The 144179-nt window shown below is 48.5% G+C and overlaps 2 protein-coding genes across 2 annotated transcripts; one reads left to right on the forward strand and one right to left on the reverse strand.

Moving 5' to 3' along the window:
* Positions 1 to 7218: 7218 nt before the first annotated feature.
* Positions 7219 to 18460, forward strand: LOC122919896 (UDP-galactose translocator-like). Its single transcript, XM_044269078.1, has 4 exons — positions 7219 to 7374; positions 8923 to 9108; positions 12675 to 12826; positions 16072 to 18460. Exons 1-4 carry the CDS (start codon positions 7272 to 7274, stop codon positions 16756 to 16758), a joined length of 1128 nt encoding a protein of 375 aa, XP_044125013.1. The 5' UTR covers positions 7219 to 7271; the 3' UTR covers positions 16759 to 18460.
* Positions 18461 to 48273: 29813 nt separating this feature from the next.
* Positions 48274 to 120449, reverse strand: PLXNA3 (plexin A3). The gene is made up of 32 exons (XM_044269077.1): positions 120331 to 120449; positions 100305 to 101539; positions 94702 to 94884; positions 84013 to 84141; positions 83531 to 83631; positions 71165 to 71288; positions 70903 to 71056; positions 69801 to 69900; positions 68169 to 68283; positions 66046 to 66246; positions 63785 to 63881; positions 63520 to 63710; positions 62717 to 62862; positions 61195 to 61315; positions 60137 to 60273; positions 59732 to 59902; positions 59233 to 59326; positions 58081 to 58323; positions 57141 to 57284; positions 56380 to 56614; positions 54037 to 54179; positions 53408 to 53664; positions 52446 to 52512; positions 52134 to 52280; positions 51888 to 52047; positions 51702 to 51805; positions 51521 to 51617; positions 51240 to 51430; positions 50972 to 51141; positions 50609 to 50821; positions 50369 to 50519; positions 48274 to 50286 (listed from the first exon to the last, which is right to left on the reverse strand). Exons 2-32 carry the CDS (start codon positions 101448 to 101450, stop codon positions 50191 to 50193), a joined length of 5628 nt encoding a protein of 1875 aa, XP_044125012.1. The 5' UTR covers positions 101451 to 101539; positions 120331 to 120449; the 3' UTR covers positions 48274 to 50190.
* Positions 120450 to 144179: the final 23730 nt, after the last annotated feature.

The raw sequence follows: 144179 nt of genomic DNA on the forward strand, positions 1-144179 counted from the left end.
TCTGCGATGTGGTGCGGAGCAAGACAGATCGATGTAAGTCAAATGGGATGGATCCGTTTTCTCTGAAACAATAGAAAACGGATCCTTCCCCCGTTGACTTTCAATGGAGTTCATGACTGATCCGTCATGGCTATGGAAGACATAATACAACCGGATCCGTCATGGCTATGGAAGACATAATACAACTGGATCCGTTCATGACGGATGGAGACGGTTGTATTATTGTGACGGAAGTGTTTTTGCTGATCCATGACCGATCCAGCAAAAACGCTGGTGTGAAAGTAGCCTAAAGGTGATCACCACTAGGGGGTGCCAATACAGGGGTCATAATCCGGCCTCTCGTAGACTGAATGGCATATAAATCTGTGCTGGATTTTGGCACCTGTGGATATGCCATATATGGCTGAGGTAAGAGTACCCCTTTAAAGGGCGTGGCCCATCTCGGACATTTATGTCAGATCTCTAGGATAGACCATGAATGTCCGATGCGGGTCGGCACCTCTGGGACCGGCTCCAATCTCCAGACCGGCGCAGGTGCTCTCTATTCACTGCCATGGGAGTTCGGAAAATAGCCGCGTCAACTTTCAGCGTTCCCATAGCGGTAAATGGAGAGATGGGCGCACATGTTCTCCATTCACGTTTATGAGACTTCAGAAAACAGCCGAGTGCGTTCGCTCTATTTTCAGAACTCCCATAAAAGTGAATGGAGAGCACACCTGCGCAGTGTGCTCATCTTCACTTTGGGCGTCCTGTTCTGAAGATAGGTGCAGAGGTGGTACCCGCTCCTATCGGACATTGATGGCATACCTGAGATGGGCCCACCCCTTTAAGGCTCCATGCAGACACAGATTTGCTCTAAAAAAAAAAAAAAACGCTATGGAAATCACCTGTTTTTCCTACCACATTCATCTTAGTAGCGTTTTTTGTTTTTTTTTTTTAATGTGCGGATGGCGCTATTTGCCATTTTTTTTTCAGTCCTCCACCAATATTGAAGCACATAGAAAAAGGCCTTAGAAAAGCGCCATTGCTTCAGCATGCTGCCTTTAAAAAAAAAAAAAAAAAACGTCAGAGATAATAAAAGCGCGGGTGCGCCCCCTGCATCTTCTATTTCTCATAGAACATCTAGGGCTGCAATTTTTACCGCTAGGAAAAAAAAACCCTACAAATTACGGTATTAAAAAGGCAAAAGTGCAGAAAAATGGCGCCAAAGACCTGTGTGTGAATCCAGCCTTAGGCCACATGCACATGGTACATATGAACGGATTTTTGCGTGGAAAATCCACGGTGTAAAGTCTCATGCACACGGCCGTGTCCGTATTGCGGTCCGCAATATATGGGCACCGACAGTGTGCACACTGTATCACGGATGCGGACCCGTTCGCAGCCCTACGGTCGGTGCCTGTGCGTTGCGGACCGCAATTGGCAGTCCGCAACACGGGCCCGGCCGCGCATGATCCCTTATACATTACCAGCTAAGCAGATGAGACTTTCTAAATCTTGTGTACACGGTGAGGAAATTGACCTGCGGTGCGGATTTTCCTGCGAAAATCCTCTTGAACTACCCGATCGCGCACATATACCCTAAGGGTGGGTTCACACTATGGAGATTTATCAAAACTTAGTTGCCCATAGCAACCAATCAGATTCCACCTTTCATTTTCCAAATGAGCGCTGAAAAATGGAAGGTGGAATCTGATTGGTTGCTAGGGGGAACAGAGCCAGTTCTACTTTACACCAGTTTTGATAAATCTTCCCTATTTTCTCTTATTAATCGTTCTGTGTCAGTCCTTTACTGTAGTTCTGGAATTCTGTCCATGAACCAGGAAGCTCAGGATATACTGTATTTTATAGGAGCTCAAATGGGTCTGCGTCTCCAGCATGTGGGTAGATTTCGGCAACCGCCCTTTAAACGACCGAGACGTTGGCTGGCTTTATCGTGGCGGTCAGTGACCATGTGTGAACCCGCTCCATAGTTTAGAGAGGCAGAAGTGGTTAACCGCCAGGTGCGGGAGGTGCTGCAGGCAGGTGAGCCGCCACGGACGTCAGAGTCACAGGTGACAGATGAAGCAAGGAGCTCAGTGTTTGATTGCCCCAGGTCTGCTTCCGTGTATTTTCCGGGATGGGACGTGAATGGCTGACGCGTGCATCACAAAGTGCGTCGCCGTGTAGACAAACATGGGCAGGACACGTCTGACGGGGCTGGAGATGGAGGCGATTGTACTCGATGACCCCGGGAGCTTCCGCTCTATATATTAACCCCTTACAGACATTTACATCATGCATGAAATTCCGTCAATTTACGGCACGGTGATGACGCCATCCGCAGCGGGAGATGGCTGTGATGTACGGTCAAGCTGCTGCTACAGTGGCTGGGATTGGAGCTCTGATCCTGGCCATTTAACCCCTTAGGTGCTGTAATCAATATTGGTCAGATGGAGGATGGGTTGCAATGGCTGCCAGAATGTCCTCTTCCATGGCTGTTAGACCCTGACAGGTGGGCATAATATGCTCCACTCTGCTATCTCATAGAGCTGCATTGAGCCGCAGTGCACATGGTCATCCTGCTACTCCATTTTGGGGGTCCCAGAAGGATAAGGGTCCCCCGTTCTATCGATCCTCAGGGGTCCCAAGAGTAGGTCCACCAATGATCTAATAAATTGTGTCGCTCATGTTGAGGTGACTAAGGGTTAAGCAATTGTCTCCACAAATTACAGAACTGGTGCATTGTCGCCATCTAGCGGACAGTGACAGAGTTACACCGGCAGAGCAGATGCAGGATTAGTCCAGGGCTTCAGACCATAACAGTAGGAGAGTCCGAGGCTGTGCGGTCATTATAGTGCAGAGTAACTGCTTCTAGTATGTGAGATGTAGGCGTCATCATTCAGAGAGGGGTAATGGAGGTGCACTGTAGCGTCGGTATAAGGGCTTGTGCACGAGACATAACTACTGTGACGGGCACAAAGGTGGGCATAACTACTGTGAAGGCCCACAAGGACGACATAAATACTGTGACGAGCACAAAGGTGGGCATAACTAATGTGAAGGGACACATATCAGGGCATAACTACTGTGACAGGAACAAAGGTGGGCATATCTACTGTGACGGGCACAAAGATGGGCATAACTACTGTTAGGGGCCACAAGGAGGACATAACTACTGTGACGAGTACAAAGGTGGGCAGAACTAATATGAAGGGACACCAATGTGGGCATTTATGCTGTAAAGGAGGCACAATTTGGGCATTAGTACTGTGTGGTGGCATTAAGGGGAAATGCCCTCTATGAGGCTGTTATACATTGGGGCGGCTCGGTCTTAGAGCCCAGCACAGTGCCCCCTTCTGGGTATTTACCAGTCACTGTCCCTTCCTTATGTGATTATTCTTTTTTCTCTGTCACCACAGGGACCTCGTTACGGATCCAGCGGACATTGCGCCGACGCCAGCGACACCCTGGATGAGGCAGGACCAGTTGGGTCTTTGGTTTATTGCAAGGTGTATTGGTACCGCCGTGTACCCCATGATAGATTTTATTAGGTAAGTCGTGTGAATGAGCCTTTGACAACTGCAAATCCTGGCCCTGGCCTAATGATACAAGACGTGTACCTACCTTTTTTTAAATACACACATAAATGGTGTTTGTTTACAGCCTGGGGCAAGAAATTGGATTACCACGCACGGTTGGTAAGGAGACGAGGAGTTACCCGGGACCCCATTTACTTTATTATTTTCAATTAGAACGTGGTTATAAAGGAAAATAATAGCATTCATTAATACAGAATGCTTACGAAAATGTCGATTGAGGGGTTAAAAAATAAAAAAGTTAACTCATCTCATCCACTTGATCGCGCAGCCGGCGTCGTCTTCTTGCTTCTTCTTTCAGGACCTGCAAAAGGACCTTTGATGACGTCATCGCGCTCACCACGTGGTGACATCAGCGCAGGTCCTGCTGCATGAAGTCAGAAGACTTCTATCTACATTCAGCAGGCACTGCGTCGATGTCAACGCGCTCACCATATATTTACGTTGGGTGGTCAGGAAGAGGTTAAAGCATTGTACAGGGAGTCCCCTAGTAGCAGTAAACGCTTCTCCTCACGGATCCGCAGGGCGGTGTAATGTGCGCGTCTGTTAGGCCATTGTTGGTGTCGAGGGAAGTGAGCGTTGGAGGCTTCATCCGAAGTCGCTTCGTTCAAAACTTCGAAATAATACCGTACAGCGATTCGTCTCCGCACAGTGTTAGAATGTATGGGCTCCGAGGAGCCAAAGTAAGTTATTCACGAAGTCGCGCGAGACTCCATTGAATAACTTCGGTAGTTGATTTTTACCAATTTAAAACTTGAAACCGAACTCGGCTCCGGTCCCGTCTAGAACCTCTGAACGGAGCCGAGTTCGGTTTCAAGTTTAAAAGTGTTTTTCCACTTTAAAAATCAACTACCGGAGTTATTGAATGGCGTCTCGCGCGACTTCGTGAATAACTTACTTTGGCTCCTCGGAGCCCATACATTCTAACACGGTGCGGAGACGAATCGCTGTATAGTATTACGCTGAAGTTTTGAATGAAGCTTCTGAAGCTCATGTCGCTCAACACTAACCAGACGTCTGCGCCGTCTCTACGCACAGCTACGAGCGCCGAGAATATGGAAGAATGGCAATAAAAAATAGAGAAATGAACAAAAATATATAGAATACATTTTTTTTTTGGTTCAACAATAAGTTTTTATTAAAAACAGTAAAACCGGCAGCTTTCACTTCGACTTGTACAGTAGAAAATCTATAGGAATAAATATCGGGTGCGGAGAAGATGGAAACCTGTTCTATCCAGTAAAACATGTCAGATACCATGTGCCCCCCCCCCCCCCGCATACAATATTACACTGCACCCCACCCCCTACAAAGAATATTACACCTTCCCTCTCTGCATACAATATTACACGACCCCCCTCAGCACATATTACGCAGCCCCCCCCCCTTTGTTCTTAAACGGCAGCCCCCCCCTTCTGCATACAATATTACATGGCCCCCCTTCTGCATACAATATTACATGGCCCCCCCTTCTGCATACAATATTACATGCCCCCCCCTTCTGCATACAATATTCATGCCCCCCCCCTTCTGCATACAATATTACACCCCCCCTTCTGCATACAATATTACATGCCCCCCCTTCTGCATACGATATTACCGACCCCCCCCCTTCTGCATACGTATTACATGCCCCCCCTTCTGCATACGATATTACATGCCCCCCCTTCTGCATACGATATTACATGCCCCCCCTTCTGCATACGATATTACATGCCCCCCCTTCTGCATACGATATTACATGCCCCCCCTTCTGCATACGATATTACATGCCCCCCCTTCTGCATACGATATTACATGCCCCCCCCTTCTGCATACGATATTACATGCCCCCCTTCTGCATACGATATTACATGCCCCCCCTTCTGCATACGATATTACATGCCCCCCTTCTGCATACGATATTACATGCCCCCCCTTCTGCATACGATATTACATGCCCCCCCTTCTGCATACGATATTACATGCCCCCTCCCCTTCTGCATACAATATTATATGCCCCCTCCCCTTCTGCATACAATATTATATGGCCCCCCCTTCTGCATACAATATTATATGGCCCCCCCCCTTCTGCATACAATATTATATGCCCCCTCCCCTTCTGCATACAATATTATATGGCCCCCCTTCTGCATACAATATTATATGGCCCCCCCTTCTGCATACAATATTACATGCCCCCCCCCCCCCTTCTGCATACAATATTACATGGCCCCCCTTCTCCATACATATGATATGGCCCCCCTTCTGCATACAATATTATATGCCCCCCCCCCCTTCCTGCATACAATACTATATGGTCCCCCCCTTCTGCATACAATATTATATGCCCCCCCTTCTGCATACAATATTATATGGCCCCCCTTCTGCATACAATATTATATGGCCCCCCCTTCTGCATACAATATTATATGGCCCCCCCCTTCTGCATACAATATTATATGGCCCCCCCTTCTGCATACAATATTATATGCCCCCCCTTCTGCATACAATATTATATGGCCCCCTTCTGCATACAATAGTATATGCCCCCCCTTCTGCATACAATACTATATGGCCCCCCCTTCTGCATACAATATTATATGCCCCCCTTCTGCATACAATATTATATGCCCCCCCTTCTGCATACAATACTATATGCCCCCCCCCCTTCTGCATACAATATTATATGCCCCCCCCTTCTGCATACAACATTATATGCCCCCTGTCTGCATACAATATTATATGCCCCCCCTTCTGCCATACAATATTATATGCCCCCCCCTTCTGCATACAATATTATATGCCCCCCCCCTTCTGCATACAATATTATATGCCCCCCCCCCTTCTGCATACAATATTATATGGCCCCCCCCTTCTGCATACAATATTATATGGCCCCCCCTTCTGCATACAATACTATATGCCCCCCCTTCTGCATACAATATTATAGGCCCTCCCCTTCTGCATACAATATTATATGCCCCCACTTCTGCATACAATATTATATGCCCTCCCCTTCTGCATACAATATTATATGCCCCCCCCCTTCTGCATACAATATTATATGGCCCCCCCTTCTGCATACAATATTATATGGCCCCCCCCTTCTGCATACAATATTATATGGCCCCCCCTTCTGCATACAATATATATGGCCCCCCTTCTGCATACAATATTACATGGCCCCCCCTTCTGCATACAATATTACATGACCCCCCCTTCTGCATACAATATTAACATCCCCCCCTTCTGCAACAATATTACATGGCCCCCCCTTCTGCATACAATATTACATGCCCCCCTTCTGCATACAATATTACATGCCCCCCTCCCTTCTGCATACAATATTACATGTCCCCTCCCCCTGCATACAATATTACATGCCCCCCCCCCTATCTGCATACAATATTACATGCCCCCCGCTCTGCATACAATATTACATGCCCCTGTTTCCTGTATATGGAGGTTTGGCCGCTACCATAGTATGAGGGGGGTATAGCATTCTGATAAGGTACAGTATTCTGACAGAACACCGCCTCTCAGTGAACGTTGGCGTCTAAAGTGATGACGTAACGCGGAAACTATTGCACGGAGGAAGGTTCCTGTTACCAAGGTTCCCCCCCTAAGCCTGGCTGATGACGTTGGCTCGGAAGTGAGCTGGCGGTGCTGCCGTGGAGCGTCGGACCCGGAAGTGCGGCTGAGCCGGGAGATATGGCAGCGGCTGCAGGAGCGGTGGACGAGGAGCGGGACATGAAGCAGCTGCAGTCTGAGATGAGCGAGCCCGGGAGCCCGCCAGGAAGGAGCGCAGGAGACCGTGAGTGTCTGCGGAGGGGCAGGGGGCAGGCTGAGACTTGTAGTCCAACAAGGCAGTGTTTTTTTTTTCCCTTGAAGGGTTTTCCAACCCATGTCTGGACTACAACTCCCAGCATTGTCTATAATGCGCCAAGTTCCTTGGACTTGTAGTCCCTCATATGTCTTTGTCATGAGCAGTGCTGCCTTACAGGGGTCATTCATAGTCTCAAGTTGGGGGTAGTAGTTCACAGCTCGTCATGTTCCTGCTGTGGGTTGTAGTATATATCTATATTGGCTGATTAAAGGGGGATTCCGGGGGGACACACGATCTCCTGCTAGGTGACAAGATTCGCCTCTGAGGGTCCCACGGCTGGCGTCTTAATCTCGGTAGGAGGCGTGAAGAGCCCCGGACCCCCGCTCCAGTGGGTATAAGCCGTACGCAAGGGGGTTAGCGATCAGCAGAGCCCTGTCACGTCTCCACGGCGACATCAGGTCCTGCGTCCAAAAAACGGTGCGATTTATCTGCGTTGAAACCACAGTTGCCGTGTAGCCAGTGCCTTATGTCCGGGGGGGGGGGGGGGGCATTCATCGGATTGTGTGTGTGGGGGGGGATTAAAGTCTTGGTGGGCGCTGGACGATGTCTGTAGGGTAACGGAAGCCGCACGTCAGAGCTTATAATAGTGCCGCAGCCGATATCAGTCAGAGCTTATAATAGTGCCGCAGCCGATATCAGTCAGAGCTTATAATAGTGCCGCAGCCGATATCGGTCAGAGCTTATAATAGTGCCGCAGCCGATATCGGTCCGTGTCCCGGCAGGGGAGGGGTCTGTCTGCTCGATTCGCTTTGAAATGGCTGATAACGGAGAGCAGTAATGGTGGTGCGCACGCCTCTTAGTGACGTCCCCCTCCTTTTATTATAATTTTTTTTTTTTAAGTCTTTTTTTTTCACACTTTGCAGTAAATCTCCACTGTTGAGTGTTGCAGAGGGAAGTGCAGGGCTGGGTAGGTAATGAGGGGTGCTCTGGGGTACTGCGTGGGTGCGGGGTGGTCTCGTAGTGTTGTGTGCGGCTGGTATGAATGCTGCTTGTGTTAGTTATCCGAAGCCTCCCCCCCCCCCCGGACACTGAGCACCTTTGTATATTGCACGGCCGGTGTGACCAGTGCAGACGTCAATGAGATGTTAATCCAGACTGGAGGTACTGGAATACCTTGGCAGGGCGTGTGCGCTCGCCGCTTTCATTATCCCCGCTCCATTTATCCTGCACCTGAATTAGCACACTAAAGACGGTGGGAGGGGACAGCGGCAGATTCACAGTCCTTCACGCTCCCCAATATTAGTGGTATCTGTGGACGGCTGCAGGTTTTGTCTCCAGTCTGAATGACGTCCTGATAACTGGTAGGGACTGTCCTGTGAGTTGTCCACCATACAGTTACCCCCTCCCCTATATCTGGTTTGGGACAGACTGGTTGCACGTCCATAGCAACCGGTCTGTTGCTGGAGGGTAGAGGGTCCCGGCTCTTCCCATCACATAACTGGATCGCGTGTAAGCTCTGCCCTTTCTCTCCCGCAGGGGTCAATCGGCGCCTCAAGTATCTCAGTTTGGCCGTGCTGGTCGTCCAGAACGCATCCCTCATCCTCAGCATTCGATATGCCCGCACCTTACCCGGGGACCGCTTCTTCTCCACCACCGCCGTGGTCATGGCAGAGGTTCTCAAGGGCATTACCTGCCTGCTGCTCATGCTGGCCCAGAAGAGAGGTAGGTACCTGGTATTGGGCTGATGCCAAGCGCTCTCATGGGTGGAGTTTCGGTAAACCACTCCCCCTGTTCTTCCCTTTTACAGACACGAGCCTTAGGCCTCATGCACACGACCGTTGTTGTGTTCCGTTCCGCAAAATGGGGTTCCGTTGTTTCCGTGTGTCTTCCTTTATTTTTGGAGGATCACCAGACATGAAGGAAAGTAAAAAAAAAAGTCTAAGTCAAGTTTGCTATGCAAATGATAGGAAAAAAAACGGACGCGGATACGCGGATGACAATCTTGCGTGCCTCTGCGTTTTTTCACAGACCCATTGACTTGAATGGGTCCGCAAACTGTTTTCCGTTAAAAAATAGGACAGGTTATATTTTTTTGACGGACTGGAACCACGGATCACGGACGCGGATGGCAAACGGTGCATTAGCCGAGTTTTCAACGGTCCCATTGAAAGTCAATGGGTCCGCAGAAAATCACAAAAAAACTGAACAACGGACACGGAATGAAACAACGGTCGTGTGCATGAGGCCTTAAAGGAATATTCTATCTGGGGGAAAAGGTTTTTTCAATGGGCTGCAAATGCTTTAAAGGGCATGTGTCAGCAGGATCAACCCTATTGAATCGGGTATACTGCCTGATAGAGTTGATCCTGCTGAGAAACAGCGTACCTTTGTTACATAAGTCCGTTAGACCCTTCATGAGGAATTAAACTTCAAGAGGTGGGCCTGAGCCCCTCAATACACCTTAGCTTCCCCCTTCCCATGATTGGCAGGGCCTGGCATCTCATCTGCACCGTAAATTTACACTACACAGTACATCTGCTTCTCCATCAGCGCAGGTGACTACTGTGCATGCGTCGATGATGTCATCCTCTAGCCAGAAGAGGAGATGCTCAGTGGAGGTCATGATCCTCCATGTCTTCTCCTAGTGAAGCTGATCATCTCCTCTTCCGGCTAGACGATGACTCCATGGATGCATGCACAGTAGTCACCTGTGCTGCCGGAGAAGCAGCTGTACTGCGCAAGCGCTGTTAGTGTAAATCTACGGTGCAGACGCAGGATTACTGGCCCAGGTGAGATGCCAGGGCATAGCAATTGCTACACAGCAGAGGTACTAAGGGGCACCAAGAAGCACAGGCCGCCCCTTTGGTGCCTTGAACAGCTCATTTGCATAATTACAAGTCGAATTCCTCATAAATGATCTAACAAAGCTATGTTCAGCAGGATTAACCCCACCAGACATAGGTTTTCAATAGAGTTGATCCTGCCTCAAAAAACAAAAACAAAGCTCATGCCTACCTCAAGGATCCTCCACCGCTACTGTTCCCACGGTGCCAGGGTCTCGGCTCCGCTCCTGTTCCGACACGTCAGGGAGTGCTCCTCGGCCAAACACTGGCTGCAGCGGTGGCCCGCCTCAGCCAATGATTTGCCATGTCAGAACAGGAAGTGGAGCGCATCGGGTACCCAGGCTCCATGGGCTGAGGAGCTGACCACCCCAATGCTCCTGACCTGTATAGGAACGTTAAAGACTGAGGTCCTGGCGTGTCCATTTCTGGTCCCCTGTAGGACTGGAGATGGATTGGTCCCCTGACTCTTGCAGCCAATCACAGGCCTCAGGAACCATATGTGCTTGAATGGCACACGTCTGTCAGGTGCCGTTGGAGCCGAAGTGGAGGGAACGGGACAGTGGATTTATTAGGGTACTTTCACACTAGCGGTTTTCTTTTCCGGAGTTCTGTCACAGGGGTTCTATTCCGGAAAAGAACTGATCAGTTTTATCCCCCTGCATTCTGAATGGAGAGTAATCCGTTCAGGATGCATCAGGATGTCTTCAGTTCAGTCTTTTTGACTGATCAGGAAGGAGATAATACCGCAGCATGCTACGGTTTTATCTCAGGCCCCCCAAAAAATGAACACTTGCCAGAATGCCGGCATTTTTTTCCATAGGAATGTATTAGTGCCGGATCTGCAGACTGGAAAAAAATATAAAAATAAATAAATGCCAGATCCGTTTTTCCGGATGACATTGGAAAGACGGATCCGGCATTTCAATGCATTTTGTAAGACGGATCAGTCTTAAAATGCCATCAGTTGGCATACGTTTTGACGGATCCGGCAGGCAGTTCCGGCGCCGCAAGTGTGAAAGTAGCCTTAAAAATGGGGCACAGGTTAGGAGCACCGGGGTTGTCGTCTCCTAAGCGAGAAGGACATATCGATGATGTGTCCATGTTTGGGCTGAACCCGCTTTATTTACTAGATATAGGGGGGCAGTTATGGCTGTCCTGAATGCACCCGCTTATCTCCTGCACGTCTGCAGAGATCCCTGATACCATGAATGTCTCCGTAGCTTCTCCTGCGGTGGCGTCGGGTGCCGCACGCTCTGGGCACTTACAGGACTCTATGCCGGGCTGTCTTGGCGGGGTTTTATTCTTTTGTATTGTCAGCTGAGAGCGGTGGGTTTCGGTCTAATGTGTTTGGGGAGCTCCCATCCTCCCCCAACAGATTATGTCAAGGGAGGGAAGAATAGGGCAAACAGAATTTTCCTGCCTAATCCAGGGGTTGTCTGGCGGCGGTTTTCTGCTCACTTCGAGTCGAGAACACGTACACACCTCCAGCAAGCTATTGAAGGTGTCTTCAGTCCCCGTGTGAAGGTCGCCTTTCTTCAAATCAATCTAATATACTTTGTTTAATTTCTTCACAGTTTTCAAGATCTCTGCTTGCTGATAGTGAATGGCAAGATTCATAGTTTACATCCAAAGGCTTAAAGGGGTTCTGCACTTTGTTTAAACTGATGATCTAGATCTCCTCTGGATAGATCATCAGCATCTGATCGGCGGGGGTCCGACACTCGGGACCCCCGCCGATCAGCTGTTTGAGAAGGCAGAAGCGCCGCGGCCTTCTCACTGTTTACCGCAGGCCCAGTGACGTCACGACTAGTATCACTGGCCTGGGCGCGGATAAGCTCCGTTCCCTTGACCCCCGCCGATCAGATGCTGGTGATCTATCCAGAAGATAGATCATCAGTTTAAACAAAGTGCAGAATCCCTTTAAAGGGGTTCTCCAGGATTTACCAGTTGATGGCCTATCCCTAGAACAGGTCACCAGAAGCAGATCGGTGAGAGTCCGATGCCCCCCACAGTCAGCTGATCGGGGGCCCCTGTCTTGGACCCCTGCCGACCTGTTCTTGGGATGGGTCATTACTGCTAAAACCTGACCCAGCTCTGCCGATCGGGGCGCAGGATGCATGAGGCTCCCCTCTGGATGGGTTTTGGAACCCTGAATGTAAACGTGGATGCTGCAGTTCATTGACAGGAAGCAGAGGTCTACAAAATACAAAGGAAAGGAGAGCTCGCCCTGTAATGATTAATCAGGAGATAATATTTAACCTGTGGTGTGCTGTATAGTAGGCGGTATGGGTGGATGACGCCTGTGTACACACCTTCATGTGGATCCCTATGATAACACTGACAGCAGAGCAGGGGCCACTAAGACCCCCGTCCTATTCCCACCTATGATGGCACCAGTGCAGGCTGTGTACACGTGTATATGACATGTGCTCTCCGTGTTTGCAGGTAATGTGAAGGAGCTGGCTGTGTTCCTGTATGACGCGGTCATTATCCAGTACATGGACACCCTGAAGCTGGCAGTGCCCTCCCTCATCTACACCTTGCAGAATAACCTCCAGTACGTGGCCATATCTAATCTGCCAGCAGCCACCTTCCAGGTAAGACTGCAGCCGGCGCCTTCTCACACGCCCTCAATGTCGCCGTCAGAGCTGATTGGAGGCTGAGCCCCTTGTGAATACATTCCTGAGGCACCGTCTTAAAGGGGTACTCCCACCTACTGCATCAGTGACTGATAGGTGCAGATCCCACATCTGGGAACCTCTTCTGTTTAAAGAGCAGGGCCCTGCTGCACCCACTCGTCCTTCTTCATTCCCCCTAAGGTTCTTTAAAATAAAAAAGCCGAGCGCATATTTTCAGAAGTCCCACAGCAGTGGATCTCAGATCCATATCCTGTGTCTGTGCCAGAAATGTCCAGTAGGAATAACCCTTAAACCTCTAATACCCATTCAAGGGCAGCAGGTGTTAAAGGAAACCCGTCACTATGAAATTCATTGCAGACAGCCTGTTATAGAGCAGAAGGAGCTGAGCAGAGTTTTTTTGGGGGAAAAGATACAATAAAACTTGTAATTTATAAATGTATTTATATCTCTGCTATTTCTGACTTCACTGTACACGGGGGAAGTGTTCTCAGTGATTGATAGCATTCTCTGTATACACACAGGCCATCTGAAGTTCAGAAAGAGCAGAGATATAAATGTATAAATTACAAGTTTGGCTGACTCTTCTGTCTGCTCGTACTCCTTTTAAATGTCGGCAGCACCTTCGGACCCTGTCTGGGCCATATTTGGGTACATTGACTCCTTTGTTACTAGATGTTCCCCGGGTGGCAGGAAATTATAATATAAGATGGTGGCTGCTGGGGCACAACTACTCTCCACACCGCCACCCCTAAGCTCTCATTGATGTAGATGCCTGGGTGGAGTCGTCCTCCAGGAATGAAACACACGTGAAAAGGTTTTCTGTGCTCGGAAAGCTTTATTGATTTATTACCAAGACCCGTTAAGCAGTCCACGTATAATGGTTTCCAGTTCGCCTCCAGTCCCTTCTTCTGCTGGGAGATCCACCGGTGACTCTCTGGTGCCTCGGTGCGGGGTTCCACACAATTTTCTAGGTCCTGCTGAGCATATCATTATGGAAATGTAACCGTTCTGGGCTTCTGTCCTCACTCTCTAACCTACAAAGTTTAAAGTTTTAGGTAGCTCTATTGTTCCCGTCGTTTCTCCCTTAAAAGTGTTATCCAACTCCTATAATGACCGACCCCCCCCCAATGCCCGGGCCCCTCATATAGATTATATTTACCCCGCTCCCCATGACCCGCATCGCTGCATCTCCCAGTCACGCGGATCAAAACATCACCAATGATGCTAGGGAGATGGACATGCCCCAGTGACTCCACTAAGACAACGTTCCTGACGTCAGGTACGGTTTTAAGTTGTTGTTTTTTCCGACACAAATACACGGATTGTGAACTTCAAGAAAACCAGTGTGACCAGTGTGCACGTGATTAGCTCAACAGGGCCATTTGGGTGACAGGTTCCCTTTAAATAAAGTTTTCTGAGTTTGTATAAATTAAAGAGGACCCCTCGGCTCTCCTGACATCTATTCTTATGACTTGATGTTGTGCTGTTCCTCTGTTATTACTGCAAGAAGTTGTGGATGAATTGCCAGCCTTTTTCAATGACTGTCCAGATGGGTGTTACCAGTCGCCACTAGCAGCATTGATTGGATGTCAGACTGTGCAGGGACCCACCTTCAACTAGTAACACCCAGCTGGACCTTCATAGCAAACTGACAGCAATTCATCATTTCTAGAAGGCATAATAAAGGAATGGCACATCATAGAGTCATAAGAATAGATGCTGGTATTACATAGGGGAATGCAGATATGTCCGGAGAGGGGACAAGTTCTCTTTAGAGCCACTCCCCTCTTCGCCTTGTTTGACAAGGGACAGATATTCCGCCTATCCCTGTAGTCTGCACCATCAGCGCATGCGCAGTACATCTGCCACTGCTTCTTCAGCAGCGTAGATGATTGCTGCGGCATTGATGATATCATCCTCCACCCAAACAAAGCTGAATGCCCCCTCTTCTGGGTGGAGGATGATGTGATCTGCAGATGCACTGTGCTGACTATGGCGCAGGCGTGATGTCAATCAAGGTAACAGGAAGAGCATCTCTAAGTACGGAGTGGAGAACTTCTGGTGCACCGAGAGGTGAGCCTAATACCTAATTTAAAAACTTTCTAAAAATATAAAACATAAAATAAAATTTTAATTTCTCCATATTAAAAAAAAAAAATATATCATGGGCACCGCTACATCCCAAAATATTAAAATATAAATATATTTATCCTGTACAGTAAACGCTGTAATGGAAAGAAAAATCTAAATGGCCGCTTCAACTCCCAATAAAGTGATCAGAAAGTCATACACAAGTAACGAAAAAAAAATTTCAAGCACGGAGGGGGTGGCACGACTTCTTTCCCTCTTCATACCAGCTATAGGTCTATTTCTCCAGGCGGTGCTTCTGCCTCTAAGTCTTTCAAATGTACAACAAAGAAGAGACGACGACTAGGCGGCACTCGCCGAAAAGAGGATATGCTGTATTCCAAATGTCATGTACAGTCAGCGATGTAGGCATGGGGCGGACAAACACACAGCGCAGGCTGGTAGCTCGTGGCGACAGCAGTTTCGCACCTCAACGCTTCCTTAGGCGCGAAACGGCTTAGTGGCAAAGTGCAATTACAAGTATTCACTTGAATGGAGCAAGTACTTGTTATTACACTGCACGGAAACCTCTTTCGCATGGAGCTCCTCCTCAGACAGCTGCTCGGTGGTGGGCGTTGGACCCCCACCGTTCCGATATTGATAGGTCACCAGTATAAATCACTGCACAACCCCTTTAAGCCTAATCTCTGTATAAAAAAAGTTATACTGTTTGCTATTAGACATTGTTCAGTTCTCCAACAGCTTCAAGATCTTTGTTAGCTGTCAGTGAATGACAACTCGTCCGCAATCAGAGGCAGTAATCTGTACATATGTAGTCCTAGCTGAGATGTGGATATAATTGTGTTCAGTCCAGATAATGCTGTGCGACTCCAGACTGACACACTGTACCAAACCAGCAGAGGCGGATCTGTGCAGCTCGCAGAGCGTTGTCTACACCGGATACGGTTAGATGTAGTTCTCAGCAGAGAGCAGGACTGGCTATGTGCAGGTTTACTGCCTCCGAATGTTCTCATTCACTGACAGCAAACACACAAGGTGTATCAGGAGGTTGTAGGAATGTTCAGTGACGGAGCTTTCTTACCATGACTGCCCTGACGTCTCCTCTGCTGTTGCAGGTCACGTATCAGCTGAAGATCCTGACCACCGCGCTGTTCTCCGTTCTCCTCCTGAGGAAAAGCCTGTCCCGTCTGCAGTGGGGCTCCCTCGTCATCCTCTTCATCGGCGTGGCCATCGTCCAGTCTGAGCAGTCTGGTGGGAAGGAGAGCGTGGCAGCGAGCGGTCAGAACTACATCGTGGGCCTGATTGCGGTGGGCGTGTCCTGTCTTTCCTCCGGCTTTGCTGGCGTGTACTTTGAGCGCATCCTGAAGGGCAGCTCCGGCTCAGTTTGGCTACGCAACATTCAGCTTGGCATCTTTGGCACGGTCTTGGGGCTCCTGGCCATGTGGCAACAAGATGGAGCAGCGGTGGCCGAGCGGGGCTTCTTCTATGGCTACACTCCTCTGGTGTGGTGCGTCATCTTCAACCAGGCCTTCGGCGGCCTCCTGGTGGCCGTGGTGGTCAAATACGCAGACAACATCCTGAAAGGCTTCGCCACGTCGCTGTCCATCGTGGTGTCCACAGCCGCCTCTGTTCACCTCTTTGGATTCCACGTGGACCTTCCGTTTGCACTGGGTGCTGGACTGGTCATAGGTGCTGTGTACTTATACAGCCTCCCCCGGACACCTGACCCAGCCCTGTCCAACATCAGCCAGACGCCACCACACAAGGAGCCATTCCTGCCAAAGTCAGTGCTCACCAATTGAAGGACCTGTCTACTTCTCACCCTGTTTTCTTGACGTTAGGTGTAAGCGGCAGCACCCGAATGGAGACCGGTCTGGGGCTGATGTCACGTGCAGTCTCTCGGAGGGGAGGTCACAGTGTTTTACTTCCATCTTTTTTTTTTTTTTCCAGCAGTAACCACTTCTGCCCCCTGCTGGCATTAACCTACTGCTCCGAGAACTAACCCATGTGCTCACACACTACAACCAGGTCCGTCAGCCCTCTCTTCCCGGTGTGCACGTTGCCGTATACCTCTTTGTATTGGCGCGTTGCGTGTGTGTGAAGTATGAGTCTCATGTTTGTGAATGCGTCCGTACATGTTACTACAGGTGCCTCATGGTTTTTTTGGGGAGTCCGTTCTGTTAATTAATCTCTCACTTGTTCCCGTTACCTCAAAAATCTCTGTATTTTGTCCACTAAACAGTATATGTGCCACCCCGCCATCTGCATATGGGTGCTGTCACCTTCTGTACTGATGAGTGCACAGGGATGGCATCCATGCTGACAGGAGCTTCTGCACCCCAGGGTGGTAGCAGAAGCTCGTGTGCAATGGAGGAAGGCCATCTATCTTCTCCTGCAAAACAGCATATATAGTCTGTCTGACAGCTGCATTTCCCAGCTGAACTTGCTACATCAGAGACCTATGCTGCTGTGAGTCCCAGCCTAATTGTTGTTCTGCTGTACTGTACTCACAGCAGCACGGGTTGCCATGATGCAGCAAGCCATGGTCCAGAAGGGAAATGTGGCCGTCGCAGACCGTACGATTGTGTGAAACCTGTGCTGCGTACAGCGAGTGAGACCACAACCAGCCTGACAGTATATAGGATGTATGGATCCTGCAGACACTGCTGGTATTATACGGAGCAATTGCGGGCGTTACCCGTTGTGTGTGAATGTGATGTCATGGCGCGAGCCTGGTTCTGAGCAGGTTCCGACTCTCGCAATGTCACTTGTAAATATATTTTAATTTTTTTTTATTATTTTTTTATGCCGAAGGGAGATCATTTAAATGTAAGCGCACAGATCATGCGGCAGGTGCCCTCCAGAAGTCGGGGCATCTATAAACTACCTATAAAGGTTTGAAAAACAGCGCCCCCTCTTGTCTGTAGGCTGGGTGTGGAATTGCAGCTAAACCCAAATCAAGTCAATATCAGACACAGACCATGGACAGTGTATTTGGGGCCCTGGTGGGACTAGTTTAGGGACTGGCAGCTGCTCATCTCCCACCTTCCATAGAAATGACGAGCGGTAATGACTTATTTGCAGCTTTGGCGATAGTAAGTGGTGCTGGGGATACCTGGCACCACTTATCTCTGGAGGGACCAGGGATAAACCTGTTTAGTATCTACTGCACTGCCTGGGGGTCCGTCTCAGGTGGTCTCTGTAGCCGACTGGTCTTCACCTGCCCGATGACCTGTGCACATTTGATTCTGGGAGTATTTATTAGATTATTTTATATGGGGGCACTATGAGGGGTTGTTATAATGGTGGGTGGGGGTTCTGACTGGTGAGTTGGTTTTCCTATACTTTGCCTTCCCTAACCCTGCAGATAATGTGACGAGCACCCCGTACCCCCCTCGGTGACAGTCCCCGCTACCATGGCTTCTTCTGCATGTTATTGTTTCCTTCTTGCACTAAACATTACTTGTTCTTCTGTAAAATAAAATCATTTCTATTTATTCTTTATGGTTTGTGCTCATTAATCCTGACACCGCTGACTAACGTGACCCCCACCTCCGGGCGTCTGTCTGTTAGACTGCTGCATGTCCCATAGGCGGAGTGTCGCGCATGGTGTAGGTGGCCCACTCTATGCTGGTGCATCCCACTCCTGCCCTCTGTGGGGCCTATGGATGTGTTCAGCGTCTGCGCAGGAAGCTTCCTTAGAGCATATGGCAAATGTGTTCCCATAACCAGATGAGGGCAGAGCCTTACCTCCGAACTGCCTGTGGGTCTGTCTGGCAGGAGCCATTCCTGTTCATAAGACATAATAGACAGGTCACCCATATGGCGGGGAATGTAATACTAATCCTGCAGAAAAAACTACTGCCCATAGGCGGCAGGATTGTAAGAGTCAAAGGGGTTGTCTCGCCTCAGACATTGGGGGCATATCCTAGTGATATACCCCCTAATGTCTGAGAGGTGTGGCCCCAACTCTGGGACCTGCACTTTCTCTATAGAACAGAGCCCGTGATGTAAAGGAGGCCGCACCACGCATTTGCGGCAGCCCTCCATTGATTCCTATGTGAGTGGTGGAGATAGCCGAGTGCTGGCTCAGTTATGTCCGTCAGCCCTATAGAAGTGAATGGAGTTGTGGCTGCGCTTTCTGTTCATTTAAGTGGGACTGCCAAGCGCACCGGTCAGCTATTTTGGGCTCTTGAATATGAATCAAAAGATGGTGGCTGCACATGCACCCTCCTTCACTTTGCGGGCTCTGTTCTAAAGATAGATTTGGGACCCGCACCTATGAGACATTGGGGGCATATTCTAGAGTACAGGTGTGACTGGCCACTCTGTTGATTTCAGTGGGGGTACAGTCCTCCCGTGATCGGTGGGGGGTCCCAGCAGTAGGACCCCCACTGATCTAATAGTTATCCCATATCCTGTGGATAGAGGACTTCAAACAACCGGAATACCCCTTTAATGCTGGTGCAGTAATACTAGCAAATGAGCTTTGTAAAAGATATTTTTTACAAGGTCCGTTCCATATTGGTGGTAGTAGTTGTTCTTTTTTCCAGGCACAGAATACAGCAAATACTACAGGCACCATCATCATCCATATTCAGAGTCCTCTTGGGGCAATTATCAGGGATGAACGTACGAATGTTCCTTCCCGATAATTGACCCATGTAAATGCAGCAATCACTTCCAATCACGATCAGGCCATTATTAGGGATGCTTGGTTCACTCCCAATAATTGCCTTTGCATAGGCCAGCCTAAAAGGGCATCTGTCAGCAGTTTTGTACCTATGACACTGGCTGACCTGTTACATGTGCGCTCGGCCTCTGTTCATATGTGCCCGCACTGCTGAGAAAAATGATGTTGTAATATATGCAAATAAACCTCTAGGAGCAAAGGGGGCGTTACCATTACACCTAGAGGCTCTGCTCTCTCTGCAACGTCCTCGTCCTCTGTGGTGCGATTTTCCCGCACGAGTGCAAAACATTGTAATGCGTTTTGCACGCGCGTGAGAAAAATCGGCATGTTTGGTACCCGAACTTCTTCACAGAAGTTCGGGCTTGGGATCGGTGTTCTGTAGATTATAAGGGAAAATAATAGCATTCTGAATACAGAATGCATAGTACAATAGCACTGGAGGGGTTAAAAAAATATTTAACGCGCCTTAATCCACTTATTCATGCAGCCCTGCTTCTCTTCTGTCGTCTTCTTTGAGGAATAGGACCTTTGATGATGTCACTGCGCTCATCACATGGTCAGTCACATGATCTTTTTTTACCATGGTGATGGATCATGGAACGGACCATGTGATGAGTGAGCGTAGTGACGTCATCAAAGGTCCTATTCCTACTGCACAGCAAAGATGAAGACAGAAGAGAATCGGGCTGCGCAAACATGTGGATTAAGGTGTGTTATTCAGTTAAATTATATATATATATATATATATTTTTTTTTTAACCCCTCCAGCCCTATTGTACTAAGCATTCTGTATTAAGAATGATATTATTTTACCTTATAACCATGTTACAAGGGAAAATATTAATGATCGGGTCCATATCCCGATCGTCTCCTAGCAACCGTGCGTGAAAATCGCACCGCATCCGCACTTGCTTGCGATTTTCACGCAGCCCCATTCACTTCTATGGGGCCTGCGTTGCGTGGAAAACGCACAAAGAGGAGCATGCTGCGATTTTCACGCAACGCACAAGTGATGCGTGAAAATCACCGCTCGTCAGCCCTATAGAAATTAATGGGTCCGGATTCAGTGCGGGTGCAATGCGTTCAACTCACGCATTGCACCCGCGCGGAAATCTCGCCCGTCTGAAAGAGGCCTTAGTGACCTTTTAATTGTAACTGAACTCTACCATTTTGTGTATACAGCTCCTACACAGAGCTGTGTGTCTCCATGGTGACCTATGCTGCTGTGAGTACAGTACCGTAGAACTACAAGCAAACCCTGCGCAGTCACGCGTTACCTCTTGCCTCCTACTCTTCAGATAGTAGATGAGGAGGCAGGATGTCACTACACAGTGTTTGTCATCTGTAACCATGGAGACACATAGCTCTGCGTAGGAGCTGTATACTTCACCTTATTTCCAAAGTTGCATCTTTTCTTTCTAATTTTGGATGCATCGGAGTAATAAAATTAAAAAAACAACACCTTATTAGGAGCATCATCCCTCCTCTATCACTTTAGGGGGGGGGGGGGGTCTCAACGACAGACGCTGGGCCGTGGCTGCAAAAACTGAAGAAGAATCCAGTGTCGTGGACAGGCCCCTGCACAGGTGACCCGGGTACAGTATAGCGGTGCGCTCACATATCACACATTTGTGCAGCCTGGACAGGACAAAGTCGCGCCAAATTTATTAAAAGGCGTGCACCCCCTTAATAAACTCGCCACATCTTCCGCCATCGGACTTTTATAAAACACCAGTCTTAGTAAATCTGCCCCCCGTGTGTGAACACATCCCTGGTGAGTGCAGTGCGTGCGTGCGAGACATCAAGATGGCGGCTGACTGTACCTCCAGCGTGAAGTACTCCGATCCCCATTTATCACTACTGTCCAAGACTGGTCTCGTAACCCCTGGCAACCAATCGCAGCTCAGCTTTAAGTTCTGGCAAAATGAAAGCTGCGCTGCGATTGGTTGCTATGGGCAGGGTTTATTAAATGAGGTCTGCACCCTAGAAACACCGGATTTACACGGTCCGCTGATAGAAACCCCCTTTTATATAAACCTGGAAAAACCGGCAGTCAAGGTATGTTGAGAGTTGTAGGTTTGAAAGAGCTGGAGAGCCCCAGGTTGGAGGCCTCAACCCTAAATGAACACGTTTTATCAGTCTGTACGACAAGACGTGGGCTTTGTGGATCAGTGATGGATCGCGGCCTACAGGGGGCAGAGTAGCCTCAGTGGGACCTACATGTGCGCTCGGCGGCTGAAGACATCGGTGTTGGTCCCATGTTCATATGTGCCCGCATTGCTGAGAAAAATGATGTGTTATATATATGCAAATGAGCCTCTAGGAGCAACGGGGGCGTTACCGTTACACCTAGAGGCTCTGCTCTCTCTGCAACTTTCCACGCCCCCTCTACTTTGATTGACAGGGCCAGGTGTGATCACGTTTACCCTGCCTGGCCCTGTCAATCAAAGTGCAGAGGGCATAATAGTTACAGAGAGAGAGCAGAGCCTCTAGGTGTAATGGTAACGCCCCCATTGCTCCTAGAGGCTCATTTGCATATATTAAAACATCACTTTTTGCAGCAATGCGGGCACATATGAACATGGGACCAACACAGCTGCCAAGTGTACATGTAACAGGTCTGCCAGTGTCATAGGGACAAAACTGCTGACAGATGCCCTTTAAATGTATACAGTAAGCTCCCCCTAGTGGTGGCAGAATCTCAGCATTTAACACTATATCTATGGCTGGGTATTTGGAGCTCTGTATCAGAATGCCACCCATATGCAGATATATTACCCTGACATTACCCTGCACAGAACTTTGGACATTTAGGTGTCCGGTGCTGGACAGTCACACCAGACCTTGCAGAGGGGAACGTTTCGCAGCTATGACCCACCCTCATACAGCACAGCCATCTTGTATTCACTGCTACATGCAGTGGTCTGATCCATAAAGTGCCCCAAAAATTAAACCTTAGGTGACTGTGCTAATTACCCCTTTTGTTTTCCAGGATCGTTTCCAAACAAAAAGGCTCGTGAGAGCGAAGTGACCGGGACCGGGCTGCACCTTTACTGTATATTATTTTACATAAGGATCCGTTAGACTTACCGCGCTATTAACGGTACCTTCATGTGGACTTCTACTAAGCGTATACACTCCAGGGCATGGTGGACATCCAGGAGGTGACCACCAAACTGGGAACAAAAGGCTTCTACACAAAAAGAGATAATATTACTGACTAGCACCATAGCAGGGACTGCACACAGTATCAGCGGGACTACATACCCCTGCAGATCCTCCTCAGTGCTGGCTCAGATTTCTTAGCACCCGCTTGTTGTATTTTCCATGTGTGGTCCTCCTCACTTATTGAAGATGATGTTCTCGCGGCTGTACAGCAGACTGCCTCTACATGCTGCACCGACTTGTTTCAGGAAGCAGAAGTCACATAGACTCAGGATATGAAACAAACAAGACGGACTCTAGAACCTAACAGACGCCACCAGATTGTATCATTTTATCCATTTCTTTAATGGGGAATGGGGGCTCAGAGATGGCTGATGTGGAGACCATCACGACGTATGATTTTCCTGAACAGAGTTGCCCTTGCATGCAGATCTTGCCACAGTTCTTCATAGACTTTCTTCAGTTCCTCATCTTCAGGCTCAATCATTTGCCGGAAGGTGCCCTGCCTGTCCAGTGTGGTACGATGGTCTGGAGTGACAGCTCTGGAGCTTGGGACAAAACTAAACATTTCATCAGGAGAATCCAAAGCTGAGAAGATGGTTTTACCTGTTACAATTGAAGCAGTTGATCGTCCAATCTCATCACCATATGCTCCTGAAGAGCATAATCCATCAATGCAGAACTTCCATGTCTGAGCACCAGCAGAGTCATCCTCCTCATGTTGGTCAGAACTGGCCACTTCACTTAGTCCTCCAGTCTTCATTATATCACCAGTACTCTTATCATCTTCACTCAATCCTTCATCACTCATCTGCTCATCATCAGCTTCCTCTTCTCGTCCTATGTCTTCATGAAACTGTGCCGATAGATCGTTAGGCTTCCTTTCTGGACTTTCTTCATTGGAATCATTATTCGTCCTTTCGTCATCAGCATCTTCTCCCCGTCCATCATCGTAGACCTCATCGTCTTCATTTCCAATTCCTTCGCTGTGTCCATCCTCAAAGTCCTCATCACTAACTTCATGGTCCTCCTGTTCACTTTGCCCTTCATCATCAACCTTCTCGGCCTCCTCATCAGGACTTTCTGAGTTGGTTCCTTCAAACCACTTGAATGGATCATACTCATCCTCCTCTCCATCACTGGTTTCATCATGGCTGCCCATATGGATTTCTTCCAATGAATTCCTCCTCTTCGGATCCGCCACAGATAGTGGAGAAAATATGGTAGGATCTAAGATGGTTTCATGTGCCAGAAACATCCTTAGGACAGGACTTTCAACGTCTTTCGAGAACGTCACATTGTGAGGTGCGACTGGAAGAACCAAAACACCACCAGACATTGTGGGCAATCCAGCTGCCAACATAGCTTGTAGCAGAAGATCATCTGATCCACCAAGATCACATGGAAGGACAAGTGGTTGTGCCTCTTCAGAAGTGACGTGTGTTCTTCTAGGATCATATGAAGTGGGCAACTCTGCAAAGAAATAAACAGAATGGAAATGATGGAACAAGAACAAACGAGACAATTGCTCAGGTTTTCAGCGCTGACTATTTTTAAGAAATAATTGTACAAATGCCTAGGAAGGCAATAAGACCTATCTTGACCCAGGTGAAATGTAATACTTCACTTTTATTATTATATATATTAAAATCAGAATTACTAAGTGAGTGCTCATTTTATTTACCTTTATTAACTATTTTACAAACCAAAAAATATATATATTATATTAAAAATACAGTCAGCACTCCACTAGAGAATTGAGATGTTGAATGGCAATGACGGGGCGTGGAGGGGTGCACTACCTCCCACCCTATTGTTATGCAGGGAAATGCCGTATTACTTAGTGCAGGGCTGTTGCCAACTGAATATTGTTGTCAGTATGGCAGTGTAAAGCAGTGGGGAACAGGCGCTAATGACCCCCTTATACACGTAAGGCCAGCTAAATGCCAGACCACAGATAGCCCTACAAGCTATAGTACACACCATGAGCTTGTGTTTGAACTAAATAGCTTGATTGTTCTCTCTATTGAGATGTAGTCCGGCTGGACAGAGAGAACAATGAAGCTATTCAGTTCAAACACAAACTTATGGTGTGTACTATAGCTTGTAGGGCTATCTGTGGTCTGGCATTAAGCTGGCCTCACGTGTATAGGGGGGCCATTAGCATTCCTCTGACAGTGGGTTGATGTCACCTGTTCCCCACTGCTTTACACTGCCATACTGACAACAATATTGAGTTGGCAACAGCCCTGCACTAAGTAATACGGCATTGCCCTGCATTACAATAGGGTGGGAGGTAGTGCACCCCTCCACGCCCTGTCATTGCCATTCAACATCTCAATTCTCTAGTGGAGTGCTGACTGAATTTTTAATATAATTTTTATTTTTTTGGGTTTGTAAAATAGTTATTAAAGGTAAATAAAATGAGCACTCACTTAGTAATTCAGATTTTAATATATATAATAATAAAAGTGAAGTATTAAATTTCACCTGGGTCAAGATAGGTCTTATTGCCTTCCTAGGCATTTGTAAAATTATTTGTTAATAAACCTTACCCAGGTTAGGTCCTAACCATTATTAGACTACTTTTCGTCAGTGAATGATAATTAACATAACAAAAAAATAATATTTTGACAAAAATAATCTTTACATGTTTACGTTTCTTTGCGTTAAATTTCAGTCTACAATCTTCATTTATTTTCATAACCCCTGTCATTCATGTGTAATTTGTTTCTTGTGTAAGACTTTTCTTATGTGGCTGTGTCCCTTCCAGTAATAGATTGATCTGTGTGTCCAGGATGCTGCTGGCTTCACTAGCTCTCATGTATCAGCACAGCCTCATTCCTGGAGTGATTTCCCTTCTGCAGCATATGACAGATCTACGCTACCTTGTGCTGACAAACACTGATGCTAAGGAATGTGTGATTCCCCCTGCAGAGTCTGCTATGAGCACTGTCCTCCCTCTACACCTATTCACAGCTTGCAGAATCTGCTGTGAGTGACCTCATCTCTCTACACAGCTTGTGTGATCCCCCTTCCCTCTGCAGAGTCTGCTGTGAGTGACCTCATCCCTCTACACAGCTTGTGTGATCCCCCTTCCCTCTGCAGAGTCTGCTGTGAGTGACCTCATCTCTCTACACAGCTTGTGTGATCCCCCTTCCCTCTGCAGAGTCTGCTGTGAGTGACCTCATCTCTCTACACAGCTTGTGTGATCCCCCTTCCCTCTGCAGAGTCTGCTGTGAGTGACCTCATCTCTCTACACAGCTTGTGTGATCCCCCTTCCCTCTGCAGAGTCTGCTGTGAGTGACCTCATCTCTCTACACAGCTTGTGTGATCCCCCTTCCCTCTGCAGAGTCTGCTGTGAGTGACCTCATCTCTCTACACAGCTTGTGTGAGCCCCCTTCCCTCTGCAGAGTCTGCTGTGAGTGACCTCATCTCTCTACACAGCTTGTGTGAGCCCCCTTCCCTCTGCAGAGTCTGCTGTGAGTGACCTCATCTCTCTACACAGCTTGTGTGATCCCCCTTCCCTCTGCAGTCTGCTGTGAGTGACCTCATCTCTCTACACAGCTTGTGTGAGCCCCCTTCCCTCTGCAGAGTCTGCCGCGAGTGACCTCATCTCTCTACACAGCTTATGTGAGCCCCCTTCCCTCTGCAGAGTCTGCTGTGAGTGACCTCATCTCTCTACACAGCTTGTGTGAGCCCCCTTCCCTCTGCAGAGTCTGCTGTGAGTGACCTCATCTCTCTACACAGCTTGTGTGAGCCCCCTTCCCTCTGCAGTCTGCTGTGAGTGACCTCATCTCTCTACACAGCTTGTGTGAGCCCCCTTCCCTCTGCAGAGTCTGCCGCGAGTGACCTCATCTCTCTACACAGCTTATGTGAGCCCCCTTCCCTCTGCAGAGTCTGCTGTGAGTGACCTCATCTCTCTACACTCATACACAGCTCATGTGATTCCCCCTCCCTCCCTCTGCAGAATCCGCTGTGAGCGCCCTCTTTTTCTACACAGCTTGTGCGACTCCCCCCTCCCTCCACAGTCTGCTTAGAGTGCTCTCCTTCCTCGGCTTATTTCCCCCTCCCTCTCCTGCAGAGTCCGCTATGAGCACTCTCTTCTCTCTACACCGCTTGTGTGAGCCCCCTTCCCTCTGCAGAGTCTGCTGAGAGTGACCTCATCCCTCTACACAGCTTGTGTGATCCCCCTTCCCTCTGCAGAGTCTGCTGTGAGTGACCTCATCTCTCTACACAGCTTGTGTGAGCCCCCTTCCCTCTGCAGAGTCTGCTGTGAGTGACCTCATCTCTCTACACTCATACACAGCTTGTGCGATTCTACCTCCCTCCACAGAGTCTGTAGTGAGTGCCAACTTGTGCGATACCCCCTCCCTCCAATCTGCTGTGAACGCTGTATTCCCTCTGCACAGCTATGAGATTACCCCCGCAGTCTGGTATGAACACTCGCCTCTCTCTAGACTTATGCACAACTCGTAGGATTTTTCTTCCCCCCCCTAGCAGACAACCTTGTGTGGTTGTTTTCCTTCTCATCTCCAACCTTACCCTCCCTCCTTGAATCCTCTCCCCTTCTTAACACTCTAATTTACTATGTACAACACCCTCCCCCTCCCTGCTGCTATCTCGCACACAGAGAAGGGAGGGGGAGAGCAGAGAGAGCAGCACTCTGATGAATTTATATTGGATCCTGCAACATCAGCAGTCCACAAACCCCTGAACGCCTCACCTGTTGGTCTATGGAGGGTGGCTCTTTGGTCTCAAGTCCAGAAGTAAGAATGGGAATGAGTGAGACGCCCCAGGAGCTCCCAGTGTAGCATCTTCTGCCAACAAGCTCAGCAAAGATCTCTCATGTTTCTTGGGGTTTCTGGAGGGCTGCGGAGCAGGTACGCAGCTTACCGGACAACACGGATGGGGCAGAGGGATAAGTGAGGTAATGAGGGGTGCAGCCGCAGGGGCACATTGTGTTTGTGGCACTGCTGGTGCACCTGGCACAGGGGAGATGGAGCCACCTATGGGTATTAATAGTCCTCTAATCCAGCAGGTGTGGGATTATAACATGTTCTGGAGTATCAGACAGAGAAGTACAGGAGCATTGGGAGAGAGGGGCAGAATATGGCTGCAGACCCCGCAACATATGGTCGACATGATCTTACCTCTTGTGTCCTGCATCCGCAATGCGTGAAGCAGAGCGCCCCCTTCTGGCTCTTTTTTCCATCATCTTTTATATTATTACATACAAGCGATGACATCATAATCGGCTGACTGTGACCCTAGATACATATGATGGAAGGATAGCGCCTTCAAGAGGCCACACGTGAAATGAACTGTTCCTGATTCATCACATTATATATATATATATATATATATTCGCTCACCTCACCATGCTTCAGTGTGATCCTACAGAACTGCAATGGGAGTTTTATAGTAATGTTCATCCTGGTGTTCCTGGTTCTGAAAAAACACCAAAAAAAAAACTTACCGTGAGCTGCGACTGTCAGCTGTGTAATACTACAAGGGAACCTCCCGCAGAATTATGGGTGGAAAATCTGCGGGGTGTAAGATTGTGGATGAGATTTTACCAAATTTACATCCAGATGAAAGGAAATAGAAAATTAAAGAGTCTCAAAATCTATTCCCATCCCTGCCACCAGATGGCAGTGTGCTCCAGCACAAGGCACTGATAATGGGATTTCCAGGCCTCTGCACAATCAGCTATTTTACATGGGGGGGTTACTAATTTTTGGGGCGTTCTCCTGTATCAGCGCCAGTATACATGGCAATGAATTTAAACTGCGACTCCGGGATGTCACATTATTTTGTCTACCCCTGAAATATACACCGGGGTCGTTTTAGGAAGGAAAAATGAGGATAGGATGAGATATTCCAAAGATCCTACATGGACCACGAGGCCTATAGGAGAACGGTGTGATGTGATGGTCATTTTTATATCATCATATACAGAAGAGTCATTGTTTATCAATTTATAATCAGAGAAGTGGGAGAGATAACTCCCATCATCCGCTATATCACCCATAAACTGTACCTCCTTGCTCGGACAGGTTCTCATCTCCTATGTCACCCTAATCACCCACATTGTAAAGCCTGCCTCCCACCCGTCCCAGAGGCACAGTCCCATTTGCCCGCTTCATGGACTCTGTAGAACTGGGACCTCCAGTAAGATCTGCAGAAGAGGACATGGCAGCTGGTACGGTGACAAGGGACCGCGATCGGAAGCACTGGGGACTGTAGGTACTGCTATATGGGCACAAAATGTATGCACTAATAATTTGGGTATTTTCTACTATGATCTGGGCACAGTATGGGACTTTCTGGACTCTGGGCCACAACGAAGTATACGGTGCACAGTTGGCTCTGGGATATAGCACTGAGAGTTCAGTAAAGTGCTGCACTCTGTGCCCATGTAGTGCCATATAGTACTTAAAGGGCATCTGTCAGCAGTTTTGCACCTAGGACACTGGCTGATCTGTTACACGTGCACTTGGCAGCTGAAGGCATCAGTGTTGGTCCCATGTTCATATGTGTCTGTATTACTGAGAAAAGTGATGTTTTAATATATGCAAATGAGCCTCTAGGAGCAACGGGGGCGTTACCATTACACCTAGAGGCTCTGCTCTCTCTGCTACTGCTGCTTCCTCTGCAGTGAAAACATCATGCCTGGCCCTGTCAATGTGCAGAGAGAGCAGAGCCTCTAGGTGTAATGGTAACGCCCCCGTTGCTCCTAGAGACTCATTTGCATATATTAAAAAGTCACTTTTCTCAGCAATGCGGGCACATAGGAACATGGGACAAACACAGACGTCTTCAGCTGCCAAGCGCACATGTAACAGGTCAGCCAGTGTCATAGGTGCAAAACTGCTGACAGATGCCCTTTAAAGGGGTTGAGCCACAAACACCATTTATCACGTACCGCTAGGTGTATACTGTGTATACTGCAGGGGTCCGCCCGCTAGAAGAGAATGAACCCAAGGGACCCCTAGTCCTGTGCGAATGCAGCAGCATCACCGGATCACGGCTCTGTTCTCTTCTACGTGACTGACGGTGACGGTACATTAGAGTCCAGTCACACGCCCGCAAGTGTTTTGCGGTCCGCACATGGCCGGCACTTTAAACAGAAATGCCTTTTCTTGTCCGTGTCTGCGGACAAGAATAGGACATGTTCTATTTTTTTGCGGAACGGAAGTGCGGAAGCAGAAGCACACTGTGCGCTGTCCGCATCTTTTGCGGCCCCATTGAAAATGAATGGGTCCAGATCAGTTTCGCAACGTTGCGGAACGGATCCGGACCCATTTTGCAGACTTGTGACTGGACCCTTACTCTGTGGTCCTATAGACACACACGTACTCCCTGCTCTGGTCACACAGGGTCTCGGACCCTCCTGCGGGTGATGAACGTGGCTCGCCCTTTACAGTATGGCACTCTCTGAACAATATGGCCACTGTGGGCAAAGTACAGTATTATATGGGCACTGTGCGACGCTACGTGGGCACTGTATGGCACTAGGAAGCGTCCACAGCACACTACGAGGGACTACACAAGGCCGGAGATGGGGGGAAGAATCCAGAAGACATCTGTGGAGCCTCAGTCTGTAAAGCTTCCCCCTGACACGTGTAAGCGCCATGTCGTCCCAGGCCTGGTGTGAGCTCCGCTCAGGACCTCTTCCAGCAGACAGGGGCATAAATCAGGGCGTGCTGCTGGGAATACTGGGGTGATGGATACTGGAAGAGGAAACCTTACTGGAATGTGTATCTGGAGCGGGTGATAACATAATCCAGCGCTGCGCTCATACCAGTTTATACAATGGTCATCGTCAGCCAGGCCCCGAGGAGGGAGCAGACAGCTTATTGATATGGTGCCTAATGTCTTCACCATGGAGTAATGTGCGAGACGCTGGGCCGAGGACGCGCCATGACCGAATGGCCCCAAGTGACCCTCAGCCGGACGGACCATGACCCAACAGCATTCAGCCCAATGACAGTCCTCCAGGTCATAAAGAGTGCACACGACCGTTATTATCTGCTGATGATGTCATCACGTTAGCCCGGCCCATGCGGTGATGTCACTGTACATTGTTCATACAGTCTATGCAGCAGATTGGAGAGCCGGTGGTGGGGTCACCAAGTACTGACCGAGTCTGGTACTCATAGGAAGTAGGAAATGTGAGCACATAATAGAGTTTCAGCAGCTGGTTAGAGTGCAGCGAGTGATGTCACCAAGTCCATGTAAGTGATGATGTCACGGAGTGGGAGGAGCGATGAGATCACACAATCTGTGTAGTAGATTGGATAAGGCACAGATGTCACTGCTTGAGAGCAAAAAGGTCACAATGTCAGGGTAAAGTGCAGCGGGTGACGTCACCAAGCACAATAGAAGTCCATGTAGGTGATGATGTCACCTAGTAGGAATGTCACTAAGAATTGAGGTCACATAGTGGCAGGTTAGTAAGCAGCTGGTGACGTCACCGAGTGGGAGGTCTGATGAGATCACACAGTTTATGTTGCAGATTGGATAAGGGTAGGCAGTGAGGTCACATAGTGGCAGGTTAGAGTGCAGCTGGTGATGACACCGAGTGGGAAGAGCAATAACATCACAGTTGATCACTGTGTAGGCACTGATGTTGGAGCAGTGACGTCACAGTGGGACATTAGTAAGCAGCTGCTGATGGAACTGAGTGGGATGGAGTGATGAGATCACACGGATTAGGTAGCAGATGGAAGTAGGCAGTGATGTCATTGCTTTGGAGCAGTGATGTCACATAATGGCAGGTGAGTAAGCAGCTGGTGATGTCACCGAGTGGGAGGAGCGATAAGATCACAGTTTATGTAGCAGGTTCAAGTAGGCACTGATGTTGAAGCAGTGACATCACAGTGGTAGCTGCTGATGTCACTGTGTGGGAGAGGGAGGAGTGATGACATCACCCAGTTTATGATGCAGATTGGATAAGGCTACTTTCACACACGCGTTTTGGCTTTCCGTTTCTGAGATCCGTCAGACTCTCACAAGAGTCCAAAACGGATCAGTTTTGCCCTAATGCATTCTGAATGGAAAAGGAGCCGCTCAGAACGCATCAGTTTGCCTCCGATCCGTCTCCATTCCGCTCTGGAGGCCGCCTGCAGCGTTTGTGTCCGCCTGATGAAGCTGAACCAAATGGATCTCTCTGACAATAGAAAACTGATCCATCCCCCATGACGGATCCGTCTTTGCTATAGAAGACCTAATACAACCGGATCCATTCATGACGGATGCATGCAGTTGTATTATTGTAACGGAAGTGTTTTTGCAGATCCATGACGGATCCGCAAAAAACCTTAGCGTAGGCTATGATGTCACACTGTGTCACCACAAAGAGCACATGTAGTGAGAAGTGACACGGGCACATAATACTTTACCAGCGCCCCCTGTTGGAGACCCTCTATAACCTACAATTTAACCCTGGAAAGGCAGCTCTAGAGCAAACAAGCGTAACATATCGCAAGCAGAAAAGCTCATTATACGGATTCCTGGTGACGGCTCGGGGCAGATATCAGCAGAAATGAAGTCCGCCTGATATAAATCTATTGTCACCTGTTCTCAGCCATTTCAACGCTGTATTCCTTGGCTTTTTGGCTTTTAAAACACATGTAAAGTCTTCATAGACCGAGGCATCATCAATCATCATATTTTCTAGAGCAAACCAAAAAGTGCATTATGGGAAATGTGACAAATTTGTAATGGCAGCCATATTGGTTGTCACTCAGCTTTCCCAGGCACAGATAAATGAGGTCATGAAAATATTCCACACATCAGAATTTGTTTCAGTTTTCTATGGAATTTCGCTTTAAAACATACCTGTCTCTTCCATAATGTGTAGGCACAGCGGTGCCTCACGCCTCATCCATGTCACTAGCGCCTAGCAAAGGAATAACCTGTATTCTAATGGACATCGGAGCCGCGCGTTGTGTCCACCTACAGGCAGATGAGAGCGAAACGTTACAACAAGGTCAACTCTGATCACGGGTAAAACAGGGAATTGTGGGTAATGTGACCACGGTGCTCGGTGGACGGTCGGTAAATGTGACCACGGTGCTCGGCGGACGGTCGGTAAATGTGACCACGGTGCTCGGTCGGTAAATGTGACCACGGTGCTCGGCGGACAGTCGGTAAATGTGACCGCGGTGCTCGGCGGACAGTCGGTAAATGTGACCACGGTGCTCGGCGGACGGTCGGTAAATGTGACCACGGTGCTCGGTGGACGGTCGGTAAATGTGACCACGGTGCTCGGCGGACGGTCGGTAAATGTGACCGCGGTGCTCGGTGGGTAAATGTGACCGCGGTGCTCAGTGGACGGTCGGTAAATGTGACCGCGGTGCTCGGTGGACGGTCGGTAAATGTGACCGCGGTGCTCGGTCGGTATACTGTCAGGTCCATAAATATTGGGACACCGACACAATTCTACTATTTTTGGCTCTATACACCACCACAATGGATTTGAAATGAAACAAACAAGATGTGCTTTACCTGCAGACTGTCAGCTGTAATTTGAGGGTATTTACATCCAAATCAGGTGAACGGTGCAGGAATTACAACAGTTTGCATATGTGCCTCCCACTTGTTAAGGGACCAAAAGTAATGGGACAGAATAATAATCATAAATCAAACTTTCACTTTTTAATACTTGGTTGTAAATCCTTTGCAGTCAATTACAGCCTGAAGTCTGGAACGCATAGACATCCCCAGACGCTGGTCTCATCCCTGGTGACGCTCTGCCCGGTCTCTACTGCAACTGTCTTCAGTTCCTGCTTGTTCTTGGGGCATTTTCCCTTCAGTTTTGTCTTCAGCAAGTGAAATGCTCAATCGGATTCAGGTCCGGTGATTGACTCGGCCATTGCAGAACTTTCCACTTCTTTCCCTTAATAAACTCTTTGGTTGCTTTTGCAGTATGCTTTGGGTCATTGTCCGTCTGCCCTGTGAAGCACCGTCCAATGAGTTCTGAAGCATTTGGCTGAATATGAGCAGATAATATTGCCCGAAACCCTTCAGAATTCATCCTGCTGCTTTTGTCAGCAGTCACATCATCAATAAATACAAGAGAACCAGTTCCATTGGCAGCCATACATGCCCACGCCATGACACCACCACCACCATGCTTCACTGATGAGGTGGTATGCTTAGGACCATGAGTAGTTCCTTTCCTTCTCCACACTCTTCTCTTCCCATCACTCTGGTACAAGTTGATCTTGGTCTCATCTGTCCATAAGATGTTGTTCCAGAACTGTGAAGGCTTTTTTAGATGTCGTTTGGCAAACTCTAATCTGGCCTTCCTGTTTTTGAGGCTCACCAATGGTTTACATCTTGTGGTGAACCCTCTGTATTCACTCTGGTGAAGTCTTCTCCTGATGGTTGACTCTGACACACATACACCTACCTCCTGGAGAATGTTCCTGATCTGGCCAACTGTTGTGAAGGGTGTTTTCTTCACCAGGGAAATAATTCTTCAGTCATCCACCACAGTTGTTTTCCGTGGTCTTCCAGGTCTTTTGGTGTTGCTGAGCTCATCTGTGCGTTCCTTTTTAAGAATGTTCCAAACAGTTGTTTTGGCCAGGCCTAATGTTTTTGCCATCTCTCGGATGGGTTTGTTGTGTTTTTTCAGCCTAATGATGGCTTCACTGATGGTGACAGCTCTTTGGATCTCATCTTGAGAGTTGACAGCAACAGATTCCAAATGCAGATAGCAGACTGGAAATGACCTCTGGACCTTTTATCTGCTCATTGTAATTGGGATAATGAGGGAATAACACACACCTGGCTATGGAACAGCCGAGAAGCCAATTGTCCCATTACTTTTGGTCCCTTAACAAGTGGGAGGCACATATGCAAACTGCTGTAATTCCTGCACCGTTCACCTGATTTGGATGTAAATACCTCAAATTAACCACTTCAGCCCCGCTAGCTGAAACCCCCTTCATGACCAGAGCACTTTTTACACTTCGGCACTACACTACTTTCACCGTTTATCGCTCGGTCATGCAACTTACCACCCAAATGAATTTTACCTCCTTTTCTTCTCACTAATAGAGCTTTCATTTGGTGGTATTTCATTGCTGCTGACTTTTTTACTTTTTTGTTATTTTTTGCAAAAAAAAGGACATTTTTCACTTTCAGCTGTAAAATTTTGCAAAAAAAAAACTACATCCATATATAAATTTTTCGCAAAATTTATTGTTCTACATGTCTTTGATTAAAAAAAAAATCTGTTTGGGCAAAAAAAAAATGGTTTGGGTAAAAGTTAGTGTTTACAAACTATGGTACAAAAATGTGAATTTCCGCTTTTTGAAACAGCTCTGACTTTCTGAGCACCTGTCATGTTTCCTGAGGTTCTACAATGCCCAGACAGTAGAAAAACCCCACAAATGACCCCATTTCGGAAAGTAGACACCCTAAGGTATTCGCTGATGGGCATAGTGAGTTCATAGAACTTTTTATTTTTTGTCACAAGTTAGCGGAAAATGATGATTTTTTTTCTTAAAGTCTCATATTCCACTTACTTGCAACAAAAAATAAAAAATTCTAGGAACTCGCCATGCCCCTCACGGAATACCTTGGGGTGTCTTCTTTCCAAAATGGGGTCACTTGTGGGGTAGTTATACTGCCCTGGCATTCTAGGGGCCCATATGTGTGAGAAGTAGTTTGCAATCAAAATCTGTGAAAAACAACCGGTGAAATCCAAAAGGTGCACTTTGGAATATGTGCCCCTTTGCCCACCTTGGCTGCAAAAAAGTGTCACACATCTGGTATCGCCGTACTCAGGAGAAGTTGGGCAATGTGTTTTGGGGTGCCATTTTACATATACCCATGCTGGATGAGAGAAATATCTTGGCAAAAGACAACTTTTCCCATTTTTTTATACAAAGTTGGCATTTGACCAAGATATTTATCTCACCCAGCATGGGTATATGTAAAATGACACCCCAAAACACATTGCCCAACTTCTCCTGAGTACGGCGATACCAGATGTGTGACACTTTTTTGCAGCCTAGATGCGCAAAGCGGCCCAAACTTCTTCTCACGCTTTCGGGCCCCTAAAAAGCCAGGGCAGTATAAATACCCCACATGTGACCCCATTTTGGAAAGAAGACACCCCAAGGTATTCCGTGAGGGGCATGGCGAGTTCCTAGAATTATTTTTTTTTTGGCACAAGTTAGCGGAAATTGATTTTTTTTGTATTTTCTCACAAAGTCTCCCTTTCCGCTAACTTGGGACAAAAATTTCAATCTTTCATGGACTCAATATGCCCCTCACGGAATACCTTGGGGTGTCTTCTTTCCGAAATGGGGTCACATGTGGGGTATTTATACTGCCCTGGCATTTTAGGGGCCCTAAAGCGTGAGAAGAAGTCTGAAAAAAATGTCTGAATGGAGCCTTACAGGGGGGTGATCAATGGCAGGGGGGAGATCAGGGAGTCTATATGGGGTGATCACCCCCCTGTAAGGCTCCATTCAGACGTCTGTGTGATTTTTACGGATCCACGGATACATGGATCGGATCCGCAAAACGCATACGGACGTCTGAATGGAGCCTTACAGGGGGGTGATCAATGACAGGGGGGTGATCAATGACAGGGGGGTGATCAGGGAGTCTATATGGGTTATCACCCCCCTGTCATTGATCACCCCCCCTGTAAGGCTCCATTCAGACGTCCGTATGTGTTTTGCGGATCCGATCCATGTATCTGTGGATCTGTAAAAATCATACGGACGTCTGAATGGAGCATTACAGGGGGGTGATCAATGACAGGGGGGTGATCAGGGGTTCATAAGGGGGTTAATAAGTGACGGGGGGGGGGGGTGTAGTGTAGTGGTGGTTGGTGCTACTTTACACAGCTGTGTCCTCTGGTGGTCGATCCAAACAAAAGGGACCACCAGAGGACCAGGTATATTAGACGCTGTTATCAAAACAGCGTCTAATATACCTGTTAGGGGTTAAAAAAAAAATCACATCTCCAGCCTGCCAGCGAACGATCGCCGCTGGCAGGCTGGAGATCCACTCGCTTACCTTCCGATCCTGTGAACGCGCGCGCCTGTGTGCTCGCGTTCACAGGAAATCACGGCCCTCGCGAGATGACGCATATATGCGTGACTCTGCGCAGAGCTGCCGCCTCCGGACCGCACATCTGCGTTAGGCGGTCCGGAGGTGGTTAAAGCTGACAATCTGCAGGTAAAGCACATCTAGTTTGTTTCATTTCAAATCCATTGTGGTGGTGTATAGAGCCGAAAATGGTAGAATTGTGTCCATGTCCCAATATTTATGGACCTGACTGTATGTGACCACAGTGCTCGGTGGACTTATATATCACAAGTATAAAACTTCACCCCAGCAGAATTCTTTGGTGTGAGAACATTTTTCTTGCTCTTATAATTAAAGATACATTAACTTTATACATTTACATATACGGTATAAAATAATCCTGATGACACTGCAAGGGGGTCACTCACTTAAGGACGTGAACAAAAAAGTAACCACAAATACACATGTACCAGACACTAGAGCAACTCCAATCACATATCATTAGATATACAGTAAACAGTACTTCCATCATGGCAAGGATAAAGATCTCATTGTTCTTACCATGAGAGAAGCTTCCTCCATAGTTCAACGATAATCCCTGTGGACTAATACTGCTCCTATGTACACAATAGTATTTCTATAATACTATCTCCTATGTGCAATAATATACCTACTATAATACTGTCTCCTGTGTACAAGAATATAACTACTATAATACTACTCCTATATACAGGAATATAACTACTATAATACTGCTCCTATGTACACAATAGTATTTCTATAATACTATCTCCTATGTGCAATAATATACCTACTATAATACTGCCTCCTGTGTACAAGAATATAACTACTATAATACTGCTCCTATGTACAAGAATATAACTACTATAATACTGCTCCTATGTACACAATAGTATTTCTATAATACTATCTCCTATGTGCAATAATATACCTACTATAATACTGCTCCTATATACAAGACTATAACTACTATAATACTGCTCCTATGTATAAGAATATAACTACTATAATACTGCTCCTATATACAGGAATATAACTACTATAATACTGCTCCTAAGTACAAGAATATAACTACTATAATACTGCTCCTAAGTACAAGAATATAACTACTATAATACTGCTCCTATGTATAAGAATATAACTACTATAATACTGCTCCTATATACAGGAATATAACTACTATAATACTGCCTCCTATGTACAAGAATATAACTACTATAATACTGCCTCCTATGTACAAGAATATAACTACTATAATACTGCCTCCCATGTACAAGAATGTAACTACTATAATACTGCCCCTATGTACAAGAATATAACTACTATAATACTGCTCCTATGTACAAGAATATAACTACTATAATACTGCCTCCTATGTGCAATAATATACCTACTATAATACTGTCTCCTGTGTACAAGAATATAACTACTATAATACTACTCCTATATACAGGAATATAACTACTATAATACTGCTCCTATGTACACAATAGTATTTCTATAATACTATCTCCTATGTGCAATAATATACCTACTATAATACTGCCTCCTGTGTACAAGAATATAACTACTATAATACTGCTCCTATGTACAAGAATATAACTACTATAATACTGCTCCTATGTACACAATAGTATTTCTATAATACTATCTCCTATGTGCAATAATATACCTACTATAATACTGCTCCTATATACAAGACTATAACTACTATAATACTGCTCCTATGTATAAGAATATAACTACTATAATACTGCTCCTATATACAGGAATATAACTACTATAATACTGCTCCTAAGTACAAGAATATAACTACTATAATACTGCTCCTAAGTACAAGAATATAACTACTATAATACTGCTCCTATGTATAAGAATATAACTACTATAATACTGCTCCTATATACAGGAATATAACTACTATAATACTGCCTCCTATGTACAAGAATATAACTACTATAATACTGCCTCCTATGTACAAGAATATAACTACTATAATACTGCTCCTAAGTACAAGAATATAACTACTATAATACTGCTCCTATGTACAAGAATATAACTACTATAATACTGCCCCTATGTACAAGAATATAACTACTATAATACTGCTCCTATGTACAAGAATATAACTACTATAATACTGCTCCTATGTACAAGAATATAACTACTATAATACTGCTCCTATGTACAAGAATATAACTACTATAATACTGCTCCTATGTACAAGAATATAACTACTATAATAATACTGCTCTATGTACAAGAATATAACTACTATAATACTGCTCCTATGTACAAGAATATAACTACTATAATACTGCCTCCTATGTACAAGAATATAACTACTATAATACTGCCTCCTATGTACAAGAATATAACTACTATAATACTGCTCCTATGTACAAGAATATAACTACTATAATACTGCTCCTATGTACAAGAATATAGCTACTATAATACTGCCTCCTATGTACAAGAATATAACTACTATAATACTGCTCCTATGTACAGAATATAACTACTATAATACTGCTCCTATGTACAAGAATATAACTACTATAATACTGCTCCTATGTACAAGAATATAACTACTATAATACTGCTCCTATGTACAGAATATAACTACTATAATACTGCCTCCTATGTACAAGAATATAACTACTATAATACTGCTCCTATGTACAGGAATATAACTACTATAATACTGCTCCTATAGTACAGAATATAACTACTATAATACTGCTCCTAATGTACAAGAATATAACTACTATAATACTGCTCCTATGTACAAGAATATAACTACTATAATACTGCTCCTATGTACAGAATATAACTACTATAATACTGCTCCTATGTACAAGAATATAACTACTATAATACTGCTCCTATGTACAAGAATATAACTACTATAATACTGCTCCTATGTACAAGAATATAACTACTATAATACTGCTCCTATGTACAAGAATATAACTACTATAATACTGCTCCTATGTACAAGAATATAACTACTATAATACTGCTCCTATGTACAAGAATATAACTACTATAATACTGCTCCTATGTACAAGAATATAACTACTATAATACTGCTCCTATGTACAAGAATATAACTACTATAATACTGCTCCTATGTACAAGAATATAACTACTATAATACTGCTCCTATGTACAAGAATATAACTACTATAATACTGCCTCCTATGTACAAGAATATAACTACTATAATACTGCTCCTATGTACAAGAATATAACTACTATAATACTGCTCCTATGTACAAGAATATAACTACTATAATACTGCTCCTATGTACAAGAATATAACTACTATAATACTGCTCCTATGTACAAGAATATAACTACTATAATACTGCTCCTATGTACAAGAATATAACTACTATAATACTGCTCCTATGTACAAGAATATAACTACTATAATACTGCTCCTATGTACAAGAATATAACTACTATAATACTGCTCCTAGTAAGAATACAAGATACTCCTATAATACTACTATAATACTGCTCCTATGTACAAGAATATAACTACTATAATACTGCTCCTATGTACAAGAATATAACTACTATAATACTGCTCCTATGTACAAGAATATAACTACTATAATACTGCTCCTATGTACAAGAATATAACTACTATAATACTGCCTCCTATGTACAAGAATATAACTACTATAATACTGCTCCTATGTACAAGAATATAACTACTATAATACTGCTCCTATGTACAAGAATATAACTACTATAATACTGCTCCTATGTACAAGAATATAACTACTATAATACTGCTCCTATGTACAAGAATATAACTACTATAATACTGCTCCTATGTACAAGAATATAACTACTATAATACTGCTCCTATGTACAAGAATATAACTACTATAATACTGCCTCCTATGTACAAGAATATAACTACTATAATACTGCCTCCTATGTACAAGAATATAACTACTATAATACTGCTCCTATGTACAAGAATATAACTACTATAATACTGCTCCTATGTACAAGAATATAACTACTATAATACTGCTCCTATGTGCAATAATATAACTACTATAATACTGCTCCTATGTACAAGAATATAACTACTATAATACTGCTCCTATGCACAAGAATATAACTACTATAATACTGCTCCTATGTACAAGAATATAACTACTATAATACTGCCTCCCATGTACAAGAATGTAACTACTATAATACTGCTCCTATGTACAAGAATATAACTACTATAATACTGCCTCCCATGTACAAGAATGTAACTACTATAATACTGCTCCTATGTACAAGAATATACAGACGTGGACAAAATTGTTGGTACCCTTTGGTCAATGAAAGAAAAAGTCACAATGGTCACAGAAATAACTTTAATCTGACAAAAGTAATAATAAATTAAAATTCTATAAATGTTAACCAATGAAAGTCAGACATTGTTTTTCAACCATGCTTCAACAGAATTATGTAAAAAAATAAACTCATGAAACAGGCATGGACAAAAATGATGGTACCCCTAGAAAACACAGAACATAATGTGACCAAAGGGACATGTTAATTCAAGGTGTGTCCACTAATTAGCATCACAGGTGTCTACAACCTTGTAATCAGCCATTGGGCCTATATATATGGCTCCAGGTAATCACTGTGTTGTTTGGTGATATGGTGTGTACCACACTCGACATGGACCAGAGGAAGCAAAGGAAAGAGCTGTCTCAAGAGATCAGAAAGAAAATTATAGACAAGCATGTTAAAGGTAAAGGCTATAAGACCATCTCCAAGCAACTAGATGTTCCTGTGAGTACAGTTGCACATATTATTCATAAGTTTAAGATCCATGGGACTGTAGCCAACCTCCCTGGACGTGGCCGCAGGAGGAAAATTGATGACAAATCTAAGAGACGGATAATCCGAATGGTAACAAAAGAGCCTAGAAAGACTTCTAAAGAGATTCAAGGTGAACTTCATGCTCAAGGAACATCAGTGTCAGATCGCACCATCCGTCGTTGTTTGAGCCAAAGTGGACTACATGGGAGACGACCAAGGAGGACACCATTGTTGAAAACGAATCATAAAAAAGCAAGACTGGAATATGCCAAACTACATGTTGACAAGCCACAAAGCTTCTGGGAGAATGTCCTGTGGACAGATGAGACAAAAATCGAAGTTTTTGCCAAGGCACATCAGCTGTATGTTCACAGACGAAAAAATGAAGCATATCAAGAAAAGAACACTGTCCCTACTGTGAAACATGGAGGAGGCTCTGTTATGTTCTGGGGCTGCTTTGCTGCGTCTGGCACAGGGTGTCTTGAATCTGTGCAGGGTACAATGAAATCTCAAGACTATCAAGGAATTCTAGAGAGAAATGTACTAGCCAGTGTCAGAAAGCTTGGTCTCAGTCGCAGGTCATGGGTCTTGCAACAGGACAATGACCCAAAACACACCGCTAAAAACACCCAAGAATGGCTAAGAGGAAAAAATTGGACTATTCTAAAGTGGCCTTCTATGAGCCCTGACCTCAATCCTATTGAGCATCTTTGGAAGGAGCTGAAACATGCAGTCTGGAAAAGGCACCCTTCAAACCGGACACAACTGGAGCAGTTTGCTCATGAGGAGTGGGCCAAAATACCTGCTGAGAGGTGCAGATGTCTCATTGACAGTTACAGGAAGCGTTTGATTGCAGTGATTGCCTCAAAAGGTTGCGCAACAAAATATTAAGTTAGGGGTACCATCATTTTTGTCCATGCCTGTTTCATGAGTTTATTTTTTTACATAATTCTGTTGAAGCATGGTTGAAAAACAATGTCTGACTTTCATTGGTTAACATTTATAGAATTTTAATTTATTATTACTTTTGTCAGATTAAAGTTATTTCTGTGACCATTGTGACTTTTTCTTTCATTGACCAAAGGGTACCAACAATTTTGTCCACGTCTGTAACTACTATAATACTGCCTCCTATGTACAAGAATATAACTACTATAATACTGCTCCTATGTACAGAATATAACTACTATAATACTGCTCCTATGTACAAGAATATAACTACTATAATACTGCTCCTATGTACAAGAATATAACTACTATAATACTGCCTCCTATGTACAAGAATATAACTACTATAATACTGCTCCTATGTACAAGAATATAACTACTATAATACTGCTCCTATGTACAAGAATATAACTACTATAATACTGCCTCCTATGTACAAGAATATAACTACTATAATACTTCTCCTATGTACAAGAATATAACTACTATAATACTGCTCCTATGTACAAGAATATAACTACTATAATACTGCTCCTATGTACAAGAATATAACTACTATAATACTGCTCCTATGTACAAGAATATAACTACTATAATACTGCTTCCTATGTACAAGAATATAACTACTATAATACTGCCTCCTATGTACAAGAATATAACTACTATAATACTGCTCCTATGTACAAGAATATAACTACTATAATACTGCTCCTATGTACAAGAATATAACTACTATAATACTGCTCCTATGTACAAGAATATAACTACTATAATACTGCTCCTATGTACAAGAATATAACTACTATAATACTGCTCCTATGTACAAGAATATAACTACTATAATACTGCTCCTATGTACAAGAATATAACTACTATAATACTGCTCCTATGTACAAGAATATAACTACTATAATACTGCTCCTATGTACAAGAATATAACTACTATAATACTGCTCCTATGTACAAGAATATAACTACTATAATACTGCTCCTATGTACAAGAATATAACTACTATAATACTGCTCCTATGTACAAGAATATAACTACTATAATACTGCTCCTATGTACAAGAATATAACTACTATAATACTGCTCCTATGTACAAGAATATAACTACTATAATACTGCTCCTATGTACAAGAATATAACTACTATAATACTGCTCCTATGTACAAGAATATAACTACTATAATACTGCTCCTATGTACAAGAATATAACTACTATAATACTGCTCCTATGTACAAGAATATAACTACTATAATACTGCTCCTATGTACAAGAATATAACTACTATAATACTGCTCCTATGTACAAGAATATAACTACTATAATACTGCTCCTATGTACAAGAATATAACTACTATAATACTGCCTCCTATGTACAAGAATATAACTACTATAATACTGCTCCTATGTACAAGAATATAACTACTATAATACTGCTCCTATGTACAAGAATATAACTACTATAATACTGCCTCCTATGTACAAGAATATAACTACTATAATACTGCTCCTATGTACAAGAATATAACTACTATAATACTGCTCCTATGTACAAGAATATAACTACTATAATACTGCTCCTATGTACAAGAATATAACTACTATAATACTGCTCCTATGTACAAGAATATAACTACTATAATACTGCTCCTATGTACAAGAATATAACTACTATAATACTGCTCCTATGTACAAGAATATAACTACTATAATACTGCTCCTATGTACAAGAATATAACTACTATAATACTGCTCCTATGTACAAGAATATAACTACTATAATACTGCTCCTATGTACAAGAATATAACTACTATAATACTGCTCCTATGTACAAGAATATAACTACTATAATACTGCTCCTATGTACAAGAATATAACTACTATAATACTGCCTCCTATGTACAAGAATATAACTACTATAATACTGCTCCTATGTACAAGAATATAACTACTATAATACTGCTCCTATGTACAAGAATATAACTACTATAATACTGCTCCTATGTACAAGAATATAACTACTATAATACTGCTCCTATGTACAAGAATATAACTACTATAATACTGCTCCTATGTACAAGAATATAACTACTATAATACTGCTCCTATGTACAAGAATATAACTACTATAATACTGCTCCTATGTACAAGAATATAACTACTATAATACTGCTCCTATGTACAAGAATATAACTACTATAATACTGCTCCTATGTACAAGAATATAACTACTATAATACTGCTCCTATGTACAAGAATATAACTACTATAATACTGCTCCTATGTACAAGAATATAACTACTATAATACTGCTCCTATGTACAAGAATATAACTACTATAATACTGCCTCCTATGTACAAGAATATAACTACTATAATACTGCTCCTATGTACAAGAATATAACTACTATAATACTGCTCCTATGTACAAGAATATAACTACTATAATACTGCTCCTATGTACAAGAATATAACTACTATAATACTGCTCCTATGTACAAGAATATAACTACTATAATACTGCTCCTATGTACAAGAATATAACTACTATAATACTGCTCCTATGTACAAGAATATAACTACTATAATACTGCTCCTATGTACAAGAATATAACTACTATAATACTGCTCCTATGTACAAGAATATAACTACTATAATACTGCTCCTATGTACAAGAATATAACTACTATAATACTGCTCCTATGTACAAGAATATAACTACTATAATACTGCTCCTATGTACAAGAATATAACTACTATAATACTGCTCCTATGTACAAGAATATAACTACTATAATACTGCTCCTATGTACAAGAATATAACTACTATAATACTGCTCCTATGTACAAGAATATAACTACTATAATACTGCTCCTATGTACAAGAATATAACTACTATAATACTGCTCCTATGTACAAGAATATAACTACTATAATACTGCTCCTATGTACAAGAATATAACTACTATAATACTGCCTCCTATGTACAAGAATATAACTACTATAATACTGCTCCTATGTACAAGAATATAACTACTATAATACTGCCTCCTATGTACAAGAATATAACTACTATAATACTGCTCCTATGTACAAGAATATAACTACTATAATACTGCTCCTATGTACAAGAATATAACTACTATAATACTGCCTCCTATGTACAAGAATATAACTACTATAATACTGCTCCTATGTACAAGAATATAACTACTATAATACTGCTCCTATGTACAAGAATATAACTACTATAATACTGCTCCTATGTACAAGAATATAACTACTATAATACTGCTCCTATGTACAAGAATATAACTACTATAATACTGCTCCTATGTACAAGAATATAACTACTATAATACTGCTCCTATGTACAAGAATATAACTACTATAATACTGCTCCTATGTACAAGAATATAACTACTATAATACTGCTCCTATGTACAAGAATATAACTACTATAATACTGCTCCTATGTACAAGAATATAACTACTATAATACTGCTCCTATGTACAAGAATATAACTACTATAATACTGCTCCTATGTACAAGAATATAACTACTATAATACTGCTCCTATGTACAAGAATATAACTACTATAATACTGCTCCTATGTACAAGAATATAACTACTATAATACTGCTCCTATGTACAAGAATATAACTACTATAATACTGCTCCTATGTACAAGAATATAACTACTATAATACTGCTCCTATGTACAAGAATATAACTACTATAATACTGCTCCTATGTACAAGAATATAACTACTATAATACTGCTCCTATGTACAAGAATATAACTACTATAATACTGCTCCTATGTACAAGAATATAACTACTATAATACTGCTCCTATGTACAAGAATATAACTACTATAATACTGCTCCTATGTACAAGAATATAACTACTATAATACTGCTCCTATGTACAAGAATATAACTACTATAATACTGCTCCTATGTACAGGAATATAACTACTATAATACTGCTCCTATGTACAAGAATATAACTACTATAATACTGCTCCTATGTATAAGAATATAACTACTATTTTCCCCCTCAAAACACAGCTTGGCCACACAGCTAATCCAGGCCGCGAGGCTAATAATCCCCCAGAGGTGGCTTAGTACAGATCCGCCTACTTTTATGCAATGGGTAAATAAAGTAGACCACATCCAACGTCTCGAGGAGTTAGCTAGTTGGGAGGCTAGAACACATGATCAACATGCCAAATTGTGGGATCCTTGGTTGCGCTACCGTCTAACATCTACTGCGACAGCTCAATAAAGGTCTTTGACCCTGATACCGTGTGTCGCTATGTCTTACCCCCAAGACAGTGTTATCATATTTTTACAAGATGTGCCTAGAGATCCAGTTTATGATTGGTTTGTTTAGTAAGGCCAGTTGCCTTGCTGTTCACCTAAAAAATAAAATGTCCCCACAGACTAAGTGACATTCATATACATGTATGTTAATGCAAAGGGCGCGTGTCGGATGGGGCAAGCAAGAACAGATGTTTTAGTATAATGTTGGTATTGTATGGAACGTATGTGCCTATCTGTGGGATGTGCCTATCCCCCTTGTTGCTATACTTTGATGTGCATGTGAATTTTTGCCCTCAATGCGGGTCACTTTTATACATGCTGTCTGCTTCTTTTCAATAAAAAGATAATTGACAAAGAATATAACTACTATAATACTGCTCCTCTGTACAAGAATATAACTACTATAATACTGCTCCTATGTACAAGAATATAACTACTATAATACTGCCTCCTATGTACAAGAATATAACTACTATAATACTGCTCCTATGTACAAGAATATAACTACTATAATACTGCCTCCTATATACAAGGATATAACTACTATAATACTTCTCCTATGTACAAGAATATAACTACTATAATACTGCCTCCTATGTACAAGAATATAACTACTATAATACTGCTCCTATGTACAAGAATATAACTACTATAATACTGCTCCTATGTACAGGAATATAACTACTATAATACTGCTCCTATGTACAAGAATATAACTACTATAATACTGCTCCTATGTACAAGAATATAACTACTATAATACTGCCTTCTATGTACAAGAATATAACTACTATAATACTGCCTCCTATGTACAGGAATATAACTACTATAATACTGCTCCTATGTACAGGAATATAACTACTATAATACTGCTTCCTATGTACAGGAATATAACTACTATAATACTGCTCCTATGAAGAAAGATCTCATTGCTGTAACGCCTGATAGCAGTATGGCGCCTCTCATCGCTCTTGCAGGGACAGATAAGAACAGATCAGGAAACTCAGTTTGAATTCATTTATTTTGTAAATAAAATAAAAAAAACAACAAAAAAACAAAAGCAAAATCCATCATTAAATAAAACCGCCATGCTCACAGTATCGGATCCGCTGCCACCGTAGACGTAAAGTGCTGATAAAAACTGTGGACCCTGCACGTGTCATGGTGTCGCCTCTGTATCAGATCCCATGGGGTGGAGTATGTTACTAAGGCACCTAAATCCCTTCATTTAATGGTGATTTTTATTTTTTAACTCCTTGGATGCTGGACAAGAACACATCCCAGCAGGTCGCCATTCCTTCCGGCAGAAATGGTTACGGACAGTGAAGGGGGTTATGGAGGATGAGGGGGGGGGGGGGGGAGGGGATACAGGACAGTGGCACAGATTTACAAAATATATATATATATATATATATGTATATATATGCTTCTTCATATTTACATACGGAGGGAACCCTGCGCGAGCGAGGTATCGCCGGGTAGGTACGCACGCACACACACACGCACGCACCAACACGACTATGGAATGTTTCCAGTTTGGCAACAAAGAACATTGGCAGTCATGTACCCATCACCCAGGGAGGGAGGGGGTTCAGGTACCTACGGGTGCAACCTGGTGACGGGCATGAGGGTGGCAGACAGACGCGGTATGTCACACAGCCATAGAGGGTGGGGAAGCAGCAGGAAAGGCCTGGCACAGGGACAAAACCTTATCTTGATAAGCGTCAATGGGTATCAAAATGGGTGGTCAGGCGGCGACTGCCCAGGTGGGGGAGGGGGTGTTGCTAACAAGCAATGAGATGCCAGCGTGTGGGTTCCTGGTGGATCCTTATTGCTTTCTAGTAGATGCTTTGGTTTGTGCCCCCCTCCCCCCCGCTGGGGTGGCGCAAGCAATTGGCTGGCAGTCCTGACTGCCCCCCACCCCTGGGTTCTGGGAGTGGGGTGAGGGGGGGCTGATCACACGCACTCAAGCTCATGGCAGTGAACGCTCCCTGCCACGTAACACCTCACACCACGGGGGAGGGGGGGGGAGGCGTCACCTCACAATCGCACTCGCACATTCGCGCCTCGGACGGGTTCTCTTATAAAAACACTGGAGGAATAAATTAAATAAATAAAATTAAATATAAAAAGCAAGGTCTAAAAAAAAAATAAAACAAAACAAGAGCCCGGAACGAACTCGGAGGGACGGCAAAGTGAAGGGTTAAAAATCAGGAGGCACGGCAGAAGAACATAAGAGGCTACTGCCGGCTGCCAATCCCTCTCTGCCACCCGACGACGCGTTTCCTGACTCCGGTCTTTCCACAGGACATGATTTACAAAGGAGGGGATGTGGGAAAACCGCACGCCCGCTCGCATCCACCTGCAAACAAAACGGCACTGGTATCGCATGGCACAAAATCTCATTAACATAACGGGGGTCCCTCCTACCTAGGAAACCTAATTTCGGGATCCCCTCGTTTCACGTCACAGATATGTAGTAGCTCCACCTGCTCGGGAAGGGGATGCACTGAAAACACATATGAGGAGCAGCAATAAACCGGGGGGGTACAATAGTGCACTGAGATTATTAGTGGATCGTCACAAACACAGGGGTGGGGGAGGGGGCAGGTGTCCCTCTGAGTCATATGGCTTCACCAAATCCAGAATGTCCTCACTGGGTCTCTGCTCCTGATCGGCAGTCTAGGGACCAGTGGGGGTGGTGGGTGAGGACGCGGTCCCTTTAAGGAGTCAGGCAGAGCTTGCACCTTGTTGTGCGCACTGGCACCACCCAGTGGTCAGCAATTATTATTACAGCGGTGTGCAGTCACTTGCTCTGCTTCTCCCAAAGCACAAGGCACTGAAAGACGGGCACCTTGTCACGCGGACACAGGAGAATAGAGGAGGCGGGCATGCCATGGGACGTGCCGTGCCATGGCTGGTGAAGATCTGCTGTTGACCTGGGTATAGGATTCAGGCACTGGTCGCACAGGTCCCATCGGCGGCTCGTGTTGAGTCTCTGCGGCAGTGCCATAGCTTTTGCACGTTTGCCCGTCACCTTGTGGTAATGTCGGCCTCCGGTCGGGCCCCTACCTATCAGTTTCTGATTCATCTTGGGGTCCGGGGGTAGTGGAGGTTGAGGGAACAAGAAGGGACAGAGATGGGGGGTTTTCACATGATTCAGCTGTTACTGGAGACCATGTTAATAACTTGTTCCAGCTTCTGCCGCAGCTTGTGCTTCCGGCAATAAGAATCGCGATCCAGGGAGGTGAGGATCTGACGAGACAAACACGAGGGACGGTTAACACTGCACCCAGTAGGGGGCGCGCACACAGCATTTTACCCCCTCTCCTCTCACCTCTTCCCGGTACTTGTTCACATAGAAGAAGAGCTCGCTGAGAGCGCTGAGCGAGTTGAACTCGTTGGCGTGCAGCCGGGATTGCTCCACCAGGTAGGCGTCCATATCCTGGTCGCTGATGGCCGCCAACTTGTTGATGTCTCTGTAATACCTGCACAAGAAGATTAGAAGGGTCTTAAAGGAACGTCACTTGAGCTGCAGTACCAGCGTGACGCTCTGAACCAGTCCCCTCCAACTCACCGCTCCACCCAAGTCTTGTAGTTCGGGATGTCCTTGGCGTAGAGCAGCTTGTTACTCGGCGAGTCTTTGCCAAGCCGGTGTTCGGAGGTGGAACAAGAGTCCATGAAGGTCTGGGCCACCACGGACAGGCAGGCGTCGGTGATGCTGCTCTTGTGGATGTCGAAGACAAACTGCGGGTTCTTTATGACGTTCACCCAGAATCGGAGCGGCAAGCTGGAAGCGGCACAGGCAGGAGGTTAATTTCTAAACAGAAGCCTTGAGGTTTGTGGTGAAGTCAGTCACTAGTTTTTCACGTTTTTACCCCCCCCCCCGCCCTCAATGGAGGCCAAGCCTTGTGTAAGGTGTGAGCCTCGCGCTATTTACCAGTTGCTTTTCCACGTGTGCCGGACGTCTGGGTCTGTAATCTGCCTTCGATCGGCCTGCTCGTCCAAGAAGTCAAACATGTACTTGATGGCGAGCGGGAGGGCGCTGCCCCTGTGCGCTGTGCTGAACACCGTCTCAAACAGGTCGTCCACAAACTTCTGCAAGGTTCCCTGTAGGGGGCGGCAGAGGAGCGTTGGATCAGCCTCACAGATCGGGTGTGCCTACTGTGCAGTCGTCGCAGTCCCTATCTCAGATGTTTCGCTCTCACCTTAGTAGCCAATAAGCGGGTAAGGTAGATCTCCGAAACCATCTTGCTGCCCCGGTCGCCCTCCTTATGGTCCGTGTGGTCGTGATTTTTGACCAGGTGCCAGAGTTTGGTGCCGGTCTCCTGGTCAGGCGTGATCATCGGGGCTCGGGAGCGCAGGCTATCGGGGCTGCTCGAGGTCCGTAGTAGACTCTCTAAAAAAAAAAAAAAAAGAGGTCAAACACAGGAGGTGTAAGAGAGTGGTCCCGCTATGGTGCTCTACCCATACTGGTTGTGATACCTACCGTACCGGCTGAGGGAGCGCGTGAAGGTGAATGAGTTGGTGATGTTGTAGGCGGACACCTGCTTGGGAATCAGAGCCACGGTAGAACCGTCTGTGACCTGAGAGAAGTACAGGGCATGACTAAAATGGAGACGAAGGGGAACACCTGGTAGAATAGAGGGCTAAGAACAAGATTCCCGTACCTGGTAATGCGCCAGTGTGTTCAGCCTCTTCCAATCACACTCGATTTTGGTAGTGACGTCCTCATCCTGAAGAACAATGCGGGTGATGCGTCCCTGACGCCATTCTACAAACATCCAGGAAGGGGATTGTGAAGCCACTGGAGATATCACCAGATACACAACCTAAATCATCTCCTCCTGCCTCACCTAGGTCCATGTCTTCAGCCTTCGGCCTCTGGGTGTAGGGAATTCCCTTGTAAACAGCATCCAGCAGCTTGTCCTTCACCTGGGTCACCGTGTCGCAGTTGATGGCCTTCACTGGGATCTCTGTACCGTTCTCACCGTCTGGACAAATGCAGCTGAGGGTCTACAAAAGAGATCACTTAGATTAGGGCAGGAGCAGGCAAGACCAGGCATGGTGGCACCATGAAGATCAGGCTCCTACAAACTAACCAGGACTTTGTAGTCAATCTGCTGGCGGATGAGCTTGTCTTCACTAAGCGAGTATCGGGCTTCTCCAGTGATGGCGTCTATAGGTCCCTTCTCCATCTGCTGCTTGATGGCACAGAAAAGCATGAAGAGCGGCTCTCCGGCACATTCCTGGGAAGAAAGGAGTCCTGTACCATTACTAATGCTTGCTGAATATTGCCATGTTGTGCATAGCACCGCACGGCGCAACGCTGGGGGCCGGGCCACCGCACGGCGCAACGCTGGGGGCCGGACTACTGTTGGCAGCTGTAGTGTCATGGATCCTTCGGCGCTCACCTTCAGGAATTTATACAGCAGGAAAGTAAACCAATTAGTCAACATCTTCTCCGCTACTGACTCCGTCCTACAAGAATAGAAGTAAATATTAATTCTTGAATTTTACGAATATGTAGCACAATCTTTCTAAACTATCACAGACCTTAAAGAGCTTATATCAGCAGGTTCAACCCCATTAAACCCAGCCTGCTGGGGCTGATCCTGCTGATTAAAATATCTGTCTTGTGAAAATCGGTTGCAGCGTTCCCGAGAATTTTTTTTATTTTTTTTACTCTTAATGCAAGTGAGGGCTTCAGCCTATGCCTTCGGTGCACCTCAGCTCCTCCAGTGCACTGAAGCCCTCACTTGCATAAAGGCAGGAGTCTGGATTAATAGGGTTGATCCTGGTGACAGATACTCTTTAAAGGGATTTTCTCCACCTGATACTGCAGGATGAAATAGAGAATGGCCTAATGGAGGAGCCGCCAAAGCTTTTGACATGTCATAGTGACATAAGTTTTGATGGATGGGGGTCTGGGTGCAGAGACCCCCACTCAGGGGCGTAACTACCATAGCAGCAGACCAGGCGACTGGTATGGGGCCCAGGGCAAGAGGGGGCCCAGTCTTAGTTGGGATTATCTCCTCTTCTACTGGAGGTGAACACTTGGTCAGGACTCTACCTACCTACTCTAAAATGGCCCAAGGGTCATTGAAAGGGGTTTAGTCGGAAACCCTTCTGTCCTATGTGGGGGGGGTACTGGTTTGATCCTTGCTATGGGGCCCTTACTTCTCTATGTACACCACTGCCCCCACTGAAGGGGCAGCAGAGTACTGTGACCCACGGCTGAGCGGGATGTGTACGAGCCGAGCAAAGCAGATGGAAGGCAAAGGGGCACAGTGCTCAGCTCTGCGTTTTTGCTCCTTTGTTTCAGCGATCAGTGTCAAGGTGGTCCCAGAATTTTGGATTGTTGATGACGACGCACCTGCGCAGCAATAGCTTCGGGTGGTTCTTACTCTCCAGGTTCTTCTCTATCAGGTCACTGAGCAGCTGCTTGAGGAGGACAGTGGCGTACTCCATGCGACCCTGGAGGGACACCATGACCAGAGAGGCCACGTTCCCCCGATCCCGCATGGAGAAGCTGCGCTGGTTTTCGAGGGTGTGAATGAACGTCAGCAGGAAGGTCTTATTATTCAGGAGCTGGCCGAAGAGTCTCAGGGCCTTCTCCACATTAGGAGGGATCTGCACACAAAAAAAAAAAAAAATTTAATTAGTTCTTTGACCTCTGGCCCTGACCTAACGTAATCCAGCAGTCGCCCCCTGCAGCAGCGAGGATGAACTACATCCTAAGGGTCCATTCACACGTCCGTGGTGTATTGCGGATCCGCAGTACACCCGGCCGGCACCCCCCATAGAACTGCCTATTCTTGTCCGCAATTGCGGACAAGAATAGGACATTTTCTATATTTTTGCGGGGCCGAAGCCCGGAAATGCGGATGCGGACAGCACATAGTGCGCTCTCCGCATCCATTCCTGCCCCATTGAGAATGAATGGGTCCGCATATTGCGGAACGGATGCAGACGTGTGAATGGACCCTTATCAGAATAACTTACATCCTGTTCTTTGAGCACCGGGTGGTCTTCTATGCCAGGAAACAGGACCCGCATGGCGTACGTCTTATAATCCAGAAACGGGATCTTCACGCCGTCCATGTTATTGGTCAGCTCATTGATGTCTGTTTGGAGCTCGGCAAATGCTGTAAAAAAAAAAAAATGGTGCTCAATAACGGAGCTAACGTACCCAAACCTGCAGCAAATCTCTACCTATGTCCTTATGACAACACTTCCTGTTCTGGCTTAAAGGGACACTGTATTCACCATTCACACTGATGCTGCCACTGTTTAAAGGGCATCCGTCAGCAGATTTGTCCCTAGGAAACTGGCTGACTTGTTGGCAGCTGAAGACATCTGTGTTGGTCCCATGTTCATATGTGCCCGCATTGCTGAGAAAAATGATGTTTTAATATATGCAAATGAGCCTCTAGGAGCAACGGGGGCGTTACCGTTACACCTAGAGGCTCTGCTCTCTCTGCAACTGCCGCATCCTCTGCAGTTTGATTGACAGGACCAGGTGTGATGATTCTTACACTGCCTGGTCCTGTCAAAGTGCAGGGGGCGCGGCAGTTTCAGAGAGAGCAGAGCCTCTAGGTGTAATGGTAACGCCCCTATTGCTCCTAGCGGCTCATTTGCATATATTAACATAATCGTTTTTCAGCAATGCAGGCACATATGAACATGGGACCAACACAGATGCCTATAGATGCCAAGCGCACATGGAACAGGTCTGCCAGTGTCATAGGTACAAAACTGCTGACAGATGCCCTTTAAGTTATGGATGTAGACACTGATGTGGGTGGCGATTCGGAAACCATGCCAGGAGCCGATCCTATAAGGAATGTCCCCTGTAAGAGAATACGTGGCAAAGCTTGACGTGAGCACGATGCTGGGGGGGAGGGGGGTGCTGGTATATACTTCTGAGAGTCTTCTCCTTCCACCTGTAGGGTACGGTCTCTCAGCGCCACCCCCGGGTGCCTGGCATGCTCCTGGGATGCCGGCAGCTGTTAATGTCTGCGGGGAATGTCCTGTTATTGTATCCAATCTGACTTCTCGCCGCTAATGAAGTCCCAAGAGGGGGGAATGTCAGTGATGAGAACGTTCATGCCGGAGGGATGGAACCGAATCCTAAATGCGGAGCGTTGATGGGGTCTAAGGCAAGGAATGCACAGACCGGCAAGGATGCGGAGGTCCGAGGAAGGTGACGACACTGTGGACGGAAGGGGCCGCTCCTCAACCCCCTTCACCATCATGATGCCAGTGTGAGCAGAGACCTACTGGTTCCCGCGCCCCATGAGTGAATTTCAATGTGTTCGATTAACCCATAACTCACCGGCAAAGTGACTACGCAGCACTAGGGCCGACGTGTAGAATTAATCACGCTGCCATTAGCTTATCTCGTGCTTGCTCTTAATTGTACCCCCCCCCCCCTCCCCCCCACTATTGACGAAGCACCACTGCAGCCCAGTGTAAAGCTTTATTGATCCAGAGAAGAAAGTGCAGAGACACAAGGCGTTCGCTTGGATGAGGTCATGCCTGCGCTATTAACCCTTGGGATGACAGCATGTAATACCTTAACTCGAACATAATCCACATTCATTTTATAGCCATTTATGACCTATTAGTGCATGGGTTTATTCTGTTTCCAGGAAAGCTGGGTGGCAACCAAGATCGCTCTCATGGTAGCTCCAACTGGAGGGCTCACCCAGCTTTACTAGACTCCTGACAAGCAAATTCGGCATCTCACGAAAGGATACACTTCCCTGCCTCCATATCGCTGCAGGATACACACTTGCCGGGAACAGCCTGTCAGATCCGTCCATGCTGGGCGCTGCCGGCAATCCATCCGGCTCCATTGACTCTAATGGCGGCCGTAGAGCTCCAGCCGACGCCCAGCAAACATGCCGAGGAGAGGCATGTTTGCCAGGTGGTGGCTGGATCTCCCCCGGACCCAATGGGGCCAGACGGATTGCCGGCAGCGCCCAGCAAGGACGGATCTGACGGGCTATCGTGAAATGATAGTGGCAGCGGGCAGACTGGCCATTCAGGATAAAAGCAAGGTAACGACTGATATGGGATAAGGCCCTTGGATAGGACGGAAATTTCGGCATGGATCCTGCTCAGTACTTTGTGCCACTTCCCAATTCTATGAACGTGAATGGGGTTTCCGCATCACATTTCAAATTTTCTGTATGCAAATCTGACACCTCTGATCGTACCCTTATATAGTGACCACATCGGCTGTCATCCAGCTCTCCCAGGAAATAGTTGAAGACAATTTTGCAATGGCACCGACACCAAGGGGTTAAAACAGGCTGCAGGCAGACAGCGCACACTACCCACCTTCCTTGCACTCCAGCGCCACCCGAGACTCCAGGTTATCCATCTGCATCTGGAGCCTCTTGAGCGTGCGGTCGGCGTCCCTCGTTTTCCTCTTGTAGGCAATGAGGACGGCAATGATGGCCAGAAGCAGCAGGCCTCCTCCAGCTCCGATCCCCACGATGGCCGGGAGAGTTAGGGAACTGTCCGAGTAGATCCGAAGGCTTCCCGGGGAGAACTCCATCCCGCCGACCAGGATCTGTATCGTGAGAGCACAAAGATTTAAGAATCTACTGAGGAAGATTACTGAAGACGGGAGAGGCAGAAGGAATGGGGGTAAGTGGTTGTAAGGATGTAGGTGACCTATACAGTTTAGACAGCTGTCCGACAACTACTCCTCCTATCCTTCCATAGACTTGCATGCTGGGCTTAAATGAGCATGCATGTGTTCTCCACAGGGAAAGGAGTATGAACCTTTACCCGACTCCTCCCCTAAGAACAAAAGGATCGGGCATGTTGAAATCCCCATGCCCAACCCATTCCCCCAATCCCTGCAGTTCAGGCAGACTTGGGACACCCACATACACATTAGATGGTCAGCTGGTCCCACCAGAATTGGCAGCTTTTCAACTAATTAACGTTAATTTGGTTGCACAGAAATCCATCTGGTTCAGATTTCTGCCGGCTGTCGTGTCACCTGCTCGTCGCAACGTGACCGTTATTAGGTGCGACTTTGCACTGCATGATGCCGTTGTACGGGGACGGCCTTGACAAGTTTTACTCACAGTGACCCGATGCTCTCCGGTCTGACTGGGGGAGTCGCACAGCAGCTGGGTGTCAGACACAGTGAGAGCGCACGGCACATCGCCGATCAGCACAGTGTAATTCAGCTTGGCTCCTCCGGGGGCAGCAGGCTGCAAGTTTCTTCCCTGAACAAACAGAAAGAGAGAGAGAGAGTGTCATACACATGGTATAAATAGGGTCAGACAAGTGGCTGATGTAATCCGCAAGCAACAAATACAACATGCAAGTGCGGCATTATCTAGTCAATCACAGCCATCCGATGAGGTCACCGCGGTGAATTCGGAAGGTCTGACTTTCTTCTCCTCCCTTGTTCATGGGCTGTATCTAGTAGACCTTGGCTTTATGTAAAGAAATGGGAACGTGCTGCAGTTACAGACACAGCCCATAGACTAGAGAGGCGATGTTTCTGATCTGATGAAACCTCTAGAGTGTCATCAGTATCTGATCGGTGACCCTCGCCGATCAGCTGTTTAGCGGTACGGCCTTCTCGCAGCTTGTGATGTTCGGTTCATCGGTCATGTAGTCTAGGCACAGCTCAGCCCCATTGAAGTGAATGGGGCTGAGCTGGGATACCAATCACAGCCACGGGTGGCGTTGTACTAGGCGAAGGCCGCGGCACTACCGTGAGCACCGGTACCTTCTTAAACATCTGATCAGCAGGGGGTCCCTCATGTCGGATCAGATACTGCGGTCATCGGTATAAAAGTCTCACAAAACCCTTAAGTGAAACTCCTTCCCGCTCTATGTAATACCCGTCATGATCCCAAAAAAATCCGTAATCCTCTTTATTCCAGATTTTCCAATTATCTACTTAAAGGGGAAATCAAGATTACCAGCAATTCCTAAAACAAAACATCCAGGGGTGAAAGGTAAGGCTTTTCTCTAATGCATTTCTCCTCCAAAACTTCATTAAGTACCAACCTTTAGGATGACATGTGACCCTGGTTTGATCTCCAAAACCCCACCGGATCCAAACATCTCCACCACGGGGTTGGGGTAGTAGATGAATGAGGTAAAGTTCAAGGTAAGGAGACTCGTCACATTGTCTAAGATGAAGCCAAACTCATCTGGTGGGACCCCGTCATCGGGAACAACCCCGCCATTCGGGGGATAGATACCAGGGGCCTTACAGACCATCAGGGTGTCGTTAATTATCTGGCAGGTCTGAAAAAGCAAAAAAAAAACACATTGTCATTGCGTGTCAATCCCCTGACGGACGAGATTGTGACAGCATGGGATGTTTATGACGACTTGCATGAGATCCGTGATCTGCAAATGACAGACGGCCTTATTGAAAATATAAGTCCGACTATTAAAGGGGTTCTCCACACTGGATAACCCCTTTTCGTTTGAGGGGTACTCTGAGATTTGGCTGATCTCAGGCTGTTTTGCTGCTGCGATCAGTGGTGAAACTTGGAGCAAGTGTTTCATTTCCCTGCAGCGCCACCACAGGGGAGATGAAGAATTACACTAGAGCTTTTAAAATGAATGAGCTGCAGTGTTAAAAACGTGATTGCGATGGGTCCTCCAGAGCGAAAGAGACTTGCAACGTGAAAGAAGAGAGAATGCATGGTCGTGTGCAACGCTGCGGTTGTATAAGCTACAGTGGGTTCTAAATTAACGAATTAAGTCTGTATTGTTAATGGCCGGCAGTACTGTGACCATTAACAAGGCAGACTGACTATACAGTGTGGCCCCATTTAGTTTACCGTAATTAGAGCTTGCTGCAGCTCATCCGACCGCAGTGTTGCGACACGACCGCGCTTTGTGGATGTACTTGTATACTTTCTTCCAGATCCTTCTTCTCATCACATTTCAAGTCTCTTTCCCTCTGGAGGACCCATCACAATCACATTTTACACAGCAGCTCCTTCACTTTCACAGCTCTTGTGTAATTCTTCATCTGCCCTGTGGTGGCGCTGCAGGGAAATGGAACGCTTGCTCCAAGTTTCACCACTGATCGCTGCAGCAAAACACCCTAAGATCGTAGGACGACCGTGTTGTGTGGTAGTACCCTCAATAGCATTTTACTTTGTGACTTGCTTCGTCAACCATCACCCTGCATATACTCACGTTGATCGTCTCTATGCCGGAATACTTGGCGCGAACTTTGGGCTCTTGAATGGTCAGTAGATGAGTCCCGCTCACGGTGATTGCAGTGCTGCCGCTGTGGAGGGTGGAAATATACAAGAAATTGAGGAGAAAGGACCTTCAGTCCGAAGGAAGCGTGTGATGTAGATAAAATGGTGACCAGATAGGATGTGAGGAGAGATCGCAGCGGGTTCATGTCTGATAAGAGGCTCCACTGATCACTCTTCACTATTTACTGACATACAAGCCTTTTACTGACTTGGAGGAATCTAGATAAGGAAGGGGCTTTGAAGCTTGCAGGCTTTAGTTTAAGCTGTTAAATGTTTGACTCTACTAAAAGTCCTGAGCACCCATATGGCGCTTGCACGGATGCTATGGCGGCTGACGCGTGCCCAGCGCAGGACCCCCGCAGACTGCAGTCCTTCTGATCGGAAGAGACAACACACACGGCACCATAAGGCAAAGCTATGGGGAAGCTTACTTGAATATGCTCCATGCTGGTTCCAGGCGGGTGATGGTGGGGTCCTCAGTGTACATGTAGATCACATCTCGGTTCCATATGCTGGCCTTATCTATCCTCAGGGTGATGGTCGCCGGGCTGGGGCCCTGAGCGGATGCTGGCGAGATGCAGACAATTTCATGCAGATTCCTCCTGTTAAAGTAGATGGTAGAAAAGGCGAAACCCCTTTAATACGAGGAAAATGTATTTCTTGTGATAGTTCAACAATTCAGAACATCTAAATACTCTGAACAGCTGATCGGCGGGGGTGCCGGGTGTCGGACCCCCGCGGATCTGATATTGAGGACTTGTCCTGAGAACAGGTCATCCATGTTAAAAGCCTGGAGAACCCCTTTATATAGAAATTCAATAAAAATGGACACCTACTTGACAAATCGGCACTCGGAGTCTCTGATGAGGACAGACACTGAGCTTCCGGCGTCCAGGTTTTTACCACTGATGACGAGTCGAGTACCTCCAGAGGACGGGCCACGAGTGGGGTGCACATCATGAAAAATTGGAGTCTAAGAGAAAAACATCAGGCATAAAAATTTTATTTTTCATTTTTTTAAGATTCTCTACAGCTCATATAATGTCACCAGCACTCTGCTACTCCGTTATGGAACAGCATACCAGGCGATTGCTACAAATGCAATTCCCCGATGTACGGCAGACTTGGGGGGTAAAAAGAACACGAAAAAATAAAAATAAAATGAATGATAAAAATAGAAACGTGCATAGAATCCTGCAAACGGTCCTATAGAAATCCTGAGGATCGATGGGGGTCCGACCGCTGGGATCCCCACCAATCCCAAGAACGGGGGTCCAGTCCCCCCCAATCTGATGGGGCTGCCAGAGATGGAGTCCATCGCTCGCATACAGAATGAATGGAGCCACAGGGACCTGACGCGCCGTCAGATCGGGGGATTTGTGGGTTCCCTTCGGTCAGCTCCCCATCGATCAGTTCGTTATCAAGTGTGCAGGAGATAAACTTGCAAATGCGCCACAACCCCTTGATCAGAGGAGGGAGGCTCCTACTGCAGCCTGACGCAGGACAGTGAGGAGGGGGGACATGGCTGAGATCTTGGGACACAGGAACTGGATTTATTTACATATTCCTCAGCTTTAGGGCCCTCCGAGACTTACGGTCTGTGAGCGGCATTGATCGTGCGCACGGGAGCACACAGCATCATAGATTACAATGGTGCTGTGCACGTGGGGCTATTGTCCCGCACTTGTAAGATAATACGGGTGCGGGACAACAGCCCCGTGGGCGGCCCGACGTGCACAGCATCATTGCAATCTATAATGCTGTGTGCTCCCAATAAATGCCACTCTGGGACATATGGCCCGCATGTCTCGGAGGGCATACGGTCGTGTGCAAGGGCCCTTAATGGGGATTGGAAGGATACTGCACATGTATGTGATAACGGCTGAACTCTTACCACAAAGGTGTAAAGCTGGTCGGACTGGGTCCTGTAGTCAGAGCTGCAGTCTCCGATACACAGCTCAACCACACCAGGGGCGGGTTTAGGAACAAGCGACTCCTCCATCTCACACACTATCCTGATGAAGAAAAAATAAAAATAAAAATTATTTTAAAAATAATGATTCCCACGACAGCTTTGCCCAGGCCAAATCACATCTTATCTGATGCTTCTATTCCCCAGATTATCAAACAGTGAGCAGGACGCTGGATAGATCCGGATGCAGGGGAGGCACAGGAGAGGCTGCGCTTAGTGCAGCAGCGCGCAGCATCTCACAGGCAGGGTGCAGATTCTACCCAGGAGTAAAGACTAAATGGAAACAGGTTTCCACCATCTCGAGGAGACTAGAAGCGGCCTGGTGGAGGTTAGGTGATGACAGAGGCTCGGCAGATTGCAGCGGTCACCAGATGCAATTTCGGGTTGTTGCTAAGCAACAGCCCTGGGACATTCCGCACAATATTTTATTACTTCGGAACCTTGGTGAGAATTTCCATAGAGCAGGATGGCTTTTCACCAGGGGGCAATTGGGCAAGTAACCATAGTGCAAGCGCTTCCTGTGCAAACACAATATACAGATAATTCTGGTTGAATGGACATAGGGGAAATACTTTTGTAGGAAATGTGTACAATGTAATAAACCAAGGAAAGGGAAGCGGCTAATTAGACCGTCTCGTTTGGGAAGTGTTACTCAGTAAGTTTTCAATGGGAGCGGATGACGAGAGCGCGGGCACCACGTGGGGGAACTCTCAGGATAAGTAATGTGGGGGAGTCACACCAGGTGTACACCGGCGCGCTGGATGGCGATTTAATTAGGAGAGCGACGAGGAGATTGGCCATCCATCATCCTGTAACTATTCATCAGGTTGCAATTTGCGCCGGAGCTTCCTGGCGCGGCCGAGGGTGGAGAGAGAGAGACGGTTTGATTCATGGCGAGAGCATTACGTCTTAATTGCTTCTTACCGAGTTTGGGAGAGCGAGATCGTTTATGGCGTTCATTAAACATAAAGCTGTCCTCCTCCCGGGAAGAGGGAGAGCGCGCAAATGGATTAGAGGAGACCCTGGTGTCAAATCGGCAGGTGCTGGCGGCACGCAGGCGTTTGGAGAAAGGATGGAGACATGAAGGTCACGCCAGCGGAGGCACGGTAGTCAATGACTGTCCCCTTTCTATTATATACTGGAGAATGCAGCCAGACCTCCATTACAGCAGGGTCTGGAGGCGTGAACGGGGGAAATTCCTCATGCACCAGGTATACAATGCAGATTATCGGCTCAACCGAGGAAACATAATGAGGACTAAGGAGACATAGGGCAGAGAAAATCCATATTCGACCGACTGTAAAGGGGGAGGAGTTTCACAAAGGGGGTGTGGCTTAGCTTCCGATTTCCATTTCGTACAGTGCAGGACGCCGTCACCAACCCAGGGACGGACCCCACCTGGACGAGCAATGGATGCAACTCCAGGAAAACCACCATGACTTACCTTTCAGCGCTGATGTACTGTGAGGGCACGGATGCACACTGCACCCCGGCTACTTGCACCCACACCTCTCTGAAGTACAAGCCGAGGTTGGCCCCTGTAATGGTCACCCGTGTCCCTCCCTCTCTGGGGCCAGTGAGAGGATGGATCTGTGGAAGGAGGACAGAAGATTGGAATAGGACAGCGGAAAAGAAAACCGGTGATAAAGCTTTAGATTCCCCTTTAAATGGCAGCAGTTTTGTCCCTATGACACTGGCTGACCTGTTACATGTGCGCTTGGCAGCTGAAGGCGTCTGTGTCGGTCTCATGTTCATATGTGTCCACATTGCTGAGAAAAATGATGTTTTAATATATGCAAATGAGCATCTAGGTGCAACGGGGGCGTTACCATTACACCTAGAGGCTCTGTTCTCTCTGCAACTGCCGCATCCCCTGCACTTTGACAGGCTGTAAAAACACCAAGACACCTGGAACTGTTAAGCAAAGTGGAAAGGATGTGGCTGTTGCAGAGAGAGCAGAGCCTCTAGGTGTAATGGTAACGCCCCCGTTGCTCCTAGAGGCTCATTTGCATATATTAAAACATCATTTTTCTCAGCAATGCGGGCACATATGAACATGAGACCGACACAGATGCCTTCAGCTGCCAACAGGTCAGCCGGCGTCATGGGTACAAAACTGCTGACAGGTGCCCCTTAAAGCCACACAGCTGCCCGTTAAAAGGGGCGCTTAGCCCAAACGACACTATAACAGACCCGACCATTGCGCCATAGTAGTCGTCTAGGTCATCATCTCACCCGGTGACCTACCTCATAGATCTGGGGGTTGGTACAGCGGGTGTTCCTTTTGCTGAGATGCATCCAGTTGGCCTTGGAGTTGGGGCAGTACTGTCGCAGGAGGCATTTCCCTTCCGACACGCACCAGCCACACTCGAAGCGCGGATCTGCCTTGAGACACAGGCCGCAGCTGTCGCGCTGAGCCGGACACTTGTAGAGCAGAGCTGTGGGGAGACGCGTACCGTGAGGGGCGCCGTACTCGCGCTATATGGCGGCGGAAAGCCATTTTATTCTTTACCTTTGAAGGCCGCTGGTTTGTCGATGTAAAAATGCCCGTCCCACACTATGGAGAAGTCGACCGTCAGGTCTCCGGACTCGTTCCCTTCATACGTGTACTGCGGGAGAAGACAGAGAAAAGCATGAATGGGGGAAGGGGCGCGGAGACCCCATGTAAACATTGCCCACGTTGGATTTGAACCCCAGTGATTCAATGCCGACCACACACAGGGGGCCCACGCACACAAATCCGCACTGTTAAAAGCTAATGAGGATTTCTCTCATTCGTGCAACTGAAAGCAAATGTTTTGCACATCTAGAAAGGGACGTCGAGCGTTTTAGGGTCAATGGCGGACCCCCATGACGAACGTGGATTGGCGACACGTGGTGTGACAGTGCTGGGGGAGGTCACGCGGGGTCTTGGCAGCAACAAAGGAGGATGCAGGACGAGGTGCTGAGATGAAAGGCTCCTGCGGTCCCCCTCCTGTTGCTATAGCAACAGAAGAGCTCTGTCCCCATAGCAACCTCCAGCATCTGCTTCCTCATTTAAAATATAACCACACCCATCATCTGCCATCGAGCCGGGGGATGGAGGGATTAACCCCTTGCATGCTGCAGGATGGACACCAACCGGTTTGCTGGTCATGCCTAAGAATGAAAGGCAATTAACCTGCGACTCAGAAGTTGATTTGATTTCCGCTGCTTTCTCTTCCTTGCAGAGGGTTGCACTCAGCTGCATGTCGGTGACCAGCTCTGCTATGCCCGGCAATGCAACGCTCTGCAAATGGTGCATGACCACTGTCAGAGCGACCGACTATTGGTGTCAATGGATGCCATTGCGATCATATAGTGCCGCCATCTGGCACACTTCCAGCAGGTCATACACTGGAGGCAGCTGTCATTGGGCAGTGACACCACAAGTATATGTAAAGGCGGGCACTAATCTGCCGCAGACCTGTAAGGTGTCCGCTCACCGGGTGTAACCAGATTCACGTAGCAGATAACGCTCGCTCTGTGGTCACATTTTACTGAGGTGTGAATACTGTGTGCTGCATGCTCGCACGTAGGGTGGTGTACAGCCATATAGAGCTTCCGCCCCTAAAGAACATTCCCCTGCAGGAGATACTTCAGGACTTAAAGGGGTATTCTGCTTGTAGCAAGTTATCTCCTATCCACAGAATGGGGCAGGGATCAGCAACCTCCAAGCTGCTGAAACTACAACTCCCAGAATACCACCTTCACTCCAGTGGGAGTCGCAAGAACAGCCGAGCAAGTGTGCACGCTGGGAGTTGTAGTTTCACAGCAGCTGGAGTGCTGAAGGTTGCTGACCCATGGAATAAGGGGATAGCCATTAGATCAGCGGAGGTCCGTTCAAGAGAACCCCCCCAGAAAGGAACAGAGCGTCAGGCACTGCTGCTCCTCTTATCTATGTGGGGACTCCGCAGATAGCAGGGTGCAGCCATAGAGATGAATGGAGCAGCAGTGGGCAAGCTCGACCTACCGCACCGCTCATTCCCAGCGCTAGCACCCCCAATCTATTCATTATCCCCTATCCTGTGGATAGGGAATACCTTGCTACAACCGGAATACCCCTTTAAAGGTGGCCAGCTGAACCCTTTCTCTGGGCATGCATGTGCCCTGAATTTAGAAAGACTCTACCAGACACCTTTCCCCGAGATCAAAAAGATCAGTGTTTTCTGACATTTTTGTATTGTGGCCTATCCTCAATAGGAGATGGGTGGGGGTCTGACTCCAGGCACTCCTGCCAATCAGCTGTTTGAAGAGGCCATGGTGCTCTGGCGAGGGCTGCAGCCTCTTCCTAGGCCACGGATGTCACGTTCTTCGGTCACGTGGCCTAGGCGCAGCTCATCACCATTGAAGTGAGCTGCAATACCAAGCACAGCCACTATACAATGGACGGCGCTGTGCTTGGCAAGCTGCAAACAGCAGATCGGTGGGACTCCCTGTGTCGGACCCCCTCTGATCTGGTATTGATGACCAATCGTGGGGATAGGCTACCAATATGAAAATCCCCTTTAAAAACCATAGCATGCCCAATTCTCATCCTCCCCAAAATCTACCAATGGGGGGGACATTAGACGGTGGGTCAGCCTCTGGGAAATCGTCATATTCGGCCAACGTTAATGTGTGCGGCCGAGCCTTACCGATGTCTGAATCTGGGAAAGGTGGGTGAAAACCGCCATTACAGCCCCTGTGTAGATTTGCACCCAGCTTTCCCAGAGTCCTGAGCAGCTATATGCACCGACGAGGCGGCATACTCACAGACGTGTTCTGACACTGCACGCTGCTGCTGTTGAAGCGGACGGCCGGGACGCGCTGGACCTTCCCCTCGATGTTGAAGACGCACTCGTAGTTCTTCTGGCCGGACTGGGGCTGCGGGAGATTCTTCGCCTTCAGAGTGATCGGCTGCACCACGCCGACCGGTATCAGGATCTCGCCGGTGGGAATAATCTCCGGGCAGCCCTGCAAGATGGAAGTGAGCGAGACTGAAGGAAGGTGCAGCTAGCGTCACCCATGTTTCCTACTACAGTGGGGGGGAGCAGATGGATAGGTGACCGTGCGTGTCAAAGGGCCCATTATACTCCCCTGCAACATAAGGCGGTATTATACTCACTGCCGCTCTACGGGAGGACACATATAATGTCACTGGAATAAATCACTGGAAAATGGCGAATATTTAGCCTGCTTTTAGGTTTTATGGGCTTAAAAGAGCGTTTCCACGTAAATCTGAGCCTGTCGCCACTTATCACGGAAGCGCATAAACGTGACGGGCATATTTACGGCACGGGCGAGACTCAGATCGAGAGGAATTACAATCAATACAGCACAAAAAAGGAAAAGGATACGATATAATAGCAGAGGGGGAGACCGCCGCCGCCACCATGACATATTTCTTAAAGGGCTACGCACAGGCCAAGAGGTACATATAATGGATTGAAATTCCTTAAAGGGCCACGCACAGGCCAATTGGTACATATAATGGATGACATTTCTTAAAGGGCCACAGACAAGCCAATCGATCCATATAATGCATGACATTTCTTGAAGGACCACGCACAGACTCATTTTGACCCCAGTGCAGCCATCTGCTAGGACCCCCCCACCTTTTTAAGGGTCGACCATCCCCGCAGCCATGCATGCACAGTCACTTTCCATTATGGTGGATGAGAAGCAGCGGCTTTCAACACTTCAGTATAATAATCACGTTAATGTCTCCGTTTTACGCACGCTCCATTAACCCCCCGACATGCTTTCCTCTTAGTGCTGCCCGTCATTTACCCCGACTCCCTGCGGTCAGCCCTGACAGGGAGGCGGCAGACCCCCGGATCTGGACTTTGTATCACTGATTATATATATCCTACCGCACGGAATAACTGTATTACCGCCACGTTGTTGCCCTCGTACATGCAAGTCATCTCAGACGCTTCCTTCCTCGTCCCCCCCCTCCCTCCTGAAGCCCCCAGGAGATAGGCATAGAATGATGAGGGGCCGCGCGCCTCCTACCTACTTACGGCTAGATGCTCAGGAAGGATCCCGTTACCATGGAAACACGGCCCCTCTGCTGCTACTCCGAGCCAATCTACGCGGGTGAGATTTAGGCTAGGGCTGCGTGTATGTAAATGTACCTCTCACGAAGGGGGGAAAGGGATGCACACCAGTATCTGTGTGCACAAACCTGGATTAACCCTCGAGTGCACATGCCTTACCGTTTTTGGCGGTGACCGTTATCTGCCATTTTTGGGCTGGGGGGGGGGGGGGCAACGTCTGAATGGCTTGTGGGCAGACTTACCGCCAATGACCGTGTCATCACTCAGCTTTCCGAGACTCCTGAATAGCACATTAGGCAGCAATGGAGAGTACGACCGGCCAGATCCGCCATGCAGGAGTCTAGAAAGGCGATTGCTACCCAAGCAGTTGCCTGACTTATTCGATAAATCAGTGCATTCATGGTGCAGGCTGTCAAATTAAGGGTTAAATCTGTATCTACTAATGCCAACCGCCATCCTTCTTTGCCAGCCCACTGGGGAGAAAGTTGGCAGAATCGGATTCCTTGCGCTGTGGCGGTTCTATATATACGCGGCATGTATATGGCATTGTTCAGGAGCGATTGACACCCTTCCTGAGGTGTGAGGAAGCGGGGAGTCAGGCGCTCCTGATTAAACACCCGTCCCCTCCGCCCCTTGACACTTTGCGCTGTGTGAATCTCGCTCCCTAACACCAGTGCTTGGCACTGGAACTTGCTGACAAGGTATATGCCAAGCGGCGGGGAGGGCGAGCGTCTTCATCATTAATAAGAATCTCAGGCGCTTACATCCCTTCCAACCGAGGAGACGCTTTACCGTGACGGGGCCCATTCCCCCCCCGGTATAGAGAGGGGTACGCACCTCCGTGTTGTTGACTCGCCCCTCCAGGAAGAAGCACTCGTCCGCGTTGTGGGTGCAGATGTGGCGATATTTGCACCAGTGGCAGGGGTACGGGCTGCTCACACAGGACAGGCACCTGCAAGATACCAAAAAACGGATAACAACTCTTATCATTCGGAAGCGGTCAGTAAAGCACAGTTGGTCTAAATCTCTAGATCAGGACCAACAGGAAATCTATTAAAGGCATCAGCTCTCCGTGCACTTGTCCTTATACAATTAAAAGAGGAAGAGCTGCAGTGCACAGCAAGGGGGACAAAGGAGCACTGTCAGACACTGATGGCTACCTCCGGCACCCTGTGGACTTAAAGGGGTTGTCCCATTACAGCAACTTTATTTCCCTGTCCACAAGTGTCTCATCGAGGAGGTCCGACGTGCTTGGCTCTCTCCGGCAGAACGAAAGGGGAACACAAACCCCTGCGGATTAGACACTCACCCCGTGGATAGTGGATACTTGATGTAATGGGACAACCCCTTTAATGCCGACCGTACAGTTTAGCTGGCGGGTGAGTAGTTGTCCGCCATCTCCACATGCACACTGGGCTTGGCGGAGCATGCATGTGTCCCCAATAAGATGTTCTCTGCCGACGTTTATTGGGCCGTCATAAGATTTTAACTTATCCGCTACCTACAGGATATGGGGCTAGGATTGACTGAACGGTGGGGGTCCCGAATCCCCCCAGTTTGAATGCAGCGGCGGTCGGGTATGCGAGTGCCACTCCCTTCATCTCTATGGGGCTGAGGGAGAAATCCAAGAGTTACTCGGCTACCTCCATAGAGCGGCAGGGCACATGCTCGACCACCGCTCCGCTCATACTGGGGGGACAGGACCCCTAGTGATCAGCAGCCGGACCCCCTCTAATCAATTATCTATCCCCCTGAAGTCTAAATCTCGGGGCAACCCTTTTATGGTTAAAAAAAATCAAAATAAATCTGCAATTTGAGCTTTTATTATTCCCGGTTTCAAGACCTCTGCTTGCAGTCAGTGACAGGCAACTTTGACACTGAAACAAACCCATACAGACCTAATAGTTTTCACAGCTGGGGTTTTGCTACAGTTTCATCAAGCCTAGACAATCTTCTGCAAGTCGAATACATCCTCTCTCCGGTCCTGAAGCCTTCTCTACAACGTACCAGCCCTGGGGTGTGCTGGCTGGGTAGCTCACACAGGATTGTCTAGACCGGATTCAATTGTAACAAACTATCAGATGTGAGAAAGACGATGTCTGTGTTTTCATTCTCTTGTTGTAAATGTGACTATATCGATTCACTGACAGCAAGCAGAAATATTGAAAAAAATGGTGAAAAACTGGAATGCAAGAAACCCGTGTCTCCTCACTGAATGGCCCGGTGTTCAGGCATGCGCCCTGCTGCTCCTCCTTACCGCAGTGCTCCTCATATAGAGAGATTATGGAGTTGCTATTCATGCGATTCCCTAGTCATTCTATAACGTGCCGCGGAGATGTTCCTGCGAGCGACATTCAATGCCAGAGGTGCAGGATATCTCCTCTGCACGCAGCCAGAGTCTCCCATCACTGAGGCATCACTGGTGGAACACCCCCCCCCCCCCCTTCCCAAAACCCCCAAGACACTTACGACTGGAGGACGCTGCAATTGTAGAAGACGAAGTCGGTGCTGGCAAACCTCAGGCCGGTCTCCTTAGACTTCAGATGCAGCTGGACGGTGTGCAGAGCCCCTGCAATACAGACAGATCTCATATTGATAAGTCCCTAAAAAATGGAGCACCCCTTTAAATTTTGCAATGCAACCAATGCTAGCAGCTGGCATCTGATTACTCAGGACAGGACCCAAAGTATTCCCTTGCTGCCTCGAGGGGTGAAGATAAGGGAGAGGAGGACACCTCGCCGCGCGGAAGGGCAGGGTGAGGACAGGTGGCGGAGACTCGGCAGCACCAGTGATGGAGGCAGAGACTGGCGAGATGATTCTGGGCACAGCAGGGTGAAGTCTAGTACGGGATGAATGTGGAGGCCGGCGTGGAATAGCAGAGTGCGCTCCAGCACTGCGCAGCTCATGTGTATGGTTATAGAAGGATCGGGCAGGTTACATTTCAACATGCCTGATCCATTCTTCTCAGGGGAGATAAGCTGCCAGAAACAGCTTATGCCCATCTTCCTATTGAGAACGCGTGCACACTCAGCCAAGCCCTTGGGGGCATCAAGGGAGAAAAGCGGTCAGCCCAAAGAGGGTTCGGGAAAGGGGCTTCTGTGTCTCCATGTACTGGCCGAGCATGCACCCTGCCTACCCAACCTCCGGCAGTCGCACAGTGTTGAGGAGTGGACAAGCGTGACCGCCACTCAGTTCGAACGGGTGAACGCGGGATCCCACCGATCAGACACATATCCCCCAGCCCATGGGCTGGGGGATAAGTATTGTATGCGGGACAATCCCCTTAAGGCTCAGCAGAAAACCTGCACAGGCCTATTACTGGTCACAGCTGATGGTCTGTAACACTTGCATCCAGTCTGGACGATCCTCTGTCAGCTAAAGGGTCTGAGAGGACACGCACAGTCACACAGACCAAATGCTAAATTAGCAGAAGCTCAGCTGTTGGCTAGACTATGTGTTCATGGTCTTTTCAATTCACTGACTGCAAGCAGAGAACTTGAAACTTACTACAAAGTATATTGGAAAGTTGCTGAAATTTCCACGATTTAACTCCATAGTTGCAGCGTCTCACCTTGTCCTCCGGTAATCCCGGGAATGTCCCGCAGAGAAGGGGACGAGCACTGAATGGTTCCATCTCCCAGGACGGCCTCGCTCTCCGCCAAGTCCTCAAACATGCAGGTGACGCCCGCCGACATATTGGGGGCGTTCTGCACGGACAGATTGAGCTGAGGAGAGCAGGAGACACAGTTACTATAATACACTACTGCAGTCCTATGTGAGACCACAGACGACAAACTCAGCTCTGCAGCATCTGCGTGCAGCACCCGTCTTACCTGCAGCTCGGGGACGCTGACGGAGGCGTTATTGGGCGTCACTTCCAGGCGGACACATTGACTCAGGTCACTGGTAAACCGGTGCGGCTCGGACGCCCGCTCACACTCGCTCTCTCGGCAGCACCTGCGGGCGAAAAATCAGCTGTAGTGACCGGAGCAGATACAAGGGGGCGCTAGTGATCTTCACACTTGTACGTCTTGGTAAGATCCCTGCTTGCTTTCTATGAATGGATATGTTGCTGCCAACATCCGCTGCTGTCTAGCTGGTGAGGGTTTGCTACAATTGTATTTATTTGGATACAGTTTACCTGCCCTGATACATTGTACCAAACTACCAGTGCAGGAGGTTTAGGCTACCATGGTTAGCTCAGAGGATTTTATACTTGGATGCAATTGTAGCAAACCCTCAGTTGGGAGAAGTATAGGCAGGTTTTAAGCCTCAGTGTTCCAAGGTGACTGGCAGCAAGCAGAGATCTTGAAGATGGTGACCTACTGAAACACCTGCTACAGCCTGTGAACATGTCCATGTAATATGACAGTTTAGAGGCAAGAACGTGTGTTTGGCGCACGGCTGTGATCAGGTCGCTCTCCGCACACAGAGGCGTAAATATCGCCTGCTGGTCGCCAGATGTGCGAAGACAGCAGTGCGGGGCAACACCCGTCACGTGTGCATGTAAACACCTGTACGTGACACACACGTGTGAGATACTCACACCTTCACCCAACACGACCGCGCCAAGGAGAAAAACTAATTATGTACACAGTGACTGCACCAACAGAATAGTGAGTGCAGCTCTGGAGTATAATACAGGATGTAACTCAGGATCAGTACAGGATAAGTAATGTATGTACACAGTGACTGCACCAGCAGAATAGTGAGTGCAGCTCTGGAGTATAATACAGGATGTAACTCAGGATCAGTACAGGATAAGTAATGTATGTACACAGTGACTGCACCAGCAGAATAGTGAGTGCAGCTCTGGAGTATAATACAGGATGTAACTCAGGATCAGTACAGGATAAGTAATGTAATGTACACAGTGACTGCACCAGCAGAATAGTGAGTGCAGCTCTGCAGTATAATACAGAATGTAACTCAGGATCAGCACAAAATAAGTAATGTATGTACACAGTGACTGCACCAGCAGAATAGTGAGTGCAGCTCTGGAGTATAATACAGGATGTAACTCAGGATCAGTACAGGATAAGTAATGTAATGTACACAGTGACTGCACCAGCAGAATAGTGAGTGCAGCTCTGGAGTATAATACAGGCTGTAACTCAGGATCAGTACAGGATAAGTAATGTATGTACACAGTGACTGCACCAGCAGAATAGTGAGTGCAGCTCTGGAGTATAATACAGAATGTAACTCAGGATCAGTACAGGATAAGTAATGTATGTACACAGTGACTGCACCAGCAGAATAGTGAGTGCAGCTCTGGAGTAAGTCACTCCACTTAGGTAGATTAATTCTGCTCAGTTGTTTTAAGGCTTGTAATTATGTAGCTATTACCGTAACATTTTCATTTATGACCAATTGTAGTAAAATCTTTGCAGTGACATAAAACAATTAACAATTAAATCTATCCCTGTTGGGAAAAATCCCGCAATGAATATTGCTCTTAGTCCACATGATGGTAATAACTTCCTCTGGTTTTGGAGCCCGGTTGCGTCGTGTCCGTGGAGCGCTCGCCTTCTCTCTGGCTTCGGGTGATTTGCGCGCCCCTACTCTCGTCCTGTGTGCACACGCCTCTCATCATCGGCGCTCTCCACCTAGTGCTGTAACCGTTTCGGTTGGAGCCTCGGGCACAGAACGGTTACACACAACCCTCCGAGACGCCCGAGCCGACGAGACGCCTTGTAGATCATCAGTCCTAACACGTTACCAGCCACTCCCCTCCCCCACCCAGTAAACTTTTCTGTAATCCAGCATCTGATCGTCCGGCAATTCTATCCGGAGATCGGATCGGGTCATATTCTATAAAATCCCGACAGATGGCGCTAGAGAGACTTTGCATACCTTGCTCATTTACATATAATCCCCATGCAGCCTGTAAGGTCTCCATAATAATAAAAAATCACTGCACCCCGAGTTACTATAATTTTTTTTTAAAACCAATATCCTCCTATATTAACCATTTCATTTCCAGGCACACGTCTCAACCAATCGCCCGGCCCCTTACATCGAAGGGGTGAAATCAACCGCATGAACGGCGCCGTGGGCTTTCGAATTTTTATACAGAGAGTCCTCCCATGAGTCCCCTAAGCAGGCAATTAAACGTCTACCCTGGCACAGTTCACTGCAAACAAAAGGAAAGGGCACCGTCATGGCGCAGAGGCATTAGCGCATAATGGCCCAGATCCCAATCTCCGGGGGCCACCCCCCCCCCCCTTATGTTCACACCTCATTGTCCTCAATGCCAGTGACCGGAAGGGCTCTGTCTATAAAGTACTTTATTAGCACAAGGCATCCGACATGTCCTAATCTGATCACAGTGCAGGACCCCCGGATCCCTCCGGCCTGAACGATCCCCCCCCCCCCGCAGCCCTATTGTCCGCGGCCGCTTCCTGCTCCCTGGAGAAGAATAGCTGGAGAGAGCCATGGCGGTATATTACAGGAGGACTGAACGGGGGTCAGGGTCGGTCAGTGCCACTGCTTTAATCACCATCATAAAGGGAAGGGGGGGGGGAGAGGGCAACAAGGCCAAAGTGCTGACAGGGAGGAGGGCGCTGACCGGGAGGGTCGTCTGGTGGGCAGCGTGCCTGGGTGCGAAAGGACGGCGCGTAAGATTTACGGTGGTATTAACAGCCCGGCCACTGAATATAAGAGGGGGAGAGGACGCCATATAATTATCAGGACAGGCCGCCCGGCCATTAAGAGGTTTGACCTCTGGAGAGGGAAACCCTTCATCTCGCTATGAATCATACGACCATAAAACAAAATATATAAGAGATTAAGACGGAGCGCGGGATGTTAGCGGAGAGAATTCGCGCCGGTATCAGTTTTCACGCCAAAGATTAAGAAAATTCAAAGCGAGAAGATCAAAGGCACGCTCGACGGCTCTCGCGTACGGCGTATATACTGGGGGCGGGGTAACAGCTGTCCAACCGTGGCGGAATGTACGGCGGTGTGACGCTCAGGGCTCGTCGCAATTACGTCAAGAGTCAAGCCCCTGTGCGATCATCATGACGAATAAAAATATTTACTGGAGGCAAGCAGAGGTCCCGAAAACGCGATGAGACATATCCGTCGCTTTCCGGTGGAGTTCCTTCCCGCTCTGGTTTTAGGTCTCTTTGCATCCAGAGCTGAATTCGCAATTCTGCAGCTTTTTCTCAAACCAGGGAGCAGTGCATTGTGGGAGCACACATGGCGTGGCGTGTAAAGGACCGAGGGAAACCAGCAGCTTTGGACGCGACTGGACGGCTACTCAAAATCCGCCAAAAATGTATAAAGCAAAGTAAAATGGAGGTACGTGTTAAGGGTCACAACCGTATTTGGCAGTCGACACCCCCGCAACCGCAGGGCCTGACGTTCCCCAGATAACAGGCGTTCAGGGAGGATTTTCACATATGTCGGCCATGGCGGCCCGTCCAGCGGAGAAGCTGGAATTTCCACGCTGCCGACAGCTGTGGTGTTGAGAGCGGCGGGCGGACGACTAGAGACACCTGTTATATGGATGAGAGATGCCTGAAAGGGAGGGGGGGGGGGGGGTGCTATGACAGAACTGCTATGGCAGCCCCCGCCGTCAGGAGACAGAAAACACATGGCTGCAGAGCGAGGGAACAGAAATCTGCAGAAACCTGTAAATCAAATGACAGCATCCGCCAGACACAAAGGTTCCTGCGCCTCCCCCCCCCCAGACTCGCAGGTTTATTGTCCTTCCTGCTGGCACATGCACCAATACTATGCATGGCGGGTGGTTGCTAGGGACAGATGTTCCTAGCAACCAGCCTGTCCCAGATCCCGCCTTACGTTTATTACGAGACCCGAGACTTGTCCCAGTCTAATGGGACAAGACAAGTTGGATTTTAACGCGCCAGAGCAGTGGTCGCCCTGCCGCTCCATTCACTCTCTACGGGACTGCTGGAGATCGCCACCATATTGTCAACTGCATACTCACCAACGTAGCAATTGGTAAATTGGGGGAACGCAAGCCCCGCCTGTGGGCACCCCCCAAACTCCCCCGGGACCTCCCATTTATGGGCAAAAAAAACAGCTTTTTTTGGCCTGGGACAGCCAGTCCCTGAAAACCCAGGGACAGTCCCTGCCAATTCTGCACCTCTTGGACCGCCCCACAATACCTACAAAACGCCCGCTTTGGGGTGGGGCTTGCATAAGCCCTGCCCACTTGACAGGATAGTCCCAGCAAAGTTACAAACAGTCCCGATTTTGCAGGGACTATCCGGTCAAAGGGAAAGGGTTTATGCAAGCCCCACCCCAAAGCGGGCATTTTGATATAGGCATTCTGGGGCGGTCCAAGAGGCGCGGCTTAAAAGCACCAATTTCTTCTTTTCAGTGTTGGTCACTCAATGCGATCGTTCTCAGCCGCGATCCACGGCGCGGTCTGGGACGCAGATCCATCGCTGGCCGCCGTCACGCTCATTGACGTCACATGACGGCAGAAAACTGCTTCGGCTGCCCTTTTTTGGACGTCCTGGAGATAGAGTCCCAGAATTAGGGACTATCCACAGAGATTAGCCGCCACAGCACATGACAGACGGGGCTTAGATCCAGCGTACAAAGGGTTAAAGGCAGGCTGTTTGAAGATGGGAGTAGTATTGAGAGACAGGGCGGAGGGGGGGCTCATTAGTGCAGGAGCAGGCAGTCTGCGAGAGCGCTGACATTTCAGGAAAAAAAAAAGTGCCGCCAGGCTGGAGGCACAGAAGCCGTCACCCCGCTGCCTGCGCCCACACTGCTCGCAGACAAACATCCACCGCCGCGAGGGGGCAGCAGGGACGTCAGCGCTCGTCATCACACAGGAACCAGTCAAGTGGACGGAAGAATGGGGCTGATGACAGAAGGTGCACTCTGCGGAGAGAGGAAGTGGGGGGGGGGGGGGGGGTCCTAATCACTGAGGAGATGATGGGGGTCCTGGAGGAGCAGGATGAGGACAGTGACCAGCCCTCTGTATAAACCATTCAACTGTTATATCCATTTATGGGAAAGCTGGGTGACAAACAATATGGCTGCCATGGCCACTGCAGTGCATAAAGGGGTACTCCGGAAACAAACATCGGTTGGTGTTTGACTGCCCTTTCCCATTCAAAGACATGCATGCTCAGCTGAGCCGAGCATGCATGTGCATAGGGAGGTCCGAAGGAATGGTTGCCAAACGAAGGATTGCGTCTAAGGCCAGCCTTGCCTGCATGGAGTCTACAAAAGCTGAGGTGACAACCAATCCTGCCGCCATTACAGCTTCCGCATGGGTTGTCACCCCCACCACTCACCCCTGAATGGTGCATCTACTTTTGCAGTGATACACCCTCAGCTCCGTGCTGCAGATATGGGTCTTGCAGGATTCTGGGAAAGCTGGAGCGCGTGTGTGTGTGTGTGTGTGGGGGGGGGGGGTGCATACAGTGTGGACCCCCCCTTAGTCAGTGACCGATGACTTTGAGCCAGAATCTAACATGGCGGAAAGAATGAAATTGCAAGGAAAACAAGGATTTAGCTGAGACGCCGCACAATGCACTACACACAAGGCAGCGGCCGTGGGCAGAGACCCCCTTCAAATCTATGCAAGCCCCAGGGTCGCCCCTCACAAAGGCGGCATTGTTGCACTGTGATCGGGTTGGATTTGCACAGTTTTAGGTTACAATGAGGGACATTAGAGCCGGGCGGGGGGAGCGATACAAGGCAGGGGCCGGGCCCCGTACAGCAGAAGGTGAGGCCGGAGGACGCTCTGCAGAGACGGCCTTGAGGGGGATTTTGTCACGCAGCTGTGTGTGCGGACCCTCCCCGGGCACCTTCGCTGGATCAGGCTTCTCCAAACAGGATTTGTGCCCCTCCTAATAGGATTAGAAGTGTGGAGCTGCCTGATAATCCAGACCCTCGGCCCCCGCACCGCATCTGAGGGATGCGAGACATGAAGGAGACCGAGGACGCGTCCGAGAGACCGCAGTGAGACCGTCCAGGGTCTGAGACCCCCATCCTGCATCTGAGGGATGCGAGACAAAGAAGACCGAGGGCGCTTCTGAGAGACCACAGTGAGACCGTCCTGGGCCTGAGACCCCCATCCTGCATCTGAGGGATGCGAGACATGAAGGACACCGAGGACGCTTCCGAGAGACCACAGTGAGACCGTCCAGGGTCTGAGACCCCCATCCTGCATCTCAGGGATGCGAGACATGAAGGACACCGAGGGCGCTTCTGAGAGACCACAGTGAGACCGTCCTGAGACTGCATCTTAAGGATGTGAGAGTGAAGAGGGGGCGTGAAAGAGACAGAGGACGTTTCTGAGAGACCACAGTGAGACTGGGCCTGAGACTGCATCTTCAGTATGTGAGAGTGAAGAGGGGGCGTGAAAGAGACAGAGGACGTTTCTGAGAGACCACAGTGAGACTGGGCCTGAGACTGCATCTTCAGTATGTGAGAGTGAAGAGGGGGCGTGAAAGAGACGGAGGACGCTTCTGAGAGACCACAGTATGAGAAGGAGAGACCATCCTGGGTTTGAAACCCCCGTCCTGCATCTTAGGGAAGCAAGGGTGAAAGGGGGCATGAAAGAGACAGAGAATGCTTCTGAGACACCACAGTATGAGACCGAGACCAATCTGCACCTAAATGATGCGAGAGTGAGGTGTGGGGGGTCCTCAGAGACCACGGTATAATACAGAGAGATCCTCTGGGGTCTGAGACCCCCATTCTGCCCAAGCTACCATATGATCATTCCTATGGCGGGAGAGACAGTCAATGGAGACACCTAAATAGTCTCTTTAGAGTCCACATAGAGCAGTCACTATAGGACCGCCATTACAGCTGACGGACCCCCAGAAGATATGTAACTGTACGCCCTAGTTAGAAAGGCTGGTGCAGCATTAAATCCGCTGTCCCTAAGGGACCGCAGGGCGAGCCATTGCCCGAGACCTCGCTCCCCTCGCCAGCTGTCCCTTTCTCTAAAAGCATTCTTTGGAAATTAAACTTGGCCCGGGGCAGACCGCCTGAGTGTCTCATAGAAAGACATCAAACGGCGGTCTCTTCCCCGCTCCCCCGAGACATGAGTGACACGAGACAGGCCCTCGATGGAACGCGGCAGCCCGGCCTGGCGCAGAGAGCAGGTGTAATGACCCCGCCGGGCCTGTGTATGCCATGACAGGAATCCCTGGCATTGACTCGGGGCAGATGTGGGGACCGGGGCCAAGTATACGGCGGCAGCGCGGTGGGTGGGATATTGTTTGCATGTTTTGGGCACATGCAGAAAAGAAAATGACTGGGGGGGGGGGGATGTTTACAGGAGAACCGGCACAAAGCGAGGGATATGTATCATAGTGAAGGAGGAAAATGGGAAAGTAGTCTCGTCCTATATCCCGCTTACACACAGACCATGTCGGGACTGCAACATATTACTATGGAATAAGAGCTCCGCGCCAGGCTGCTGCTGGAAAGCCGACAGAAATATCCACACATTTCCAGACACTTAAAGGGGGTGCAGCAGAAACAAAAAACTTAGGCTGCTTTCCCATTAGCGGTTTCAATTCCGCTATTGAGATCCGTCATAGGGTCACAATACCGGAAGAAAACGCTTCAGTCTTAAGGTAACGGAAGCGTTTTTGCAGATCCCATGACGGAACCGCAAAAAACGCTAGCGTGAAAGTAGCCTTACAGCTGAATAGGTGCTAAGTGTCTGATTACTGGAGGAACCCCAAAGATCACAACAATTGGGGTCCCATGACTCCGGTTTGAACGGAGGAGCTGTAGAGCATGCCCACTACTGCTCCATTCAATCTCTGTGGACTGACTGGGATAGCCAAGAACAGCCGGGACCCTCCCACAATCAAAGGATAAGTGGTCACAGGGGGTCTGAGCTCTGGGACCCCCACCAATTACAACAACTGGAGTCCCATGACTCCGGTTTGAACGGAGGAGCTGTAGAGCATGCCCACTACTGCTCCATTCAATCTCTGAGACTGACGGCGATAACTGAGGACAGTGTTTGGACCCCCCCACAGACAGACATTGGGTAAGTGTCTGAGCTCTGGGACACCCACCAATCACAAGTATAGGAGTCCTGTGACCCCCCATTTGAATAGAGCTGTAGAGCATGCCCACTACTGCTCCATTCAATCTCTGTGGGACTGACTGATAGCCAAGAACAGCCGGGAGCCCCCCACAATCAAAGGATAAGTGGTCACAGGGGGTCTGATGGCTGAGATCCCCACCAATTACATTAATTGGGGTCCCTTGACTCCCGTTTGAATAGGGCGGCTGTAGAGCATGCCCACTACTGCTCTATTCAATCTCTATGGGACTGGCGGGGATAGCCGAGGACAGTGCTCGGACCCCCAAAAATCAGACACAGGATAAGTGTCTGATCACTGGGACCTCCACCAATCACAAGTATAGGAGTCCTGTGACCCCCCGTTTGAATAGAGCTGTAGAGCATGCCCACTACTGTTCCATTCAATCTCTGTGGGACTGACTGGGATAGCCAAGAACAGCCGGGAGCCCCCCACAATCAAAGGATAAGTGGTCACAGGGGGTCTGATGGCTGAGATCCCCACCGATTACAACTGGGGTCCCTTGACTCCCGTTTGAATAGGGCGGCTGTAGAGCATGCCCACTACTGCTCTATTCAATCTCTATGGGACTGGCGGGGATAGCCGAGGACAGTGCTCGGACCCCCAAAAATCAGACACAGGATAAGTGTCTGAGCTCTGGGACCCCCAATCACAAGAATAGGAGTCCTGTGACCCCCCGTTTGAACAGAGCTGTAGAGCATGCCCACTACTGTTCCGTTCAATATCTGTGGGACCGACTGGGATAGCAGAGGACAGTGCTGGGACCCCCCCCACAATCAGACATTGGATAAGTGTCTGGCCGCCGAGACCCCCACCGATCACAAGAACAGGGGTCCCATGACTCCCATTTGAATGGAGCGGCCGCACAGGATGCCCACTACTGCTCCAAATTCGCATTAAAATGAGCGGCAGCGCACATGCCCGACCGCTGATCCGTTTAAATGGAGGACATAGGACCCCTGTACTTGTGGGGTCTCATCGATTGGACCCCCTCCCTTATCGCTGATAAGTTTAGATTTTGGCACAACCAAATTACAGCAAAGGAAGACGATTTGCCAGACACTGCAGTATTACTACTCTCATCAGGAAAAAATGATGAAGCATTCCATGGCAGGGAGCGATGGGGGAGGTGGGGAGGATGAGGTAATCATGGGGGGGAGGGGGGAATTTGTGGTCAGAGGGAAGGGAACACAATATCATCATGAAAGGGCGTCCATAAGGGAGAATTCACACACAGCAGATCTGTTGAGGAAACTTTAGCTCCGTTCCCTCCATTCAGATGACTGGGACAAATCTGCCACATGTGAACTGACCCCCTTTCTCCCGTTCGCTAGCACCTGTACACCGGTACACACAGGGTTAAGGCCCCGGCTCTGCTATGCGGGGAGGTGTGAGGGGACTAGTCTGGAGAATCTCTCCCCTCACCTGGGAACACACAACTGTTAAATCCATCGGGGTGGGGGGAGGGGAACACTATACTTCCTCCTCGTTAAACCCCAGCCGGCCGGCCAGACACACACATCAGCCCTGCGCCTCCGCTGACAGACGCCCTATCTGTGCCCGTCCCCACACAAGTCACCCAACCACTGGGCATCTTCTAGCAGGCTATTCCTTTAAACCCCTTCATGCCGGCAGCAGTAGAACTACAAGTCTCAGAAGGCATAGAAGCAACTGTAACGCCCCACATTTTAGCCAGAGACACCCCTATTAAAAATATAGGAACCCCAACAACTATCTAAACCCCACTTCAAATATTTCCAGGAGGAATAACAGAGGAACGGCACAACACAGAGATCCAAGATGCACCGAAATTGCTATTTCATGGGAAATACAAGCATTTACTAACGTAGAAATGTCAGGAGACGCAACAGGTCCTTTTTTTAAAGGGTGACCATCGGCTGGGTCAACCCTATTGAATCAGGTACGCTGTCTGGTAGGGTCAATCCTGCTGATCAAAATGATACCTGCCTTGTGAAAAGCGGTTGTGGCGTTCTTAAAGGGCGTCTGCCAGCAGGATCAACCCTATTAAATCGAGCCTACGACTCAGTAGAGTGGATCCTGCTGATTAAAACGATACCTGCCTTGTGAAAATCGGTTGTGGCGTTCCTGAGAAAAAAAGACTTTCATTCTTTATACAAATAAGGGCTTCAGCGCGCCAAGGGGCGGGGCCTAGCTCAACTTCCCAGTGCTGGCCACGCCCCTCAGCGCCCTGAAGCCCTCACTGGTATAAAGAATAAAAGCCTTTATTTCTCAGGAACGCCACCACCGATTTTCACAAGGCGGGTATCGTTTTAATCGGCAGGATCCACTCTACTGAATCGTAGGCTCGTTTAATAGAGTTGATCCTGCTGGAAGACGCCCTTTAAGAAGTAAGTTTGGGTCTAGAAACTGTTTGGGTTTCAGATTAAAATTTACCAGCGCAGGAATGACAATCAGGCATGAATTACACGGATTGACGAACACAAGTCGTCGTCCCCCTAATTTTGTCAGCACATGACAAAATTAAATGTGTCATTTACATAAACAGCAATCTTCCCCACGTATCCGGAACGCAATCACGCCGCTCGCAGAACCCCCCCCCCATCCCAGAATCCCTATGTCACAACTAATCATCCAGATTGCCGAGCAACTGAACAATCGTCTCCTTTCACCGGCAGAAGTTGCAGCAAAAAAAAATATAAAAAAAATATAAAAATATTACAGAAGCGACAAGCCATTAACAGAATGTGTTACTTAGGAGCAAATAAGAGACAACATATTGTCTAGGCCGGCGCTTCATCTCCGAGAACGTGGAATCTTGGCTCTCGGGGAAAGTCGGCGGCGGAGCCAAGACAACATATTTTCATAAATTAAGCCGTGCATTAGCGGATCTCTGGTAAACTATTAGCTGGGAGCGTGCAGAGAGGGGAAAACAGATCTGCAGAGACGTGAAATAGCGTAAAGGGCAGGATCAACCCTATTAAAAAACAGATAGGGTTGATGCTGCTGACTAAAACGATCCCTTTACAGTCAAAAATCCCATTAGTGCCTGGACTGATTTTTCACGCCCCCCCCCTCCCCCTCCACATTATCATTGTTTGCTCACCCGAGCCTTTAATCCTGTGCATGCGCCATACATTCTATCAGTATTCACCTAGGAAGCATACTGCGAATGCGCCTCTCTCCACGCACAGGAAATGGTCGCTCAACCAATTAGTGACCGGCTGTGTGTCAAGACAGGACCAGGAGGCAGAGACCAATGGGTGCTCGGCAAGTGTCTCAACGGCAGCGGTGGGGGGTACTGAGGGTCACTCAAAAAGGATTCCCCGCTGAACAACCCCTTTAAAAAGGGATGGGTCCGTTTTCTGTTCAGATTTTAAAAAATTCCATGACCCGTGTAATGCCACATGCAGAGGTGACAGTGGTCGCACCTCTACTGCGCAGGCGCTGAAAGCGATCATCAAGGAGCAGATACAGCAGGACACGCCCCCTGCCGTCTTTGGGACGTGGCAGGTTGTTTGCACGTGTTACCCAAGGGCACCCAGTGGACCTCACTGTGCATGGCGATGGTAGCCCCGAAGCGTTTTAGCTTTACGTACGCCACTTCGTGGCCCTTCTGTCCCTTTAAAGGGGTTATCCAATTTCACTAACAGCCCCCCCCCCCATATGTCGGGGCCCTCACAGGTAATATACTGACGCCGCTCCTGGTCCCTGCACCGCCGCTGCTGCTTCTTCCCGTACACGGATGAAAACATCCGGTGTCAGAGGGGAGCAGCCAATGGCAGGCGGGGACAGGGACGGGCCACCTTAGCGTCACCCACGATGCTAGGGAGGCTCGTCCCCGCCTGCCATTGGCTGCTCCACACAGACACCGGGTGTTTTCATCCGTGTGCGGGGAGAAGCAGCAGCGGCGATGCGGGGAGCGGGGCAAGTTCTGGGGGTCACATGGGGGAGCCGTTTGTGAAATTGGATAACCCCTTTAATTGTTTAATATTCATTTATATTCTGTGATACACAGTAGAAATGTGAAAAAACGTTACAGGCCCGAAGCCTGAGGCTGCACCACTGACAGCATCTGATAACATGTCTCATGGAGTGAGCGGAGCCAAGCAGTCAAAAACTCAACATACTGACCGTCCTGTGTGGTCTCACCTGCTGTGCAGGACACACCAGCCGCAATGAGGGTCTCCGGACCCCAGACACTCTCTGCACGTGTTATACCTCTGGCAGCTCTCCACGGGGACGCGGCTGACCTGTAAGCACATCAAACCCTCGTTAGCCACAATTGTCCTGCGCCCTACACAGGAGGCATCGATAACCTTAATATGTCTCATCTATCTGATATTTATACATTTACAGGAGGAATAACGGAGGAACAGCAGAATAAAGCATGATAAAAAAATATTTTTAAAAAACGCCGGAACTGTTGGTATAGGAGAATGACCTATGGCCTGAGATGGGAATAACCCGAGTAAGCACCGGATGGCGGAGGTACGCCCGCTGCTTTCATATCTCCAGCCGCCCCCGTCCGGCGCTTGCTCAGGTTATTCCCATCTCGGCCATGAATGCCCCTTTAATGACATTCATTATCAACATTACAGACAGTCATGGCCGCCGGCGAGTCCTCGTCTCACCTGCTTCTCGCTGAGGATGTACACAGACTGCCAGTCCGGGCTGAACACCATGTCCCTCAGTATGGGCTTCCCTGGCACCACGGCCGCCGTGTCGTACAAGATGGCATCTGCGGGGCTGTCTACGCGAATCTGTCAAGGCAAGAAAACACTTGTGGTGAGCGGCGGCAGGACACTGGGGTCTTTGTGCGAGTGGGCATTGTATCTGAAGACCCCCACCCCCGCCACGTTTCTACAAATGCTCAGACATGACAACTCTCATTAGTCTCTATCACCGGGACAGATCGGGGGTCAGAGGCGGTAATGCGGGGGATGGGGCGGTGCTGACTACACGAGGGGCCCGACATTTCAGACTGTCAAAAGGGCAGAGGAAGCGAAGCTCGGCCCTTGGACAACCGTGCGACAAGCCGGAGATGCGCCATGCACACATGTCCGTGTACCAGGGGGTGATGCTGGGCACTCGCCCGCAGCGTGAAGTTACAGCATCCGCTATAAGAAAACAGAGGGTAATTCCCCTCGCCCCCGAGCAGTGCCCTGTGGGCTGCCCTCACCCCCGAGCAGTGCCCTGTGGGCTGCCCTCGCCCCCGAGCAGTGCCCTGTGGGCTGCCCTAGCCCCCGAGCAGTCGCCCTGTGTGCCGCCCTAGCCCCCGAGCAGTCGCCCTGTGTGCCGCCCTCGCCCCCGAGCAGTCGCCCTGTGTGCCGCCCTCGCCCCCGAGCAGTCGCCCTGTGTGCCGCCCTAGCCCCCGAGCAGTCGCCCTGTGTGCCGCCCTAGCCCCCGAGCAGTCGCCCTGTGTGCCGCCCTAGCCCCCGAGGCAGTCGCCCTGTGTGCCGCCCTAGCCCCCGAGCAGTCGCCCTGTGTGCCGCCCTAGCCCCCGAGCAGTCGCCCTGTGTGCCGCCCTAGCCCCCGAGCAGTCGCCCTGTGTGCCGCCCTAGCCCCCGAGCAGTCGCCCTGTGTGCCGCCCTAGCCCCGAGCAGTCGCCCTGTGTGCCGCCCTCGCCCCCGAGCAGTGCCCTGTGGGCTGCCCTCACCCCCGAGCAGTGCCCTGTGGGCTGCCCTCACCCCCGAGCAGTGCCCTGTGGGCTGCCCTCACCCCCGAGCAGTGCCCTGTGGGCTGCCCTCGCCCCGAGCAGTGCCCTGTGGGCTGCCCTAGCCCCCGAGCAGTGCCCTGTGGGCTGCCCTAGCCCCCGAGCAGTCGCCCTGTGGGCCGCCCTAGCCCCCGAGCAGTCGCCCTGTGGGCCGCCCTAGCCCCCGAGCAGTCGCCCTGTGTGCCGCCCTCGCCCCCGAGCAGTCGCCCTGTGTGCCGCCCTCGCCCCCGAGCAGTCGCCCTGTGTGCCGCCCTCGCCCCCGCCCTGTGTGCCGCCCTCGCCCCCGAGCAGTCGCCCTATGAGCCATGCAGTGCCCAGGCGGAGCAGTCTAAGCCCCATGCCACAGCCCACACCACTGACACTTGCCAACATTCCAGAATTTGGCAGGACATCCCACGCACCAGACTGTCAAAATAGTGTTTTATGCAGACCCCATCCCAAAATGCCGTCCATGCCCAGAGCCATGCTCATCTGCCCCCTATGACATCATGTCACACAGCGCCGGGCACTGCCTCGTCTCTGCACAGCCTCCTGTCTGACAGTGCAGTGTTAAGTGCCGGGTTTTGCTCTCCAAGTAATCATTTCATCCATAACAACCTGCCAGTAATCGGGAGGATTAGCAGGAAATATTACGCCAGGAGGAGGGGGGAGAATGGCGCTGGTTCATCGGAGGAGGAGGGGGGAGAATGGCGCTGGTTCATCGGAGGAGGAGGGGGGGGGGGGGAGAATGGCGCTGGTTCATCGGAGGAGGAGGGGGGGGGGGGAGAATGGCGCTGGTTCATCGGAGGAGGAGGGGGGGAGAATGGCGCTGGTTCATCGGAGGAGGAGGGGGGGGGAGAATGGCGCTGGTTCATCGGAGGAGGAGGGGGGGGAGAATGGCGCTGGTTCATCGGAGGAGGAGGGGGGGGGAGAATGGCGCTGGTTCATCGGAGGAGGAGGGGGGAGAATGGCACTGGTTCGGAGGAGGAGGAGGGGGGGGGAAATGGCACTGGTTCATAGGAGGAGGGGGGGGGGAGAATGGCGCTGGTTCGGAGGAGGAAGGGGGGGGGGAAGAATGGCGCTGGTTCAGAGGAGGAGGGGGGGGGAGAATGGCGCTGGTTCGGAGCACCAACTGGGAAACGGCACCACCCTGGTGCACAGGCTGCCTCTGGTACTACAGCTCCTCCCCACAATGCCTTTAAAGGGGGTGTCTAGAAATATTGAAGGTCTATCCTTAGCATCTAGAATCAATAGCAAATTAGTGACGGCCCGACCCCCAGAACCCCAAACAGACTGAATTGTCTGCAGCGCTCTAGTCAGATTAGTGGCCGTGCCCGGTACTGCAGCCCAGTGCTACTCACTGAAACTGGAAGAAGCTGTAATAAAGTGTAGCACCAGACATGGCCACTACCACATGCATGGCGCAGTGCCAGGTAAAACAATCACGTGCACAGGTCGCTCACCGGACTTCCGCAGCCCCTTCAATCTGCTGATCTGTTGCTTTATCGGGGGAGAGCAATCATGCCCTACTATAGTCCATTCTGATAAGGAATTCTTTAGAATTTTTGTGTCATTTTATACGTATTTTTTGTATATATTTTTAAAAAATAATTTAACCCAGATTTTCTGAATTACAATAGGCCGGAAACGGAAGGAAGCAGCATCTTCTACGGACGCCGCAGCATGTCCCTTTAATAGAGTCCGCCACTGTAAGACGGTGATCTCTCAGGCTATGGGGGGAGGGGTGCTCCTTACCGCCATGTAACCGCAGTGGCTTAAAAGCAGTCTTTCAATAAATCTGCAGAAAAATAATTAATATCCGCGAGGCCGACCTTCCATGGCAGACTGTAATTGAATGGACTGGTCGAAACCACTAAACAAGGCTGGAGGCGGCGGCCGACCAACTGGTGACCTATGTGGGGACGGACCCTTAAAGGGTCTTTTTCCTGCGGGTCCCCTGTACACAGGATGTAATTAAAGCTCGACGACTCCTTACACAAACATCACACGGGGAGACGGGAACGCTATCATTGACCCTATTTACAGGACCAGGCGCACACTGCGCCACCACTAAACCCTTGGGGCCCCATCCCCCAAACCAATTAAGGTCCCCGAGACATAATAACGATTATTAAAAGCAATAAAGAGGCAGCAACGCGACAATATCCAGGCGCGGCAGGGGTGCTAACCTTCATTATTTCCTGGTAGTATTTGGGGCAGGAGGCGAAGAACGACTTCCTTACTCCAGACCATAAATATGCATTTGTCGGTGGAGATGATGTTTCCTACGGCTCCTGTGATCTACAGGACGAATACACCTCAAAGAGGGTGATTTTAGGGGACTGTCAGGTGTGGACAACCTGTTTCTCCCACTGTGTGCCTATGATCATGCTGCTGGGATCGTCTGATTTAATGCTCAGTTTTTCTACAGCGCCTCTAAAGGGAAAACAGGGTACTGCAAGAGGGCAGTCCTCCAAAGCAGAAGAATGTACCAGTCCAAATTACGCGCCTCCGCTAATATATAAAGGGCTCATATGACCGGTAAGGAATGAAGGGGCCACAGCGCTAGGGCCCCTACACTTTGAAGGAACGGTAGGAGTCCCACCTGATCATAAATTATGGCATCTCCTAGAGACAGGTCAACGTGTCTAAAAACAGACATCCACCCGGGACGGAAACATCTACTGCAAATCGGTATAAACTGGCGCTCCGCTACACTGAAACGGGTGAAATCCACAGCGACACTGCGCGGCAGAAAATTTCTGGATGAGATTTGTTAAAGTCTCGCCCCCAACTCTGCGGCTACTGCAAAGTGCCGCGGATTGTTCCGGATGGAAAATCTGCAGCATTTCTGTCCAGTGTGAACATGCCCTTATGAAAAAGGTAGAGATTCTGTGCATGCCCTGCGCCTCTCAGGTCAGCCTTTCCTATAATTCACATAACGACACCTAAAAAGGGTCATTTCCAGTCGACACCCCCGTCCCTGGCCTATTAATACTCACTTAAAGGGGTTTTACGTAAATAACACACAGTCCCCTCTAAATCATGCCTTCATAGATGCCGTTAATAATACATGGTGTAAACCACTCGCCGTTAATCACCTCCCTATTACCCATTCATTATTGATGGACCTGATGTTTACATGGAGGAGAACGATAATTATATTCATACAGCCGGCCCTGGCGCACGTGCGGCGCTGCGACGGCGGGTTCACACCTCACCTGACCAGTCTGCATACTTTTACTCTCTACGAACCCTTGTTTCTTCCCCATGATCCCCAAATTAAGGTAAGCAGACCATAACTTGTGTCTGGGATCGGCATATGGTCAATGCCATGTGCCTGGTATTAGATTTTAGAGTGAATGCAGTACCAGTTGCTGCCTATGGTCCGGAGTGGCGCTATTTCTCAAATAAAAATATGCTCTTGTAGAAACCCCTTTAAAATGTCTTAAGTCTACGTGAGGAGATTCAGAAGGGACCCTTACTTCCTACATGCTAACCTAAAGGGGTGGCCCATGAAAAACACATCACCTATTCGCAGATGTATGATTAAGGAGTATCCGACCTTCAGGACCCCCGACAATGATAAGAACAGGTAGCTTCAGTCACACATTCAAGGGACAGACAGACAGGCGATCGCTGTACCCCGCATAGAGACAGAATGGAGCGGAAGGCCGCGTGCGTAACCACCACCATTTAAATGGGAGACACGGGACCCCCCCCATTCTTGTGATTGGTAAAAGTCCCAGTGTTCGTGTAATGCCCTAGAGCAGGGAGTACTTTGACATTTGCCTATATCTCCTATGCAAAGTTAAAACTTCTTACTTTATTTCTCTTGAAAGGGTTAACTTATACTGTAATATTGTGTAACTGCCTGTTTTTATATTGTGATATATATCCTGTTCATTATCACTGTATTCACATGGCTCAGTGGAAAGGGTTAATGAATAGTGAGAGACTGTTAGGGCTTTGACTGAGAAGTTGGTAATTTTCCACAGCTGTCATAGGGTTTAAAGAAGACCATGTTTTGAAGGGAAAAAACTCAGACTAGTTTACAGTCAAAGGCAGACAGACTGACCTTTTAAATGTCTGGTTTTAGCTATGTTGTTATGTCTGGAAACTTGTTTTGTTTGGAATACCTGCTGTGCCATTGAGTATCATTGAGGCTCTAATGTAAGTCTATGACAGACGGGAGCTGAAACAATGCATCTGTTTGTGCTGAGTTTCTCCACTCCACCCCTCATATTAGAAGGTTCCAGTCTAGCAAAAACTGTATGGCCTCTTTCAGACAGGGCGTTGCGGGAAAATGTGCGGGGGCGTTGCGGGAACACCCGCGATTTTTCCTTGCGAGTGCAAAACATTGTAATGCATTTTGCACGCGCGTGAGAAAAATCGGGCATGTTTGGTACCCAAACCCGAACTTCTTCACAGAAGTTCGGGCTTGGGATTGATGTTCTGAAGATTGTATTATTTTCCCTTATAACATGGTTATAAGGGAAAATAATAGCATTCGGAATACAGAATGCATAGTACAATAGCGTTTGAGGGGTTAAATTTTTATTTTATTTTTTTAACTCACCTTTATCCACTTACTCGTGTAGCCGGCATCTCCTTCTGTCTTGATCTTAGCTGTCTGCAGCAACAGGACCTTTGGTGACATCACTCCGGTCATCACATGATCTTTTACCATGGTGATGGATCATGTGTTGGATCATGTGATGACCGGAGTGACGTCACCAAAGGTCCTGTTGCTGCAGACAGCTAAGATCAAGACAGAAGGAGATGCCGACTACACGAGCAAGTGGATAAAGGCGAGTTAAATTTTTTTTTTTTAACCCCTCCAGTGCTATTATACTATGCATTCTGTATTCAGAAAGCTATTATTTTCCCTTATAACCATGTTATAAGGGAAAAATAATAAATGATCGGGTCTCCATCCCGATAGTCTCCTAGCAACCGTGCGTTAAAATCGCACCGCATCCGCACTTGCTTGTGATTTTCACGCAACCCCATTCACTATGGGGCCTGCGTTGCGTGAAAAACGCACAAAGAGCAGCATGCTGCGATTTTCACACAACGCACAAGTGATGCGTGAAAATCTCCGCTCATGTGCACAGCCCCATAGAAATGAATGGGTCGGTATTCAGTGCGGGGGCAATGCGTTCAACTCACGCATCGCATCCGCGCGGAATACTCGCCTGTGTGAAAGGGGTCTATATAAGGAGAGCAGTCAGAGACCACTGCTTGGAGGGGAGACTCATGCCAGCCTGCATGAGTGACCAGAAGATGACGCTGAGCCACAGACCATGGGTCACTAGCCACCCGGACTACTGAGCGAGAGAGAGCTCAGACCTTTCCTCAGCATCAGGAGGACACTGGAGAAGTCAGCCCTGTGCCTCGCCTGTATTGTTTTGTACCCGAGTTCCTCCAGTAAAGAAGCACCCTGACTCTCTGGACTTATTTCCCATTGGTGTGCACCACGCCTCACCATCCCTTCCAGAGAGCAGCAACACATGGTGACACCTCGGCGGTGTAGGGGGGACCCAGCGTAGCGTTGGGGCCACCCCAAACCCGGCCTCTGCATTAGGGCCGCCCAGTGACTATACATTTATTATCATTCACCCTGTGAAGGTGGCAAATGTTTTCCGTGGGCCATCCCCTTTAACCTGGGAGGAACGAAGGATCGGGCATGCTGGATTTCATCCTGATCACAGGGTTGTCCATCAGCAGGTGGCTCCCCATTCAGAACACACGAGCCGAGTGTGCATGTGAGTGGACGAATAGCAATCAGCTGAATGGCCTTAAAGGAAACCTTCACTCAAATGGTTACTTTCCCTATTGTCGAAACCCACCAATACCAGCAGGACGGGCCGACTAATGTTTATGGGGGTCTTCGACTCTCTGTAGAGGACAGATGGCTAAGGAGATCAGGATCGGGCAGTATATTTGAACATGTCCGATCCTTTTGATCTCCGGGACCATCCCGCGATGACAAGACATGCACACTCGGCCGAGGACAGTGATCTCTAACTTGTTGCCAAAACCACAATTACCAGCATATTCTGAAAGGGAGTCATGCTGGGAGTTGTAGTTCTGCAGCCACAGGTTGGAGTCATCCCCACTGTCTGACATTAGTCCAGGACAGAGTGAAAAATAAAATGGTCGGGCAGGTCGGCTCCTTTAATACCAGATCTGGAAGGGGAAGGAGGGGGGGGCGCTTAAATCCAGCGAGAGGCGCGCTGATGTGCCAGAGACATAAATATCTGCGGGACCAAAAAGAAATGTGTAAAACAGGAGTGCGCTAATGGGTTCCAGCTGTGGAGGACTGCGCACGGCGGACTCAGATTTCACACCGTTTTATGAAAAGTTTAATGTTGCGCCTATCCCCTGGGCCGCCTGCCCTCCAAGCTAAGCCCCATAACCACATTCTCGTCTATCAGACCCCAGGAAAAATGTACCTGATTTAGTGCGGATCACGGCCGAGCGTCTCACGGACTCAGCTTAGAGGGGAGGATAGAAAACACATGTTCACTGGAGGGGAACAACCTGCAGACGAGAGGAACACGGCACACCGACGGTTGTCAGAGGGCGACTGCGGTGCGAGGGGTGCTAAGCAGGAATTCCAGGTGGCAGCTTTTTTTTATTTTTTTGCTTAAAGGGGCACTCCTCCTATCGCTACTGTTGGTGGTGGAAGGGTTACGTCTCTGGGATCCGAAGGGCACAGCACTGAAAAGAGAGCAGCATTCGCACAATCGGAGGGGGTCCCGGAGGTCAGCCCCCCCAACTGATCATATCCAACAGACACCCCACTGCTTTATGCGAAGGGAGTAGTCCTTTAAAAAAAGGACCTGCCTGGGGTATTCCTATCTGAGACAATGGGGGGCATATCCTAGCGATTGTCTAATAGGTGCGGAACCCACACCTACACTGAGAACAGAGGGGGGAAGGCGGAGGCCCCCGCATTTCCCCGTTTTCGGCCACCACCAAGTGCTCTCCCCGTAGAACTGAATGGGATCGCACTGCGTTTGCGTGGCCACCTCTCCCATTCATTTCCATGAGGCCGACGGAAATAGCAGAGCCAGCGCTTGGCTATTTTCGGCGGCCCCAGAGAAATCAATGTAGGGCAGCTGCGCATGCGCAGTGTGTGCCCGCCATAACGTTCACGCCTCCGTTCTCAGTGTGGGTGCGACCCCCATCTATTAGACAACGGGGACATATTCTGGCGATATGTCCCCATTGTCCGAGATGGGAAAACGCCTTTAAGTAGTTACTTGTAGTCTTCAAGAAATGACCATTTCTTAGACCTTTATATGCTGTGCAGGTCCTCTGTTATTCTTCCTGGAAATGTATGAATAAATTGGGTGTTACCCCTCGTGGGCATGTCCCTCCCTACACACTCAAACACTGTCCAATCAGTGCCAGGCTGTGCAGAGAAGCACTCCTTTGACAAAGGGATTAGTAACATTCTGTAGTCAATATATTTATACATTTTCAGTAGGAATAAGAGAGGAACGGCACAATGCGGCATTATGGGAAAAGACGATCCAGAATTTCATGTGGGCTACAGGAGAGGAAGAAACCCATGATCGTTCTTCAGTGATGGGGGGTCAGCGCCTACCGATGGCACCGGCTCAATTGTGAATACTCCTTTGGCACCAGGGAGACTGGTCCGGACGTGGTGCCAGTGTGAATGCCCTGGGTATTCCGCATCCCTCCCAGTGCACTGGGGACACATGTTCTCTTTCCTGCCTCTGAGATTCTTACGAACGGGAGGAACTGGATGGTCATATGAATTAAGCTATGTGACGGCAGCCACGGCCCTGGCGCTCACGTTTAATTTATAGCCCCCCACCCCATTGTCCCTATAGATTATAAGAGGTCTCCAGCTTGGGGATAACCTGCCGGCGGTACAGTGGCACTGAAGACACTGTGAGCCGTATACAGTAGTCACATATAATGAATGGGTGAAGTGTGTAAATCATAGTGAAATACGAGGGCTCCCGGAATAAAGGGCCGCCGTCTACACAGAATTATAGGGCCAGGGGCCTAGAAGATAATGGCCGCGCTGCCTGATTACAGGAACAATAAGAAGAGACGAGATCCGGGCACAGAAAGCTCTCGACTAATTATCTGGATGGCAGTCAGGATTTATAGCGAGACGTGATGAATTCGCTGTCCTTTCCCCCAGTCGAGGTGAAGGCCGATCTATAAAACGCGTCAGTTATAGTACGTGCCAAAGCCCTGAGTGCTCGCGACCAGATGTCTTCCTCTTCCTCCCCCGTCCTCTCGTATTACAGCCAGTGTCCATCTTTTCTGACGAGGACCCCGCGTTAACACCCCCCCCCCCCCCCCCAATTCCAATGCTTTCACCAATTCCCAATGTCAAGCCTGGATCCAGGACCACCATCAGATCTACAAGAGACTCTGAAACGAGTTGGGGTCTGCCATAATGGCAATGACCCCCAAATATACTCAGATGATGGGAGAACCATGTAGGCCTGGACGTGGCACGTGAAGATCGCAACACTGCAGGTAATGATGGTGAACGTATTGCAAATCCAGGTGGCGGGACCCCCATGATGGTTAAAATGGCTCAGTTGAGTGCTGTACCCACTGTTTCTGATTGGCTCTGCTCTCCTCAAAGTGGCGTACAGGCTTACAGAAAGTCCTGAGTACCGATCAGAAATTATGGGGCACAGCACCTACTAGAGCGTTTCTACCCCCTACATTTTAGCTAATGGTGCTGGTCTCCGAAACCAGATAATCAAAACCATCACTAAGCTATGTCAAACTTTATATATATTTTTTAAAATGCTGGGTACCATTTAAAGGACACTTGTCAGAAGGATCAACCCTATCCAAACGGGCATACTGTCTGGTAGTGTTGATCAAACAGATTAAAATGATACCCGTCTTGTCAAAATCGGTTGTGGCGTTCCCGAGAAAAATGACTTTTATTCTTCATACCAGTGATGGCTTCCGTGCACCTAGGGGCGGGGCCTAGCATTCTTCAGATCCTCCAGTGCTGGCCACACCCCTTGTAGCACTGCAGCCCTCACGTGCATAAAGAATTAAAAAAAAAATTTCTCAGGAACACCACAACCGATTTTCACAACTGAGGCATCGTTTTAATCAGCAGAATCAGTCCTACAAGACAGTAAGCCCTATTCAATAGGGTTAATCCTGCTGACAGCTGCCCTTTAAGTAATTATTAGTTAATTAGAAGGCGGCTGGTAACAACAATGAAATGAATAGCCCCCCCTTTAAGAATATCCCACAATCTCTCCCCACCAAGGTGGCCATCATCACGGCTATTCTTACCATTAAAGATGACCATGCATTCAGCCAGCAGCTCTTCCTCCCGACTCTCCCATACACATGCACATTAATTTCAATGGGGCGAGGAAAATAAAAGGTGCTGTCATACACCTGCAGCAGCCACTATATACTGCAATATGCCCAATCCTCAGGGTCCGTCATATTGCAGTACATACAAGTTGCTGCTGCAGGTGTATGAGAGTACTTTATTCTTCCCATACACATTAGACTGATGCCAGGTTCGGACGATGTGTACGGACCCCCTCACAGACCACCTTTTCCACCTCTACGTCTAACATGAGGCACTCACCTTTTTCAGCGTTCCAGCTCGGGTGCCCACGAAAACCACAGAATGCCCATGGTAGCTGTAAGCCGCCACGCTAGCCATGCCGTCCGCTTTATCCTCAAAGAGCGGAAGCCCCTCGATCACCTTCAGGCCACCGATGGGCTGGTTTAAGGCCAGGCCACAGAAGCCATCATGGATGGGTATAGGCTGGAAAACAAAAAGAAGTAGAGGTGTTACATCACACAGGCGCCTTGTGCCCGCCGCCAGTGGTAGGTATGTTGGGAGTTGTAGTTCCACACCGAGAACTGAATGAGCGATGCGTTACGGTCGGCGATCAATTCCTAGGGAGGACGCAGCTGTGAGCCAAGGTGACTCGTACCGCCGTGATTTACAGCCCGGCGTGCGTCATTCCCATTAAGCCTCACATTTTCCTAATGAACGCCGGGTTTTATAGGTGATACTTCTTCAGGTTTATAGAGCATTTATAGCTAAAAATCAAAAACATCTCTTATAAAAATCCTTCAGACGTCCTTTTAAGGAGCTTACAAATCTACTCAGCCATTTCTTAGTTAGATCTGTTTGTAGCCAAAAAAATTAAATAATAAAAGCTGGGAGACAGTCAGCAAGGCTGCCGCTCCAGCAGGGACTACTGCCCAGAACAGCGAGGACGCTAAGGCTCTGTTCACACTTCCAATGTATATAAAACCCTACAACGTATTCCACCGTCACCGAGGGCTCCCAAATGTCTACAGTGCAAGAACAGCACGCCCATGCACATACTATGGGTGGTGCATGAGAGTCCCGCGTGTCCCGACACCTTTCTATCATCACCCGCAGCGACGTTGTCAGCAATTTGTTCTACACCAGCTCTTCTGTGGGATCAGACCAGACCGGCTAGTCTTAAAGGGTTTTTTCTCATCTTGGACATTGGGGGCATAATCGCTAGGATATGCGCGCCCTTCATCACTTTGCAGGCTCCATTCTAAGGATAGGTGCGGGTCTCACCTCTGGGACCTTAGAGCGGAGCCCGCAAAGTGCACATGCACAGCCTATCAGACACTGGGGTCATATCCTAGATGGGTGAACCCCCTTAACATGCATCAATAAACTTCGGGCACCCAGACCCACTCACCGGCTGTCCGTCCTTGGGCCCCTTTTGGTACTAACTTCTGCATACTGGAAACCAGTCTGTTTTGGATCCGCAGTATGCATAGCAATCTCCACTAGTCAGATCCTTCCGCTTGCTCATTTTCCCGCTTCCAACATAACACCAAGAACTGACTGTTCACCTGCTATGTAATATATGCCATGCGGTGACATGCGCCATTGTCAATACATAACTTTAAAAATGTCTGCAACTTCCTGTCTCCGGTTACGATAGGAAGAGCAGCTCTGAAGCACAAACTTCTGCTCTGATCAATCCAAAACTGTGCAGAATAAGAAAAAGTGGAAGATTTTACATTCCTGCGAATTACGACGACTGACCCCAGTGCTAACACCTACCGTATATACTGGACCTATTATGGGGCTAATCACATTTAATTAGCGCACGGAGAACAGGTCGGAATCAGTCACAGAAGAGAACAATGGGGTGAGCTGAACGCTGCCAGACACCATAATGACCCCACAAGTTATGCTTCCTCCCGCCTCCGCGATCGGCACAATACAGAGCATGTGTCTTCTGCTGCGGGATGCCAGCCCAAAAGCCTGGCGTGCATCGAGAACTTGGGCTGTGGGATTGGCATGTCCTAAAGGGCATTGCGCCAAGAGGTAGAGATTCTGATGAATGGGCACGCGGATTACAATGGTGTTCTGAATACTTTACTATATAAGGGCTTTATAACACGGCAGATTACCCATAATTACGGAGCAGGGCCGGGGGGGGGTCTCTGGCGGGAATGAGCAGGAGGAAAGACCACGTCTGTATGCCCACCCACTTCACTGGAGGAAAGACCCACTGTGTGGAAACCACCCTGCATCTCCAGTGACCATGAACCCCAGTAATGTGCAGGAAAATGGAAAATATAAGCCAGGCTTCCCCGCCTTCTGGACTCCTAAGAACTAGGAAGAGCCTGCTTAAAGGGGTTATCCCATGACAGATGTACAAAATGAAAGCCAGACATATCAGTACATGTCAGTCTCTTTCTAACAAAGCTAGAACCAGCCCTGTACCTCACATGGATCCAGAGATCTCCCCATTCATTGCTCTGCTAGATTTATATTAATCTGGCAGCTCAGGGGCGTGTCCTTTTTTGATGCAGCTCAGGGGCGTGTCCTTTTTGCTGCAGCTCTCTCCCTATCACAGCTCAGGAGGCAGTTGAAGGATGAAACTGAGCATGTGCGGCCATCTCAGTGAAATAAGAAAAAAAAAAAAAAAAAAAAAAACACAGCAGGTGGCGCTATACAGATACATTGCATTGCATTGAATAACTCAGTGGCTATGCTAAATTTCAAATTACATGCAATTACAAAAGTATTCAGATTCAGGTGCTGGTTTATAAACTGTAGAATATTTTTCCTGGGACGACCCCTTTAATAGAAGTCACTGGGTCCTACTGGAACTCCTGCCTTTGGGTTCACTGGGTGTAGTTTGGTGGGCACGCCTGCGTCTAACTCACATAGATAGCTCTCTCTCAATTCCCTCCCATACACATGCATCCTCAGCCATCCATCTACAAAGGGAGAAGGCAATAAGCTGCTGTCAGAAGGTCATGGCGGTAGTGTATCTCATGAGAACAAAGGATCAGACATGTTGAAATCCACCACGCCCAATCCTTCCTACCCGCCAAGTGAATTGGGTTGAGGTGCAGCCTCAGCACAGCCACACGTACGGACAAGGGGCCTGCGGGTGGCGACGGCCGGGGGCCTGGGGGTGGCGACGGCCGGGGGCCTGCGGGTGGCGACGGCCGGGGGCCTGCGGGTGGCGACGGCCGGGGGCCTGCGGGTGGCGACGGCCGGGGGCCTGCGGGTGGCGACGGCCGGGGGCCTGCGGGTGGCGACGGCCGGGGGCCTGCGGGTGGCGACGGCCGGGGGCCTGCGGGTGGCGACGGCCGGGGGCCTGCGGGTGGCGACGGCCGGGGGCCTGCGGGTGGCGACGGCCGGGGGCCTGCAGGTTAGGGAATATTGTTCCAATCACAAGGCAATATAAAATTAACATTTTCCTTGCGACATTCAGGAATCCAGAAAAGCTGGGTGACAAGCCTGTAGGAGCTGTAAGGGCGGCCATGACTTCCCTGGTGAGTCTTCCCTATTTGAGGGGGAATCACTAGGATATGGCATCACTTAATGATCGGTCATGGTTCAACCCCTGGGACCCCTTGAGAATAAAGATGAAGCAGAGCTAGTTTAGCGCCGTTTCCCCTTTTTCCGGTACCCCACCTTTGCCGGGAACTGCAGTGCACCCCATTGACCTAAATGCTAGGAAACCTTAACCAGCGCTGCTGCCCCCCCCCCCCCTTCATTCTTCGGATAGGTGGGGATCCCAGAAGTCGGACCACCCTGATCATAAAGGAATGGTAATACCCCTTTAATGTCTCATAAAGAGAGGCTGACACGTAAGCGGTGATCTGCTTGGTACATATATACCGTTACATACATGCGGCCTGTCAGATTCGCAGGCAGCAGCTCTGCCACGTAGACCTCCTCATGGACAGGAATGTCACGTTTGCGGCCACTCACAAATAACAGGGTGTCGGAGCAATGCGCTCTTTCAAGTGGTATTCCAAGAAACCGCAGGCAATTATAGGGCCCAGCGCAGTCCGAAAAGATCTGCCAGGGGCGGATAAAGCTGGAAGGAGCGGCACACGTGAGCGCAGGCCCGAATGGAAAAGAAAATTGGGATGAAGAGATCCGGGAATCAGTCTGAGGCTCAGCGTCGCTCCTGGAAATAGCTGCGGCTTAATTACATTTACATAATGTGCGCTCTCTCCAGGACGCCCACTCCCGGGGCTCGCTCGCAGCCGGATGCCATCAGGTGGCAAAATAATTTGGATTGACACTGTCACTGAAAGGAGGGACCCTGTTGCCTTGAAAAAAACTACAACTCCCATCATTGATCATTTCTGGGAAAGCTAGGTGACAACACGGCCAGCTTTCCTAAAACCGTAAGTGGAAATCCTGTCTACCATTGCACCGCGTACTCATGGATGGTCCATTGTCCAAAAATTTAAAGGGCAACTTCATCCACTTCTGGTCATAGACATTAAATGGGCAAGTTAAAGGGGCTGTCTGGAGAAAGTCACCTTACTTATCCCTTCACTGGACCTCTCCTTCTTGGTCCCGCTTGACACGGAGAAAACAACAGTTAAGCCAATCAACCGCCACAGCCTCAATCAGCGATTGGCTACGCGGTCATCTCCGGTGCATTGGAAAGGGATCATTGAGGTGGATCTTTCCTACCAACCAGACAAATCTTTTAGTTGGGGGAACCTGACACTTTGGGCGAGACCAGCTGACCATCTACAGTGTATTGGGGTATCCAGATGTCGAGGAAAGAAAGATCAAGTATGTTGGATTTCAACGTGTCCGATCCCTTGTTCACCAGAAGCATCTGTGGGTGGCCTACTCCCTTCTACCCATTGAGAACATAAGAAAGCTCAACTGAGCCGAGCGTGCCTGTGTATGAGGAGGTCGGGAAAAACTGCTGTCGACATCTGGGTAAGAATTATGGCTACCTTAAAGGGCACCTGTCAGCAGGATCAGCCCTATTAAACCAGTCATACTCCCTGGTAGGACTGATCCTGCTGGTTAAAATGATACCTGTCTTGTAAAAATTGGTTGGGGCATTCCCAAGAAAAAAATACTTTTATTCTTTATGCAAGTGAGGGCTTCAGTGCACCAAGAGGAGGGGCTTAGCTTTCCAGTGCTGGCCACACCCCTCAGTGCACTGAAGCCTTCACTTGCATAAAGAATAAAAAAGTCTTTTTCTCAGGAACACTACAACCGATTTTCCCAAGACAGGTATCATTTTAACCAGCGAGATCAGCCCTACCAGGAAGAATGTCTGGTGTAATAGGGCTGATCCTGATGACAGGTGCCCTTTAAGTGTAGTTAAACACATCCCAACCACATGTATTTTAAAGATCATCATCAGATGTCGAGGATTCAACCTTTAAAACTTTTTATACATATGAGGAACCTATAGGAAACGAAGAAGGGCACGTGACCGAGGGAGGAGATCCATTGTGAGCACCACAGTACCGGACTACATGTGAGTCTCACTTCCAAATAGATTTGTGCACACACTGGCCGGCGCCGCGCAGGAAACGCTGGCTCCAATCCTATTAATCTTGTTTAAGTGGATGCAGCACTATTTGCCTTTCTCAGTTCCGAGCACTGAGTCCGTGACAAGCCAAAATCATACAAAGGAATTTAATTAGCTCGCGGATCACCTAACGGAGCAAGTCCCGCCATGGAAAAATCAATTTTTAATAATGTTATACATTAAGCAACAAATCTTCGCCTGTCCCTTTAACACTCCCTGGCGCTTTGCTTCATCGAAAGGCAGAGCGGAGAGATGGGCACGGGACCAGCCCTTCCTAACATGGAGACAAAACCCATCAGCTAAGATTTACGGGGACACTAGACAAGAAGGTACGACAACCCACCATGTTCTCCGGACCTCTTACCGAATTAATGCAGTTCAGCTCTTTATTAAGTAACCACGGCAGGGACAGCTTTCCTACTCCCCGGTAGCAGGACTGGATTCGCTCCTTGATGCTTTTGTTGATTTGGCTGAGGGTGAAGAGGCAGAGGACGGACTCGCGGGGAGGGTTGGATCGGTTCTTCTGACCTTGAGAGAAGACTGTGTAGAGGACATCTTCATCTTCTGGTATCCCTAGCTCTTGGGCTAGTTTTTGGCCAGGCCGGCTAAGATACGCGCTTTGGATGAGTCTATATTCTATCCCGTCCTTGGTGCATCCAATGGGAAACTCTACGTAAGAGTAAAACTCTGGGTCTTTGGAGCACATGCGGACAATCTTGGATGTAAAGAACTTTTCTCCAGTGGCGTCCAGTAGCGTTTGCTGCGTGTCCAGTTGTAGGGTCAAGAAATACACAAACCCACCGCTGACGAAGCCGTACACGTAGTAAATGTCAAAGGAGGGGTGCAGGGAAAGCGTGTCGGAAGGGACCTTGATCTGAGAAGACACAAACTCATCCTGGTACACCAGACGAAACATCTCCTCATTCTCCTCGTTCCTCAAGAGTTTGCGGCTGGAAAGGGTGGGAAAATACTCTGATTTACTGTCAATGGACGTTCCGATAAAAAGTTTACTCTGATTGGCATCCTGTTCTACAATGACTCCGGTCATGGAGTCGGGTTCTCTTGCCCCCGACAAATAGTGTTCCTTGCGGTGATGGGGCTCTCCCAACTTAAAGAGATTGTCCAACCTCAAAAACTGGCAAATCCCTTGCCACACACTGCCGCAGGCCACCACCCGATTACCCGTGTAGTCGATCAACAAGAGTCTATTGACGTTGTCCGAAGGGGACAGCTTGTGGGTGCAGTGACGCACAGAAGGTGGGGGGTAGCAGCTGGAGTTATCGTCAATCGGGCCAGTCAAGTGGGAGCGCAGGTCGGTCAGATTCTCCGACATCTTGTATATTCTGTTGACAGCACCGATGTAGACGTCACCCGTGTGCTTGTGCACGGCCAGATGAGTCAGAGATGTGTCCGACACGGTAAAGCTCGGCAACGGGGAGGTGGACGATCTTCTGACAGAAGAATACACTATGAGAAGGAAAGAAAGGTGAAAGCAACTGAACTGTTCCATGGCGTATCCTTATCGTGGAGGTCAGCTTCTTGGGCCACGATGCCAATATCCTAAGCGGCTTGTCCAGGTCCACATTCAGTAGATCATGTCTGGAAAAGAAAAAGGACAAGAGAGTTTAAGCAAGAATATCATAAAGGACCAACACACATACAACACAAAGGCATTTCATGAAGCCACGTCTACTGCACCCAAAAAGTCTCTCATGATCCCAATCTCTGGGACCAAAGTCCAATGCAGGAAGACGCCTTGGTCTAAGGTTTCCCACCACGGGTCTAATTGATGAAACCTTGATTCGAGCTCCTCATAATAAAGGCTTTGTTCACATTTTGACCTTACTTTATGCACAATATATTTTCATAGGTCCTATGCACCCAACGTATACAAAAAGATGGTCCTTTTGGACACAAGTTTCACCCGCCGAGCTCAAGAACATTAGTAGCTCACATGTCCTTTCAGGGAATGTTATACTTCAATCTATATCCAAGTGGATAGAGCACTATGAATGATCAGTAAGGGGGTTCCAGATTGAGAGATATCGCACCATGTCTCCAACAGGCGGTATATCCACCACCACTGCACTTATGTGGAGAATGGAGGTCCCAGTTTCAACGGCTTGGCTGCTTCTTAATTTCTATGGAAGTACATGGAGATTGCATCCACCTATTCATGCATTCTCCACCACACCAGGTGTGTCAGGGGACCCCTGTTCTCCACATCTTTGCTCCCATACTACTGTAGAAGAGGTCAAATCTGCTATTTCGGACTCTCAGAGAGCTGGGTGAGAAGGAACCATGCGGGAGCGAAGTGACTTTTTGCTTTGGGGCTAAATGCTGTCATACAGAGGAAGCCATACTTCATTACTAAGACTGAAGAATATACTTTTGGACCCTGCTTCTGAAGGCTAGGGGTTAAACCTCTTCCAGATCCCACAAATGTCGTCATCCCAGCACCGTATCAAATGTTCCTCTCTGCTCACTATAAGCGGTTTCCTAGCCTTGAAATTTGGAAATTGATATTTACTCTAGGTCACCCTCCTGCTGTGTGGATGGTCCTGACTTGGGGCGGGGACAGACTCCACGTCAGGAGGAGCCATCTTGTTTTGAAGACAACTTGACACTTCCACCCGCTGGTTCTGACTCCTGACCCCAAAACCGGTGTCTCTTTCACCCACACAGCTGGATTGAATTACAGAGAAGGAAATGCAAGGGCCGTATAGCTACGGACAAATTATACAGAATCCTAAAAAATAAACCAGAGGATCGGGGCATAGAGGTCTCGAGAACATTCCCATGAAGGTTTGGCTCTTATGATGACAATTTTGGCTTCTGGGAGGTGTCCAACACTGGGACGGAAGCATCGATGTGCGGTTATTACAAGAAGTTCCAGCTACCACATAAACTTGGGCTAGGTTTTCCGAGTATATGTGCAGTAGTTGCCTCATTTTTACTGGAATTATCATTCTTTTCCTACTGTGTTTAAAGGTGGGCTTGTGCTTACAACCAGAAGCCAACCGTAACAAGACGAGCTGCAGTGTAAAGCTTAAAGGGGCATCTGTCAGCAGATTTGTACCTATGACACTGGCTGACCTGTTACATGTGTTATAGCAAAGCATGCTGGGTTTCTAGTGCCCACCGACAGACACACAGGAGGGAGGGTGGGCGAGAAATGTCTGCCGTACATCAGACAGACATGATGTCAGAAAATGTCATTAGCTAAATTCGATTGTAAAACAAGTCTGGTCACAGCAACCCAGTTTGCAACCCGACAAGAAGGTCTCTGCTTATGGTCAAGGCTAAAGATGAAAATCTACACTAAAGGGTTTTTAAAAAATGTAGTTTAGAATTATAATTTTTTTTAGGCGATTTCTAGATAATGTCGTTAAGGAATAAGAGCATCAGCTGTCAGTCGTGGCTGCAAGCCAACAGCATCGCATAGGGACCGCACATATTACTCATCAATATAGTGCTGTGGTGGGTGGTACATCCAACAGCCACGCCCACAGTGACATCACCTAAATGCATGGGTAGCTGGACAATGCATCCCCGCAGGCGCGCTGATGTCACCTAAATACAGACTCATGTCCCTTAGTCACACTGTGAATCACGCCACCACTGTGCAGAATTATAAGTGGAAGGCATGTACCTAGGTCTTGATAACATCATTTAAGTTACAACAAAACAACTTAAAGGCTACCTGCCAGCAGGATCAACCCTATTAACCAAGGCATACTGTCTGTTGGGGCTGATCCTGCTGATTAAAATGATACCAGTCTTGTGAAAATCGGTTGTACAGTTCCTAAGAAAAAATACTTTTATTCTTAATGTAAATGAGGGCTTCATTGCACTAAGAGGCGGGGTCTAGCTTCCCAGTGTCGGCCACGCCCCTGTGTGCACTGAGGCCCAGATAGGTATAAGGAATAAAAGGCTTTTTTTCTTTGGAACGGCACAACCGATTTTCACAAGACAGATATCGTTTTAATCAGCAGAATTAACCCTGCCAGGCAGTATGCTTGGTTAAAAGAGTGGATTCTAAAGAGAAGCGTGCCTCGAAGATAAGCTGATCACAGGAAGTCCTAAATTTTGTAAACCAAAGTGATCAGCTGCCATTTGTGGAAGAAACCCAATATTAAAAGCTGTCAATTTCTCTGCAGCGCCACTACAGGGGAAATGAAGCATTACATAGTTCACACTGAAATTACTATATAGACCAGTTTAGGGCTCCAAAGAGGGGCGCTCTTTATGGTCACCATCTAATGTGGCTTATAGATGGGAAGTCCGGAATGGAGGGATGCCTTCTAATATTATTTGCGCAACTACTCTTTAAGCTACGAAGTCTAGAATGATACTACCACTTTGCCATAAAAGGACCGACATGTGCACTACTGCTCCATTCAGAGAGAGGAGCCTCGTTTCTCAGGGACTGCTGGGGGTCCTGCTTCAAGCATTGCTCAGTCCAGATTTCAAGTGTCACCCTAACGTGGCGGACATTATAAAGGGTAGAGGGGGTGGTCACCAAGCTTTACTTATAGGTCTGAATTTTCAGGAGCGGTCTCTAATTTTCAGAGACCATTCCAGCAAATTCAGGATGTTCCAGGTCCAAAATGGGCACTCCCAATGTGGGTATAGCCAAGTCATTGCCTTGGCAGGGCTTGAGTTCCCCGAATTTACCAACAACCAGTACCAACTACTTGCAGAAGGACGTGTTAGAGGAAAACAATCTCCCTTAAAGGGTGAAAAAACATCATCCTTAAAGGGCTTTTCATCCTGGATATCACCGCAGGAAACCTCCCAGGCATATGCTAAATGGACCCATAGGCCTCCATCATGGGTGGGTATAACTGATGGACAATAATCAAAGGAGTCCATTAAACACATACGTCCGAGGTTTTCATCTAGACATCTCCAAAAAGAGCCTTAGGGGAAGTCTAGTCAAAATGGTCTTCTCAGTAGATGAAGACGGTGAAGTGTATAATCTCGGACCACCACAGGTGTCCACTACAAGCTCAGACCCCTTTGGCACCAGTCATACAAAAGAATATTGTGTCAGATTTCTTGTAATAGGTTAAAAAAGGTAGAGGTAAAGATTATTTTGACTGGATCTCCCCTAAACGAACTCCTGGCATGTTCAGGAATGGCCGGGGCCATATTTTGTATGTGTAAAGTGATGGATTTTGAAGTATTTGACGGCCAGGAATGTGGAGGAGAGCCTGACAGCACCGGCACATTCCTCCATATAGTGAATTCCACACGCCAGGTGCTGCTCGGTCGTAACACGGAGATGAGCGTACCAGAGGAGACACCAGTGTTCTAGGGGCAGTTTATGAGGTATTTACAAGTGAGGAAAGAGTTATGGAGGAGAAAGTGTAGACTCCATGGAGCCGGGGAAGAGCAAAAGGGACATGTCCTTCACCAACATGTCAAGCAGGGTGGGCAGAGTCCTACCACCATGCTTTGACATAAGCAGATCTCCTCACATCAATATAGAGGTCCTGAGATAGGAGGAGCTGTCTGGTGGCGTCCTCACACTAGAGAAGAAAAGAAAGTCCCCAACAAACCAGCTCCTGGACCTCTGTGCGAGGTTAACCTGAACTTTCTCATTTGGAGGAGGCACACGGTGAAGAATTCTAACCGGCCATTATAACAGGGCGTGAGGTGGTTTCCTCTTTGTCTGTCCACACGTTGACCCAATGTTCAACCTTTACTGCTTCTGCTTTTTCCATTCAGGCCGTGACATGAGTGAAGACCCTCATCCTGCAAGCCACCCCCACCCAGGGCCCATCAGCCGATACCAGATCCCAAATGGCAGGAATGAGTTAATCAGCCCGGTAACATTATACCCTTCCTCCTTACTACAATGGAGAAAAATGTTAGATCTGCGGCGAGAAGCTGCAGACACACGGAGGTGGACTGGGAACAGCAGACGGGAGACTGGTTTAATTAGAAGCCATGGTGACTAACCGCAGGCCTCTCCGTGACCACCCCTCACACACACACACACACACACTAGAGGCAGCCATTTTGGCAACCAGGTAAACCATGCCCAGCAATACCGGTCATGGGGGGCAGGGACGCCATAACGCTGGTAGTGTAGAAAACATCCCTGCCCCCCATGGTTACTACCCTGGGACCAGCCATACATACTTTACATTTCTGTGTCCCTTTAATTCCTGGAGTAACAAAGCGATGTGCAGGAAACTGCTCCGGCAGTACATCATACAGCAGCGCTGGAGGGGTGATCTAGGATGCGGTAAAGAATGCCCCACAAGGCCGGTGAGGAGCATACAAAAACACACAATTATTTAATGGCTGCCAGCTTTGTCAGGTCCCCACAAAAAACCTGCAGGCCAACAAGCAAAAATGGCACCTACGGGACACAGGCGGAGATGAAAACCACAGTCTTTTGGAGGAAATATGGTTGACATAATAAAGGTCGTGCAGAAAACATACCTGCCCCCCATGACTACTACTCCGGGTCCTTCCATGCAGACTAGTTTCCATGGCCATTTAGACCCTGGAATGCCAGAGTGTTTTCTGCAAATGGGTCGGGCAGTGCATCACACAGGAGCGCTGGCAGGGTGATATAGGATGCGGTAAAGTGTGCCCTACACTGGTGAGGAGCATACAAAAACACATCACTAATGACTGCCGACTTTGTAGGTCCCCATGAAAAACTTACAGACCAACAAGCAAAAATGGTACCTTCAGGGCACGGCTGCCTGTGGGGAAGAGGAGACGAGAACCACAGTCTTTTTGCCATAACACAGGTAGTGCAGAAAACATCCCTGCCCCCCATGATTACTACACCAGGTCCATCCACGCACACTGATTTTTTTTGTGGCCATTTAAACCCACGGAATGGCAGAGCATGTGTTGGAAACAGCTCCGGCAGTGCATCATATAGGAGCGCTGTCAGTGTGATGCGGTAAAGCATACCCTGCAACACCGGTGAGGAGCATTTGAAAATGCACTGAATTATTTAATGTCTGCCGTCTTTGAAGGTTTCCACGAAAAACAACAGACACACAAATAAAAATCTCACCTATGGGGCGCGCCTGCCTGTAAAGGCCGAGGAGAGCAGCCGTAATACAAGCAGTGCAGAAAATGTCCCTGCCCCCCATGACCACTACTCCGGGTCCATCCATGCAGACTTTTAGCTTCCATGTCCCTTTAATTCCTGGAATAGAAGGGCAACGTCTCCCGGCAGTACATCATATAGGAGCGCCGGCAGGGTGATATAGGATGCTGTTCTCATATTCCCGGGTGACACGCGCTATAATAAAACATTTATTGCCAGCTCCTCCTATCGATCCTCAGGGCTGAGACTAAATCAGTCACAGGTTTCTCCGACTGATGGCGGTGACTTTATTACCCGGGAATAATCCCCGGCGAGCTGGCGACAGCTGTCCGGTAATATGTAATTTCTTATCCATCATCCAGTGGCTGACCGACGCTGCCCGTCATACAGGACAAGCCATATACACACGTATATGGGGGGGGAGCTGTCATACGCGTCACTGCAGAGGTGTAATGCTAGTACACGTGACCGTCACTTCCCTGCCGCCAGCCATAGTCAGCCTCCGCCATCTTGGTGCGGACGTAGTAGTCGTCCAACATAAAACATATGAAAACTTTTTTTTTAGTTATGTGCATTTTTTGTGGCTTTTTATTTTACAAACAGTATTTTTCAGCACGTGTGCATGCTCCGATTTGCACAAAATACCATGGAAGAAAAAACCACTAAGAACCACAAACATCTGGGCACGACATTTTTTCTAAAACTGTCAACAAAAATGGCAGTTTTTGCCCAAAAATTTGAAAAATTCCATGTTTTAAGGGGGAAAACTATCAGGGGCGCCTCGGCTCATCCCATATGTACATGTGCATTATTCTGACAGGTGCATGACTGTGTGCATGCTATGGACTGCAGGCCTCTCCGCACTGATGATATCGCTGCCTCCATCCCATAATAGCACAGTGATGTCATCACCCTGGTTCCCCACTCCCCCTCCAGTCGCCATGACAACCCCGCCTCAATCCGCTGTAAGGTTTCTCTCTCTAATTGGCAAGTGAATCTGGGGAGGGGGCATCCAAATAGCTCTCTGCACTGTATGTGGAGACCCCTGCACACAATCCCTCCTATTCCAAAGCCCTGCACGCCTCTATGTGCACAGACCCCCCCCCCGGCTTCTATTACAGCCCATACACCCCCCAAACCCCCCCCCCCCCGTGCATCCTTTTCATACAGTGCATTAGAGGCCGCGGCCGCCCATTATTGTACGCCCTGGACACACATGGAGCATGCACATACATTTACTATACTAATCCCCTCAGTGCCCCCCTCTGCAAAGAATTCCTGCGCGCTCCTGCGGACGGCTATTATCCCATTATGGATCATTTCTGCCATTTCCGTGCAGGCGCCGGGCTTCACCCCTATAATATCCGCGATTCCAGGACTTGATCACTGTCATGTCTCCCAGTTCTGGAATGCCAGACGAAAGCCATTTCAGGGGGTGTTCATCAGTAGCCGAAATATTCAGCGCAACCAATCTCAGTGTATATACTGGAGCAAACTCTAGCAGCTTTGGATGCATTGGCCCTTGGGGCACCTGAATGGGGCCAATCCCCTAGGCTGGGTCCATCAGTACCCGATGGAGAAGCCACACTTGGCCTGTGGACCTCTAAACGTTGCACAACCCCCAAGCAAGCCCTAACAGCCTGTTGAGAGTTGTACTTTTTCTAAATTTCTCTACTTGGAAAGACCCTCAATCTGTAGACGTCTAGTAGATGGCCATGGGCTACAACCTCTCACGCTGCAAAACTACAACTCCCACCCTGCTGTACAACAGCCATGAGTATGTGGCTCTCCAGGTGTAGCAAAACTACAACAAGTCCTACCGTACCCTAATAGATAGTAGGCTGTCCAGGCATGCTGAGAGTTGTAGTTTTGCAACAGCTAGAGGGTGGCAGGTTGAGCATCCCTGGTCTACAAAAACAAATCATCCATCTGTGGCTCTCCAGCTACAGCAAAACTACAACTCCCACTATGCAATGCAACAGACTCGAATATAAGGCTCTCCAGGTGTAGCAAAATTACAACTCTCACCATGCCCTGCTCTACAACAGCGATCACCCAACTGTCGTCCTCCAGCTGCTGCAAAACTACAACTCCCACCATGCCATACAACAATGAAGTCAAATATGTGGCTTTCCAGGTGTAGCAAAACTACAACTCTCACCATGCCTTGAGAGCTAAAAGCTTAATGGCAATGGTCACCCCTCTGTGGCTCTCCTGCTATTGCAAAACTGCAACTCCCACCATGCACTGGGAGTTGTAATCCTGCAACAGCTGAGGAACCAGCCATTGGAGGGCGATGCTGTAGGGCACGAATGCAAAAACCAAAATGGACCCCCCCCCCTCCCCGCCATGTCAATTAAGCCGTGTTGTCCAGTGCGAGAAGATTCCTGCACCTAAACTTGGCCTTCAGCGTCTCGCTGGGGGTGGCCTCATTTGTATTTGTCACCACATGTCCCCGTTAATGACGTCCAGTTGCTATTCAGCCATTACCCCCAGTCCTGCCGCCCCCCCTTCTCCGGCTCGGCCGTGCCGCTAAATCTGGCATCCTCTGAAAGCCTCTTTCAGGACTTGTCAATAAAAGTGATGTCTGCCCAACAGACTCTGTCCCAACACATGAGGAGCAAGAAAAAGGCTTCGGAGGCCTTGTCTGCGCCTCTCGCCCTGTGAGGTCAGAATGGACCCATCAGTCCCTCGTCGAAGCTGCAAAAAAGTGTTCGCCTTAGTGACTGCGAGCTAAAAAAACAAGGCTTTCATCCCGTCTGGAGCCAGGTTCGTCTTCGTGCTGCTGGAATTCCTGCTAAGCACAATAACCATGGTCCTGGGAGAAGGACTGATAGCAGAGGTACTGAAATTCTGCCATTGCTTCGAGTTGATGAAAATTAGCTTCTCCTCCAGAAGGTGGTCAATGTTCAATCCACAGGATAGGTCTGAATGCTGGGGGTCCCACTGAACGCGACCACTCTGTTTGGTGGTCAAGCATGCCCGAGTCTATAGGACTGATGTTCAGGACCTATCATTCTCGTGATCGATGGGGGTCCCAGCGTTCGGCCCGCAGTAACCGTAAAGAGAAGCCTTTGACCTTCCTTTTCGAAGCTGACGGGCGTCTCTTCTTTATGGAGGAGTCTGGCTTGGCTCGTCACGTTTCAAGGCTCTTTAACAGGTCAGACATGGACTTACAGGGCAGCTACCTATAGGTGGCACTGTGGAGACCGTTTTCTTCCTTCTAGAGGAGAGCTAATTTGCATATTTTCCCAGGGTGCACTGCCTTTAAGTCTCAACTTGTGGTCTCCATAAGAAGAACCAGTAGCCTGCAAAATGTTCCAGGAGATGCGAGACAAAGCAGTCGCCATTGGCTGGAAATGGCGGATAACAGTGAGCAACAGATTGCTTTTAGGGCCTCATGCGCGGTCCATATTTTTTGCAGTCCCACAGAAAACATGACAAAAAAAAAAAAAACGGACAAAAACTAGAGTCAGGAGCACTGAGACCTAAGGCAGATGAAGATAGGCCAGGCGTCCCTTTACTAGGATATTAGAAAGTCCAGCCACTTCGTAAATCTGCTTTTTCAGCACTATATGGCGGTATTAAAATACAATTTTACAAAGGCTCCCATAGTAATTCCAGTGTCTATTGTACACGGGGTGGAAATAAAGCCCCGCCATGTCCTCACAGCCATCGTGAAGGCCGCCCTCCCAAGTAGCAGCACAGTTGGGACCTCTCACCTTGGACCCTGCCCCCACGTTCACCTTGCATCTGGTATGAATGAAGGCGGCGCGGGGGGGGGGGGGGGGTTTGGGGGTCTCTCTGCTGTTCTCCGAGCCCCGCTAAAAACTGTACCGACACGGGGTAATAGTTAAATGGAAGTCAACGGGGAGTCTGCACTCAGGTTGGCAGCGTTCCCGGTTTGCCAGCTCCAACCTTGGTCTGGCTTCATGAGACCTATCTCCAGCTCCGGAGCCAAGACAAACGCTCGGCTCCCAGAAAACCTGATCCCGGGACTTTTCACGAGCCATTATATATTAGTCTAATTTTATATTTCACAAGTTAATTGGGGCAGAAGGCAGAATGGGCGCCCCCGGGGTCCTAGCCCCGACTCCAGCTCCTGTAGTCTAAAAGGCATGGACATGAGACGGCTACGGTTGTATACAACCAAAGGAATTTTGCTTAACCTTTCCTGTGGGGGTCCCCATACAGACTCCACCCATAACGGGGGGGGTTCTCACCAACCCTCTAGATCAGGGACGCATCGACACCTCTCCTATTAATTATTGTGCCTTGCATTGTTGCAAAGAGTTTTCAACACGCTGTAAAGCAAACTGTTAGACGTCCATATATGGTCACACATGTCAGCTGCTTTCCAACCTGTTGCAAACCAGTGTCCTTTTGTCCTCCGTCGGGCCAGTAAGACTAGTACAAGAAACACGTACCGCTCAGTATACATTATTTTTTTTGCAATGGGACCCTAGGGATGACGTATCATACCATATGACAATACAGCGGGATATATCGGAGGCCTCCATCGAGGTTACACATCAGCAGCGTTCTCAAGTAGGTCCATTATTGTGGTGTGAACAGGACCTAAGCTTCCAGCACCGACTTCTGTTCCTTACAGCGTAGTATTCTATGGTTCATACAGGTAATACATGGTCATGCGGAGCCCTCTTGGGCCGTTTGCAGGGGGTCCCCCACAATGGTAAACTCGCCACAGGGAATAGACACCCAGACCACAAAATTGGTCGGGCCCCGCAAGTGTATGATATGCAATGGAGATAAAACTGGCGCCGTGCATTGCTTACACCGCAGGCGGTTCTTGCACCCCGACCTCCTTCTGCAACCCCTCTCCGTCATTGCCACCTTCACGTCCCATTACTAATGCGCTTTTTACGAACGAACATTCACCTCGTCCCCGCCGAACCATCAATACACAGTAATTACAAAGGTCAGCAGCGATCGCTAATTAAGAGGGTCACGTAGTGTTAAATGTATGATTACAGGCTGTCTCCAGGTCTGCTGCAAAGACACGAGTCTATGGGTCAGATTTGCAGGAATATCATTTAAAGGGGTATTCCCATTTCATACTGGAAGGATATGCCATCACTTTATAACATATGGAGGTCCACCGAATGAAGGGGCCTTGGTGCTGTAGGTGCTGCAATACCATACTAGTGACGTTAATAGGGCCAGCTGCAGTTCCCAGCACGGCCAGGGGTCTGGGGGCGCTGCTGTGGAGTGAGAAAGCATCCTTGCACTTCAGCCCTTTCATTCTCAGGATCAATGGGGGCCCCAGGGGTCAGAATCCCATCAATCATAACTAATCCTAGTGATACGCCATCACTATGAGATCGGAATAGCCCATTAAAAGTGAGTGTGTCAGCAGTTTTGACCATGCTAAACTGCTGACAGCACCAGGTGGGTCTAGGGAGAAGAGCTTTTGTTATCAGGAGTAGTGTGAATATGAAGTTTTATTCTGTCAGTTTCTGCTCCTGTAAGAGCCCAGGAGGCGGAGCGTCACTGTGAGGGGCTATGTGCACTGAGCTACTTCAACGCTCCTCCCCTAAGCCCAGAATGACAGCTGTAGTGGTCTTCTGATTGGATGAGATAAGCTGTCACATAGAGCAGAGGGGAGGGGCTAGTGAAGCAGCTCAATATCAAGGGAATTTCACAGTGAAGCTCCGCCTACTGGGCACTTGCAGCACCAGAATCTGGCAGAATAAAACTACATATTCACACCACTCCTGACAAAAACGTCAAAATATGTTAGTCCTGCTCCCCGCTGCCATGACCTAGTGCTAGGCAAAACTGCTGACAGACTCCCTTTAAGACCATTAAATACACACGTGATATACACTTTGTCTTGCGTGGCTGCACGACTAGACGGTTTTGTGAATCAGGACATTGGCAAAGCTGGGTGACAACTTAGGGCATGTTTAATAGGAGGATTGTCTCTGCGACAAAATCCGCTGCATATCCCACGGCAGAAATCGCTGCGCCGCGGGTTTTAATGTGGACCTGTCCTAGGTTCAGCTCCAATGAATGGAGCTAAACCGCGAGCAGGCCCCCCGGCTGCGGCTTTGTCAGGGGGTCCGCGGAGTAACCGTGCCAAAAACGGACCTGTACATTCAGAACATGGTCTGCAAAAATCCTCAGCCGCATGAACTGCGGCGCAGCCTACCATTGAAAACAATGGGCGTTGGTTTCAGCGCGCCACAAAACTCAATCCCAAAATCCTCCGTCTGAACATAACCCTTGCAGGCATTCATTACTGCTCCCACCGGGGTTGTCGCTCAGCTTTTTAAAGTTTCGACTGCTTTGACAACCTACCAGGAGGATAAACTTCGAGGCTGGAGAGAGGAAGGGGCCTCCCTTTTACTCCGACAAACCCCCTTTTATCAGGAAAAAAAAATAAAAATAAATAAATATCAAGCGTCTCCATCCTGCAGGAGATAAAAGAAAGCGCTGGAAACATCGACACTTTCCCTCATTCCAATGACATGAAAGCGATCGGGTGAAGGGAAGTGCGGAGATAGCGGCGAGAAGCATGAGATCAGCAGCAATTTCCTGCCTCGCTGTCGAGAGCCTGACAACAGATGAGCGGCGGTCCCGGCTGTCACTCCGCAGGGCCCCCTCCTCGCAGCCCAGGACGGGTCGGCCACCCCTCACACATCCCGGGAGGGCAAGGAGTCCAGGACACTCCTGCGGGGCCGGGCGGACCTAACGGCGAGGTAGGAAGGGGTTAATGGGCAGCTGCCGATCCTCTGTCATGGTTACACATTCCAGAACGTACCTGGACATGATATATTTATCTCTCCGGATGCTTCCTGGTAAAACGCTTAATATAAATATGGGAGCAGAGCGCCGGCGAAGCGCTGTAACCCCTGCACACCCGCAGTGCTCGGGTAGGTACCAGACGCCTCCAAGCACCCCCTACGGTCACGTGACATCAGGAACAAAACCCTCAAAATGCCCTACGGCCCGACGTACCCAGCTTTCCATATAGGATACGGCTGCAAGTCCTTGGAGGGAAGGGGGGTCTTGGAAAGCCGGGTGACGCCCCCCCAAGTCATGCAGGCAAGCTGCGGTAATGGCGGCGGCACTGGTTACCACCCAGCTTTCCGAGAAACAGATATAATAAGTAGAGGAACATAAGACATAATACAGAGAGGTGATCACCCCCATCAGGGCTGGTCAGCTCGTTGCAATCAGTCCGGACGAGTCGCCTGGGGAACGTCCCCAATGTGGACACTTGAGAACAAAGGGAATTTGGCAAATGTTTACCAGGAGAGAAGCAGCACAGATGGACGCAGCAGAAGGCACAGGGATAACTCCCAACATCTCCTCTCACTAAACACCAGCAGAGAAGCCGAGGCAAAACCCCAAAATCCCCCTGTGGACTGCAAACTCCAACGGTCGATCCCTACAAAAATACACAATATGTATTTGGTGGCATCCGGCCGCTCGCTCTGTGCCGGGGAGGGGGGGGGGGGGACGCTGAGCGCACAGAAATCTCATTCTCATTCCCAACCGAACTTTATGCAAAAGGCGTTCAATTCTGCATACGAGATCCGATAACGCGACCTCCTCAATGATACGCAAAGGAATTGCACTTCAAGCAATTTCCTCATATAATGTGATGGGGGTGGCCGATACAGTACTGCGCGTGCATAAATGCAAAGCCTGCGAAGGGAACCCTAGGACCCTCCATTCTCGGAAAATAATAAAATAAAAAATAAAAATAAAAAAAATCGGACACCGCCAAACCAATACAGAAAAAATATATCGGCAGCTCGCCACACGTGGCGAGGAATCCTTGTCCCAGGAGCTTACATTACCAGCTAAAAATATCCTGCATGAGAATAACAGTTGTAAGGTACAGTATCTGAACGTCTTCCGAGACGCTAAGGTCTCGGGGGGCACCTGCTAGAGAGTGGAGGGGGGGGTGTGTAGACTGCTTTCCAGGTGCTCACATTTCATATAATGAAGTCACTAATGAGACGGCGACAAAAAAACACTAAACACTCAAGGAGGGGAGGGGGGGGGGCAGGCGACAGCTCCGTCCAGCAGGATCAGTAAACAGCTGGAAGATCACCGTCAGATCAAAGGACGGAGAGACTGACGGACAGTCTGGAGAACACAATACTAGGACCGGGGTCCACGGGGACTACGCAAAAATCACCCAAAAATGTCCTAAAATCCTATTTTTCTGTCTCAGATCTGTGTTTGGGAAAGCTGAAAATGGTGCTCTGACCTAGTCATGGACTCCACAAGACTTCCGAGGCGTCCCGAGTTATCACGTCCTGCGAGTCGCTCGGTGCGGCCTCCATGGATCCCACAGATCACGATCGGACTGAGGTCACCTACATCTCTGCCATGTTCCTGGACATTTTCTGCAATGTGGTGAGGGCATTGTCCTGCTGAAAGAGGGCACTGCCATTAGGGGGGGTACTTTTCTGCACAAGGTAGGTCGGTGGCACGGGTCATATCCACATGATGACAGGACACAAACATTGCCCAGATCATCACACTGCCTCCGCCAACTTGTCTTCTTCCCACTGTGCACCTGGTGCCATCTCTTCCCCAGGTAAGGGACGCCCCCCTGCCGTCCACATGATTCCTCGGACCAGACAGTCTTCTTCCCATACTGCACCTGGTGCCATCTCTTCCCCAGGTAAGGGACGCCCCCCTGCCGTCCACATGATTCCTCAGACCAGACAGTCTTCTTCCCATACTGCACCTGGTGCCATCTCTTCCCCAGGTAAGTGACGCCCCCCTGCCGTCCACATGATGCAACATGATTCCTCAGACCAGACTGTCTTCTTCCCACAGTGCACCTGGTGCCATCTCTACCCTAGGTAAGTGATGCACACGCCCCAGGCCATCCACATCATGCGACATGATCCCTCAGACCAGACAGTCTTCCCATACTGCACCTGGTGCCATCTCTTCCCCAGGTAAGTGACGCAAACGCCCTCCGCCGTCCACATGATGTAACATGATTCCTCAGACCAGGCCGCCTTCTTCCATTGGTCCATAGTCCAGTTCTGATCTCATGTCCATTGCTTTTGGGTGGTCCCCATTTTTCCTACAGTAGCTCTTCTGTGGGATTGGACCAGACTGGCTGAGCCGTCACCTCCACACGTCAGTGATCGTAGGGCACTGGTTGTCCTTTCCTTGGACCACTTTTGGTAGGTACTAACCACTACATACTGGGAAGGCCCGACAAGACCTGCTCAGACCCAGTCATTCATCAATATTCGGCCCTTGTCAAGGTCCCTCAGAGCCTTCCAACTTGCCGCCACACAAATCCCACCCTAGGACGGGCACCACCGTCACCGGATGATCCCTGATCGGTGCCTACCAGCCGGTCACAGTCACACATTTAGCGTGTGACATATTTATTTCTTCTGATGGATCAGATCCGATCCCGCCACGGATCACACATCACTAACTGGTTTCAGGCAGCAGCAATTATCCTGCAGTTCCCGTCTCAGCCTGCAGGGGGAGCGTCCGTTACTGATGGCAGGAGGTGGAGATCACATCAATACATGTTAATGTGCACAGAATAAATCATCTCCGCACATAATAAACCTTATCTGGCAGCCGCAGCCAAAAAGACTAATGAATTACAATATTTCCCACTATTCATTGCCCCGCCGCGACCTAATGAGAACCGGCGCGTTACAAATGGGGTGCATGTCCCTTTAAACGATGACCTGTCATGCCAGCAGTCATTCTGTGCTGTCATCCCAGCCAAGTGACCGCCAATCGTAGTCACAATACCGCTGCGCTCCGCACAAGTGGGTGCCACCTGCCGAGGGCGCCATAAATTGCTAGACTTGTACTCCTTTCTTTAATCCGTACCTTGGAAAAGCTGGGTGACCTATCAAAATATCTGCCATGACTGATGCCCACCGGTGGTCACCCAGCTTTCCAATCTCCCTGCATGGCAAATCTGTACAGTTATGTGGGCATACATCGCTGCATAATCCATACACATGGCAGGTCAGGAGCCCGGGAAAGCTGGGTGAATAGTTCTGTAGGACCCGTAGTAGCGAGCGTCCCGCAATGTGGCGGGTTCATAGGCATCATGTACGGGCACAAGAGGACATGGCATACCCTGCCTGGCGTCCTGCAATGACCTTGTGCCAGGATACACCGCCCTGCGATACATGCTGCTCCGGAGCTTTCCTTTGTCATCCAAATTCAGGGGGGGGGGGGGGGCAGCATCCTGTGGCTGTTGTGGAACTACAACTCCCAGCATGCTCCACTCGTTTGTAGGAGGGGTTACAAGAACAGCTGAGCAAGTTTTCATGACGGGAGTTGTAGTTCCACAACAGCTGGAGGCTGCTGATCCCTATATACATCTATATATACACAGCTTTAGGCTACCTGCACATGAACGTTGTTTGTTTCCGTGTCCGTTCTGGGTTGTTTTTTTTTGCGAATAGGATGCGGATTGCGGACCCATTCATTTTAATGGGTCCGCAAAAAACGCAGACAGCACACTGTGTGCTGTCCGCATCAGTATGTCCGTTCCGTTGCTCCGCAAAAAAAAATAGTGCATTTCCTATATTTTTTTTTAGTTTGCGGACTAGGATAGGCATGATTACAATGGATCCGCAAAAAAAAATATAAAAACGGATGCCATACGGACCCCAAAACACAACACATACGGTCGTGTGCATGTAGACTTAAGGCTAGGGCGTGCAGTTCCTGTGCCCTGATACAAATTGCAAACCAAGCCCCCCCACCCACTTACTGCCCTGTGGACCCCTCAAGCACTAGGGCCACAGTGTGATCGCACCCACTACAGTCACACACTGTACAGACTATGGGACACGTATCCCTGGCACAGCGACAAGATGCCACCACTGCGCTGACCAGATCATGGAAATAGCATGTGACAAGGATCCCGCAGAGATAAGTGAAGGTCCTGGCACCAGGGGATTGCACTGAACCCTGCCCTTTGCACCTCTGGACGTGCTCCTGCTTTTTGGTCCTCCTATCCCTTTATGGTCACCTTGTGGCCACTTAACCTGCATTCCTGACATCTGTGCACGCCCGCCCGCCCGCTTTTTCTTTGTTTGGGTTGTTGCTCACTACAGGCAAATATCGGCCCCAGTGGAAGACCCTTCCTCCCCTCTCCACCGAGCATGCATGTGTGTGATGTGAGGGGAATCGCAAGAGACAGCGGTCGGTGATGTCAAGCCTACAAGGTTTCTTGTATCTAGCCCCCAAACTCCAATATTACCGCCTGATTGCAGAGACCCCCAGTGACCACTAGAACGGGGGTCCAAACCCTCCTCCGACCGCAGCGAGGCCTGGTGAAGACTAGATGCGGTGCCGCTCCATATAAAGCCTGGGGGGGACTTGACCGCCACTTCGTTCAATCACCACTCGGGACCCCAGTTCTAGTGTCCGTTAGGGCCACCAGCAAGAAGACATTTCTCCTCTATCCTCATTCACTTCTATGGTACTTCCAAAAAACAGCTTAGTGGGCTCAGCCCTTTTTGTAACTCCCATAGACGTAAATGGAGAGCACGCCACGCACGCGCAGTGCGCTCTCCTTCGCTTTGGAGGCCCCGTTCTAGAGGTAGGGGTCCCACTGACTCTAATGTAAGTGGAGCGCGAGACGCCTGCGGCTAGGCTGTGTTGTCACATGTCCCCCGTGTAACTGTGCCCTTAAAGTCCGATGGGTGTGTCAAGAAGAGAGCCCCCAAAGTGAATACAGATCACACTGCACATGCGCAGGATCCTCTCCATTCACAGCTATGGGGCTCACAGAAATGTCCAATCTTAGGGGCTCAGCTTTTTTCGGAAGTCCCTTAGCAGTGAATGGAGGGGGGCCGCGCATGTGCCATTCTGGAGACAAAAGCAGATCCGGAACCCAATGTCCCAGGTGGGAATACCCCATTAGGTCCCATTCACAAGACTGTGCCCACCACAGATTCGAAAAACATGGGCACCGGCCGTGTACATCCCTGCATTGCGATGCGGACAAAAATAGGACACGTTCTATCTTTTGCGGTGCGGCCGAAGGGACCCAGAGGCGTACGGTAAGGCCTCTATGTCCGTGCCGCAAAAGACAGGACATGAAATCAATAGGTCAGCACTGAGATTCAGGATGAACGCGGCCGGTGCCTGCGTTTTGCGGATCTGCAGTTTGCAGACCACAAAACGGACACGGTTATGTGACCTTCGGTCGTATTCACAAGTGGCAAACTTGTCGCACAAATTTCAAAAACCCTCCCATCCGTCTTGCAGAAATTCAATGCCGCCCAAAAATAATGATTTTCAGTTGCGGAAATTTCTGCAACAAATCCGTAAATATCCCACGACTCGTCTGCCGCTAAAAGAGACAGCTGTCAATCATCGCCCGCTAAATATTGACCTACCAACACATGGAGGCGTTACTAAAGCGCTAGCTCTTGGACCCGCTGTGCCGTGGCCACCCAATTCTCATCCAGCCATGATGCGTCCTCGGCGTGAAGACCACATCTGTTCTCTCCATTGTGACAAGAGCTCCAATCTGCTGCATCCTGGAGGACGCTCGTCTCCGTGCACGCTCGCCGCTCATCAGATCTGGCATCTCACCATTAAACTTGTATCCTGGAGCTGGGATAGCCATCGGCTTCACGGAGCATGTCACTGGCGACGGTGGGGGTGGGCCCTATATAGAAGGCTCCGGCAACAGATTGCAAGCTCCCGGGGTTTCCATGGCACAGATACGGTCGTTATAGACACGTTATTAGAGCGGCGACCTACACAAATATTATCCTAAACCCCGTGCTAGATGGCAAGCGCCTAAACCTAGGGAATCTTGGCATCTGCATCACATCACACATCAAGCAGATCCAGATTTCACCACAATCACAATCTAAATTCACCATCTACTCCCATTCGTCGCACACCTGTGCGTAAAGTGCAAGCTCCGGCACCTCTGACAACCCCCCGACAACCTGTCACATCAAAACACTGGGGGGCTCCTTCACCATACACAATGCAAAACATGCAAAGGTGGGTGGGGGGGTACACAGGGTGGGTGGGTGCAGTCAGGTGAAAGGACTGAATGGAATAGGTCAGACCTGGATGGAGCAGGGATGCAAGGGGTTAAAGTTTACACCCCCCCCCCAGGTGCATGAGGCCACAAAATGAGGGGGGCACACCCCAAAACCATACAAGGTGCAGCAGACACAACCTCTGCACACGTGACTGTAGATGCCCCCAATATTACTGCCCTTGGGAGTGGCCCTGCCTCCCAGGGGGCTCGCAGCATGCACCCCCCGAGGCTCCCGGCGCTCGTACTCACCATGCCTTGTGTGGTCTACCTCGGTATTTTGGGGCTAAGGGGGTCCAGGGTATGACAGAGCAGCAGAGACCCCCAAATAGACAGACGGACAGACAGCCGCTCCCACCCGCACCGCCGCCCGCTCACACTGAGCCGCTCCGAGCCCCTGAGACTCTTTTCTACACGGACGCTACCACTACAGAATAGGGGAGGACGAGTACTTCCAGACTGCCAGGACCGCTCTGTAATTACCCACCTGTCAAGGGAAGTGAAGCCGGATGTGTGAGAAATTATTACAGATCAGATGGATTTTCACTGATCGTATCACATGTTACTTCTTCTACCCCGGGGGTGGAAGCACAACAATCCCCAGCGCCCCCTGTGTTGGGTGGTACAGTCCATCACTTATCACATCGCTGTTGTGAGGTGCTCGGTGTGAGGAGGCTGTGCTGTTATTAGTGGCAGCAAGTGCCGGGATGCCAGTCTTATGGGTGGGCAGCAAGTGCCGGGATGCCAGTCTTATGGGTGGCACTGAGTGCCGGGATGCCAGTCTTATGGGTGGGCAGCAAGTGCCGGGATGCCAGTCTTATGGGTGGCACTGAGTGCCGGGATGCCAGTCATATGGGTGGCAGCAAGTGCCGGGATGCCAGTCTTATGGGCGGGCAGCAAGTGCCGGGATGCCAGTCTTATGGGTGGGCAGCAAGTGCCGGGATGCCAGTGTTATGGGTGGCACTGAGTGTCGGGATGCCAGTCTTATGGGTGGCACTGAGTGTCGGGATGCCAGTCTTATGGGTGGCACTGAGTGTCGGGAAGCCAGTCTTATGGGTGGCACTGAGTGCCGGGATGCCAGTGTTATGGGTGGGCAGCAAGTGCCGGGATGCCAGTCTTATGGGTGGCACCGAGTGTCGGGATGCCAGTATTATGGGTGGGCAGCAAGTGCCGGGATGCCAGTGTTATGGGTGGCAGCAAGTGTCGGGATGCCAGTCTTATGGGTGGGCAGCAAGTGCTGGGATGCCAGTGTTATGGGTGGGCGGCAAGTGCCGGGATGCCAGTGTTATGGGTGGGCAGCAATGCCGGGATGCCAGTGTTATGGGTGGGCAGCAATGCCGGGATGCCAGTGTTATTAGTGGCAGCAAGTGCCGGGATGCCAGTCTTATGGGTGGGCAGCAATGCCGGGATGCCAGTGTTATGGGTGGGCAGCAAGTGCCGGGATGCCAGTGTTATGGGTGGGCAGCAAGTGCCGGGATGCCAGTGTTATGGGTGGGCAGCAATGCCAGGATGCCAGTGTTATTAGTGGCAGCAAGTGCCGGGATGCCAGTGTTATGGGTGGGCAGCAATGCTGGGATGCCAGTGTTATTAGTGGCAGCAAGTGCCGGGATGCCAGTGTTATGGGTGGGCAGCAAGTGACGGGATCCCAGTGTTATGGGTGGGCAGCAATGCCGGGATGCCAGTGTTATGGGTGGGCAGCAATGCCAGGATGCCAGTGTTATTAGTGGCAGCAATGCTGGGATGCCAGTGTTATTAGTGGCAGCAAGTGCCGGGATGCCAGGCTGTGGTGTTATTAGTGGCAGCAAGTGCCGGGATGCCAGTCTTATGGGTGGGCAGCAAGTGCCGAGATGCCAGTGTTATTAGTGGCAGCAAGTGTCGGGATGCCAGTGTTATGGGTGGGCAGCAAGTGCCGGGATGCCAGTGTTATGGGTGGGCAGCAAGTGCCGGGATGCCAGTGTTATGGGTGGGCAGCAATGCCGGGATGCCAGTGTTATTAGTGGCAGCAAGTGCCGGGATGCCAGTGTTATGGGTGGGCAGCAATGCTGGATGCCAGTGTTATTAGTGTCAGCAAGTGCCGGGATGCCAGTGTTATGGGTGGGCAGCAAGTGCCGGGATGCCAGTGTTATGGGTGGGCAGCAAGTGCCGGGATGCCAGTGTTATGGGTGGGCAGCAATGCTGGGATGCCAGTGTTATTAGTGTCAGCAAGTGCCGGGATGCCAGTGTTATGGGTGGGCAGCAAGTGCCGGGATGCCAGTGTTATGGGTGGGCAGCAATGCCAGGATGCCAGTGTTATTAGTGGCAGCAATGCTGGGATGCCAGTGTTATTAGTGGCAGCAAGTGCCGGGATTCCAGGCTGTGGTGTTATTAGTGGCAGCAAGTGCCGGGATGCCAGTCTTATGGGTGGGCAGCAAGTGCCGAGATGCCAGTGTTATTAGTGGCAGCAAGTGTCGGGATGCCAGTGTTATGGGTGGGCAGCAAGTGCCGGGATGCCAGTGTTATGGGTGGGCAGCAAGTGCCGGGATGCCAGTGTTATGGGTGGGCAGCAATGCTGGGATGCCAGTGTTATTAGTGTCAGCAAGTGCCGGGATGCCAGTGTTATGGGTGGGCAGCAAGTGCCGGGATGCCAGTGTTATGGGTGGGCAGCAAGTGCCGGGATGCCAGTGTTATGGGTGGCAGCAAGTGCCGGGATGCCAGTGTTATTAGTGGCAGCAAGTGTCGGGATGCCAGTGTTATGGGTGGGCAGCAAGTCCCAGGATGCCAGTCTTATGGGTGGGCAGCAAGTCCCGGGATGCCAGTGTTATGGGTGGGCAGCAAGTGTCGGGATGCCAGTGTTATGGGTGGGCAGCAAGTGTCGGGATGCCAATCTTATGGGTGGCAGTGAGTGACAGGATGCCAGTCTTATGGGTAGGCAGTGAATTCTGGGATGCCAGTCTTATGGGTGGGCAATGAGCACGTGCTTCCTGGTAAAGCTGCCTCAGATGCCGTGGTCACTATGGATCGCCGATCACAGACATTCCCTCCTCGTGTCTATTGTGTAAAAACAGCAGAAACCCAGTGGCTATGGCGCCCAATCCAATCATGTACAGCAGATATCTTTATATGTGTTGTCAGAAAATGACCCGTTCTTTAAATCAGGTTTTTGTGTTAGAGAATTTTTGGTGTTTTTTTAATTTATTTTTCATGTCACTATATTTAATTTTCACGCTGGCCACTAGGTCTAATGATATTCCATGAATTCCTGTCCTGTACAGGTAACTTTTCAGTGGCCATGATCATTATCAGCACAGGGAGGATTCCAAGGACAAGTAACACCTCTGTGTACAGAGCATTGAGAAAGTCTTCATACCCTTTCACTCTTTTCACATTTTGTTAGGTTTTGCTCATCATTCTGCCCCCAATACCCCATAATGAGAAAGTGAAAAAAGAATTTTAGATATGTTTCAAAATTGGCGGATTAGGTCCGGATGCGTTCAGGGTGCTGTGAGGAATATGGATTATCATTTATTGGCAGCCCTGACACATGCAAAATAAGTTCTCACCCCCCAGCCATCTGATGTCAGCTAGCAAGGGAGGAAGCCCCAGGGATCCAGGCTTCAAGGAGGCCCCAGGTGGATAAAGTCACATCTCAACCAGCCAGGTTGGAGGCAAGCTAATCCTGCAGGAAAAACCCCCAGCAGGAGGTCTCAGGCCTTGCCCAGGATCAATGATACCTCCCAGACATGTTGGCACCTACATTTCATAAGGAATTATGAATCGTCTATCTCAGGCATAATTCGGTTATCTTTTTGCGATCCTGGGGCAAAGCCGAACATCCACGTGGGCCTGGATTGATGCTAGGATGCCCGGGAGGGGAGATATACATATCTCCCCACAGAAACCAAATAACGGTACCATGTTTAGACTCTAGTTGTAGCCGGAACCCAGGCGGATCAATTGGGCCCGGAACCATCTTCCTGCGACATTCACGTCTGGGGCTATGAGCCCTAAGGGGTTTTATGGGTCATTTTCTGCCAGCACCAGAGAAAGAGGGGTGGACCCTACCCATAGGCGGGGAGGGGAGCGGCTGGCTACAGGTCATAAGCCCATGCAAGCCAGCGGGCAGTGTCTTTCTCTGAAGGGGGTCACATTCTGCCAATGTGCTTGGAGAGACCAGGAACCAGCTGTCCTCACTGCAGCCAAGGACTATTCCACCATTATGACCCAAAGGTAACCCGGTTACTGACTTTTGCTCTGCTTAACCCTATGGTACCTATCTCACCTGTATCTGTAACCGCAGACCACTGTATATAATCTTTGTATACAGGGAGTGCAGAATTATTAGGCAAGTTGTATTTTTGAGGATTCATTTTATTATTGAACAACAACCATGTTCTCAATGAACCCAAAAAACTCATTAATATCAAAGCTGAATATTTTTGGAAGTAGTTTTTAGTTTGTTTTTAGTTTTAGCTATTTTAGGGGGATATCTGTGTGTGTAGGTGACTATTACTGTGCATAATTATTAGGCAACTTAACAAAAAACAAATATATACCCATTTCAATTATTTATTTTTACCAGTGAAACCAATATAACATCTCAACATTCACAAATATACATTTCTGACATTCAAAAACAAAACAAAAACAAATCAGTGACCAATATAGCCACCTTTCTTTGCAAGGACACTCAAAAGCCCGCCATCCATGGATTCTGTCAGTGTTTTGATCTGTTCACCATCAACATTGCGTGCAGCAGCAACCACAGCCTCCCAGACACTGTTCAGAGAGGTGTACTGTTTTCCCTCCTTGTAAATCTCACATTTGACGATGGACCACAGGTTCTCAATGGGGTTCAGATCAGGTGAACAATGAGGCCATGTCATTAGATTTTCTTCTTTTATACCCTTTCTTGCCAGCCACGCTGTGGAGTACTTGGACGCGTGTGATGGAGCATTGTCCTGCATGAAAATCATGTTTTTCTTGAAGGATGCAGACTTCTTCCTGTACCACTGCTTGAAGAAGGTGTCTTCCAGAAACTGGCAGTAGGACTGGGAGTTGAGCTTGACTCCATCCTCAACCCAAAAAGGCCCCACAAGCTCATCTTTGATGATACCAGCCCAAACCAGTACTCCACCTCCACCTTGCTGGCGTCTGAGTCGGACTGGAGCTCTCTGCCCTTTACCAATCCAGCCATCTGGCCCATCAAGACTCACTCTCATTTCATCAGTCCATAAAACCTTAGAAAAATCAGTCTTGAGATATTTCTTGGCTCAGTCTTGACGTTTCAGCTTGTGTGTCTTGTTCAGTGGTGGTCGTCTTTCAGCCTTTCTTACCTTGGCCATGTCTCTGAGTATTGCACACCTTGTGCTTTTGGGCACTCCAGTGATGTTGCAGCTCTGAAATATGGCCAAACTGGTGGCAAGTGGCATCTTGGCAGCTGCACGCTTGACTTTTCTCAGTTCATGGGCAGTTATTTTGCGCCTTGGTTTTTCCACACGCTTCTTGCGACCCTGTTGACTATTTTGAATGAAACGCTTGATTGTTCGATGATCACGCTTCAGAAGCTTTGCAATTTTAAGAGTGCTGCATCCCTCTGCAAGATATCTCACTATGTTTGACTTTTCTGAGCCTGTCAAGTCCTTCTTTTGACCCATTTTGCCAAAGGAAAGGAAGTTGCCTAATAATTATGCACACCTGATATAGGGCGTTGATGTCATTAGACCACACCCCTTCTCATTACAGAGATGCACATCACCTAATATGCTTAATTGGTAGTAGGCTTTCGAGCCTATACAGCTTGGAGTAAGACAACATGCATAAAGAGGATGATGTGGTCAAAATACTCATTTGCCTAATAATTCTGCACTCCCTGTATATTGTGTTATATCTAGTGTGCCCATACGGCGATTAAATATATAATTTAATCTTGTGCTGTCTTGTATCTCGATCACAAATCCCCACGTCCGTGTTTCGGCCTAGTTATAAGCTACCGCGGGTTGGTTTCTCACCCTATATAATCCTGTTAGCGGACCGGGCTTATATCAAACGAGAAGCTGGTGGCAGATTACCCGGGCTGAGACAGCACTGTTTTCACGGCGGCAGTGAAAGGCCCTCTCAGCTTGTTGCCACTCTGTGCCCGCGTGGACAAGAGGTGTCTGTGTAAACTGTACCAGGCTGACCTTACCTGCTCCTCTGGAGGGCGTAACGTCACGTTTTTGGTAACCAGTGACCATACTGCAACTCGTGAGCTCGACGTAGGTGACATCAAGCGGGCACGAGGCGTGGTATCCGTCACATATTGGTGGCAGCAAAGTGGGATCGAGATACTAGTGTGTGTGATTGTAGGACCCATACTCCCAAGACACTAAGGACGACCAGCAGTAGCTTTTGCCGCTGGAGTCTTAAGATCAGCTCAACACTAGACAGTCTGAGTGCAAATACAATAAGGTGTGTGGGCATCAGGGTGCAGTCTGTGTCAGTGACCATCCGTGGCGATGGCGGCCAGTTACACACGAAGCAAGGCTAAGGAGATGGCCGAGGCTATGAATGATGGCGGGGAAGACGCAGTCCAGATAGGGGGCAGAGAGGAGGTAGAGGGCAACTTTATTCAAGGCGAGGGGGAGCACAGCCAAAGCTCCCCAAGGAGCCAGTTGCCGGATGTGAGGTCCGCGGTGGGCCTCACTCCACCTGCCCATTCCCCCAGCCTGGCAGGCTCGGCTGCTCTCCTACAAGCTGCCCTGGACTCTCCAGGCCAGAGACCAGGCAGCCTCCGAGCTCCTCCTGGCGGCTGCAGAACGTCAGGACCATGCAGAGCTCCAGCTGAAGCTCCAATTCCAGCAGCCCTCTTCAGCCCGATGTGAGTTGCCAGAGGTCCGGAGTCCCAAACTGCGGGCGGAGGACTTTCCCCTACTGGACAAGGATGGGGACCTGGACACCTTTTTGTTGGCATTTGAAATGTGTTTTGATGCGTTTTTCACGCGCGTGACAAAAAACTGAAGGTTTACAAACAACATATCTTAGCAACCATCAGTGAAAAACGCATCCGCACTTGTTTGCGGATGCAATGCGTTTTTCACTGAAGCCCCGTTCACTTTTATGGGGCCAGGGCTGCGTGAAAAATGCAGAATATAGAACATGGAGAACGCAGAACTGATGCGTGAAAAAAACGCTCATGTGCACAGAACCATTGAAATGAATGGGTCAGGATTCAGTGCGGGTGCTATGTGTTCACGTCATGCATTGCACCCGCGCTGAAAACTCGCCTGTGTGAAGGGGGCCTAAGTATTCAGACCCTTTTCTATGACTCTTGACATTTAGCTCTGGGACATCCCATTTCTCTGGATCATCTCTGAGATGTTCTACACCTTGATTGGAGTCACCTGTGGTAAATTCAGCTGGCTGGACATGATCTGGAAAGACACGGCCCTGTCTATAGAAGGTCTCACAGCTGACAATGTGTATCAGAGCAAAAACCAAGGAATGAACTGCCTTTAGAGCTCAGAGACAGGATTGTGTGGAGGAACAGATCTGGAGAAGGGGACAGAAACATTTTAGTCATTATCTGATTAGGTTGTCTGGTCTGGGGTCTGGTTTTAGGGGCTCGGTATTAGTTTAGGTTGTCTGGTCTGGGGTCTGGTTTTAGGGGCTCAGTATTAGTTTAGGTTGTCTGGTCTGGGGTCTGGTTTTAGGGGCTCAGTATGTGTTTAGATTGTCTGGTCCAGGGTTTTGTTTTAGGGGGTCAGTATTTAGGTTGTCTGGTCTAGGGTCTGGTTTTAGGGGTTCAGTATTAGTTTAGATTGTCTGGTCTTGGGTCTGGCTCTATGCATTTTAGGGTATAGTGAGGGAGGTCCTATGCCCTTGGCACTCCAGCTCTTCTGAAACTACAACTCCCAGAATTCTCCATTCATTCCAAATTTTCCTGACGTCATTTCTGAAAAGGGGGCAAACATGCAAAAACCTGACCATCCTGCTCACAGCAACCAATCAGAGCTCAGCTTTCATCTCTGAAGCCCCTCTAGAGAAATGAAAGCTGTGCTGTGATTGGCCGCTATGGGCGACAAGGACCCAGGATGCACCACTTGCAGGAACATGGCAACGCTGCCAACTGTGACCGCACAAGTTGCCACGTTGCCCTCGCCTTGGGCACACCGCCGTTCATACCCAGTACACGTTATAATCAGATACTTATAGCGCATTATAGCATGGTTATTATGGGATGGGTATGTCAGTTTCCAGGGGTCGATATATAGGAGAGCGTTCGGCAGTGATCAATGCCCATTACAGGCGGCGCACGTCTGCCGTTAATGAATAGCGTGTTTGTACAGGGCGGATCCGGCAATCTGTTCACCGGTCCTTCGAATTAATTCTACGCCCCATTGATCCGTTCCCGGGGATTCCCCTTTAAGTGATTACGTTATTGATCTGTATGGGTGAGAGGCGTCTAATGGTATAGAGGCCATACATAAAGGAGACTCGAGGCGAACCGCCGGGGGATGGGGGTGGGGAGCGCTGTTTGTGCGCTTGGCGAGTAAATTGAATTAAAAAGCGATCTGCATTTGTGGTGACATTTTATTGAAGGCTCAATGTCCAGAAGATGCGATCCTAACTCGATTTCCAGTGACAGGGGAGAATATTCATAACCGCATTAAGGTCACCGAGGAAATGTTGTTTTGGCGTAAGGACGATTTGTAATATCAGGAGTCCATTACTTAACCCAGCATGTGCTGGAGGCGAGCGGCGTCAGGATAAACCCCCCTCAATGTTATCTTCTGTGGCCAGACGCCTTATAGGCATTTTTTTTTTGAAAGGGGAGGTTGTGAGGAAATTGAGAAAAAAAAAATTAAATAGAGAAGGGGCCCAATTGCACAATGGGGCCCCCTGCAGGTTCATGCCGTTCCCCACCACTATCCTCAGAAAGAGATGCTTTTGGCTCCATTCACACATCAGTAAAAGCCAAGACCCTCAGCTTGTGCCGTGGATTGTCATTCAAAGGAGGGCACCAAAAATCCACCTGAAAAATTTCCGTTACAAGTTAAAGGGGTTCTCCAGGCTACAGATATGTATGACCTATCCTCAGGATAGGTCATCAATATCAGATCAGTGGGGGATGTCTGACGTCCCCACTGATCATCTGTTCTGGGCAGCCAAAGCTCCATACACTATATAGTCTCTGACACCACAGCGACCCGAAACAGCTGCTCGGCTGGGGTGCTAGGTGTCGGAACCCCAGCGATCTGATACTAACGACCTATTAATATCTGTAGCCTGGGAGACCCCTTTAACCGGGCTGGGAAGCCCCATTGACACACATGGGATGCGGGAGATGATGTTGGCACCATGACCCTCAGATTTCTGCTATGGAATTACTAATGATCCACGTGAGGATTAACCACAGGGACTAACCCTCCCAACGTTTTTTTTCCAGTGGTGGCACCAAAAACCAACACGTGTGAATGGACAATAAAGAGCTATGCCTCTTCACCGCGAGTCTATGTCCAGACACTACTGGTTGAGGCTTATCTTCCTGGGAACATAAAGATCGGGCTGAAAAATTCAATCTGTCCAATCCTTCTCCCACCCTGACATTTTGTATAGACATTCCGATCTTGCTTCTGGCATGGTCACCATGTATCCATGGTCTGTTATGGCTTGGTGTAGAAGTAGAGCTACTAGCCAGTCCTAGCAGAAGGTCAATGATTTACTTCACAGGGGATGTCCTCCCATTCTCAGAGCATAGGCAACCTCCCATATAGGCACAGACATTCGATTTTTCTTCTCAGATCCTAAATATTGCATTGTTTAGCCCGGCCACTTACAGAAGCCTGGACCTTGAGATTTGTAGATGAACTTTAGGTGTAGACAATCCGACACATCCAGAACAGAAGCCAAAATTCATTGTACGTCCAGTGGAGCGTATACAGTAGTCTCTAATTTTTGTTCTTCAACCTTCAAAGCCAAAGAGGGATCCAAGGCATTTGTCGAACCCATGGCTCTTCAGCGATGATCCACATCTTAATTAAATGTGTATGACCACACTATGGTCCTCTCTCCACCGAGAGCAGATGCGAGAGGTTTAGAGGGTGCAATCCCAAGGTTTGGTTTTATGGGCCTTCTGTTTTCCCTCCTTGGACATGCGTTACTGTTGTTAGCAGAGTCTTATCCAGGATTAATAGGGGGACTGGGAGAAGGCTTTAGAAGGGTCACAGGTCACCACAGAGCTATCTAGTAGGGACATGTGTTCCTAATGTCTTCCAAACACAAGTCAGTACTCGTACTTGACAGATTTTCCAAGCACAAACAAACTCAGGACTATCCATGACCAGGACTGACCATCTGGATTTAGGTGGTCAGGTGGAGTAAGATGGGACGCTCCATGGGGCATTTTAATATAAAAAAAATAGCTAATATTCCTCGGGAAGTATGAAAGTCGGGCTTGTACTGAGCATAACGAACGAGATCTGACCTTCATGACAGTCTGTGGAAGATGCAGTGGTGGTCATATTGGTTGTTCTCCAGCTTTTCCAAAGACAAATCTACCAAAAAAAATGGCTGAACTTTAAAGAGAATATCATTTCCCAGCAGAGGAGAAATCAAGGGCTTGTGTAACCCCTGGTGATGTTTGGCCGCTTATTTTCCCTGCGGTGGGGATCGTATAATATAGGGCTGCGCTGAGAGTTGGCTCCTGCTCATAGAGGCGGTGCCCTGAATGCCCCTTCCATCTATGATGACCAGATGTCCTTTAATCTTTGTTTTGTGCCGTTCTGTGTCTTCCTGTATGTTCTCCATGGAATCAGTGGGGGAATCTCTGAGGGTATCTTCACGTGTTGGATTTTGGCTCGGGTTTCAGTGCGGATTCTGTGCCGAAAACCGCCTCCAAGTTCATTAAGGGCAGGATTTTTCACGTGTGGTTTTCCAGATTGGATATGTCCGCTCTTGGCGCGGTTACCATGTGGATTCCTTGGGAAACTGTGCAGCTCAACTGAGAGCATGCGTGTTTTGTCCGTGTTTCACGAACCATTTATAGGAGATGTTTTGAAAATGAAATTTCAGCTGTGCAGTGTCAGTGAAACACGGGTGACACACGGACCAAACACCGACCATCTTATCACGGACGTGTGAATAAGGCCTTAGATATTGACACTGCCACGATGTGACGTGTGTCCGTACAAGCACCGCATGCTTCGGTTGCTAAATCCATTTTAACAAGTGCTGATCTACGGGACCAGAGCGGACTAAGGGGGGTGAGGGTTTACACCCCTTATCTAAGGTTATGGGATCAGTTCTGACGCCGCTTATCTCAGAGAAGGGTGAAAAAACAATAGGATCGGGGTGATGAAATGCGTTGCCTGGTGGTAGATATTCACCGCTCATCAGTAGAAGATACCACCCAAAAATACGGGACCCATTTTGGTGGTTAAATCATTGATCTCAACGTGGGTGCGGCCTAATTTTACCAGGCCAAAGGGCAAAACCTGACGGACGCTGGTGGTAAAATCAGGGGTGCAAATTTAGCGTCCAAGTAGTCACGGGGCGGCTACAGCGTTTCTGGCGAGTGAGAATGCACAAATATATTTTGTAGGTTTGGGCGTAAAACCCGGGAGTGATGCCACCGTTATAAGCCAATCTGACATTTTTACGGATGATGCGTTTAATCCCGGGCCGGCGAGGGTTAATGTGCCGGCAGTGAGAGGGGACGCGGCAGCCTGTGATATGTCACATAAATCTGGGGAGATTATTCCATCTTCCAGTGATGTCAGAATAATTAGTAACACACAGACATTACTTACCGGAGCATTAGCCGTCCCTGGATCCTGCGCTGCCGGAGTCTGTGCTCTTCACACAGCGTCAAGGACTTTACAGCATCATTTACAGGCCGGGAAGACGAGGAAAGGAAAAAAATAATGGCTGGAGTCAAGTGCCACTGACCCTTAATTTGGGGTATCGATAATACGAAGGGTCCACCAAACAGGCTCTGTCAATGGGGGAGGCAAACGCCGGCTCGCAGTGCCACCTCCCCGAGAGGTTCCCAGACACAGGGCCTCCAAAAAGTGGGCACGGTTTGCCGGATTCGCCAACAATTCGCCATCCAGACGTGCTCAGAATGCAGATGGATGGATTGAACGCGTTGGATTTCTATACCATCAAGAGATAAGCGGCAACGGTGTGCCACATAGCCGCTGATCTCCATCTATTTCAATAAAGCCTCATGAACATGACTGTATCCGTATCGCAGATCCGCAATGTGCCGTCCGCATTTTATTTATGCGGATCCATTGTTTTCAAGGGGTCCGTGGTCTGCATTTTGAGGACACGTTCTATTTTTTTGCATCCGTATGCCTGCCTGTGCAAAAAGGTAGAACATGTCCTAAATTGTCGGCAAGATGCGGACCAAGGAGCCACTCAAGCACAAAATGCAGATGCAACACGGAGAGTATCCCTATTTTGCAGGTGCCCATTTAATAGCTGCCCGCCATACACATGCATGCTCAGATCATGTGTGGGGAGAGGAGAGTAAGCTGCTGCCGTGGTCAGCTTCTTACATGGCGCCCGCAGCCAGCTCCGGGGGTCTGTGGCAGCAATGTGGCGCTCTGCGGATGGTGACTTATCTCAGATTCTGCTCTCTGTGAACGTTATTCATGGCATCGTCTACTTTGGGACAAGCTCTCATTAGATACAGGGCATGGACCGGAAAGAAGAGCCCCCCCCTCTAGATATACGCGCTGGGCTCGGCTGAGCATGCATGTGTTCTGAATAGGAAGATCTCCGCCCGATCCAAAACACCCAACGGGCGGCCCTTCTGGACTACAGGCAGCCTCGTGTTTTTCTGAGATGGTGCCCACCATCTCCGTTAGGCCACATATGCAGCCACCCAAAAAATCCAAGTGAAGTCGAGAGGAGATGACTTCACTCTATCAATAGACAGGCGGGTCACACCACGAGACATCCCGGCACAGGGTGTCACAAACTTCCGGCTCCCCAGCTGTTGTAAGACTGCAACTCCCAGCATGCAACAATTTATTTCTATGGGAAAAACGGATCAAGGGTGCATGCTGAGAGTCGTAGTTTCACAGCCGCTACAGGTTGCTGACCCCTGTGCTAGTGGTATACCACCAAATAGGAGAACTGCTGTTACGGGCGGCCATATTGATCGCCACCCAATTTTCCTAAGGGACGGGTTCACTTAAGAAACAGCCGAATAAAAAAATTGTCTTTATGCTCACACACTTGGGGTCCATTCACACGTCCGTGGTGTATTGCGGATCCGCAAAAAATCACGGATTACATCCTTATGCCATCTTTTTTTTTTTTGCGGATCCATTGTAACAATGCTCAAAACGGACAAGAATAGGACATGTTCTATTTTTTTTTTGCGGGGCTACAGAACAGAAATACTGATGCGGACAGCACACGGTGTGCTGTCCGCATTTTTTGCGGACCAGTATTCGAAAAAAAGAAAAAACGGAATGGACACAGAAACAAACAACGTTCGTGTGCTGAGGACTTGGAAGGTCAGGATCAGGGCAAGTTGTAGTCATCTGCAAAGTTTGCAGGTCGGCAGTTTTCTTACCGCTCGCCATGGACTGGGCCCCTTTTTCAGGAGCAGTGAAAAGGGTGAAATAAGGTCCAGCCCTTGAGGGGGGGGGGAGGGTGACCTGAAATCTTGGGGTTAGGCTCTGCAAGTTCTCAGGTAAGGGCAGCGGGCTTTAGAGGCTACCTCCACGTAGACGTGCGTGCTCGCCATACACAAATTCATTCCCACAGAGAGCAAACCGCTGCCAGTATCTGTTACTATGGCAACAAGATGAGAGCGCGCGAGATGGAGGAGGGGGGCGTCTCTCGTGAGGAGGGAGCAGATTAACCAGCGCGGTGTGAGCCTGAGGACAGAATGCAACGTGGAAGCAATGCCGGGCTGGGTGCGAGGTGCCACAGGGTGGGTGCCATGCCAGGCCACGGGCAAAATGCGAGAATAGGGGGGCGAACATTAGAGAGCGTTCATGACGATGGTGACGCACACAGGTCCCTGATATAATACACAGAACATGCGGCCCCTCACATATGTATTGCAATGCTACAAGGAGGAACCCTCTTATGGTTAAAGGTCACACCCCCAGAATCCACGATGTTCCAAAAAGCCGGCAGGGTACGGGATATGATGAAGCTGGCGTCTACATTGGCTGGCTGCCATGTTGTCCTGTGGATTTGCTAAGCAGCGATCTATAGCTGAAGTGCGGTGCGTCCTCCGCTGGCCGGCTGCCTTCTGCCTCCCATCCGCTGACCCCCTCGACTAGAAGACGTCCTTCCCTGTAATCGCTGCCTAATGAGGCGACCTGCCGGACGGATGGACAATGGCTCCAGTCTCCTTGGGAACAGGAGGAGAATGTCGGCTTTGTTTCGGTCCATATCATTTAGAAAAAGGATGCGGGGGAAAAAATTGATGCAGCAAACCTCATAACGAGTCTTGACCCTTACAGGACACCATCCAAATGGTATTTATATACATTTATCCACCCGCTTGCCACCGGGGAACGCCCACCTCTGGGCGGCATTTACATAAGCCACACCCAAATAATCCTTTCTGGGTGTGGGCCGTCCACAGCCTGTTTGCCATGTGTGCGTACCCTCACGTAACCACTACTCTCAATGGCCTAGATGGCGGACAATCCCTTGAATCCTGCTTCTCTCAGCCCAATGATGCACCCCATCTCAAAGTCTGTCACCAAGAGGTACACTACCCAAAAGTAGCCTCTGAGAGCGTTTTTTTTTTTTTTTTTTTAATAGTCAGCAGGAGAAGCACTTTTACGCCCTCTTGTGGCAAGATTCATTGTCTCATCAGACCAAATTTTTCACCCTATAAAATGCATGTGGGGGAAAATGTCAGTGCGTCTTATGGGGCGAATACTAATAAGTGCTTCCATTATAGAAGAGCTCATTAGTACAGTAGGAACGGGGAGCGGTGAATGCAGCTCTCCCTGTGAGGGCTCTGTGCTCACCACTTCCTGGTCTTCTCCTGCTGGCGCTGCACGCGGTGCTGTGACCTACCCACAGCGTGCGGATGTCGGCGCGCACCGTGATCTCACACTGTGCGATGTCTGGTCAAAGCACAACGCGGCAGGAAGAGCGCTGGATCTCAGGAGCGGCGTCAAAGTCCAGAACAGGAGACGGGAGTTGATTTTTTTTCTTGTCTGATTTAAGGTCTAACATTGGGGATGTGATTTGAGGTCTGATTTGGGGTCTTATTAACCTGTGGGTCTGATATGAGGTCTAATAAGGGGTCTTATAAACATTGGGGGTCTTATTAACATTGGGGTCTGATCTGAGATCTGATTGGGGATCTGACCTGAGGTCTGATTGAGGGCCTTATTATCATTGGGGTTCTGATCTGAGGTCTGAATGGGGGGCTTATAAACACCAGAGTCTGACCTGAGGTCTCATTGGGGGTCTGATCTGAGGTCTTATTAACACGTGGGTCTGATTTGAGGTCCGTCTTGGAGTCTTACTAACATTGGGGCTCTGAGCTGAGGTCTGATTAACATTGGGGTCTTATCTGAATGGGGGTCTGACCTTAAATCTGAGTGGGAGTCATAAACATTTGGGGGGGGGTCTGATCTGAGGTCTGATTGGGGGTCTTATTAACATGTGGGTCTGATATGAGGTCTTATAAATATTGGGGGTCTGATGTGAGGTCTGATTAACATGTGGATCTGATATGAGGTCTGATTGGAGGTCTTATTAACATGTGGGTCTAATAGGGGGGTCTTATAAATATTGGGGGTCTGATATGAGGTCTGATTGGAGGTCTTATTAACATGTGGGTCTAATAGGGGGTCTTATAAATATTGGGGGTCCGATCTGAGTTCTGATTGGAGGGTCTTAATAACATGTGGGTCTGATCTGAGGTCTGTTTTGGGGTCTTAATAACATTGGGGCTCTGAGTTGAGGTCTGATTAACATTGGGGGTCTTATCTGAGGCCTGATGAAAAATATTTTCTTATTTTTCTCCTCTGAAACCTAGGTGCGTCCTATGGTCCGAAAAGTGCGGTACATATCTGCCTGAGACATAACTGCACGCAGAGTTTTGCAGCATGCGACCTTTCTATCTGCGTGCAGTATTTTTTTTACAGTGATTTGACATGGTCGATGATGAACCCCTGTGTGTATTTGTAGATATATATATATATACATACACTGTGCTTCGGCAATTATGTTAATGCGGCTAGGATGTAAATCAGGAGCGCTATACTTAGCCATGACGTGTGATTGATATTTCTGATGGTTTTCAGTAAACAGGATGAAACAGATGTTGGTGCGAGAAGCGCTCTCCATACATAAGTGAATGTGTTAAAACATCCATTCATTGCACATTTCCTGGGGGGCCATGAATGCTTTTAGTTGTGGGGGGGGGGGGGAAGGGGGTCGAATCATGGAGGCCAGTGGAAGCCTGGCCTTTACATTGGAAAACAAAAGCCACCCCTTCAGCTGTACATTCCTCTTATCAGGGCAGCCCAGGAGGCAAATTCCGACCCCCCTGCAGTGGATCTGACACATCTTAAGACCTGCCGGAAGAGGCTTGTACTGGACTTATCCCGAAAATGAGAAAATAATTGACAGGGCGTAAAATGGGAGATTAGCCTGACCAGGGGATAAGGAGCAATATCCGAAAGCGAGAGGCCAAGAGATGATTGCGTATGGCATAAATGGGGCATTATCTATCGCCAGGGCGCCATAGGGCAAAATAATGTGAGGATGACTTAAAGGGGTTGTCTCCCAGTTTTCAAACCAGCACCTGGATCTGAATTCTTTTGTAATTGCATATTATTAAAAATTTTGCACAACCGATAGTCAATAAAATGGATCTGTATAGCGCCACCTGCTGTTTGTTTTTATTCTAATTTCTTTGTCCTGCTCACATGCTCAGTTTCATCTTTCAACTGCCTCCTGAGCTGTGATAGGGAGAGAGCTGCAGCCCCTTCAAGTTTTAGGTGCCTATAACATACATACAGTACATAGTGGTAACAATCAGATCAATATAGTTCTGTAATCTAATATATCAATAGAATATGTTATAAATCACTGATCATTGGGGTCCGGGCCGCTGGCTACCCCACAGTTCTGACCCTGGCTGAGGCATGTAAACCATGCAAGAAGAAATGGATGCTGACAACTAAGACCCCCAGTGATCAGCAGATGAAGCTTGGAAGACAGTATTTCATTTCCCTGCAGCGCCTCCACAGGGGAAGTGAAGCATTACAGCGTTGGGTCCTCCAGGCGCTCTTTGTAGCCGTTCTCTGCTCTGACTAGAAGACTCTCAGCCCTCGTCGCTCATTTCCAGCGTTGATTATGCATGAAGGGAAATGATCCGTGTCACTGATTTTCAGATATCACACTCGTGGGGCACGCAGATCGTTTGCATGAGGTGACGAGGGCTGTATAACAGGATGCTGCTGCTATGTCGCGCCTAGGCAGAATCTGTCTTGCTTTTCTAGAATATTTTCAGTTTACTAGCGAATGGGAGCAATTCTTACAGCAGCGCCAAGTATTTAAGGAGTCGAGTTTGCAGATTAGGTGTAAAATATTGGCCTATCTACTTATGATTTGATGAGGGAAATAGAAGGGAGAGATTACAATAGGGTGATGAACGTAGCAGGAGACAAACAGCAGCACAGAGCATTTTGGGGGGGGGGGGGGTGAGCTGATGTTATCGATTTGAGGGCCACTTGTGACTTGACTCGTGTCTTGTGAGGTAACAACATATTGGAAGCCACAGATAAATAGAGCCCTGCAGTGCAGAGTATTTCAGAAAAGGGTCATGACTTATGTAATGAAAGGTCCCCAATAGTAATGTAGACTAAAGCAATATGGCCAATTTTTTTTTGTGGCCCCTGGCCGTCCACAGGGCCACATGAGACCACCATACTACATACATACTGTAGGTATAGTATGAAATTAGGGGGCTGCTGGTCAGTACTGAAGATGGTTACTAAGGCCCCCATGTTGGCTGAGAGAGGAGCTGCCCATAGCAACCAATCAGATGGCTTTATTCATTCTAAGACTGCCTCTGTAAAAATGTAAGCTGGAATCTGATTGGTTGCCATGGGCAACTGTTTCCCTGCACTGAGCAGTGTGGATGAGGCCTAGCTGTTTTACTTACAGACCGATTCTGAGGATAAATTTTGGACGCCTGTGTCTCCTACGGAGTCTCTTTCCCAATTCTGCCCATCACTGTCGCATCACCCATCCCCTCATATGTCACATTCATCTTCTCATCTCATAAGTCTGGATTTATTATCTGTTAATTAGTATTAGATCATATATAATGGTCCAGGAAAATGACATCTTCACAGCAGCAACCAATATTTCAGGAGTTTTTGTGACCATTGTGGGAGGTCAAGATGTCTGGGAAACGTCAGACAGATCGTGGAAAGTACCCTGCAGTCCAGAGTATTTCAGGAGAGAATCCAGATGAGGAAGAGGGGAGGTCAGTGATCTGACTGGAATATGTCATGGGGTTCACCAAGAGCCCTGGACATAGGAGCTTACAATCTATATTGAATATGGAGCAGATACCAGAGGTCGAGGGAAGATTTAAAGAGGACCTGTGACCTCTCCTAAAATATTCGTTTTAGCATCTATTTCTATGACTCTATACAGGGAGTGCAGAATTATTAGGCAAGTTGTATTTTTGAGGATTAATTTTCTTATTGAACAACAACCATGTTCTCAATGAACCCAAAAAACTCATTAATATCAAAGCTCAATATTTTTGGAAGTAGTTTTTAGTTTGTTTTTAGTTTTAGCTATTTTAGGGGGATATCTGTGTGTGCAGGTGACTATTACTGTGCATAATTATTAGGCAACTTAACAAAAAACAAATATATACCCATTTCAATTATTTATTTTTACCAGTGAAACCAATATAACATCTCAACATTCACAAATATACATTTCTGACATTCAAAAACAAAACAAAAACAAATCAGTGACCAATATAGCCACCTTTCTTTGCAAGGACACTCAAAAGCCTGCCATCCATGGATTCTGTCAGTGTTTTGATCTGTTCACCATCAACATTGCGTGCAGCAGCAACCACAGCCTCCCAGACACTGTTCAGAGAGGTGGACTGTTTTCCCTCCTTGTAAATCTCACATTTGATGATGGACCACAGGTTCTCAATGGGGTTCAGATCAGGTGAACAAGGAGGCCATGTCATTAGATTTTCTTCTTTTATACCCTTTCTTGCCAGCCACGTTGTGGAGTACTTGGACGCGTGTGATGGAGCATTGTCCTGCATGAAAATCATGTTTTTCTTACCTTGCAGACTTCTTCCTGTACCACTGCTTGAAGAAGGTGTCTTCCAGAAACTGGCAGTAGGACTGGGAGTTGAGCTTGACTCCATCCTCAACCCAAAAAGGCCCCACAAGCTCATCTTTGATGATACCAGCCCAAACCAGTACTCCACCTCCACCTTGCTGGCGTCTTAGTCGGACTGGAGCTCTCTGCCCTTTACCAATCCAGCCATCTGGCCCATCAAGACTCACTCTCATTTCATCAGTCCATAAAACCTTAGAAAAATCAGTCTTGAGATATTTCTTGGCCCAGTCTTGACGTTTCAGCTTGTGTGTCTTGTTCAGTGGTGGTCGTCTTTCAGCCTTTCTTACCTTGGCCATGTCTCTGAGTATTGCACACCTTGTGCTTTTGGGCACTCCAGTGATGTTGCAGCTCTGAAATATGGCCAAACTGGTGGCAAGTGGCATCTTGGCAGCTGCACGCTTTACTTTTCTCAGTTCATGGGCAGTTATTTTGCGCCTTGGTTTTTCCACACGCTTCTTGCGACCCTGTTGACTATTTTGAATGAAACGCTTGATTGTTCGATGATCACGCTTCAGAAGCTTTGCAATTTTAAGAGTGCTGCATCCCTCTGCAGGAAGTTGCCTAATAATTCTGCACACCTGATATAGGGTGTTGATGTCATTAGACCACACCCCTTCTCATTACAGAGATGCACATCACCTAATATGCTTAATTGGTAGTCGGCTTTCGAGCCTATACAGCTTGGAGTAAGACAACATGCATAAAGAGGATGATGTGGTCAAAATACTCATTTGCCTAATAATTCTGCACGTAGTGTATTCCTCTGTTATCCCTGCTAGAAGAAACAAATGGATGAATTGCTAGCAGTTTGCAATAAGAGAAACTTGCAAAAACAGATATTAAGAATCAGCAGTTTGCAATTAAGTTTTCTCAGTGCTGCCAGTATCAGACTGTCCAGGGACCCCCCCCCCCCCCAAACTGGTAACACCCATCTGGACCTTCATTGCAAACGGTTAGTAATTAATTCATAACTTCTAGCAGGAATAATAAAGGAATGGCACAATACAGAATCGATGCTCCAGAACTCTTACTACATGGAGAATGCAATAGATACTAAAACAGACATGTAAAGGAGAGGTGATGGGTCCTCTTTAAAGGGGTTGTCCAAGATTTTTTAAAGGGCATGTCAGCAGTTTTGTCCCTATGACACTGGCTGGCCTGTTACATGTGCACTTGGCAGCTGAAGACGTCTGTATTGGTCCCATGTTCATATGTGGCCGCATTGCTGAGAAAATAATGTTTTAATATATGCAAATGAGTCTCTAGGAGCAACAGGGGCGTTGCCATTACACCTAGAGGCTCTGCTCTCTCTGCAACGGCTGCGTCCTCTCCACTTTGATTGGCAGGACCAGATGTGATCACATTTACAATGCCTGGCCCTTTCAATCACAGTGTAGAGGATGCAGCGGTTGCAGAGAGAGCAGAGCCTCTAGGTGCAACGGTAACGCCCCCGTTGCTCCTGGAGGCTCATTTGCACATATTTTTCTCTGCAATGCGGACACCTATGAACATGGGACCAACACAGATGCCTTTAGCTGCCAAGAGTACATGCAACAGGTCAGCCATTTTCATATCCAAAAACAAGCTGTGAAGAAGAGGTAAGTTTTCAGTAAGTATTTGGAGGGTATTGAACTGAACGAAGGGGGAACTTCCAGAAGAGCGAGGTAGCACGAGAGAAGTCCACAGAGGTGATAGGAAGAAATGTAGGACGAGGCGGAGATGCAATACCACGCGCGGTCCATGGGCGAGGGTGGCGCTGTTACATGAAGAAAGCAACCCCAGGTTACCGGACTGGATTTCTGTGATGGGCAGGCAATGCAGGGACCGACAGGGGACGCTGGCATCAGAGAAACACCAGGTCAGGCTGGACTTTTCATTCCCAGCATAGATAAAATTCTGTCCATGCAGATAGATACAACTGGATACAGGCGGGTCACAATATACGGCTCTCTTCCCACGATATAAATATACAGCCGGACTGTGTGAGGAGTGCGGAGTCGGATTTCACTGCATTATGATAAGTAGAGTGAACAGTGGGGAGCGTGGAGGGGGTCGGGGGGGTACTGGCCCAATGCATTTTCACTGCGTCGGTCAGTTCGGCGGCTACACATATATTTAGCTGGGACACAAAATCACTCGTCTGATTAATAGATGTGTGAGTATTCCAGTTAATCAATGGGAGGATTTACGACGTGAGCGGACTGATCTATGGAGTATCGCAGTGAACTTGTAACTGGACTGCAGCGAGAATGCGCTCTTCTGTTACCCAGCGCAGGATTTAAAGGGGATGTCCACCTCTCCACAGAGCTCCATGGATTAGCTGGTACTCCTGCAGGAGGGTTCTGCCCATACAGCTATTCCCACCACACACCTGCGCAGTGACCTCCTCGGTAGCACAGATAAGCAGCTGACAGACACCTCTGGCGGCTGCTCATCTCCCTTGAAAACAAAAGGATGGGGTTTATTGAAATCCAAAATGCCTGGCCCGTTTTGTCCGCCATATCTGCCACCAGAGTCTGGTTGGTGACATCCGGGACCCCCGCTGATCGGCTGTTTGAGAAGGCTGCGGCGCTTACAGTAGCGGCCTTCTCGTAGTTTTCCCTAGGCCAATCACGTTCATCGGTCACATGGCCTAGGCGCAGCTCAGCCCCATTGAAGTGAATGCGGCTGAGCTGCGATATCAAGTACGACCACTGTACGGCACTGATAAGGCCGCGGCACTCACAGGAGCACCGGTGCCTTCTCAAACAGCTGATCGGTGGGAGTCCGACATCTGGCACCCCCGCCGATCAGATACTGATGACTTTATCCAGAGGATAGGTCACCAGTATTCAGAATTTTTTTTTTCAATTACACATACTTACCATTTTGTAGGAATCCCGTCAGGTGACGCTCCTCTTCTGAAAATTCTGCTGCTTCTGCCAACATTGCGTCCTTTACCAGGTTTCAAGCCTGGCTATGAATGTGATGTCACTTCTGGATGTGACCAGAACTAGAACTATTCCAGCCCTGGCTAAGGACGTGATGTCACTTCTGGATGGGACCAGAACTATTCCAGCCTGGGCTATGGACTTGATCTCACTTCTGGATGAGACCAGAACTATTCCAGCCTGGGCTATGGACGTGATGTCACTTCTGGATGGGACCAGAACTATTCCAGCCTGGGCTATGGACTTGATGTCACTTCTGGATGGGACCAGAACTATTCCAGCCTGGGCTATGGACTTGATGTCACTTCTGGATGGGACCAGAACTATTCCAGCCTGGGCTATGAATGTGATGCCACTTCTGGATAAGACCAGAACTATTCCAGCCTGGGCTATGGACTTGATATCACTTATGGATGGGACCACAACTATTACAGCCTATGGACATGATGTCACTTCTGGATAGGCCCAGAACTATTCCAATATGGGCTATGGACGTGATATCACTTCTGGATGGGACCAGAACTATCCCAGCCTGGGTTATGGACATGATGTCACTTCTGGATAGGACCAGAACTATTCCAATATGGGCTATGGACGTGATGTCACTTCTGAATGGGATCAGAACTAGAACTATTCCAGCTGGGGCTATGAATGTAATGTCACATCTGGATGAGACCAGAACTTTTCCAGCTGAGGCTATGAATGTGATGTCACTTTTAGATGGGACCAGAACTATTCGAGCCTGGGCTATGAACGTGATATCACTTTTGCTGTGGATGGCACCAGAACTGGTCATCTCCCTGGCACATGCACAAACTCCTGACTCCACCTCATCTCATGTGCCAGGTAGAGGAATAGTTCTGGTCCCATCCACAGCAGAAGTAACATCCCTTCCAAAGTCCAGGCCGTAATAGTTCTGATCCCATCCAGAAATGACATCACCCTCATAGCCCGGGCCGGAAACCTGGTAAAAGACATGACGTTGTCAGATTTGCAGAAAAGGAACGTCACATTACAGGGTCTCAAGTGGTTGACCCATGTGACTACAGAAAGCTAAAGTATATTACAAACTTTATCAGTCTACAACAGGGCATGGTGGGAGTTGTAGTTTTACAACAGCTGGAGGGCCGCAGGTTGAGCATACCTGCTCTACTGCATTTAATACTACCCAGGCCATGCCACAAGAGTGGAGTTCCCCTTTAATGATGGCTCAATGATCTCTACGTACTGAGAAGAACATGAAAGCAATCGCTGCTCTGCAGGAACACAGCGAGAAGTCAGCCGGTAATACAAATGTGGCTTCACCTATAATCAACGAGTCAATTTCTCAGAAAATGTGATTGATTCTCCAAAAATGGAAGTGAACGGCTTTTGAAACAATTCAGGAGTTCTGTAGAAAAAAAAATGAGGTGAATAAAATTAAATTTTTCTTATGAAACTTCTTCCTGGAAAGGATACTCTGTATGCTGGGCACAGACGACTGCTAGAGGGCACTTTATTAAAGGGGATGTTCACTTTTCGCCACTTCTTCACACATCGCTGGCAGCATCCAGACCAAAGTTCATCCACATGTACAGGAAAGATGGTGACGCAAACAAAGGTCGGGTGACGGCAACGGCTACCCTGCAGTACTACATCATAAGAGGTGCCAAAATAATGCAGCTTTACCATGCCCATGTAACACTGCCATACAATGAGCAAATCATACAACTAAACTGTGCACTCATAAAACAGCCTACACTGCCCAATTAATACTATTGCATAGTGCCCATATGATACTACCACACAGTGCCCAAATACCACCACACAGTGCCCAAACAACAT

Source organism: Bufo gargarizans, chromosome 9 (genome assembly GCF_014858855.1).
Source record: "Bufo gargarizans isolate SCDJY-AF-19 chromosome 9, ASM1485885v1, whole genome shotgun sequence".
Taxonomy (NCBI): domain Eukaryota; kingdom Metazoa; phylum Chordata; class Amphibia; order Anura; family Bufonidae; genus Bufo; species Bufo gargarizans.

Excerpts from the sequence above, each read along its gene's own strand:
- LOC122919896 (XM_044269078.1), top strand. The coding sequence starts at position 7,272 with ATGGCAGCGGCTGCAGGAGCGGTGGACGAGGAGCGGGACATGAAGCAG. Across the intron at positions 9,109-12,674 it reads CATGCTGGCCCAGAAGAGAG|GTAATGTGAAGGAGCTGGCT; the intron begins GTAGGTACCTGG and ends CCGTGTTTGCAG. Across the intron at positions 12,827-16,071 it reads TGCCAGCAGCCACCTTCCAG|GTCACGTATCAGCTGAAGAT; the intron begins GTAAGACTGCAG and ends CTGCTGTTGCAG.
- PLXNA3 (XM_044269077.1), bottom strand. The coding sequence starts at position 101,450 with ATGGAACAGTTCAGTTGCTTTCACCTTTCTTTCCTTCTCATAGTGTAT. Across the intron at positions 56,615-57,140 it reads CCGGAGAGCATCGGGTCACT|ATCCTGGTCGGCGGGATGGA; the intron begins GTGAGTAAAACT and ends CTCACGATACAG. Across the intron at positions 50,520-50,608 it reads TACAAGACTTGGGTGGAGCG|GTATTACAGAGACATCAACA; the intron begins GTGAGTTGGAGG and ends CTTCTTGTGCAG.